The following is a 144179-nucleotide window of genomic DNA, read 5'->3' on the forward strand; positions in this document are numbered from 1 at the left end:
TTTCACAGGTTAACAGTAAGCTTTGGTTTTGGAACTGTGGAAAGGAAGTTAATATTTTTTGACCTCTATGTTTGGGCCTCTGTGTTTCAGGCACCATACCACCTGATTTACTTACACCAGTTGATCATGACCGAATCTGGTCCAATTATGATTTGGACCAGAACATGGGTAGTTTCTGAAGTGTCTCAGGTGAGTGTACTGTGTATCCATGATTGAGAACTACTGACATACAAAACCCCATTAATTCTTGTAGAAATTCTAAGATAGGGTTTGTCTCTGTTTTATAGTAAAGAAGCAGATGCCCACAGATATTGAACTTTCCCCAGTTAAAACATCTTGTAAATGACACATTTCTCAAGCAGAGGAGACAGTCCCTCTCACTAAATCAAGGGAGATGCTGAGCGTAAATGAAAGACTGATGTTTCCTACTTAACAATCGAGACTCTCACTGACTCTGTATCCTCCAACCCTTTATGGCCACCTCAGTTCTTGATCTCTTCACTAATTTTCTACTATGTGAATAACTGATGTATTTTGGTGGTAATAATACACCAACATCACTTTGTGTTTGTACATACATTTCTCAAGCATTCTTGTACATTTCCTAGTTCTCCCTGGTGACATGCAGGCAAATCACTGTAAGAGCTCTGGTTTGGGAGCCACACCCACCTGTGTTGGCCTCCTCCATGTACTTATCTCTATGGTCTTGACTAGTCATTTTACTTTTTAAATCTCAGCTTTGTGAATATAAAATTGTGAAAATAATAAAACCCATACTTTAGAAACATTATATTCAATAAATATTACCTATTATTGTAGCCACCCTAACCAGTAGAAGTAGTGCATGGCCCACCAGTAAACAGGTGGAAAGCAGTAGGTTGAATTAGACCTTTGGAGTTGACTCCTTTTCCTGACATGTGGGGGTGTTCAGTCACTCAGTCATGCCCGACTCTTTGTGACCTCATGGACTGTAGCCTGCCAGGCTCCTCTGTCCATGGGATTCTCCAGGCAAGAATACTGGAGCAGGTTGCAATTTTCTCCTCCAGAGAATCTTCCCCACCTAGGGATCAAACCCTCCTCTCCTGCGTCTCCTGCATTGGCAGGGGGATATCACAAATACCCTAATGTTTTGAGAGAGAATAGAAAGATTAAGAAGTCAAAATCTAGTTAAGGCTGATACTTCCCTTGCTCAGAATATGCTTCCAGAAAGTTATTTATGCATGAAACTCCAGCTTAACCACAGGAAATGCTGTAGAGATCTTCCTCCACTCACAACGGGGTTACCTCCTGATAAACCCACTGGAAGTTGAAAAATATGATCATGAGGGGAAAATGCATTTAGTACACCTAATCCATCAAACACTGTAGTTTAGCCTAGTTTACCTTAAACGTGCTCAAAATACTTTAGCCTGAAGGTGGACAAATTCGTCTAACAGAAAGCCGGTTCATTACATGAATGTCTCATGTTGTTTAATACTGTACAGAAAGTGAAAAACAGAATGCTTGTATGGGTACAGAAGGGTTCTACGTGTACTGCTTGTTCACCCTCCTGATCAGGTGGCTGACTGGGAGCTGGAGCTGGGTTCGCTCAGCTGGGTTTGCACAGCTCAACATCACCAGAGCACAGAGAGTACCTACTGCATATTGCTGGCCCGGTAAAAGATCAAAATTGGAGGTACGGCATTAGAAGCAATAAGTATTCTACTTATTGCTTTCACACCATCAAAAAGTGGGAAAATCCTAAGTGGAACCTTCCCAAGTCTTCAAAGTCCGCCGTCCCGGCTCTGTATTTTTCCCACTTTGCCTTAAGTCCTTGCCCTGTGACCCAGTCCCTACTCAACTTCTGCTCTTCCACCTAGGGGAGGAGTTGTGGATTTCATTTTACTGTGGATTGGTCGACAAGAGAGGGTAAATCAGAGAGGCTCCACCCATCTCACAGGAGGCTGGGGGTGGGCGCTCCCCATTCCCCTCCCTCTAGGACCTGCAAGGAGGTGGGCTGGCCGCGGAGGGCCCGTCCCCTGTCCCTTTAAGGAGGAGGGACGAGCACAACCGGCGTGGCCCCGACCCCGTCCGCGCTCTCATCCTAGAGCAGCTGCAGCCACAGCTCCGGCCGCCCCTCGCTTGGCAGAGTCCGCTCGGCCCCAGGAAGCAAGTCGCCACCATGGTGAAGATCGTGACCGTTAAGACCAAGGCGTACCAAGACCAGAAGCCGGGCACCAGCGGGCTGCGGAAGCGGGTGAAGGTGTTTCAGAGCAGCGCCAACTATGCCGAGAATTTCATCCAGAGTATCATCTCCACAGTGGAGCCGGCGCAGCGGCAGGAGGCCACCCTGGTGGTGGGCGGGGACGGCAGGTTCTACATGAAGGAGGCCATCCAGCTCATCGTCCGCATCGCCGCCGCCAACGGGGTAAGGGACGTGCCAGCTCCTCTGTCGCCCAGTTGCCCGTCCGCCTCCTGCCGCGCGCGCTCCCGCGAGGCCACTTCCGCGCGCGCGGCCGCCGAGTCTCCACCCCCAGCTCCTCGGCGCTCTCTCTTCCTAGCCTGAGGCCCGGCGTGGGTCGCCCCGGGCGGGAGAGTGGCCAAGGGGAGCAGCAGAACTGCTCGTCTGACCGCTCCTCCCATCCCTCGCCCACTCCCACCCCGCCCTGGCTGGGCGGGGAGGCGCGAGGCGGCGAGCAGGGCTTGACCTTGGGAGGCCCGGCCTTCAGCCTCCTGCCCCACCCTTCTCTCTCCTCCTCTCCGCTCTTCCGCTACCCCCGCCGTCGTCCGGGCCTCTGACATTTACATTAACCTTTTCTGCCTGTGAAGATACAGTTACCGAGCCGAGCGCAGTCACCTTAACCCTGAAAGGTTAGAGGCCGCCGCCTTGCTCAGAACCCTCCTTGCATCCCGCTGGGTTGCCTGCTGTTCCCGTCTGGGACTGGCGCTGCCCGCTGGCTGCGAGCCCCAGGCTTTGGGCACCCTCCCCTCTGGTGGTACGGCGCGCCAGGGCTCGCCCCCCATCCCCTAGTTTGCTGGGACAGAGCTTCTGCCCTCTGCCCTGGCGCCGCCTGGTTGCTGGGGCTCAGGCTTTTGAAAAGGCTAGTCTTTGCCCGGTGTTGCTTCTGGATCTGTTCCACCGAGGTTGCTGGAGCTGAATTTTCATTAGAACAGAACCTACCTACTCAAGCTCGCTCATATGTAAGCAGTCGTGGCAGGCCAGGAAGTTAACGCAACACCTTGGCTCCGTCCGCAAGCAAAGGAACGTTAACCAACTAAGAATGGGCAGGTCCACTAACGTGAGATTTTGAACTAGATTCTTCAGTAAACCTGGTACTTCTGCGAAAATGTGGATTTATAAACCACAACTGAGGCAGATTGTTTCCTCACTCTTATAAAAAAGTTTTCTAACGAGTTTTTTTTTTTTTTTAAGTTTCCTTTCTATAATTAACATAAGATTTGGCTATCCTCCCCTCTTCTGGAACTCATTCCCTTTAGTAATATTTTTATTCATTTTAGCAGTATTTTTTTTCTCTTATTAATATATTGAGGGCCATTTTGCCAAGCCCTGTGAAAAGCATTTCACTTGTGGTATGGCATCCATCCTCCTCTAGCCCTAGGACGTGGGCTTCCTTGGAGGCTCTGAAGGAATCCGCCTGCCAACGCAGAAGACAAGGGTTCCATCCCTGGGTGGGGAAGATGCCCTGAAAAAAGGAATGGCTGACCGGTATTCTTGCTTGGCGAATTCCATGGACAGAGGAGCCTGGGAGTCACAAAGAGTTGGACAGGACTGAGCGACTAACACACACACACACAGCCCAGTGAGGTAGATGCTATTATGGGCATCTTGAAGATGCCAATGAGAAAACTGAATCTTAGGCAGGTTTAGCGGCTAATGGCAGCGCTTAGAATCCAGTACAGACCTGCTGATTCCAAGAACTTGAACAGTTTCTGGGTTTGAAGAGACCCTGGAGTCTGAGGATCTATTTTTTCAGTGGTCTGTCAAATCTAAACTGGGAACAATGTACATTTGCCTCTCTGGGTCAAATAATTTATCAGCATCAGAGAGAGATGATTGTCTGGATCTGTTTTCTTTGTGGTCCTGAGTTTTCAGGCAACCTCAAATTCCCTGGAAAGAAGAACGAAGAATGAACAAAAGCTGTATCCTAGAGCAGCTCACATTCATTTCCCTGTCATCACTTGTGTTGAACTTCATTCACTTCTTCAGGAAATACACTGAATCTATATTATGTACAGAGAAATGTGTGGAAGAAAAAGGTGATTCAGCAACAAGGCTTTTTCTTAAGAAACTTACAGCATAGTGGGAATTTAATGGGTCCTATTCGAAAACTGTCCGTCTGAGAGTAGTGTGGGATGGAAGGGAAAGAATTAGTGAAGACGAAAAAGTGAAGTTTTTCATTTTAGTATGTATAAAAATCCTCATCACCCTTTTGCTACTGCCCTATTGCTCCCCCCACCCCTTTTAGTCAATCTTTGTAAAAGTTGTCTACATTCGCCATCACAGATTCCTCCCCTCCCATTCACTCACCATCTCACTGCAGTCTGGCTTCTGTTTCTTTCACCAATTCGCTGACATTGCTCTTGCCAAGCCTACTGAAGACTTTCTGGTTACTAAATCTATTCAACACTGTTTAGGCCTTATCTTAGGTGACCTTCCTGTTTAATCTGGCATTGCTGACTTCATACTCTCTTAAAGTTCTTACTCCCTTGTCTTGATCACTCTCTCCTGATTCTACTCACACTTTTTAAGAGTTCCTACATGGACTGCTTACCCTACCTATATCCTGTCATATTCTCTGGGTTTCTGGTCTCAACTCACTGCCCTCTGATTTTTTTCTTCCTGTCTTTCCTCACCAGGGATTTAAGTATGTTACTGTTTTTCCTCTGGTGCAATTCAGATAGCGTCTTCAGAAAACTATCCCCAGCAGCCTCTCTCTGCCACTCTCCCCTCTTAATCTTTCCCCATAGATACTTCTAGAATAGATGAAATTATCTGTTTACATGTGACACTCCTTTGTAACTAGGACAATGCAACTTCCAATGAGTCTTTGTTTTAGTGCCTGAAATTATGAATTGTGAAGTGTATGGAAAATATTTCAAGCATAACTTAAAGCCATAGTTTATTGCCAATACAGTTATTATCATTAAACATCTATTATGTGCTTACTTCTCTTATCAGTCCTTATGCTATAAGTACTTGGACTATAATATATTCCTGACCTCAGGAAATAGTGTAGAAGTGGAAGTGGACAGGAATAAACAGACAAACTAGGCTTCCCTGGTGGCTCAGAGGTAAAGAATCCGCTTGCAATGCAGGAGTCCAGGGTTTGATCCCTGAGTTGGGAAGATCCCCTGGAGTAGGATGTGGGAACCCCGCTCCAGTATTCTTGCCTGGGAAATCCCATGAACTGAGCAGCCTGGCGGGCTACAGTCCATGGGGTCACAGGAATCAGACACGACTGAGAGACTAAAACACCACCACGGTGTGTTTGGTGTTGTGAGGGAGTTGTGCTGAAGGGGCAAGAGCATGGCAGGCTGTACTTGAGAGTGGAAGGTACAGTGAGAAAGTCTTCACAAAGGCGTGGTAGTGGATTTGAGGGTTAAAGGATGAGTTGAAGTTTCTAAGGTGCATTTGTCAGGGGAGCAGTTCTAGGCAGAATAAATATCATAGGAGTTGGGGACAGTTCCCTTGGGCAAATTATTCAATTTCTGATCCTTTGCCCGCTTTGTTTGTGAAAACTGGAAATGAAAATACATATCCAGAGAGGCTCTTGTGACGATTAAATGAAGCAACATATTTAAAAGTACCTGGTAGCCCTCTCTCACCTGGAAACTGAATGACACCTGTCGGGAAACCTCAAGATGAGCTCGAGGGCAGGACTTCCTGTGATGAATGTTCTGCTAAAATGGGGACACTGAGTTAATCATACCCAATCTGATGCAGATATTGACCTCCACCCACCCACCCCGCCCCGGCCGTATATCTCAGTTTGGTCTCCTCCCTTCCTCTACACTTAATGACCCCAACCAAACCAGAGGGGTGCCTTCTTAGATCCCAATAGGGTGCATGTGACAACAGTTTAGCCCAAGTGAGAAAAGAGGGAATTTGGGGTGCCTTCCAAATGCTCAAAACTTTAGCCAGCCAGACAGTGTCCTCAACCATTTCCAGTGGGAATCTAGCATTTGGAGGACAGTTCTGGAGTATCCGCGTTTCCTACTGTAACATCACTTGCATCCCAGGAACAGAGGGGACAGTTCCTTGTCTCTTTTCCTGACTGTGTGGCATGGGCCAGGGACATCTGAAAAGTTTGTTGCAGTGAGAAAATAAAGCAATACATGCAGAAGTGCCTTGTAAAATATAAAACATGAGGTGTGTTTTAGTGTGTTTGTTTGCTGTAGAGTGTGAAACAACAAGAGTTGGAGGGTGGGGTTGTCTCTAACCTACGTCCTCAACACACTTTACTCTCTCACATCTGGTTCCGCCTGGAACATTCTTCTCTCCTCTTCAACCTTAGACCTGGGTTTAGTTGACACTTCCTTGCTCCTAATCCCTGAATCAAGTGCACCTCTTTTCTGCTCTTATAGCCTGTTTTGCTCACCCCCATCATAACACTGACTGCATCTTATAGTGGTTGTTGATTCGCTCGTCTGTAACCCACCTGGCTTCCAACACAAACCTTTTTGACTGTAAACCCCAAGTGAATGAAGATGGGGCTTGTCTTGGTTTCTGCTTTATCTCAGGAGACCCTTCAGATTAACCACAAGTTCATCTTGAGCTCCTCACCAGTGTTTGTAATCCTCACACTGATTGGTTTGACCCCCAAATGTCTCCTTACCGTGCTGATTAAGCCTATTGGACTCACACATGTAGTGACCATTTCAACTTAATTTTTAGCAACACAGATGTTTGTAGGCATATTAGAGTTCAGAATGAGAGACTAATATTTATTCAGCATTAAAATCCTTACCTGCAAATCATACCTGGGAGGAAAGTGCTTCATGGGTGGAATCAATCACATTCAACATCAAAAACAAACTCATGTATCAGTTACCAAAATAAGGCGTGTAGTAGAATCTATAGGAAAAATGGATCTCACCTTCCCTGCATGCCATTTTCTCAGATTTAAGTTTGGAAACAGCCAAATTTAATTCTGGGAAAATTCTTTTAACATATGGATAAGTCTATCAGCCGCAGGGTAGTGGAAATTAGTATTTCCCCAAATTCTTCTCAGGTCTTCTTGCAAACTCACATGACTCATTTGTGTTTTAAAAGCTCTGAAAATCCTACTTAACATTACCCAATCCAGTTTTCCCAAACTTTTAACCAGGATATTATAGCTATCCATGAAACTACTTGCTTTGGGATATATTTATTTATGGAAAAGATCAACTGGATGAAATATCAGAAGACCAGTGACCAGGTTCCAACTCTACCATTTCTAACAGGTTGGGCAAGTCAACCAAATCTTTCTGTACCACCACCTACCTATTGCATTTCTTCTTTTCAGAAACACGTTGGGTCAGTCATAAAGAGGAAAGAAGAAAGACATTGTTCCCAATATGAAAACATAATGTTCAAAGTGTTTCAGACTCATGGCTAAATCTTCATTGGCCTGATTTGATTGGCAGTCCTCACTGTGTTTACTCAGGGCTTCTTCCACCTTTTCTACCTTGTGTCTCAGGGATTCATGTGAGTGGTGATTGGGAGAAGCATTGGGAAGGGGGATTTCCAACAGTTGAAGTTATAAAAACAACAAACCCCCAAGGCAAAGGCACCCCCTTTTCACCCTTTCCAAATAAGCCCCTAGGGTTAGCCCTCAGTGGTCTATTCCCTTTGAGGATGCCAGATAAGAAAAGTCTTCTCAAAATTCTCCCAACTAAAATTGAAAATAAGCCCTCAATTACTTGGCACACTCAGTAGTCATTTTTAAAAGGTGATTTCCAACTTTGAGCACAGCTCCAAGGGCCACAGAATGACTAGGTATGTCTGCATCAAGTTCAGGGAAATTTAAGGAAGAATGAATAGACCATTGCAATTTACCTGTTCAACTTTCTTAGAGGTGTAGCCCACTCAGATCATTCCTCTGCAAGCTCTTCTAAAGTCTAAAAGGGCCCAAAATATGTCACTGTGGCATAAAAGCTATTTTGAACTGAAGCCATGTGCGAATAGACATTTTTCTGAACTCCTCTGTCTGCATAAAAGCAGAGTCTTCTCAACTGTCACAAATCCCCTCCCTGGGAGAGGATTTCTGGAAACCAGGGAAAATTGACTCAGCATCACACCTAAACAGACATTATCACAAATGTCTGTTTGTGATATCACGTTATCACAAAATTATAATATTGCTTCCCCATTGTTTTAAAACCCCAGTTATCTTTTTGAAAAGTCATTTGTTTTCCCAGCACTGATAACCACAGTGAAAGTGCTCATCTAGATAGAATTTTGAAGCCTAAAATGCTAGCTTTTCTCTTTTAGCTTCTATGCTTTGTCCCTCCCTTGATTTCTCCAGTGCTGATGGTCACTTTAAGACAGGAAAAGCTAGGTTGGATAAGAAGTCAATGTCCATAATGGGTTATCTGCTGATAGGCTAGCTGCCACCATCTGGCAGAGAATCCCAGGAAAGATTTGAGGCCACAGCCTTTTCTGCTTCATCTCCTGCTTCGTGGATAGCTGTTTTAGCTTGGGTACACAAATGGTCTTCATCTCAGCTCTGCAGTGCACAAATTACTAGGCTTGGGCAACATGGTGTACAAGCCACAGCCAAAGAAAACTTCCCTTGGCAGAATAATAATCTCCATTTCTGCTTGCAGACTGGCTAGTTTTTGTCTGAGCTTCTCTCTGTATTGTGGCAAGAAGCAGCCAACAAACATTCCTCTTCTAAACTCCTAACCATCTGCCTAGAGCTACACCTTTGGTTGGCCCATGGTCTGTCTTCCAAGATAGCAGTGGTAAAACTTTTTGCCATGGCCATAAAAATTATGCTAATGCTGCATATTTAGATTCTGTTTTGGTATAGAACACCAAATTTTACATTAGTTAAAACATAGGTTTTGGCTGCTATAGCAGAGTTCGAAAATAAGTTACTTAAATAAAATAAAAGTTCATAGTAATAGAACCCTTTGTAACAGACTGGGTGTGGGGAGTCCAGGGCCGGTGTGGTGGCCCCATTGTGTCAGAAGGTGCATGCTTCTTCTCTCTTGTTGATCAGCTTCCCCTAGTGAGTTGCCCTTATCTGCATAGTCCAACATGGTTGCCCACCACCCTATGGTCATTTTAACTAACAGGAAGGGGAGAAAAGTGAAGGAAGGCACACCTTTCTCAGACTGCATGTTATCAATTTCATTCTTGTCCCATTGGCTGAAACTTAGGCTAAGGCCTCCTCTAGCTGCAAGGGATGCTGGGAAATACAGGCATACCTCATTCTGTTGCACTTTGCTTTATTGTGCTTCTCAGATACTAAATTTTTTGCAAATTGAAGATTTTTGGCAATCCTACAATGACTTTTTTCCTATAACATTTGCTCATTTCATGTCTCTGTGTCAAATTTTGGTAATTCTTGCAATATTTCAGGATTTTTTTAATCATTATTGTGTTTGTTACATGATCAATGATTTTTGAAGTTACTATTGCAAAAAGATGATAACTTGCTGAAGGCTCAGATGATGATTAGCATTTTTTTAACCAATAAAGTACTTTGAAATTAAAGTATATATGTTTTTTTAGACATGATACTAATGAACACTGAATAGACCATGGAATAATGTAAATATCATTTTTATACGCTGAGAAACCAAAAAATTTATATGACTTGCTTTTCTGCAGTATTCACTTTATTGCAGTGGTTTGGAATGGAACCTGTACTATCTCTGACGTATCAACGCTATGCTGAGTGCTATGTGTTAGACTAAATATTGGGGGTGTCAGTCTAAATGAAAGGGAGAATTGATATTAGAGAACACCCCACAGTCCTCATTATCCTAAACATGCTTTCCAAATTTAGTGAAAACCACTCAGTCATTTTCAAGTGATAGAGTTACAGAGAGAACACAGAGACTTAATTGTATATTGGTAACTAGATTATTTGAAAAGACTTTGACTATCATTTATTCTGACAACAGGCCTAGAAAGGAACATAGGCACAAATTATTCCCATTATGGAGGACTTTTTAAATAAAGCAACTTTATTGAGATATAATTCACACACCACACAATTTATCCATTTAAAGTATATGACTCAGTGTTTTTTTAAGTCCATTTTTAGCATTATGCAGCCATCACCACAATCTAATTTTAAAACATTTCCATCACCTTGATAGAAGCCCTGTGCATTAGCAATCAATCCCTCTTGCTCCCCTACCCCTTCATCACAAGCAACCACTACTGTGCCTTGTTCTGGATGTGTACTCGGTCATTCAGTCATGTTGGACGCTTTGCAGTCCTGTGGACCGTGGCCCACCAGGCTCCTCCGTCCCTGGGGTTTCCCAGGCAAGAATACTGGAATAGGTTGTCATTTCCTACTCCAAGGGGTCTTCCCAACCCAGGGATTGAACCTGCATCTCTTCCGTCTACTGCATTGGGAGGTGGATTCTTTACTACTGTACCTGAGGCCTCTATAAATTTGTATAGGTGGATTTTACACAGACTGAATATTCAGTTTTGGTTGCCACACGGAAGTTATATTTGGCAGGTAAAGCTCTGGGAATGCGAGAAACAAAAGGCCAAGAGTCCACATCAAGAATAGGAGTTAGTGTCCTGTGCTTCTGTGCACACTGTCTGAACGTTATTGATACACAAAGGTCCTCATTCTCAGGGGGCCTCCAGTTGCAGGAAGAAGACTCACACAAAAACAGACGATCACCATTGCATTTTATAAGAGCTGATACTTAAAGAGATCACTGTGGACACCGGGCAGGGACGCCTGCCCCAGCTTGGGGTGGGAGTGAGTGTAGGAGGGGATAGTGTGTTCAATGAAGACTTTCTGTAGGAGATGAGCCTACTTTTCTCAGCAGACTCCTTGTCCAAAGCCAACCAGGCTGTCAAAAAAAAGAAGTTTCTCCAGAACAGCTTCTTCATTTTCAAGTGTAAGCAGTCAGATTTCTTTTTTTTTTTTTTTACAAATGTATTTGAACTTATATATCCAAATTAGTATTGTTCCCTGCCAAATCACCACTCTGGGAACCGTACACTTATTCCAGTGATGCGTCTAGTGCTGAAAGCATTTTGAAACTCCTCTATGGGAGTTATTTTTCAGCCAGTCGGTTTATGGGTCACCTAGGGAAACCAGTCACATTATTTTATAGTCATGCCTCATTTTTCACCTAAAACGATATAACAAGATTTGATCACCCACTTTATTCATTAGACGTGGCTCCAACCAATTTTCATCTCTTTCCAAAGTTCACATCTATTCTCAAAGGATGAAATTTGTCATGACTGAAGACTTTCAAAGAAAAGTGCCACTGACTGTAAAGACAGTTGCTAAAAAAGAGTTCCAGAAATGTTAGTGCAGCGTCAACATTGTTTGAATACATGCACTGCTTCCCAGGGTGCTTGTCTTGAAGGAGAAAATATTAATTTAGATGAAAATACTCTCATGTAACTGTTGAAAATGAGTTACATTTTGTACTGTTCAAGCACACTGCCCTGAAAAGAAGAATTTAGAAGACAAGTCATGATGAGGGAGATTCTGGCATGCTGCTTACCTTCTACGGTTTACCGCAGAGGCCTGGGAATTCAGTTCTCTTCCATCCTGATAAACATCTCAACATGTTTCAGTGCATTTAGAAATTGTGCACAGTAGGAAGGTTTGTGAAAACCCAAGTAGACAAAATGACCCTGAGCCTCGAAAGGAATCCTATCAGCTCAAAGCCACAAGAAACAAAAACCTAGGCGTTTAGCCTGTACCCACCTCAGACCTGAGAGATCATCCCAGGGTTGCAAGGAGGCCAGAAAAAGGAGCCGGGATGCCATAAATGGGTGGGGATGGGGAAGGACCTTTTGCTTTAGTAATAAAACTATTATGTTACACTGCTCCCATGAGGACTTTGGAAAATACATTTTGTGGAGCAAAATGAAATCCACTTAAAAATGAAGCAAAAGGGAAATAAATGTAGAAAGCTCAGAGGGAATCAGGAATAAGGTTGGCTCCTGTCACAGAAGCCAGCTGCCTCTCTGTGTGGGGCCATGCAGCTGATGCCAAGCCCTCAGAGGTCAAATCCATGAGAAATACTCTCATCACACAGTTCAGCATAGCAAGTTACCCTGTAAGTAATGAAGAGAGTAAATAATACCTGCCTTAAAAATTCGTATCAGGAGATGAAGTAAAATTTGGGGAGGATTTATCATAGTGCCTGACATAAGTGTTTAGTAAACAAAAGATTCTGATGATTCTAATAATGTTTATGGTTATTCCAAACTCTGAAGCCAGGGGAGGGCAGAGGGATGGTCTTCTGTGCCTGCCAGCACCTCCCATTCCATCTCTGTCCATACATTATCCCTTGAATTTGATCTGTGAGGCAGAGGTTCACAGTTGCTGTGTCAGTCACGAGCCCATTGATCTGAGGCCTTCACCTCGTTGGAGCCATGAGCTAGCAGTGGGTAGGTGAAGATGGGTATCTCAGGATGGATCTGAGGGATGGTTAGCTGACCCATGCCAATGTCATGCTGTAGACCAGAAGCTGCAAGAGATGTATGCTGGCATTGCTGTGAACCTCCGGGGCTACATGGATTTTCTCATTCAGTAAGCATTGTGGAGGACTCTGTACCAGGCAGTGTGAGATGGTTGTAGGTACAAAAATGAATAAGACAAAGTCTTTGTTCTCAGGATTCATGCCAGTAGAGGAGAATTTATAAGCAGTTATAAAAATATGGTTCGAATACTAGTGTATTAGCTCCCTGTTGCTGCTATGACAAATGACTCCAAACTGGGTGGCTTCAGACTACAAAATGTATTTTCTCAGCGTGCTGGAGACCAGAAGTGTGAAATCAAGGTGTTGGCAGGGTTACACTCTCACTGAATCTCCAAGGGAGAAGTTCAGGGAATCAAAGGAACACAGAGCCACTCAACCCCACCTCGAAGGGGAAGGGAAGACCGAGGATGTCTTCTCTTCCCAGGCAAGGTAATTTCTGCACAAGCACAGATGATAAAGAGGAATCAGGGAGAACATAGCTGAAAGTGAAATGAGGGTGGAGCCAGGGTACAATCACTGGTTTAACATGTATATACTTGATACCTAATACCAATGCTGTCCCGTTTAAAGTACGCTAATAGTAATGACCGACAAGATTCCAGACAAGAAGATTCCAGAGCTCCGTTATCCATAGCGCTTCTGTAGACTTCTGACCTAATGACAGATGGGAAACAGGCCATTTGGTGGCTCCTTACCAAATAACTTTAGTTCATAGTGATGGATTGGAATGGAAGATTTTGATTCAAATCTCAGCTGTATAATTTATTGTACAATATCATGTATTCTGGGCTTCCATGGTGACTCAGATGGTAGAGAATCTGTCTGCAGTGCAGGAGACAGGGTTTCGATTGCTGGGTCGGAAGATTCCCTGGAGAAGGGAATCACTACTCACTCCAGTATTCCTGCCTGGAGAATTCCATGGACAGAGGAGCCTAGCAGTCCATGGGATTGCAAAGAGTTGGACATGACTGAACGATTAACACTTTCATATTTTTCATCATGTATTCTGCTTAAGTAAAGCTCAGTTTTTGCACTTGTAAAATGGAATCAATTCTAGTATCTGCTCTATTGGGGAGTTTTATGATATTTAGTTTAAATAATGAGCATACCAAATTTTGGGGAACTGTGAAGTGCAACTCAAATGAGAGTTTCACTGTTGCTTTAGGAGAGTCACACCACGGTGACTTTTTTTTTAACCCTTCTTTTTTTTATATAAAATTTTAAATTGAAGGATAATTGCTTTACAGACTTTTATGGTTACACCCATGTCCCCTCCCTCCCAAACATTCCTCCCATCTTCCTCCCTATCCCACCCTTCAGCCTGTCTTACTCAGGGAGCTCAATCACGATGACTTTTGACTTAAGCTTCCTGCCAAAACAAATCTCAACATCCAATTTTATCTATCGTCTTTCAAAGTCCAGAACTCAGATGTGCTAAAGAATAACCAAAAAGTAAATATATCATGCCATTTTGAGGATCTTACTGGTATATCCATATTACCCTTTTTACATTAGAATTTTGTTTCAGTATAACTTTTTTTTTTCAGTGTAACTTTTGATGTCAGACAGACATAAGTTTCATTCCTAGATATGCTGTTCATTAGCTGTTTGTTCTTGAGCAGACTGTCTGAACTCTTTTTTTTTCTTTACTCATTTTTAAAATTAAAATAATATGTCTTTAGAAAATAAGACGATAATGTGTAGGAAGTTACCTTGCACAGCGCCTCACACATAGTCATAATGAGCAGGTTGCTACACTGGGTGGTAGGGATTTTGATGAGAAATACAGACACTGTCAACTTTACTTGGCTTATAGTCCCCCAGGCAGCTTCCACCTTCTCAGTTTCTCTTGTTTTCTTCCAGTTGGCCAGTAACCTATCGAGATGTTCCACAGCTATTAGCCTATAAATTTCAGAACAGAAATGTCTTTCTTAGAGAGAGAGTGTTTCATGCACAGATCCTGGGATAGGGTGGGGGACCTGCTCTACATAATTTTAGGTTTCTGAAATATATGATCAGCCTGATCATAAGTTATCTCAAAAGAATACAGCACCAAGCCCCCAGATCAGCAAAATTGTCCCCAAATGGCTCAGTACTAATCACAGTGTTTGGTATTTGCACACCAGGTCTACTCATTAGGGTTTTAGGGTAGTGGTTCTAGTATAAGTTGGTTGGGTCTGCTTGCTCCAGCAACTTCTCCTAAACAACATTTGAGGGGTGATTTTACCTGCCAATATGTGCAGAGCATTTTCTTGTTGCTCAGTATTGGACTGTGCATTTGGGGCACACACAGATGTATAAGTGGTCTCCAGCTCCCTGTGGAGCTTGTCATACAGTGGGCATTGCAAGACAGTGTGGCAGTGCCTCTGTAGATTGTCACTGGGAGTCCAGGGAGAGGGGCATTGGAGAGGCAGTCAGAAGCTTCCAGGGGAGATGTGTCTGAGCCAAGTCCTGAAGGATGATGAAAAGGAAGCCTGGAAAAAGTGGAGACATTCCATGTAGAGGCAGTGGCAAAACAAGGAGGCTATTGTGGAAAGCAAGCCCACAGGCTTCAACTTTAAATAGAACTCCATAGCAGAGAGGGAGGAGAATGGCAGGGCAACCTGAGATGGGTTATCACCACACAGGTCCTTAATGTCAAGGCTTTCTGTTACACACAGGCCAGCCTGAGAAAAGTCTGAGAATTATCTTATGATCCCAGTGGGAATCAGGAATCTTAGAGACATAAGTCAACAAATGTAGAAAGCTATTTATAAGGGGGCTAGAGTATTTGTCCAGTAACACATGAAGGCTCTATCAGTTTGCTAAGCCTGTCTGGCTTTAACCAGCAGATTATATGGCATGTAACCATCTGTATATGACCTGATGTTTTCATCAGGGAGAGTTTTAAAGCTTGGGTTGATTGATCTGAATCCATATTGTGGAATGAATGATGCCCAGTTCACTAAGTTAGATCACACGTTATTTAACAAAAAGAGAGAGAGAAAGAGAACGTACTCTGCGGTTAGACTGTTTCCCCTCAGTTTAGTCACTCAGTAGTGTCTGACTCTTTGCGACCCCATGGACTGCAGCACGCCAGGCTTCCCTGTCCATCAGAAGCTCCCAGAGCCTACTCAAACTCATGTCCATTGCATCGGTGATGCCATCTAGCCATCTCATCTGTCGTCCCCTTCTCCTCCTGCCTTCAATCTTTCCCAGCATCAGGGTCTTTTCCAATGAGTTGGTTCTTTGCATCACATGGCCAAAGTATTGGAGTTTCAGCTTCAGCATCAGTCTTTCCAATGAATATTCAGGACTGATTTCCTTTAGGATGGACTGGTTGGATCTGCTTGCAGTCCAAGGGACTCTCAAGAGTCTTCTCCAACACCACAGTTCAAAAGCATCAATTCTTCGGCCCTCAGCTTTCTTTATAGTCCAACTCTCACATCCATACATGACTACTGGAAAAACCATAGCTTTGACTAAATGGACCTTTGTTGGCAAAGTAATGTCTCTGTTTTTTAATATGTTGTCTAGGTTAGTCATAGCTTTCTTCCAAGGAGCAAGTGTTTTTTAATTTCTTGGCTGCAGTTACCACCTGCAGTGATTTTGGAGCCCCCCCAAAATAAAAGTCTCTCACTGTTTTCATTGTTTCCCCATCCATTTGCCACGAAGTGATGGGACCAGGTGCCATGATCTTTGTTTTCAGAACGTTGAGTTTTAAGCCAACTTTTTCACTCTCCTCTTTCACTTTCATCAAGAGGCTCTTTAGCTCTTCTTTGCTTTCTGCCATAAGGGTGGTATCATCTGCATATCTGAGGTTATTGATATTTCTCCTGGAAATCTTGATTCCAGCTTGTGCTTCCTCCAGCCAGAATTTCTCATGATGTACTCTTCATATAAGTTAAATAAGCAGGGTGACATTATACAGCCTTGACCTACTCCTTTCCTGATTTGGAGCCAGTCTGTTGTTCCATGTCCAATTCTAACTGTTGCTTCTTGACCTGCATACAGATTTCTCAGGAGGCAGGTCAGGTGGTCTGATATTTCCATCTCTTGAAGAATTTTCCAGTTTATTGTGATCCACACAGTCAAAGGCTTTGGCATAGTCAATAAAGCAGGAACTTTCTTGCTTTTTCAGTGATCCAGCAGATGTTGACAATTTGATCTCTAGTTCTTCTGCCTTTTCTAAATCCAGCTTGAACATCTGGAAGTTCACAGTTCACGTACTGCTGAAGCCTGGCTTGGAGAATTTTGACCATTACTTTGCTAGCATGTGAGATGAGTGCAATTGTGTGGTAGTTTGAGCATTCTTTGGCATTGCCTTTCTTTGGGACTGGAATGAAAACTGACCTTTTCCAGTCCTGTGGCCACTGCTGAGTTTCCCACATTTGCTGGCATATTGAGTGCAGCACTTTCACAGCATCATCTTTCAGGATTTGAAATAGCTCAACTGGAATTCCATCACCTCCACTAGCTTTGTTCGTAGTGAGGCTTCCTAAGCCCCACTTGACTTCGCATTCCAGGATGTCTGGCTCTAGGTGAGTGATCACACCATCGTGGTTATCTGGGTCATGAAGATCTTTTTTGTACAGTTCTTCTGTGTATTCTTGTCACCTCTTCTTAGTATCTTCTACTTCTGTTAGGTCCATACCATTTATGTTCTTTATTGAGCCCATCTTTGCATGAAATGTTCCTTTGGTATCTCTGAGTTTCTGGAAGAGATCTCTAGTCTTTCCCATTCTATTGTTTTCCTCTATTTCTTTGCACTGATCACTGAGGAAGGCTTTCTTATCTCTCCTTGCTATTCTTTGGAACTCTGTATTCAAATGGGTATATCTTTCCTTTTCTCCTTTGCCTTTAGCGTTTCTTCTTTTCTCAGCTATTTGTAAGGCCTTGTTAGACAACCATTTTGCCTTTTTGCATTTCTTTTTCTTGGGGATGATCTTGATCACTGCCTCCTGTACAGTGTCACGAACCTCCGTCTTCAGGCACCCTATCAGATCTAATTCCTTGAATCTATTTGTCACTTCCACTGTATAATTGTAAGGGATTAGATTAAGGTCATACCTGAATGGTCTAGTGGTTTTCCCTACTTTCTTCAATGTAAGTCTGAATTTGGCAGTAATGAGTTCATGATCTGAGCCACAGTTGGCTCCCAGTCTTGTTTTTGCTGACTGTGTAGAGCTTCTCCATCTTTGGCTGCAAAGAATATAATCAATCATATTTTGATATTGACCATGTGGTGATGTCCATGTGTAAAGTCTTCTCTTGTGTTGTTGGAAGAGGGTGTTTGCTATGACCAGTGCAGTCTCTTGGCAAAAGTTGTTAGCCTTTGACCTGCTTCGTTTTATACTCCAAGGTCAAGTTTGCCTGTTACTCCAGGTAGCTCTTGACTTCCTACTTTCAGTCCTCTATAATGAAGAGGACTTCTTTTTTGGGGTGTTAGTTCTATCAGGTCTTGTAGGTCTTAATAGAACTGTTCACCTTCAATTTCTTCACCATTACTGGTCAGGGCATGGACTTGGATTATGGTGATATTGAATGGTTTGCCTTGGAAATGAACAGAGATCATTCTATCGTTTTTGAGGTTGTATCCAAGTGCTGCATTTTGAACTCTTTTGTTGACCGTAATGGGAGAGAGGTACAGGGCAGCTATGCACTTTCCCTAGATCTCAGCGAAGGAGCTGGGGTCGCCCATGACCTTTTTTTCTCTTGTTACTCTAGTGTCTGTCACTAACTTTTTCTCATCACTTTTCTACCCCACACTGAAGTTCACCTTCTGGAATGAGCACCTTGAAAACCTCTCTGTCTCTACCGGCAGTTACCCAGTGCTTCTCTAGGAAGCAGCATAAGCTTTTGGCCTCAACCACACAGACTAACCAGCTCTCTACCTCCCTCACTATTGCTACTTCTAATTCTGTTCCTTTTTGTTACTGCACAAGTCTGTGTCCTACAGAAACTCCCTGAAATGTCAGGTCTCAGGCAGAGGTTCTCTGTTGTGCTTTGGAAAGTCCTCTATGATGTGGGAGGAATTTTATAGTTGAAGTTTGTCTCAGCGTGAGGACTGCTTATTTGACTACTGCCTGGAAAAACTCATCTTTGTTCATCAGGAACCCTATTCACTGAGGTCCTTCAACTCTCACTACTGACAGCCTAGCCACTCAGACATTTGTTAACTACCCACCATACTTCATTCCAGGCACTGAGGTTACAGAGGAACAAGTTCTGTCTTTCTCCTCGTCACTGAGCAAGGATGGACGCTTGTTTGTATATGCACCGTGTTATTTAGTGATAAGAACCAATACTCTGGGGCAATGGAAAGAGATATGTGTGTGTGGGGTCCACCTAAGGGTCTCTCTCTCACGCCAGCCACCCAGCTGCGAAGGGATCAGCTGTCACCGGAGTTGGGCTTTTTTTCTCTCTATTTTTTAAACCATTTATTGTATTAGTTTCCTGGGGCTGCTGTAACACACAGTACCAGAAAGTAAGTGGCTTAGAACAACAGAAACTTACTCTCTCACAGTTCTGGAGGCTGACAAGTCCAAGTGCAGTGGGTTGTACAGGCACCAAAACTCATACTTTCCACTTGGACAATATCAATTTGAGAGTCACCTGGAATCTATTTCCTCTTAATTTTCTCCAAGTTAAGATGCACTTGCTTATCCAAAGGAGCCATGCAGCCTATTCATGAGCTTTGGCATTAAAACTAGCGCGAAGGCCTGCCTTCCAATGTATTAGTTGAGAGACTCTGAGCATATCATTTATTCTCTAAGCCTCAGATTCCTCATCTGTAAAATGGGGATGATGAAGATATCTGTATCACAGGGTTGTTAATTGCATGTTACTTGCATGAGAACCTGCATGTAGTCCTATAATAAGCCCTTTATATGATCTCCTTTAATCTTATCAACTCTTAACAAGTTGGTATCTAGATCTCTGTTTCACAGATGAGGAAACAGAGGATCACTGATTTGTTCAAGATCACCAAGATACTACAAATGATCAGGAGTAGGGCTTCAAACCCAGATCTCCACTGTGCTGAATTCTTCAAGGAAATTCATTTTAATAGAGCTATCTAGAACTCTATTTCCAAATCTTTTGTGTTGTGGTATAACATTGGATTTTCCTGAAGCCTTGTTCTCACTTAAATCTTAAGGCCCAGTGAGAGTCCTACCTCTGCCCACTTGAGCTGCCATTCATTCCAAAAATTCCCATAAATGATGTAGAGTAGAAAAAATGATCACATTTCTTTAGATCACTGTTTTAAAAGCTGTTTCTTTTTGAGTACTTGCCATTCACATGGCCACCTGTTATAGTAGGAGTGTAGGCTCTGGGGCCAGATTGCCTGTGTTCAAAACCTGTCTCCACACTTTCCCAGCTACTTGACCTTGGGCAGATGACATAACCTCTGTATCCTAAGGTAGGGGCTGAGAATAATGGCACTGATCTTGGAGGGTTGTTGTGAAGATTGAGTTAATGCTTGTAAAGCTCTTGGGATACTGCCCAGCACGTCGAGACCTAGTGCAGTGATCTCCTACTGGACACGGCCTTTAAAGCAGTGTCATTGCCCCTGTCTTACAAATAAGGAAACTGAAACCAGAAAGGCCATACACAGCCAGAAGCTGGCAAAGGCAGGATTTAGACCCAAGACCGTCTGACCCCTTCTTTTACCTTTTTCCTTCCCTACTGTAGGTGTCTACTCTGACTGACCCATAGCACTGATCCACTCCTGCCTGGGCCTTCTGCTCTAGAGATCAAGGCATGTGTTAGAAAGATGCAATATGTCTTTGCCAATATCTCTGTTTTGGTTGTTTATATAACAGTTACTGAGTGGCTAGTCTATAGCCAGGCATGGTGATAAGGACTTTATATGCCTTTCTTCATTGATGTCAGAACCTTTAAAGGAAATTTTTCTATCCCCATATTACAGACATTCCGGCTCAAAAAGATCCCATAGAAAAAGATGTCCTTCTTCTCTTTCAGTTTCTTTGCAGCTGCACATCCTAGTTTGGCTAAGCCATGTAATTGGAAACATCCTTAGTAATGAGACAGAAAACATAACATCACTGTTCCTCTGTTCTTAAAACAATAAATCCACCACATTTTTACTATTTGAGAGAGGGTCAATCACTGACTACCAAGGGACACAGGAAATCTTGCTTGTGTTTCCATTTTCTGCCACAAGAGGGAAACATACAACCATAAATGATTTGAAAATAAAGCCATTCTTTAGATAGCCCTCTTTTTACTAAGAGTGGTGAGTGCCATGCTGTGGTTACCTACTCGAGGTGACATTCCACTGGAAATGGTCCCGTGGCTAGGAGTTGTGAGCCGCCTGCTTGGTTCAGAAATCCCAATGGGTGGACCAAAGCTATTGCTGTCACAGTAAGAAAACAGCAATTGGCTGGATTTTCAAGCAGTTGTTAGGCCACACCGTTGTAGGGCCAACCAAGAGTAAAATGTGAATTTTGCCACCTCTGGTATCCAGGTTCACACTCAGGGTGTGTCCCCACAGTATCCAAGAATTTTCCAGACAGACCTATGTTCTCTAGATCTCTGCTACAGAGAAAATGTGATGGAAGGGACGTTTGGATGCTGGTTTGCCTTTCCCTGTGAGATTGGAGGCCTTCCCTACAGTCACACCGTCAGATGAAATTGCTACTGAAAAATGACTTCCAAGCAAGCGTTTTCAAGCAGTGTATGACTCTTAGCACACAGAATGCTGGGAAAGCTATGTTCCTTCAAGGAAGCATAGGCATCAACAGAGAGTGTGTTTTCAGGCCTCTATCCATCAGGAACTGTATAGCTTCTAAGACGTGAGACTCCAGGTCTGCCCAGATGACCTGACTTCCAGAGTGAGGGCACTGTATCTCCCTGCACTTTCCGAGCCTTGTAAACACTTTCCTGGGTCATACCAGGAGTGCCCATGAGAAGGCAGGCTGCGGGAGTGTGTCTGAGAGTGCTGGGTGCCATACTGTGGTCACCTAGACAAGGTGACGTTAGCTCAAATGGTAAAGAATCTGCCTCCGATGCAGAAGACCAGAGTTTGATCCCTGGGTTGGGAAGTTCCTTTGGAGAAGGAAATGGCAATCCACTCCAGTATTCTTGCCTGGAAAATTCCATGGACAGAGAAGCCTGGTGGGCTACAGTCCATGGGGTCACAAAGAGTTGGACACGACTGAGCAACTAACACACTTTTTACCAAAGGATTTTGATACATAATTCCTGGTAATTAGGCAGAATATGAGAATATATTCCAAATGAATATTCTTCAGGAATTTAAATGAAAAAAAATTTGAGGATGCTCCAAAAGGAAATAAGATAAAAATACATATAAAAATTTTATATGAACTATATACATTGGTTTTTTTTAGGTCAGAATGATTAAATATTGGTGATTTCTTATTAGACAGGAGTCCTCTTGACATGTACTTTTTGTATGAAAGTTAATTCCTAAACCTTGAGCATCTTCACAGTGGGGAGATTGCTTTTAGATTTAACCATGCAAATTAAGAATGGCACTTGTGGAGTGGAAAACACCTTCTAAAAATTTTCTCTTTCCTCTGAGCACTCAGAGCACACTTACAAGCTCTCATAGTTAACTTCTTTTTGAAATGGCTTGTTAACCTATTTATCTCTCCGTTTAGACCAGAAGTTCAACAACTTGAATCTGTCATCTTCTGGTGGTCCACAATAGCATTGGAGAAAGTCAGTTTACATAGTAACCGTTGGACACGGATGGGTCAGCAGCGGGACAGCAGACTGATGGATGCTAAAGGATGTTCACGCTTCCAGGCAGCAGTTCTGTTTGTTTTCAACATAAAATACGCTTCAGGAGGGTGGTTTTTAAAAAAATAATTTTGTTTATTTTTGGCTGCACTAGATCATTGGAAAAGACTCTGATGCTGGGGGGGATTGGGGGCAGAAGGAGAAGGGGACGACAGTGGATGAGATGGCTGGATGTGAGTTTGAATGAACTCCGGGAGTTGGTGATGGACAGGGAGGCCTGGCGTGCTGCGATTCATGGGGTTGCAAAGAGTCGGACACGACTGAGCGACTGAACTGAACTGAACTGAAGACCTTCGTTAGTGCACATGGGCTTTTCTCTGGTTATGGCACGCAGGGGGCTACCCTCTAGTTGCAGTGCGGGCTTCTCTTGTTCTGGAGCACGGGCTTTAGTACACTTGGGCTTCAGTAGTTGGGGCTCTCAGGCTCTAGAGCACAGCCTCAATAGTGGTTGTGCACGGGCTTAGTTGTTCCCAGGCATGTGGGATTTTCCCGGATCAGGGATCAAACTCATGTCTCTCACTTCGGCAGGCAGATTCGTTACCACTGAGCCACCAAGGAAGCCCAGGAGTATTTTTTGAACCTGAGATTCTGTACAACTCTAAGCAAACCATCTGGTCCTCATAATTCTTCTGGCATTGTACCATTAGAGCTTAATGTAGTTTCTCCTTTTCTTTAAAAGACATTTCCTAACTCTATTAAAACAGATATACTCATAGATAGGTATTAAATGCAGCTGTATGTTTTCAAATTGACTGAAGGCAGTCATAAAAGCTAACTCTAATGTAGGGTTCACAGGCCACTAGAACCAGCCAGTGCTAAGCTTTTTTCATTTGTTAACTCATCGTATCTTTATACAACACATCTGTGCAGTAGGTACTGTTTCTTTGCTTTTTTAAAACTCTCTTTAAAAGATGCATTTTTAAAGAATAATTGAGGAGTAAGTGGCATATAACATTGTATTCGTTTCAGGTGTACAGTCTAATGATTCGATATTGCAGTGTTGTCAAATGGTCACCACAGTTAAGTCTAAGGAGGTGTGATGTTCAATCCCCACTTCAAAGATGAGAAAATGTGGGCATAGACAGGTCAAGTACTTTGCTTAAGAGCTCCTTGTGGTTGGCTGAGGATCTCAAACTGTGAAGGCAGGGGGTTTCTTTTTTTCCGCTTCTTGCCAGGATGGGACAGCAGGTGGAGCCTGCCTCATACCTGGCGAGGGGAGCCATGCACTGTGGAGCCCCATTCAACACAGTGAGGCGCTGTAGGTGTGGCAAGTAATAGAGATCCGCTCTGCTAGAGGGAGCCTCTGAGAGGACTGTGTCTCAAGGCCAGAGGGTCTCCTGAAAGCCAGGGGTAGGGTGGGCACATGCGCCTTAAAAGAGTCTGAAGCAGGAGGAGCCTGGGCAGGTAGCCTTGGACTCTCCTCTGTTTATCTTAGCAGTTTGCTTCATTTTCCTCTCTCTCTCTGCTGACTCAATTGTCAGTGTAAGTTGGTGGGGTTTGTGAGTATTTGTGTCTGTATGTGTGTGGATGAGATCTTAGTTATAAATTCATTTACTCAAACTCCTATGAACGTTACAAGTTTAGAAATCAAATATGTTTGTTTCCTTTTTGAAGCCTTTGTCTAACAAGCAAAAGTGTGGAAATACTCCCATTGTTCTCATGTAATCTAATAATGATAATAGCAGAAACTTGGGCAGGGTGCCCTACAGCAGCACTGGTTTTAGAATTTTCTGTGTATTACTTCATTCGACGGTGACTGTGACAACACATGGGGTGGGGGACTGTTGTTCTCCTCAGTTTTTCAGATGGGAGCAGTGGAAGCCCAAAGAGGTTAAGTAACTTGTCTGAGATCACACAGCCAGTGACTGGCAGAACTGGGTTCCAGCCCCATCAATCTAGCCCTAACGTCCATTCCTTTAAACACTGCAGTTGGCTGTCTGCATCTGATGATTTAAATATAAAAATATGGTATATTCAAAGTTTTCTTGACTTTTCCAGTAATGTTTATAACTTTTATAAAATTCTCTTAAAATCATAAGCCAAAATAAGTTACTCAACTATACATTGTAAATTGGTATCACAGGGCTGACCTGTTAGGTAAACTAATATCCCAGATTCTCTTAATGTACTTAAAATATAGATTTTCTCCAAGACTGATTATCTTTCTACTATGAGTTTGCTTCATGTCAATACTGACTTCTAAATCTTTTTAAGTTAAAAAGTGCCCAATTCAAAAACCATTGTCTTATTCCAAGCAATTGGCCTTCCCTGGTGGCTCAGATGGTAAAGAATCTGCCTGCTATGCGAAAGACCCGGGTTCAATCCCTGGCTCAGGAAGATCCCTTGGAGAAGGAAATGGCCACTCACTCTAGTATTCTTGCCGGAAGGACTGAGGAGCCTGGTGGGATACAGTCCATGGGGTCGCAAAGAGTAAGACACGACTGAGTGACTAACACACACTTCCTCTGAAATTGGGGGTGACATTGCCTGGAAATCTAGCAGTGGGAGCTTCCCAGTCCAGAACTCGTGCCAACAGGGGGTCTCACGTGGCTCGTGTTCACAGACCACTTTCCCCAGTTCTCATGTCTCATGAGTCCGCGGTCCTTACTCTCTTGAGAAGATCCATCTAACGGATATTCTGCCTGAAACCACTCTGAATTCTCTTCCAGTTCTGTGTATCAGATCCCCAGCTCTTAGACGTGCCCGAGTGACCCAGAGACAGATCTGCATAGCAGCTCTCTCGTGTTCTCATGTATTCGCATGTCTGCCAGTTACAGTTCTGTAGACATTGTCATGACATGAGGTCCCTGCCCCACAGCTTCTGAGTTTACCTGTCTTCCCAGTTCAAAGGCTAACTAAATCTGACTGGTACACTTTTGAGTCCTAATTCTAGATTCCTAGAAGAGAAAATATGAGAGATCCAGCTTTGGTCAGTTGTCTGCCCTTGATGATCATGGCCTGAGTCCCACAGTAGAAGCATGGCCCTGGGACTCCACTGTTGTAGGGTGGGGTCAGGGACAGTTCTTAGAGAAGAGAGTGAGCAGAAGGGGTCAGAGGAAAAACAGGTTGTTGGGGTAGTGTCTTCATGTTGGAGGAGAGTAACCTACAGAGCCCAAACTGGCCGAGGACTCAGAGGTGAAGAAGTCTTATGCAAGAGGAGCAGCTCTGGACAGGGTCACAGAGACCAGGATCCTCAGATCCACCTCAGCTGCAGAGGGACTCCTTTTTGCAAGCCTTGGTTAATCTTTTTCCAGTCTCTCCTTCTCCAAGCTATTTGATACACTACTGGCAGCCAGTCAACTTTGAAAAAAAAAGCAGTTTTTATTCCTTCTGCTTAAAAATATCCATAGCTTCCGGTGCCTACAAAATAAACCTTACTGCGGTTCATGAGACTATGTAACCTTGTCCTAGCTACTTCTCCAGCTTCACCTCATCACTGCAGCCTCTTGAGAGCCACAGTCCTGTCCAGGCACTGCTGGGACATAGACATTCGTTGTGAGGCAGGTATCATCATCCTATTGTCATCCTCAGGGCATTGAGGATGGAAGGGTGAGGGGCTAACACTGATAATCTGCTGGATGCCAGACACAGGTCATAAGTGTTTTCATACATGTTGCCCGATTCAGTACTTAGAACAAACTTCATTGTGATCCCTAGTTTACAGACTCAGGTCAGTTAAGTGAATTGCTCAAGATTGTACCTCTCATATATTTTAGAAACCAATATTTTTTTTTAAATTGGAGGATAATTGCTTTACAACGTTGTGTTGATTTCTGCTCCACATCAACATGAATCAGCCATAGGTATACATATGTCCCCTCCCTCTTGAACCTCCCTCCAACCTCCCACTCCATCCCACCCCTCTAGGTTGTCACAGAGCACTGGGTTTGAGCTCCTTGTGTCAGGCAGCAAATTCCCACTGGCTGGCTGTTTTACATACGGTAATGCATATGTTTCAGTGCTGCCCTCTCCTTCCTCTGCTGTGTCCACAAGTCTGTTTAGAGTCCAAGATTTGAGCCCTGGTTGTGTCTGGCTCCTGAATCTATGGTCTTTGCATTATCCTGCAGTGTCTCCTCTGTGGCAGGCATTCATTGGAAGCTTATTTACTGTTGGTTGGAGAAATGAATGACTTTTCCCAGCTTGTGATTCCTGTCACCAGAATCACAGATCATAACTGTTTTCGTACGTGTTGTCCAATTCAGCGCTCAGAACAACCTTCATTGTGATCCCTAGCTTACAGACTTGGGTCAGTTAAGAGAATTGCTCAAGGTTGTACCTCTCATACATTTTAGAAACCAATTTTTTTTTTTTCAGTTGGAGGATAATTGACCCCAACACTCAGGCAGGCACCTGCAGCATCGCAAGCATAGGGTTTTGGCCTGGGGGTGGGGGCTCTGATGATCCCTGCTGCTTTCAGCCTAGTTAGTAGCTTACTTTCTAGTGCTTGTGCTGAAAGTCAGGGTTACCATTTCTAAATAATATGCCCATTCCTGTGGCATTTTCTAAAGAATAATTCTTGATATGAAGAGGTGTATCTTTTCAGGCCTTGGGTCCCACTCTCCCATGAGCCCTGGGACATGGCAGTTAGCGATCCAGTAAACGTTTGTCAATGGAAAAAAAGAAAGATAGAATAAAGTATTGGCAAGTCTTGTTTCTGCTGTCTTCTACTAGGAAGGCATCACTGCTGATCAGAATGGGAACTGGAGTCTTTGTGAGGCTGGGAGCGAAGGGGTTCGTAACTCTGCCATTGTGAAATTGATTGGACCCAAGACCAATATGAAAGTTTCTTGTCTGAAGGGAATAATCCTTAAATCCCCCATATGGTTTAAATGTAATTTGTGTCATTGTGAAGGAGTACTGGCGAGGCAGGCGAATTCATTAGGCCAAATTGGGTTCGCTATGCTCGACAGTAACGTTTCTGAAGATGAAGTTCAACCTTTGCTGGAGAGCTCAAACAAATGAGTTTCTTAATAGCTGTCCCACTTAGTCTGAGCGTCTTTGGAAGCTTAATGTTTTTAATGCTTCTCCTTTTTTACCACACTTCACAGTCCATCTAACATTGCTGCTTCTGGTAATATTTTTATATGGGGTTGAGTTCTATAGTGTCCATAAAATTATGACTCAGGCCCATTTTTAGAATAGAAGCTTTTTTAGGGCAAGTATTATATCTTTTTGGTTTAGTTTTGCATGTTGACAAACACCATGCCAACACACGTAGTTGGTAAAAACATTGCTCTTTGCTTTGAGGTACCAAACTCTCTCCTTTGGAGGCTTAGGCTTGATGTGCACTTGAATTGCTGGGTATTCATTGGCACATGCAGGAGCCATGAGAGATGAGAGTCTTTCCAGTCCATGCCTCGCTGTGAAGCTGGCTCACATGCAGTGAAGTAAAAAAAGTGTATGTGTCCATAAGGACATTCCATACTAGAGGGAGTCTGGGTTCACCTAGTGACCTGATTCCCCAGGTTTCATACATAGGACTTCTCAATGCTCAAATGCTACTGTCTATTTCCATTAGTGTTAAATAATGTTTTAAATATGAAGATGGTCTACTGGAGAGGAATATTTAAAAGGCTTCAAAGTGAGAGACCTTCAGATAATGAACCCTGAAGTGGCATATCAGCTGTTTGGAGAGATAGGGCTGGAAGAGCACCAGCATTATAAAGTTTGCAATGATTCTTTTAAACTACTTTAGAATCAGAGTAGTTACATCTGGAATACTTTCTGTATCAGTCAGTTTTTAGGTGGTGAGAAACCTGTACAAGGCCTAAGAATAGGCTTAATTCTGGAGAAGTACAGCTTTTATAACAGTTTCAATGTGAAACAATATTTTCAGAAACAAATTTTGTTCATACAAAAACACACCAATAAGCTGAGGTGTTCTAGTATCTGATATGGCCACTGTCTTAAAAAAAAACAAAAAAACAAGCATTTGCCATGCTTTGAAATAACGCCCGTCAGATCTTATGCTACAAATAAACTCACTTTGATGCTTGTGGGGTGTTTTTGGTGTGTGTGTTGAACATCTATTTTGAATTTTCATAATTGTGAATTTATTTGCACTGACCGTAAACTGTAAATAAAATAAATAAATGTATGGGAAAAGCCCTTAAGAGAACATTACTCTCCCTAGCTCTGGATTCAGAAAGAGCTTCGAGAGAGAGTGGTCAACCACTAGCAGAGAACATGCTGGAATGTATGAGCAGAGAAGCTTTAGTGGGAATATTGGAGCCCCTTGCAACCAAGTATTCCTGAATCTTCACTGGGGTTTCAAGACCTCGTTAAGGAAACTACTGATTACTTGGTTGGTTGCTCTGTTATTCCCAGTGAAAAAACTGTTCAGTTGATATTTGAGAAATATGGCTCTGTTATTAAATATGTCAAGACATATATACTGGTGTAATTTGTGAACCTATCAAAAACCAGAGAAAACTGGCCACTGAACTGAAAAAATATGAATTTAAAAAGTGCATTTGTAGTAAGTTGAAAAACATTGGGTGTATAGACTACTAAAGCAAGCTTACTTCACAAGAGTTTTAGTTTTAAAAATGCAATAAGGGGCAAAAATAAGCTATGAAATATAATCATCTTTTGACTGACTGGTTTTCAGCTTAATAGATGTGTCTTGTGAATTGTGTTAGTGTTATGTCTTGAGGTCCTGCTTGCAGATGGGCCAGCTCCATTTGCCATATGAAGGAGACCAGGCTCCCTTGGGAGCAGGGTGCTTTCTGCTCATGGCCTGTTAGTTCTCTGTCCTGTGTGAGCAGCGCCTGGAACAGAGAGACATTCTTGCCTCACAGAAGGCTGTCTGCTGCCCCCAGGGCCTGTCTGCTTTTGGACCTGGCTGGACAAGTTAGTAGGAAAATACCCAGATTTTCGTTTTTCAAGGGATTACTACTTTTCCCTTGAAAACCTGACTTTTACGTGCACATCAGACTCCCCAAACATGTGGCATAACTAGTCTCGATTTACTTTCCAAGTCCCCTTAACAGGTTCACCAAAACCTTGACAATGTTGTTGTTCAGTTGCTCAGTCATGTCTGATTCTTTGTGACCCCATGGACTGCTAGGCTCCTCTGTCCATGGGATTCTCCAGGTAAGAATACTGAAGTGGGTTGCCATGCCCTCCTCCAGGGGATCTCTGCAACCAAGGGATCGAACCCAGGTCTCCCGCATTGCAGCCCTGTTCATCCCTACTTTTCTATAAATTCATGGGAATGACCAGTTGTTGATCATTCAGGGCATGTCTGTGAGTCTCAATTCTAGAATTGAATACTATTTAGTTAAATCTTTGGTGGCCAATGAATAAATTTGTTCTGTTTGATGCCTTTCCTCCCTTCTAACTGGGATTGCACGTGGAAAGTAAAAAAAAAAAAAAATCACTTGAGTATCAGATATTTGAGTATCAAAATGACGGTGATGAAAGGAAACCAGAAGTAACTGAGATCCGTCATTTCCATTTTAAGACTGACCTTTAATTTGTGAGATGGCATGAAACAACTTTAGCTGCAGATGGCCTTATCAGAGATGACTGCCAGCGAGGCTCTGGTTTAAGGGTGTCAGTGGCAGCGGGAGCCACACCAGGGCGTCTTGTTCACGAACCTGCTCCTTAGGACTGCACTTGCTCCGCCTTTGCCTGGCTCTGGGAGAGGAATCTGGAAGCCACCTGGTGTTTGTGACTGAAGCCTGCTGCACACAGCACCCTCTGGACCTATCTCCACCCTAACAGGGGAATGAGGCAAAAATAATTGAAGGGTGTTTGGCGTGGTTGTGGGCAGAATGTCCTCATCAAAACAACACTGAAGATCTGCTTTGAGTGTGGGTGTGGGTGGGTGTTTGGTCCTTCACTTTTTCACATGGGGCGACGACAACAGGAATTAACCCCGCTTCCTCATTGAGAGGGATCATCCAGGCAAGATCTCTATTTTAGTTACTCGAGTGACACTGTAGCAGCTTCAGGTTGGACAGACTATTTTGGGGACCCTTGATTGCTTTCTGGACAGCCTCGCTGAGCCAAGTGGTGGAAATGAAAGATGAGTGATTTTGATGAATGGATTTCTGGGAAACACAGAAAAATGGAAGAAGGTCCTCTCCCTCTGTTGACTTTTACTACGGCTCCCTACTATGACCAGAAACCAGGAACTAGTGGATTACGGAAGAAAACCTACTATTTCGAGGAAAAACCATGCTATCTGGAGAATTTCATCCAGAGTATATTCTTTTCCATAGACCTAAAAGATCGCCAGGGAGCCTCACTGGTGGTTGGTGGAGATGGGCGGTATTTTAATAAATCGGCAATAGAGACAATAGTGCAGATGGCAGCTGCCAATGGGGTTGGTATTTGATAAGTTTTGCTATGTTTCTGGCTCTCATATAACCTCTTAATTCTGCAAAAAATATACCGAAGTACAAAGATTTGTATGTTGTATACACCTCAATGCTACTAACACCTGATTAAGTTTGATTATGACATCAGAGATTGTATATTGTGATATTACCCCTGAAATTACATTTGTTGCATTGGGATTTGGGGATGTAAACTCAGTTTATTATGCTCTGTGCCTGTTGCTTGAAAAGGTACCTGTTGCTTTTAGACATCTAAAGCTCACCCCAGCCTTAAGCTGTCTTATCTACATTCTAACCAGTTTTGAGGGGCACTCTGTCCTGCGTAGGAGGCTCTTAGGAGCCACGGAGAGAGGAAGATTTTGTTTTCTTTCAATGGCTTCCTTGTTGAAGTTCAGTCACTTGTCAAACAGGAAAACAAAAGCCAGGGCACGCTGTTATTTGTGGATCCTGGTAGTCATGCAGAAATGCTGGGAGAGAACTGGAAAATGTTAGGTGTGAGCCTTCCAAGAGGACCTGTTAGAGGGGAACCCACTTATAATGACCTTGGATACAAAGAAGTCCTGTGTGTGGTGAATTTGTGCAGCAGGGTAGAGATAATAACTTCTGTGAGCCTATAATATAAGGAGGCTCTGCTAAAGCTCTGCATTGTGAAAAACTGTGTTGGCTGAATTAACCAAATCGGAAGGAATCTTGCACCAGGAAGCACTGATCTTGATAATCTAACAATTTGCACAGTCTCACTGATTTACAGGAAGGCAGGCATCAGAACATTTTGCTGTTTTTGCTCTGCAAATTCCTCCGTGGGACCAAAAATACATGTTTAGTGTTTTAGATTACACTTAACAATAATTTGGAGCACATAGTCCTTCAGTACTTATAGATTTTAAAACATTGTTTTATTTCCTTTCTGGAAGTGATTCTGAGAACATAAAATTTAGCATTATAACCAAGTGCGTTAGGCATTTATTTTCAGTGTATTTTTACAATACACTAAGCAGGTGTGATTGCAAAAGTCAAATTTAAAAAAAAAAGCATATGTTAGTTACCAAATTCTATTTAGAAGAGTTTGTACATCCTATTGTTGTTAATGTGAGATTCCCTTTGTACCCAGTTTCAGAATCTGAATGCTTCTCATGTAAAATTTGCTGATAAAGCACTCAAATATGAAATTATGATGCATACACATTTTTAAGATAAAGTGTGACATGCTGTAAATTTCATCTTTGAGGAGAGCTGCAAAGGCAATGGTATTAAGATGCTTTTAATCTTTTGGGAGAGAACGAATGAAACATTATTTCTCTGCATATATCTAGATTGTTGAGTGGATCTGGTACACTGTCCCCTTTGCTGTGATATATTTGGCTTCATTTCATTCTTGTGCAAAGCAGAAGGATGTGGAAGGGGTGGTAGGAATGTGTAATTCAGGCAGACCCTGCAGACTTTCTCAGATTTACGATCTGAAGCTTTGCTAAATAATGCATTTAAGTGCTGATAATTGACTAAATATGGTAACTGCCTATTTGTTAGAGCTGTGGCAGCCCAAGTGATATTTTCAAGTCTTTTCAAGGACATTCCTTATTAAAAGTAGTGTTGCATTTGAAGTACTTGTGCTACCCAGCTGAATTACGTAAAACGTTTAGTGGACCGATAAAGCACTTTCATCTGATAAAACCTATCAAATCCTATTTAGCTTGATTTCTTTTTCTAACATATCCTAAATTCTATTTTAACATCCCTTTGATTGTGGGCAGAATTTAGGGAGGCAATCTACAGGAAAGATAATTTATTGCCACAGATTTTGGTATTAATAGAAGTCAGGGTTCTTTCCTCAGTTTTGTCAATACCCACTATACCCATGAGCCGATTCTAAGAGAGCTTTTCAGCCTGGCGAGCTACATGGAAATAATTTCATTTCTTCCCTTTAGTACACTTTTATCTGGTACATTTATGGATAGTAGAATACACTTTGCCTTTCCTTTTATTTGCACAGAGCTGTCTGCAGTTACAGGCGATTTTAATGTACAAAATAAAACATTGGTAGGGTCTCATTTATGGTACTGGTATCTCATTCAGTCCCCAGAGATTTATCCTTGAGATAATTTTAGAAATGAGAATAGAACCTGTATGTATGACTGGCAGAGCAAAGAAAATGGAACCTTTTGTTTGTTTGTTTTGTGTTTCGGAGAAACACAAACAAACACCAAGCCCTAGTTTTAATTGAAAGGAATATTTTAATGTTTGCTCCCTGTCGTGGTTAACTATAAAATGTTGAGGGAGAAGGAGGTATCCAGTTTAGCAGCAGGACTTGAGTTTACGCAGAAGGGAGTGGTGGGCAAGAGTAAGGGCAGGAAATGCTTTTTGGTGAAGGACTCTGTGCAGGGCTGAGGGGGTATCTCTAAGTTGGTAGACATTTGGGACCCAGGGAAGGGTTTTTTTTTTTTTTTTAATTTTTTTCCCCTTTTTTGTGTTAAATTGCATTTGTGAGTTAGTCACTCAGTCGTATCTAATTCTTTGTGACCCCTTAGACTGTAGCCTGCCCAGCTGCTCTGGCCATGGGATTTCCCAGGCAAGCATGCTGGAGTAGGTTGCCATTTCCTCCTCCAGGGGATCTTTCCTACCGAGGGATTGAACCCGGGTCTCTTGCACTGCAAGCTGCTTCTTTACCACTGAGTCACCTGGGAAGCTCGTTGTAAAGTATACCTAACACAAAATTTGCTGTTTTAACCATGTTTAAGTATGCAATTCAGTGGTGTTCATTACATTCATAATGTTCTGCAACCATCACCACTGTTTCCAGAACCTTTTCATCATCTCGTCTAAAACTCTGTACCCACTAAACAGTTAGTCCCCATTCTCTTCTTCCTGCCAATGTTGGTTCTACTTTCTATGAATTTGCCTCTTCTGTGTCCATCATATAAATGGAACCATCCAATACTTGTCCTTTTCTGTCTGGCTTATTTTACTTAGTGTAATGTTCTCGAGGTTCACCCATGTTGTAGCATGAATCAGAATTTCCTTCCTTTTAAAGGCCAAGTAATATTCCATTGTATGTATATACCACATTTTGTTTATCTGTTCATCTTTCAATGGACATTTGGGTTGATTCCACTTCTGGTTATTGTGAAGAATGCTGCTGTGAACATGGGTGTGCAAATACCTGTTTGAGTCACTGCTTTCTTTTTGTGTCTGTACCTAGAAGTGGGCCTTCTGGATCATATGGTATAGGGAAGGTTTTTGAACAGGGGAGGAACACAGAACTATGGTCTAGAAAGCTGAACTAGATGGGCCCGGTAGGTCAGATAAGATTCAGGGAGGGTAGAGCAAGGCAGGTGCAGGTGGGAGAAAGGCAGGGGAGATTGAGTCAGGAGCTATTATAATGCTCCAGACATCCTTACGGGGAGGAGGACAATAGAGTAATATCTCCCAAATATCAAGTTGAAGATGAATATTCTTGAGCAGAATTCATGGGAAGAGTCTGCTCTGGGAGGTCAGCTATACCTGTTCTTGGGCTCAAGAGAAAGAATCTACCATGGGCTCCCCTTGCTTCTCCTGATTTTCTTACTCTCACTTCCTGGTATAATCCTCTCAGTCTTGGACCACTACTGACTGCAGATTTCACCATAAGGAATGGTAGAATTATGGGGTGACCTGTGTGGCATGGCTTAATATTTATTTATTCAGCTTCCCCTTCTACGTTAAGCACATAGGGATCAAAGTAGAAGTCAGTGTGCTTGATGCACACAGTTTTCATATTACTCCACCGGTCACTGTGGCTGCTTAAATTGCCATCTCTAAGCTCCTCTCATCAGAATTATGGAACTGCTCAACCACAAAGCAGTTTTCATCAGAACGGCACCCAGAAACTGCCGGAAGCGTGAGATGTTACCATTTCCACTGTATTGAGTCAGGGAGTTACCACTTCCTGAGGGAGGCAGGACATAAGAAATACATTAGAATAACAGCGATTGTTCAGGGATAGACATACAAGAGCCAAAAGGGGCCTGGAATGAAGCGGCTGCTTCCTGGGAGGTGGTTGATAATGGAGAGGTTTAATTATAAGCCAGTCAAGTTGTTAGTGACCTACAGGAAGCTGGCAAAGCTAACAATCCCAGAAAAACCTCCCCAGGGAAGCCAGGTATCTTATTGGCATGTTCAGTATTAGAAACGCATCTTCCACCATCAAGTCATTTCTTCAGCTGCACTTATCTTGGGTGGGGCAAGAAGAAATAGCAACTGGAAAACTTAAATATGTCCCTGTGTCTTCAGAGGGGAGGGTGGAAGAAGGGCACAAACTCCTCCTTTTTAAAATCTTTTCATGAAGCAATCACATTTTTAGTCAGAGGAACTGACGGAATTCCCTTCTTTTCCGACTTGCATCATGTTGAAACAGATAAAAATTACAATCATTTTAGCAAGGAGCTGTGCTTATAGATACCATCTGTGAAAGATACGGGCAGGTGAGTTAAGAACGCAACCTGTAGCTGCTTCATGTAGGTGGTCCTGGCTGGTTTACCCAGTAACACTCCCAGCATTCCCTGCCTCAGGCCCAGGAGGAAGCCCAGGTGCATCCTAGTGTGGATAGGTGTGTTCTGCTTTGAGGAACCCATTGTATTAGGTTTGACATATATTCACTACCCTGTGTGAAATAGCTAGTGGGAAGCTGCCAGGGAGCTCAGCTCAGTGCCCTGTGATGACCTAGAGGGGTGGGATGGTGGAGGGAGCTCCAATAGAGAGGGGGTACATGTACACATATAGCTGGTTCACTTCATTGTACAGCAGAAACTAGCACAGCATTGTGAAGCAATTATACTCCAATTAAAGAAGAATCCAAGCTTGAACGGCAATAAATTTGTGAGATACATTTTATAACATTTCTTCATACAAAGTTTGCCCCTTTTACTTTTTTACATATTTTAGTTTACAAAAGCCTCCTCTTTGGGTTAGAATTCCTTTAACTAGCTAAATTTATAGTCTCTCTTCCAATTTGGATTGACAGTATGATTAAAGTGGATAAAAATGTGGGTTTTCCCACAGATTTATAATGTATCCAAATTTTATGAACCTAATCTGGAAAGGCCCTGTTTTCTTTTCTTGCCAGAACCTTATAGCACTCCCAGATCATACACTATAAAGTCCCCCAAAACTATCGGAAGAAATGGCTTTGTTCAGCAATGCTGATTCTATTTCAATAATAGTGTTACTCAGCACCAACTATAAAATACTTCAATATAATAGTACTAATAACCCAAGCTGTTAGGAGTTCATTAAAGGGCATCCTTTTTGGTCCAGTAGACTATATCTTTGTCCATTGAGCTGTTCTGGCGTCACTGTGTGGTGGCTCTGGATGTATTGATGTTAAAATATCTGGATTTCTTCTAGATTGGTCGCTTGGTTATTGGACAGAATGGGATCCTCTCCACGCCTGCTGTATCATGCATCATTAGAAAGATCAAAGCCATCGGTGGGATCATTCTGACAGCCAGCCACAACCCAGGAGGACCCAATGGAGATTTTGGAATCAAGTTCAATATTTCCAATGGAGGTGAGTTTGCTGTCATTTTAAGCACAGCCAGTGTTATGTTCTTTCGGACAAACCAATAACCTAGGCCTTAGAAGGTCAGGATTCCGGTTCTCATCCTTAGCAAGAGAGCTTTTTGTTTCCTTTTGGTAAAAATGAGATGCTTCTCATTTTGCCATACCTGAATATGAGATTCTCTGCATGAATGATCATTAACATATTTTCTTTTAGAAAATTCTGATACTTTGCTGCTTGAAGGATGGCATGGCAGATGCACTAGCGCAGAGGAATTAGTTGATGAGCTTTGTGTTCTTTGTATTTCCATGTCAGCTATACAAAATGACCTACTGTTTGCTGTTCTATTTTCAGGTCCTGCCCCGGAAGCAATAACTGATAAAATTTTCCAAATCAGCAAGACAATCGAAGAATATGCAATTTGCCCTGACCTGCACGTAGACCTTGGGGTTCTGGGAAAGCAGCAGTTTGACCTGGAAAACAAGTTCAAACCCTTCACAGGCATGTTTACTCCCCTCCTCTCTTGCCCACTTCTAGTTCCAACTTGAAGGATTTGCCTTTCAAGGTTGTAATAAAGTGGGTCTTTATCTCTGGAAAGATTGTGGTCACCAAGCTTTGGATGCATAAATTAGGAGGTCTGGAATTGGGTCTGGGAGTCTAGAGACCTGGGCTGTCTGGGCTCTGCTGGGGATCAGCTGAGGGACCTTGGGTGAGTCAATTCTAAATCTCTCAGCTTCAGTTTTCATACCTATGAAACGTACAGCCTTGATGAGAAGACCTGTGACATCATGTTCACAGCTGTCTTTTATTGAGCTTTTATTATGTGCCAGGCTCTTCAGATGCATTATCTCATTGGATTCTTACATTAGCCCTGTGAGGACAGCACTATTACTATTCGCTTTTTCCAGATGAGGAAACAAAGGCAGAGAGAACTTGAGGAACAGACTCAGGGTCACATAGTCGGTGAGTGGTAAACCAGGGTTCAAATGCAGGTGTGAATGCCTATCGTTGGTGAGTGGTAAACCAGGGTTCAAATGCAGGTGTGAGAGATTCCAAAGCCTGGCCCTTGATTTTATTTTCAGTAAAATCAACTTAGACCATTTTGGGGGCTAAATTTAAACTCCATGTGTAGCAGCTGTGGCAAACATTTTATTGTTGAATGCTAATGTATGATAATAATTGATGAAGTTATTAATACAATGAGGATGAGATGGTTAGCAGTGTGACTTGTATTTCGACTTTGCTGTTACATGTATTCTTTCATCTGGACTGCAAGTCTGTGGGATGCATTTTGTGTTTGAACCTATCCAGAAGGACTGACAGTTGCATCCCAAGGAAGAGGAAGGGGTGCTTTGGTACATCTTGAAGACATTCTTAGGGTTTAGAAAATACCAGTAGAGAATTTCTTAAACATTTCATGTGTTGAAAATGTTCAGACCCCTGAAAATTCAACAAGACTTTGTCTTATGTTTGTTTTATTCCTTTAGCAGTGCATGTGAAAGTGATTCATTAAAAAAATTTTTCTCTGCTTTTTACCATTAAGTCTTAATGGCAATGGGCCTGGAAAAAGTACAGTAGGTGTTACCTTTTCTGTTATTTTTTGATGCTAAAATGCACTTCCTGGAGATGCATCAACACAGCAGTCGAGCAGTTTACCATCAGGCAAACCTGTCAATTCCTCAGTGTGCCACATCCCAGCTGTGTGGGCAAGCTACTTAATCTTTCAGAACTTGAACTTGCTCGTCTATAAAATAGAACTGATGACATTTACCTCTCAGGAAATTTGTGTTAGTTTTGAATAAGAGATCATGTAACAACCCTGGCACACTGGAGCTGCTCCATAAATGTCCTTTTAAAGTAGCAATTGCATGTTTACAGCCAAATAATCATTTCAGAGGATAATATTTCTGAAAGTGTTTAGTTCCTCCATCTTTTAATGTTGCTTGTTCTCACAGTGGAAATTGTGGATTCAGTGGAAGCTTATGCTACAATGCTGAGAAACATCTTTGATTTCAACGCGCTGAAAGAACTGCTTTCTGGTCCAAACCGACTAAAGATCCGTATAGACGCCATGCACGGAGGTATGGAGCCCTTTCTCTTTCCTTCTCTTCTCTCAAAGCTCTGAAGCAGCTCTTGACTTTGTGTACCATGATACCTTAACAAGCCTTTTGTTAAGCCTGTCTCTGGCAGTGCTTACACCATTACTCTGCAGTCATTTCAGAGTAATATTCACACAGATAAAATCTAACTGTATGCAGCAAAAATTCCTCCTGGTAAGGTAGTGTGACGGTCAGTGTTTCCACATTAAGCATCAGGTTTTGAGTAACATGCAGCTATTTTTGTGGGCTCTCCCTCCCCCTCAGAAGATGCCTTAGATTCTTCCTAAACGCCCCCGTCTATTCCCAAGGGGAGCCATGGCTTGCTAGGTCTGACAAATGTGCTCCTGAGCCCCACACCCTAGTTTCCAGTTCCCACATGCGCCTTTTCTTAGAAGCTGACCAGAGCAAGCTGAGGGTTCAATTCAGGAGCAACAGGATGTATGGCTCTCCCTCTTCTTCCTCTGTGGGTTTTGTGGCCAGATCATTAGAGGTGGCAGCCGTCACCGAATCAGAGCCGTGAGGTTCTCTTGATGTAGGAATATGGGAATTCCTGAGCCCCTGGCTTGTCTATTTGTTTTGTAATAATTTGGAAGTTTAGGATCTTTTTCTTAAAAGTCTATTCATTTATTGCTTATTTTTGGCTGCATCAGATCTTAGTTGCAGCATGTCGGGTCTTTCCTTGTAGCATCCAGGTTTCTCTCTAGTCATGGCGGGAGGCTCTCTAGTTGAGGTATGCAGGCTCAGTAGTTACGGCATGTGGGCTTAGTTGCCCCGCCACATGTGGGATCCTGGTTCCTCGACCAGGGATCAAACCCACGTCCCCTGCATTGGAAGGTGAATTCTTAACCGCTGGACCACCAGGGATGTCCCTAGAATTTTAGAATCTTTGAGTGGCAACGATTTTCCCTGGTGCTGGAATCCATCTGCCTGCCTAATTGAGGAAGACTTTTTGCCTGTGCTTGAACCCTTCCTATGATACTGTCAAGGTCCTTCTGTTACACTATAAAATCTGTTAGAAAACTTCTCCTGGTGGCTTGAAATGGTCTGTCTCTGGAACTTCTTCCCTTGGGTCCTAACTTGCCTCTGGAATCTCACAGAATGGGCCTCCTTTATTCAGACAAAGACCATTCTGACTTTTCAAAACATTCAGCAGCCATGTGTTGAGTAGCTACTATGTGTATGCTTGGGGGTATGGATGTAGTCAGGGATTCTGTAGACAGTTCCTTCAAAGAGCTTGTGATGCTTGGGGAGATGAAGTGGGTAAGAAACCAACCACTGCCAGGCCAACAAAATGAGGGTTAGATAAAATTTCAAGTAGTCTCCTTGGGGTGTGGAGGAAGGTGCAGTTTGACTGAAGGTATCAAGAGAGGTTTTCAGGAAGAAGTGGCAACCAACTCAAGCTTTTATGAAAGAGAGATGTAAGGTGGTGGAAGCTCCAGTGATGGTTATACCCAGCTGAGGCAGTGGCTGCAGTCAAGGCATAAAAGATGGAAAGGAGATGTCGCATTAGGGGAATGAGCAAAAGCCTTGGCTGGCTCGAGTATGGAGCTTGTGATGGTGTATTTCCCAGGAGAAGCTGTCTCCAAGCTGACTTCTTTCTCCAAGCCTTTCAGTTTCTCAAGAGTCTCGGTTTCTATGCCCCTCACAGCTCTGGCTGCCTTGTCCTCATCCTCAAGTGTGTCAGTAGCCTCCTTAGCATGCCCCCAGTGGGAGACACGAATTCTATACTGTCCTGACCTCTGTCGCATATATTGGTGTTGGAACCTTCCTTGGTTGAAAGCGCTTAGAGATGAACGTTCTTGATCGTAACACTAAGTGTCACTGTAAAGTATGTGACGGGTTTTCCCTGTTGTATGTTGTTACTGTGTTTTTGTTTGTCTGTATTCTTTAAATCAGTTTGTTGGAAAGCATGATAGATGAGAAAGATTAGGACTCTGAATCCTAGCTCTCACTCCTGCTATCTATCTGTGTAAGTTTGGGCAAATAGCCTCCTCTCAGAATCTCCGTTTTCTTCCCCTAAATTGGAGGTGGTAATCATAGTACACTAGCCTTCATAAAATATGGGCTGTTGCTTGTTATCAGTGCCTCATATCTATTAATTCATTTAATTCTCACGTCTACCCTGTAAAGGTAGCTACTATTATTATCCTCATTTTGCATTTGGCATAGATGGAAGCACAGCAGAGAGATGAAATAGCTTAAATAACTTTCCCCCAAATGGTACAGCCAGTAATTGACAGCTGAGATCTGAACCCAGACACTCTGATTCCAGAGTCCAGGTTCTTAAAGCGCTAAGTTGTAGCACCTCATGGGCCATTTTGAAGGACTGAGAAAATGTTTAAGAAGCACCTGTGTAGCAGGATCTTCATAAGGTTCGCTTCCTTCCCTTCCCCCACTCTTTCCTAATCCCTCATTATTCCTGCTTGCAGAACTTTCTACTCCAGACTCATCTGCCCACAAGCCCTTGAATACAGTTTGCACACTCGCTGCCGTTTGTGCCATTCTCCCTAGATCGCCTCTACCTAGTCCCCAGTCCTCACCTTCTGTGATCAGTTTCTTTTCTGGTTCTTCATTTCATGTTCTGCATAGTTGTGGGACCATATGTGAAAAAAATCCTCTGTGAAGAACTCGGCGCCCCTGCGAACTCGGCAGTGAACTGCGTTCCCCTGGAGGACTTCGGAGGCCACCACCCTGACCCCAACCTCACCTACGCAGCTGACCTGGTGGAGACTATGAAGACAGGGGAGCATGATTTTGGGGCTGCCTTTGATGGAGATGGGGTGGGTGCAAGTGCATTTACGTGAACTCTGATGCAGGCCAGGCCTAATGTGCTAAATGGGGGAAAGCAGGCCCTGCAGCCTGGACTGCAGTCAAACTCCCTCATTGCACCTGGAGTCGGGGCTCAATTATTAGAAGACCCTCTTGACAGGATGACTTGAAGTAGAACCATGTGTCTAGTGTTTGCTGAGAAGGGCAGGGTGATTGGGGCCTGGTTATCATGTCTTGACTGGTGCTCCATGAGCTGACTGGGTTCTCGATCTCCATCCTTAGGGAGATTTTTGCTCTTAGCCAGCAGCTGGATCCTTGTTCAATCTCTGGAAAGGGTTTTGGCCTTATGATATACCCATCTGTTCATTCACATTAGCTGAAAGATGAAACTATAATGAGAAAATTAACAGTTTATTCTTTAGCTGCAGTTAATATTTGAAATAAACATGCACTTTTATTTGCATTGGTGAGTATGTAACAGAGAAGGAGGGACAGTGTCTTAGAGATAGTAAACATTACACATATTTACTTGGTTAAAAATATATTTTGGTGGTTGCTATTGCTCTTTAACATCAGCTGGAATTCATTGTTTCCTATAAAATGGCTTTTTCAATGTTAATATTTTGAGAAATTAAATAGCAGAGATTGGGACATTCCCTGGTGGCTCAGTTGGTAAAGAATCCACCTGCCAGTGTAGGAGATGCAGGTTCAATCCCTGGGTCGGGAAGATCCCCTGGAGAAGGGAATGGCAACCCTCTCTAGTATTCTTGCCTGGAACATCCCATGGACAGAGGAGCCTGGTGGGCTACAGTCCATGGTGTCTCAAAAGAGTCAGACACGACTTAGTCACTAAACAAATGCACAAGCAGACGTTATTTTCAGTGTGTCTTTCTGTTGCAGTGCATCCTGGGTTTCCTCTTGACTCTCAGTTACTTGAGCGCTTCCTGTGTATCAGGCACCAGGAGAACAGTGAGGCGACAGCATATTTTGTTGGGTCCTGCACCAAATGGAGGTGCCAAGATTTAGGAGCCTTTCCATGAGGAAATCTGCTTTTTCCTTGGAGAATGCCTGGTATACCTAGCAAGTTTTAAACAGCCCACATTTCCTCTCTCTGTGATCTCTGCTGTCTTCTGGGAGAGAAGAGAGGTGATTGGTTCCAGAGTTTGGAGAAGGTCAGGGAGGTTACATTCAGCTGGCCTCTGGAGGGAGAACAGAGAATTCAGCCTGGAAGGAGTTTGCACTTTAACTCAAAACAGTTTTAGCTCTTTGGCACGGAGGTGCCGTTGGCCTAGTGGTGCTGTACAGATCAATTAGGAATAAAGTCCAGTGTGTAGAACCCAGTATGAATAAATGTATCAGCTTTAAATTTTACGAAACCTCCATGTAAGATCATTTGGTTTCTTCAGCACTTTGATTAAAAGATCTGTCTTTGAATTCCCCTTCTTCCAAAGGATCGGAACATGATTCTGGGCAAGCACGGGTTCTTCGTGAACCCTTCTGACTCTGTGGCTGTCATTGCTGCCAACATCTTCAGCATTCCGTACTTCCAGCAAACCGGGGTCCGTGGCTTCGCACGCAGCATGCCCACCAGTGGTGCCCTGGACCGGTAGGTCTCTCCACTCCCTTCATTCCCAAGCAGGCCCTCATAGCGCTGGGAGCACCCTTCCTCCCCTTTCAGCTCAGACATCTGACACATACATAGTGTGTGATCTAGGGGTTTTCTTGAAGGAAAGGAGTCATTTTTTTCTGGATTGGATGTGCCCAGTGCGCTGCTTTAGCACTCTGCATTTCTCCCATCCTGGCTCTCCTCACACTGTGTGCTGAGAGTCTGTTTACTTGACTATCTGCCCTGTTGAACTGGAAACTAATACAGAGAAAAGAAGTCTTTGTCACTGTGCTAAACTCCGACTGATCACGGCGTGCCTGGTACACACACACACACACGCACGCCTCATTTTAAAAAAATGAGTGATTGAATGTTAATAGATAAATGAATGGATGGCAGTTCTGCTGTAGTCAAGACATCGTTCTAGAGACTCACTTTGGGCGGTGTGCACAGAGTGGGTGTGAAAGACTGACGTAAGATCAGTGTTTCAACAGAACTTTCAAAGAAATGTTCCCCATCCAGCGCCCATCAGATGCCCATACACACAAGCATAGTAAATGGTCACTTATTCAAAATCTGAATAAACAGAAAGCTAAAATAGTTTTAAAAATACATTCAGTTTTGGAGAAACAAGGGACCCAGTGACAGAAAACAGTTGGTATCTTTGACTTGCTTGTTTATTATTGTATATCATCTCATTTGAAAAGGCTTTAGGTTAGCTTATGAGATCACGTTTAAAACATCTGATAAATGGAAGTCATAAATGAGCACAAACCAGAGATATTGACTACATCATGTTAGGTGTCCAATAAATAGTTCCTGGATGAATGGGTAAAGAACAAGGGTCTGAATGAAAGGCTGAGGCTAGGGGGAATGTATATGCTTGGTTCTTGTAATCATAACTGTTACTCATTAAACATTACCTTATGCTAGACACTAAGCATGTATTTTAAATCATTTAATTCTCAGACTGGCCCCATGAAGTAAATGCTGTGTTTAATTCCTCTTTACAGATGGGAAAACAAAAGGAAAAAGAAGTTAACTAATTTGCCCAAAGTCACCCAGTGAATGATGTAGTGGGATTTGAACCCGGAACCTTTGCTCCCAAACACTGGGATGTGCAGTGCAGTAGTTTTCTGGTGTGTGTGTGTGTGTGTGTGTGTGTGTGTGTGTGTGTGATAGAACTAGTGCTGATTTCACTTCAGCTAACAAAGTAATGACTAATAGCATATAGTAATTTGTAGTTGACACTGGTTTTTTTTTTTACATTCACTGTCTTGATTGACCCTCATAACAGTCCCTATTTTATTTTTTTACTTGTTTTGGAGTATAGTTAATTTACAATGTTGTGTTAGTTTCTGCTTTACAGCAAAGTGAATCAGCTATAATTCGATATAGCTAGTCTTTTTTAGATTCTTTTCCCATAAAGGTCATCACAGAGTCTTGAGGAGAATTCTCTGTACTATCGAGTGAGTTCTTATGAGTTATCTATTTTATATATAGTAGTGTGTATATGTTGGAGAAGGCAATGGCACCCCACTCCAGTACTCTTGCCTGGAAAATCCCATGGATGGAGGAGCCTGGTAGGCTGTAGTCCATGGGGTTGCTTAGAGTCGGACACAACTGAGCAACTTCACTTTCACTTTTCACTTTCATGCATTGGAGAAGGAAATGGCAACCCACTCCAGTGTTCTTGCCTGGAGAATCCCAGGGACGGGGGAGCCTGGTAGGCTGCCATCTATGGGGTCGCACAGAGTCAGACACGACTGAAGCGACTTAGCAGCAGCAGTAGCAGCAGCAGCAGTGTGTATATGTCAGTTTCAATCTCCCAATTTATCCCTCCCCAACTCTTTTCCCCCTTGGTAACCATAAGTTTGTTTTCCCACCTGTGACTCTATTTCTATTTTGTAAATAAGTTCATTCGTACCATTTTTTTTTTAAGATTTCACATGTAAGTGATATCATATGATATTTGTATTTCTCTGTCTGACTTACTTCACTCAGTATGACTATCTCTAGGTCCATCCATATTACTGCAAATGGCATTATTTTGTTCCTTTCTATGGCTGAGTAATGTTCCATTTATATGGTATTTGTTCCACATCTTCTTTATCCATTCATCTGTCAGCCAGAAGAGTAGTTAGCATCTTTCCCAGGACTCCACAGCTACATCAGAGCTAGAATTAGATCCTAGTCTTTCTGCCTCCACATCCTCCCTGCAAAGCTGTGAGCTGGTTTGTGGCCACACTATTGTCCATTAGACTGATCAGGTCCTGAAATAGCTTCTGTGTAATCCAAAAACAGTCTAATTCCAGTTTATGTGGACTATATGTGATAATCCACATATAGAATCACAATGGAAAATACTTCATTACCCAGAAAGAAACTTTATTTTATTTTCACAGTTTTAAAAATCATCATTTAATTTTCCTCAAATATTAGAATTGAAATATGATATTGTTTTGCTAGTAATAAGCATTTTGGGAAGCAAATCTCACTAAAAGGGTGAATGAAATGTAGGTAACTTTTCCTGTTCAAAGGGAAAGGAATCTAAAAAAAGAGTCACTCAAAAGTTTCAAGTAGACTAAGGATAATATAGGGAGAAGTAAAAGATATGTTGCAGGGGACAGGGGACCATGGATTGGTGTGGATGCAGCTAGTGCTGATGGGAGCCCCCCTGGGCCCTGTCCTTGCAGGGCCTTCCAGGGAATGGAAGGAGCACTGACTGGGTCGCAGGCAGTGGTCATCCTGGCTGTGTGACCTTGGACTGAGTCACATAGCACTCTGGGTCCTGTTTCTCTCTCTGTGAAATACTGACCTCCCAAACCCAATATCTTCTGGCTCTATAATTATAGGTGCCTCGAAACGTCATTCTTTTTGTTCATTATGGAATGGTTATAAATGCTGTCAGTATCCAAAACACATGGGTTTAAATAGCCCCCCCAAACAGTTTTGTCCATTTTGCCACTGTTATTTTTTCTCAAATATTAAATTCAGTGACCTGAATTAATTCTTTCTTCATACTCTTCTCCCCCTCCTCTGACTCCACATATAATAGCCCATTGTGCACAAGTTTTCTCATATGATTTTCCACCAACCTTAGAATTATGTGTACCTCTGAGCAATGCTAAGTGGAACCCTTGATTACAATAACGGTTGCTATTTTCCATCCCTCACATGGCTACACTAGCAGTCCTGCTGTGATGTAACTTTGATTTCATGCCTTTGAAGGGTGGCTAATGCTACAAAGATCGCTTTGTATGAGACCCCAACTGGCTGGAAGTTTTTTGGGAATCTGATGGATGCAAGCAAACTGTCCCTTTGTGGGGAAGAGAGCTTCGGGACTGGTAAGTATGCAGCCCTGAGCTGTTTTTTTCCCTGTAAAAGCTACTTGCAATGAAAGCTTAGACTGCTAAAGCAGACTGAAATAGCAACGGTAGCTGATATGTCCTAAACCAAGATGCAGCTTATTTATAACAACCCTGATGGAGTGTACACACTTGAAAAGCAGCGAGCACGTTCCACTGGGGTGGGTTAATTATACTTTCAGAGGGTCACATCTACCAAGGCAGGAAGTTTGGGCAGCGTGGCCATTGAGTCTGTGGGGATTAAACAGAATGATAAACACATTTTTCTCCCCTCAGTGGTCAAGGAAACCTTTATAAATGTTTTTATTTCTAGGAAGAAATATGGTGGAGTGAGTCAGTTTTTCGTTTTTATTTAAGAGACGTTTTCACCACAGTGCTAAATCTTCTTCTTTAATAGGCGTGTGTTTTCTGTAGCAACAGGTTGTAATTTATTAAGGTTATGTGGAGGGAGACCATTAGGGTGGAACTGAGTTGCTAGGTAATCAAGAAATTGACCATGAAGCTCTATATGTAAATTGTGGTGCAATGAAAGAGTAGAACACGGTATGCTTAGGGGATGTCCCATGATCCTTAGACCCCACTTTCCATGTTCTCCCTTCTTTTTTGTAAGTTTTTAAAAGTTTAATTTATTTTTAATTGGAGGGTAATTGCTTTCAATGTTGTATTGGTTTCTGCCATACAACACATGCTTTCCCTCCTTTTCTATGCCTTTCCAAGACTGACTTGAAGTCCCACTTCCATGACCTTCCCAAAGACCCCATCCTGCATCAGTCTCTCTCTTTTCTAAACATTCACTCAGGCTTGTGGCCCTTTCCCCAGGGTTGTCTCCAGCAGCCAGGTTGCAAAGTACTTCAGTGGTCATATCTCCTCTCCTCCTATTGCCTCTACCCAATATTTTGAAGTAAAAGAACCAATCTTCTTGATCCTCAGTACTATTCTTCCATCCTCTGTCAAATAAAAAATCAAAATCTATCAGCCTTGCCACTGAGTTGCAATTCATGCTGGTTAAACAGAATAAAAGGCTGATTTCTTTTCCTATAAATCCTAGGGTTGGGTGGATGTTGTTGCTGTTCAGTCGCCCAGTCGTTTCCGATTCTTTGTGACCCCAGGGACTGCAGGATGCCAGGCTTCCCTGTCCCTCACCATCTCCCAGAGTTTGCCCAGGCTCATGTTCATTGCCTCGGTGATACCACCCAGCCATCTCATTCTCTGACACCCTCTTCTCCTTCTGCCCTTGATCTTTCCTAACATCAGGGGCTTTTCCAATGAGTCGTCTGTTTGCATCAGATGACCAAAATACTAGAGCTTCAGCTTCAGCATCAGTCCTTCCAGTGAATATTCAGGGTTGATCTTCCTTAAAATTGGCTGGTTTGATCTCCTTGCTGTCCAAGGGACTTTCTTCTCCAGCACCATAGTTGAAGGCATCAATTCTTTGGCATTCTGCCTTGTTGAGCTCTCACAACCATACGTGATTACTGGGAAGACCATAGCCTTGACTATACAGACCTTTGTTGGCAGAGTAGTGTCTCTGCTTTTCAACACACTGTCTAGGTTTGTCATTGCTTTCCTGCCAAGAAACAAACAGCTTCTGATTTCATGGTTGCAGTCACTGTCAGCAGTGATTTTGGAGCCCAAGAGGAGGAAATCTGTCACCACTTCCACCTTTGCCCCTTCTATTTGCCATGCAGTAATGGGCCTGCATGCCAGGGTTTTAGATTTTTTAATATTTAGTCTTAAGCTGGCTCTTTGACTCTTCTCCTTCACCCTCATCAAGAGGCTCTTTAGTTTCCTCTTTGCTTTCTGTCTTTAGAGTGGTATCATCCTCATATCTGAGGCTATTGATGTTTCTCCCACCTATCTTGATTCCAGCCTGTATCTCATCTAGCCTGGCATTTCTTGATGTGCTCAGTGTATAGGTTAAGCAAACAGGTGACAGCAGACAGCCCTGTCATACTCCTTTCTCAATCTTGAACCAGTCAGTTACTCCGTACAGGGTTCTAACTGTTGCTTCTTGACCCACATACAGGTTTCTCAGGAGACAGGTAAGATGGTCTGATATTATCATTTCTAAAAGAGCTTCCCACAGTCTGTCATGATCTACAGAGTCAAAAGCTTTAATGTAGTCAATGAAACAGAGATAGATGTTTTTCTGAAATTCCCTTGCTTTTTCTATATAACCCCTCAAATGTTAGCAATTTGATCTCTGGTTCCTCTTTCTTTTCTAAACCCAGCTTGGACATCTGGAAGTTCTTGGTTCACATAATGCTGAAGCCTAGCGTGCAAGATTTTAAGCATGACCTTACTAGCATGGGAGATGAGTGCAGTTGTCCAATGGTTAGCCTACTCTTTGGTACTACCTTTCTTGGGAACTGGGTTGAGAATTGACCTTTTTCAGTCCTGTGGCCTCTGCTAGATCTTCCTGATTTGCTGACATAATGAATGAAAACCTTGATGGCATCCTCTTTTAGGGATTTGAATAGTTCTGTTGCAATTTCATCACATCCACCAGCTTTATTAACAGCAGTGCTTCCTAAGGCCCGCTTGACTTCACACTTCAGAATGTCTGGCTCTGGGTAACTAACCACACCATCATTGTAATCTGGTTCATTAAAATCTTTTTTATACAGTTCTTCCAAGTATTCTTTCCATCTCTTCTTGATCTCTTCAACATCTGCTGGAGGAGGAAATGGCAAACCACCCCAATATACTTGCCATGAGAACCTCATGAACTGTATAAAAGGGGTGGGTAGAATGAGGTAATAAATTTGAGATGCCCAGTGACAAAATTCTAAACAATTTAATACCCTTGAGGAAGTGATGTTACTTCTTGGTAATGAATTGGCTAATGGAATTGGAGGGTATTAAGAATGAGTTTGGAAGTTGAACGATGTCTACAAACAGGCTACATGATTTCCCAAGGTCTAGGTCTTTGGTGAGAGATATCAAGGCTACTGCTTAGTTCTTTCCTACCTCATAAAATATGAATGGTGCCATATTACTCCACGGGATGCTAGATGACTACCCATCGGACCTGTGAAGTGGTCTTTGCCCAAAATCCCCCCGGTGTTATCCAGTGCAGGCTTGGGATCAGTCATTCTTCCCTATGCGTGAACCTGTCATTGAAGGCAGGTACCGTGTCTAAACCTTTGATTTCCTGACTCCATGTACCTATTTCAGTGCTGAGCCTAATGAAAAGAGAAAAGTCTAGAACAAGGTCTTCCTGGGTGTTTGGATGTGTGGAAAGATACTAGTTCCATGAAGATCAGAAAACTTGGAATACACCTCTCTGTCTTGGACATTCGTGATGACATTATCATTTGAAGATTCCAAAACATTCTGCCATAAGGAATCCAGTTTGTACAGTTTTATGTAAACATTGTTAACTGCAATGTCTCTTTTTTGTAGTATGTTTAGGAACATATTGCCCCTCAGACCCATGTGGATAGCACTGGGCAAGGCGAATCGGAGTCCTAGGGCCAAGTAACCATCTAGGTGTTGACTGGCTGGGAACAGGATTGAAGACAGGGTGCGCAAGCTGCTCCTGCCTCGCATGACAGGCCTTCAGATACCAGAGGGCAGTTCTCAGGTCCTCTCTTCCCCTGACCACCCACGCCTAGTCCTCCAGTCATCCCTCACTTCATATTGTTTATATCCCTAGCACTAGTTTCTAAATGTTTCCCCGTTCACCAGTGCCCCTCATAGAAGATCATGTCTAGAACTGAGCCCAAATCCTCCAGGGTTGACTTGACAAGTAGAGAGTTGATGGATGACTATTTCTAGAGAACTGGACCCTGTACATTTCTTGATATGACTTTCATTTATGTTAGCTTTTTGGATATTTCATAATACTGTTTAGCTCATTTAATGTTGTAGATAATTATACCCCTTTAAGCTTTTACTCAGTAGCATTTGCCAAGAAAAGTCCCCAGATTACATTTGTGGGACTGATTTCTTTGAACCCAGGCATTAGACTTTAAATTATTCCTTGTTAAGGCTTGTTCTTGTTTATTTATTTATTAACTCATCATCAAATACTAAGTGCCAACCGTGGTTTTATCTTCCCTTTGATATCTTTTATATCAAAAGAAAGGATTCATCCTGAGAAAAATCCACAAACTTGTTCGCTCTCTCTTTGAAAAAAAAAGACAATTGTTCCATAATATTTATGAGAAAAACATTTACAAAGCCAGGCTCATAGCCATGGATCACCACTGCTGAGTGAGCGCAGCTGAACTTACTTAACTGAACTTCTGATCTACTTGTTTAGAGAGGAGTTAGGTTCCACCTGCTATGTCCCTTGTTGGCAAATGTTTCCAACAGTTCCTTTACAGAGCATCTCAGGATGGACATTAGTGATCCTACAAGCTTTGAAATATTTGAATTCTGTAGCTTAATTGAGTGCTAGGTCATTTATTTATGTGTTTTTCTAAATTAGAGTAGAGGCAATTTCTCAGGAAAGCCTCCCTAACTTTCCAGAGTGGGTCAAATCCTCTTATTATTAGATCTCACAGCACCACACACCTCTCCTTCCTTGAACATAGTACAGCTGTCATTTTACAAGTATTTATAATTATTCAATTAATGTCTGTTGGTTCCACTATACTGTAAGCTCCATGAGGACAGGAGTCATATTTGTCTTGTTCTCCATCATATCCTCACAGCCTGGTATAAATCCCAGAATATAATAGGTGTTCAGCAAACACTTGTTGAATGAATGAGAGAACACACTACTCACTTGGCAGCCTCCATTCAGACAAACCAGAGCCCTGGTGTTGGAAAAGAAGGGACTAAACATTATCCAGTATAGTTTCCTGTGTTTTGATGGAGTCATGAGTGTCTAGTCGGTGCTCTTCTGCTTAAACACTCACCTCTGGCAGAATCTGGGACTCAGCACCACTCTACTCCATAGTGCAGAGCTGAGGACCCACAGTCTTTGTGAGACAAGATGACCTTTCATAAAAAGAAAAGGAGAAATTTACTTGCAAAGAGTCAGACTTCACAAGAACTGACTCACCAAATAAAACAAATCACTAGCATTTAAATGCACAAGCTGTAAGATTACTCTTACCAAGTACACGTTAGTCTGTTCATGGTGGAGAAACAGTGACTGTCTCACGTGATTATTGTGGCCACCAAGGCTATGACACTCCTCAGACATCAGCATCACAAATGCCAGGGATGAAGGTGTTTTTGTTATGGTACCAGAATGGGACAGGGTGAACTTCCTGTTTTTGGTTGAGCTCATGGTACAGTTATTTTCCTCTCAAATTGTGGGTGATGATGCATGTGTTTATACATGATGGTAGAGGGAAATCTTGAATTCTTGGGAAAACGGGAAGAAATGTGAAGTCACTGAATAAACTAGAATGTCACTGCTTTTGAAATTCTTCCTTGGGAAAAGGAGGGAGGGGGCTTCCTCAACCTAGGAAACCAGGATGAGGACTAACTTGGTATCATAAGCAAATAGGCCAGTAAATTCTGATCTGGCCCAGTCTAGAGGTTAGCAATATTTTTCTCCTGTCTCATCTTGAAAAGGTTCTAGAGATGATATATATTATATGGGAGTGGTCTCTTAGAGAAGTACAGCATTCATGCTTTGCAAATTTCCTTTAATTTTAATTTCTTATTAAAAACCCTTCATATTTATACTTCATCAGCTCATTCCTCAAATGTTTGTTGAGCTTTGGCTCTGTCCCAGATACTGAATTAGGTTCAGGGAACACAGTGGTAAGCACAGCCTCCCTGTGGAAGGCTCCATGGAGGCCACATTTGAGGAAGGAAGTCAGACCCTGGCCAGGTTATCTCAAGTGTGCAAAGCAATAGAATCTGAAGTACAGGATGTGCCAGGGACTGTATACCCAGGGCTCCTAACCTGGTTTTGTGGTGAGGGGATTAGGTTTTTCTATCTAGTTCTCTGCCTGTTCTAATTTGCATACCTTCGAGTACATTTTCCTGTAGGTAAATGTCTCCACAGGAAGGTTAGAACATCCTCTCTCTGGGAAATTTCCCAGACAGACTATCCCAACAGCACTGGGCTGATACCTTAATTATAACTAACTCAGTTAAACTGTTACCTGCATGTCTAGCTCTCCATCTTGCTCATCTGTGAGGGCAAGGAACGTGTCTCACTCATCTCGGTGTTTTCTCACATTCTTAGAACATGGTAGACGCTGACTGATACTTGTTGAGTGTAAAATGGAGTTTGGGTTAAGACACATTTTCTGCCTGTCAAGTGCTTACCAATTTCCTCCAAAGGAAACACAAATTCTAGGGGCAGTTATGAGGTAGTGCAGGATAAACAGCTAGATGGAAAGTTTGAGGGTTGCCGAGGGGGAGCTTCCCCTTGAAGGCAGGAGTGGTGTGGGAAAGGCTTCCTGAGGCGCTTTCCTGCCCTTGCAGAGGGAAGTCAGCTGTGCAGTAGAAGCCAGAGAGGACAGAGCAGGTCTGCTGGACCACCAGCCAGTCAGCTGGGGTCTGGTCGTTCTCTGGGAAAACGCTTCCTGAGAGCTGGCTGCACACCAAGCGTGAACCAGGTACAGCTCAGAGTGTAGGGTGGGGTAAGAACAGACGGGGTGTGATAGAATAGAGGTAAACACAGAGGATACCAAGGAAGGCATCCTGGATAAGAAGGAAGTTGAAACTAGTTACAGATGTTAGCCAGACTAATAGTTATATGTGGGGTAGAAATTTCCAGGCAGAGAAAACAGCATGTTTAGGAGATGGAAGGAGAAACAGAGATGGTCAGAGAAAGAGACAGGCAGGTGCTCAGGTTTCCAGAGAACTCTGGAGCTCTTTTTCAGCTGTCATGGCCCATCCACAGACCGTGGCCTGGCGACAGCAGGAGCCTGGGCACTCCTGAGGTATTCGAATTGGTAAATGAAACCTAATCCCTAAACTGTTGGCGCTTGGCTCCCTCAGCAAAGGTTGACATTTTTCTTGGCTAGGACCCAGAGTGTGCTCTGACTGAGCAGAGTTTATACATATCACAAGGTGCTGATTAGGCCCAAGTCAAGTGACAGGTGTTTGAAGATGCTGAAAGGGCAGAATCCCCATGGGCTTAGCTGGTCCCTGAACTGGACCAAGTTTGAAGAGACCTGAAGCAAAGCTTGCAGTTAGGACTAGTGCTTGCTGATAATGTTAAAAAATGATGCCAGTAATTCATATTCATAATAGGAAAATTGGGGAAGAAGAGAAAAACACTGTAATCCCATTGCACAGAAAAAAAGAGCATATTCGGTTATATTCCATTTTCTTCCCCAGTATGTATAGTTAAGGGACATTATTTTTGAAAGCTTAATGAGATAGTGGAGAGTATTAATTTTCTTTAAAAGTTTATTTTTGCCTTATTCATAATGGTATCTTATATTGGTTTCAACTGTTATATGGTACTCGGGCTTCCCTGGTGGTGCAGACAGTAAAGAATTTGCCTGCTTTGCATGGTACTTAACAGTTTATAAAATATTTTCATCCTTTCTCACAGAAGAGTCTTAAAGTTGTGTGAGAAAGGTGGCATTACCCCCATTTTACAGTTGAAGACACTGTATGAGGCTCAGAAATGAGGCTCAGAAAAGTGATTTGTCCAGATTCAAGCAGCTTCTAAGTAAGTTTCAGATTCAGGTTTTCTGATTCTTAAATATAAAGCATTTTTCACTGACCCAAAACTGCCATACCTGCAAAAACAACAGTAGCTTGAGAAACACATCTACACACCATTGCCTTTTTTTCACTAGTAACTTGTCATCATTCATTAGAACTCTAAAGAAAATGAAATTTACCCAGACTTTTTAAGTATTAGAGTTACCCAGCATTTTGATATATCCAAGGTGATTAGTGAGATTAATGAGAATTTTCAAAAGAGACTGGAGATTGTGTAATGGAAGATAATATTTATTTATGTTATGCAAGGCAGATATTTTGTTTAAAAATATTAGGTGTGTGATTTAGTTATCTCCAAGTAACTTGGTTAAAGTTGGGTAAGATTTTTAGATTTTATTTTCATGTCTACATAAAGGAAAAAGCTAATTCTTAGAACAGGAAAAGCACAAAGGACTATGCTTTCAGTCTAGTCTCCCCCTCCCCCCAAAATAGAAAAAAGAAAACAAAAAGGAAGGAAGGACAGAATAACAAAAAACAAACTTAGGGGCTCACAGACAAATAATTCCAAGCTATACACCTCTGTCATGAATTCTCATATACAGAAGCAGCTGCTGGGATCTTACTGCTGAAGGTAAACTGCTGCCAAAGCATATCATCCTCTGCAAAAGCTGTAGAAGCCAGAGAGCTAGCTTTCTGTTGCTTGAAAGAGCAGTAAAGGCAAATAAAAGTCCATAGCTAATAAAATTAGGTAAACATTTGTAACTTTCTTGTATAATGTGCTAAAAGTATTACTTGATATCTCTAGTTTTGCCAGCATACAGGTTTTGAGAACCACTGTCTCTAAAAGTGGTGTCTTAGAAAGACTCTTTTGGGGAGGAAAAAATAGTGTATTTTTATGAACCAAAAAAGAGAGAAGATGTTGCAGTAGATTAATTAATTGATTAATTCATTCATGTGCTCCTTCACAATCTGTTATTTAATATATTCCATGTAAGGGTAAATAAGAGATACCTCCAAGAAATACATGGTTGAGGTGTGAAATGCTCACAGATGAATTACTGAGGCTTAAGGAGCAAGCATGGTGCTGCACCACATGTTTAAGCAGTCGCTATATAAGAAGAGCAAGTAGCTCATAACTGCCTAGGGAAGCTGGGAGCTAGACTGGAGAAGATATTTGAGCTGGGTCTAAAAGGATGAAGAGAGGAAGGAAACAAACTTACTTCATGCCTCCTTGCCAGCATGGTGCTACTCTCACATTAAGGAAAATAAGACCCAGTGAGAGGTCAAGGACAGAGAGGCACATGGAGAATTCAAGGCATGATCGTATGCAAAACATTATTAGAGGGATTGTGCTGCTGCTGCTGCTGCTGCTAAGTTGCTTCAGTCGTGTCCTACTCTGTGCGACCCCATAGACGGCAGCCCACCAGGCTCCCCTGTCCCTGGGATTCTCCAGGCAAGAACACTGGAGTGGGCTGCCATTTCCTTCTCCAGTGCATGAAAGTGAAAAGTGAAAGTGAAGTCGCTCAGTCATGTCTGACTCTTAGTGACCCCATGGACTGCAGCCCACCAGGCTCCTCCATCCATGGGATTCTTCCAGGCAAGAGTACTGGAGTGGGGTGCCATTGCCTTCTCCTTAGAGGGATTTTATTGAATCCTATTTAGAAATCAGAAAGTGGAGCTCAATATCATTTGCGTTTTTTTTTTTTTTTTTAGAATAAGGACGTTAAAGGCAAAAAATTAGAGTTCTGTTCCAGATCAGATTCTTGGAAAAGGGGCTCCATGCATGTGTGTGTGTGTGTGTGTGTGTGTGCTCAGTTGCTCAGTCATGTCAGACTCTTACGACCCCATGGCTGTAGCCCACCAGGCTCCTTTGTCCATAGGATTCGCCAGTCAAGAATACTGGAGCAGGTTGCCATTTCCTCCTCCATGGTATCTTCTTGACCCAGGAATTGAACCCACGTCTCTTGTTTTTCCTGCATTGGCAGGCAGATTCTTTACCACTGTGCCACCTGGCAAGACCTCTCCATGAATATAAGTACATCCAAATGAGCTACTTTGTTATTTTCAGTCAAGATTTTAGCAAGGACCTCAGCAAGAGACAGATGTGCCATGGTTTGTTTAACTAAATCCTTTTTGGTTAAAGAAAGATGTCCTAGAACTGGAGTTCCTGGGTCCACAAGCAGGTCAATTTTTAAGGCTTTCATACTTTTTGCCAAATTGCTCTCTAGAAGGACTGTAACCCTCCCAGAAACAGCATGTTGGAATCCCATTTTCCTTATACCTTCCCTAATATTAGGTGTTCTCATTTATAAATCTGTGGCCATTTGTCAAACAAGTAGCAATTTCTTATCATGGCTTTAACTTAAATTTGTCTTCTTAAAAAAATATTATATTATATATATATAAATATTATATTAATCAGGTACCTGTATTCATTTTTTTGATGAATTGCCTATTTATATTCTCGTGGCCTATATTTCTGTTGAGGCTTTGCTTTTTCCTTATTAATATATAAGAGCTTTTTCTATATTGCTTTAAACATCTAGTTTATTTGTAAATGTTTAAAATTTTTTTTAGTTGGGCAATGGCCTTTTAATTTTATCCATAGTAGTTTTGCTGATAGAAATGCTAATTTTCAAGTAGACAACTAGAGAGACTTTTTCCTTCATGAATTTTGAATTTATATGTGTTTGCCGTCTCTAAGATTAAAAACAATTGTATATGTGTGTCTGTGTGTATAGGATATGTGTATATCCTAGGATTTAAAGGTTTTCAGTTTTTATATTTGAATGTATAATTCATCTGGAATTCTTTTTGGCATGGTGTTTAATGTATAATTCATCTGGAATTCTTTTTGGCATGGTATTTTATAGGGAAAAAACTGATTTTTTCCCAACTGTTTAACTAGTTATACGAATACTACTTAAAAAGTAATCCATTCTTTCTTACAGCATTGAAGTGACACCTTTATCATTTGTTCAGATCTCATATGTGTTTGAGTCTCTTTCCAGGTGATCTCTTTTGTTGCATGAACAATAATTAATTATTTTAATTATTAAAAATTCACAATGGTCATGTTCTTTTGTTTTTTCCCCCCTCAAATTCATACTTCATAATTGATAGATCACATTCTGCCAAGTTATTCCACTGACATTTTTATTGGCATTTGCCTTAAACTTCTAAATTACTTAGGAAAGCATCAACTTTTTTTCAGTAGTATGTGGCTTTATTCAATAAGTGGTTCCTTCTGTGTATTCAGGTTTCTCAGTAAAATTTTATGACTTTTGGTTGGATCATGTTTACCACTGAGTTTATTCTCAAGTATTTTAGGGAAGTCACACTTCTCACAGCTGCTTGCTGTCCCCCACCAGGTTCTGACCACATCCGTGAGAAAGATGGTCTCTGGGCTGTCCTTGCTTGGCTCTCCATCCTAGCCACCCGCAAACAGAGTGTGGAGGACATTCTTAAAGATCACTGGCAAAAGTATGGGCGGAATTTCTTCACCAGGTAAGCCACAGCCTGGCCAGGAACAGAGGTGATACGGGGAAGTGGGCAGAGAGAAATCTCATGCCTACAAATTCTTTCCTGTCTTAAGTGTTAATAAAACCTCAGTTCATTCACTTCTGTCTATTGGGGATCTTTAAATCTATTGGGGATTTTTAAAACAATTCAGTTGGGGTTGAGATGAAGTCAACTTTAATGTTAGCTATAAAGAACAAGGCTTAAAATTTTTAGTTAACTTATTCAAAAGAATGAATGTTTTGTCAGCCTTTTAAATGTACCTATCAGATGGGCATGATAATAGCATTGGATTTGGATTCAGAAAAATGGATTAGAATTTTATTTCTGCCCCCGAGTAGATTGGAAAGTCATTTAACCTCTCTCTGTACTGAGTTTTCTCATTTATAGAGATGGAAATAGTAGTCTAGCTATTGAATGGATTAAATGAAATATGAGCCTGAAAGTGTTTTATGAACTCTGAGACACTGAAAATATGGAAACTTTTTCTGAAATTATGGAAACAATTATGTTTAGTAAATCAACTTTTCTGACTCATTAAAATAGGTCCCCAAAGGCTGTGTAGTTGTCAATGCTTCATTCATTGATTCAGTAAATACTGACCGTGTACCTACTTTCTGCCAGGCACTGGGGCTTCTCAATGGACAAAATACTTAGAATAGTTAGTAAGTCTTCTTTACCATACATATTTCTATTTTTAAGATGCATTAGCATTTTTTCCAGTGTGCTTTTCACTAATTTCAATTTGCCTTTCCCCTAGTAAGTATAAAAATAACAGATGTTTCCCCCTGGATCTCACTATTCTAATTATGGAAAAGAAATATGAGAGCAAGGATATTAGATAAATTACTCATCTGTAATAAATGTAAAGATATAATTTCTCTGAACTTCAGTTCCTGTCTCTGTAAAAATAGGTGAGTTGAGACTAGAGAATTTAAAAACTATATCACAGATTCAATGGTCCATGATCTTTGGATAGTCGAGAAAGAATTCACCCTTAAGCAACTTGGTCTCCTTAATCAGATAACTTTTCTCAACTTTGGACAAGTTCATTGCTATCTTCCTCCCTCAAGTTATTCTTTGGTGGAAGGTGTAAGTAATATCTGCCACACAGTAACCCTGGCAAATACAGCAAGTATCTCTACTTTCTAAGAACCAGAAAAATCTGGTAATTCAGAACAGCAGTCATGAACTCTCTAGAGCCCAGAGGATCATGAAGGCAGGATCATGTCTGTTTTTGTGCTCCATGGTATCACCAAACACTTAATTCATAGTGACATTGTATAAATATGCTTTGAATAGATAAATGAGTTAACAAGTGAACAGTAGATAGAATGGACTAAGATTAGAACAGCTTGTTCAAAGAGAGGGTCACTCTTGAATCAGTTAGAAGCCTCCATCCAAAAACTATCAACATATTTTTGTTAATCTTGAATAACTGCTAACCAAGTATTACAAACAAAGTCCTTAGAACCTGAATCTATGGTTGGTTAAGATTCCATTCTACCCTCCATTCATTCAACAAAAGTGCTCTTTGCATGCCTTGTTTCACATCAGCCGCAAAACAGTTATCGATCAGGCAACTGAGATTCTGAGAAATGAGGCAACTTGCCCATAGTTGCACAGTTAGTAACCAATAAAGGCTGAATTCATAGCTCCTTCTGATTCCAGAGCCCAGATTCTTTCCATTATACCCCTCTGTGCCTAGGATTTATAGAACATTTCCCTCAAACACCCAAAGGTCACAGATGTAAAGCACAAACACCTGGTTGTAATTTCGTGCTGTTTATCATTTTAACTGGGGGAAAGAGCTGACTTCAGGATTAAGGGGACTGCTGTCCTTGATTCATAGAATCCTGGAGCCAGAATAGTTGGCCTTAATTCCCTGGTATTTCTCATGTCTCAGAGGTGTCATCTTGCACATATATATTTGTTTCACTATTGCAAATAAATATAGACTCTGCTATCTTGAGCCTCTAAAAAATAACTCTCTCAAGCGGGTGTGTGCCACCAGGACAAGGAAAGCCACCTGTAAGAATCTTTAACCTCACAAGAAAGAAGTCAAGAACAATTCTTGGAGGAAAAATAACAGTCAGAGCATTTCATTTGTAATATGCTTTTATTTTTCTCTTGGCCTATTTGCATCCACACCAGGCTGCTCTGTCGGGGTGAACACTGTGGATCAGAATCCACTCTCACTGAGAGGAGGGAGGCATTCCAGGTGTAAAGAGTTAGGGCTTAAAAAAAGAATGAGTTAGGGCTTGGCTCCTTCATTTGGTCAGTGAAAACTTGGCCTTACTCGTGGAAGCTCCTGTGGAGACTGGAACTCTCCTCAGCCAACATCTCAGCAGCCTCAGGCAGGTCCCAGCCTGGGAGCCTTCCAGCATGGATCCCAAAGAAGCTCCAGCTGTTTGGAAGAGCAGTGCCTGAGTCACGCGTGCCTTCATGCAGCCTTCTTTAGAGAGAACACTGCTTTTGTTTCTTCGGCTGGAGGTGGTGATTCAATGTTAGATTGCATCTCTCAAAAGCCTCTGAAGCTGCTAAGAGCTTTATTCTGTAGAAAAGCCCAAATGGGAGTTTTCTGCTCATTCAGAGGCGCCTTACCCTTTCCTAAAGCCTTCCAAACGCTTCCTTTCATCCCTGGCCTGCTCCATCCCCAGAGAATGACACGCTCATATTTTTGCCAGCTTCTTCTGAAGTTAGCTGTTTGGGGGGAGGGCCAAACAAATGATGCAAAAAGTGCTGATATGCGTTGGTGTGATTTGAAGTCAGCCTCAACTTTGTGATTTCTCCCAGGTATGATTATGAGGAGGTGGAAGCTGAGGGCGCAAACAAAATGATGAAGGAGTTGGAGGCCCTGATTTCTGATCGCTCCTTCGTGGGGAAACAGTTTCCAGTGGGTGACAAAGTTTACACCGTGGAGAAAATTGATAACTTTGAGTACAGCGATCCGGTGGATGGAAGCATTTCAAGAAATCAGGTAGGAACAGATGTACGTGTACGTGGGAGAGAGTCCATGGAGCTTGGTCTCTGAAATCTCAAGAGAAAAAAGAAAAAGTTTTCTTGGTCATTTGTCTTTTGCTGCCCTGTTTTCTCAAGTGACTTTCTGCCGAGTCACATATGATTTGCACAGGTACCTGTAGGTAACGTGGTTTATGCCCTGATTCTACACTCACCCCTATGGCCTCATTCTAGGATGCTTAGTCTAGACTCCAGAAGGACTTTTACATTCTCCAGAATTCTATGTAAGAAGTCACATCGAATGTGTGCGCAGAAAAGAGCCCTAGAATCTTAAAAAGATGCAGAGCTGGTGCCTTCGATCTCAGCCTCCTCCCTCTCTCTCAAGAGACTGTAGCAGAATGCCAGCATGGCATGAGAGTGATCTCTTTATAGATGTTTCTGTGATCTATTCTAATTTCTAAAAAAGAAGAAAAAACCCAGACAAACCATTTGTGAACTTAGAAACATTCGCTGTTATCATCTGTAGCACATGACTTGAAGCTGACCCTAACATAGCAGTGTGCACCACAGTGGAGACCCCGGAAGATATCCGGATGGAGACAGTATCCAGATGGAGACAGAGTTGTTAGGGCTTCTCTCACTGGGTGCTGGGTACCCAGGGTGCGGGCTTGTAAGCCCTTCTCCAGGCTTCTCACAAACACCCGGGCCCAGGCTCCTCTCTTCTTCGGTTCTGCTACTGTTGTCACATGGACTCAGAATTTAGAAACAGAGGGACTTCCCTGGTGGTCCAGTGGGACTTCACCTTCCAATGCAGGGATGCGGATTCAATAAGATCCCACATGCCTCGTGGCCAAAAAGCATAAAACAGGAACAATATTGTAACAAATTCAATAAAGACTTTAAAAATGGTCCACATTAAAAAAAATTTTTTTTAAGATAGAAACAGAGATGATTAAGAGGGAGATAAGACTGCTATAGCTTTCCAATTAGCTTTTTTTTCTGATCCAGATTTTTGGCCTGGTCCTTCTCAAGGCATCCAGCATGCTTTGAAGGAGTTGGGCTGCAGGATTTATTTGAAGTCTCTCTTTGGAGAGCAGGTAGTGGATGGGTGGATGGAGCCTCGCCACAGTGACCCTTGGCGCCTGGAGTATCCATTTCTCAAAATGTTGGCCCTGTGGCTTTTTTCCCTTATGCCTTTTCACCATCTGGGAGAACTTTGGTTCCAGTCTGGATGATTGTAAATGATGTCTGAGCTAATTAGAAAAAGAGAGGCCTGGAGTGGGGGTGTAGGAAAGGGGAGGGTGGAGCCCAGGGCACGGCAGAGCAGAGCAGAAGTTTTTGTGGTGAAGCCTTCAAAGAGAGAGCAGACCTTTAGGAGAAGTAACCCCCAACTCTGCACTGCAACCCACGTCTACCAGGAGTGGGGTGTACGTGGGAGGGCCATCTGGGTGGGCACAGTCCCTGCTTTCTGCACTCTAAGGAAGTCAGCAGCTCCATGATTTATAAGCAGAAAAACCAGGGAGGAGGGAAAATCTTCTGAAGTAGATACAGCATCTACAATCAAGTGGAAAGAACGGAGAAGCTCCAGGTTGAGGCTGTGGGGAAGGAGACCAACTCTGGTATATGCCTAGAAAGCAAGAAATGGTAAATGGATGTTAACTGTGTCCTTCCCACATTGACTAACTGGGAAGGTCCTCTGGGTTTTTCACCTGCCGTCTTCACTGCTGAGTGGCACGATTAAACACTGGATGGGACTGGGTGACAAATAGTAGATGAGAGGTAGTATCTTTCCTTTTGGTTGATCATCAGCTTCATACAGACTTCTTTCTGTGGAAGAACTGACATACTTAGCGAGACTGAAGGGTCTTCAAGTAACTGTCTCAGCCAGCCTTCTTATCTCAAGAGTCCCCATCCTTTTTCCCCTGAATCAAGATTATTGAGGACAAGAGATGTGGCCAGAGAGGGAAGAGAGAGGGCTGGAGAGAGAGAGACTGGGCTTGGCATTGCACCCACGTGGACCCTCCTTTGCATCACCAGGTGTTGGTGGAGACTGACCACTGGATCCTGCTCAGTAGGTTGGAATAGCTGGCCTCTACTATTTGGGGCACCTAGCTCCCCGACCTCTTTTTGAGGCTCTCTATGAGGATTTTGCAGAGCCCATCCTCTGGTCCACTTGAAACTTCATCTGCTCTGGTTTCAGCCCATTCTGATCTTGTTTTCCTCCTGATCTGGACATTGACTCTCTGTATCTAGCAGCTCTTTGTTTGTTTGTTTGTTTTTATAAATTTATTTATTTTTTAGTTGGAGGATAATTGCTTTACAATGTTGTGTTGGTTTCTGCCATACATTAACGTGAATCATCCATAGGTATACACATGTCCACTCCTTCTTAAACCTCCCTCTCACCTCCCACTCCATCCCACCCCTTTAGTTTGTCACAGAGCACCAGGTTTGAGCTCCCTGCATCATGCAGCAAATTCCCACTGGCTATCTAATTTTACATATGGTAATGTATATGCTTCCTTGCGACTCTTTCAACTCGTCCCACCCTCTCCATCTACCACAGCTTATTTACTTATTTATTAAGCTTCAAACTGGAATGGTTAGCCCATAAATCACAGGGAAGTGGGATGAGAAGGCCGGTGTTGTGTCAGCCAGCCTCCCCAGGATCCGGTCTCCCACCTGACCCTGGAGATGCTTCTCCTCCATAAGCCAGCCCCCATTGGCTGGATGCAGTGACAGGCTGACCAAAGGCAGGCTCATGGGGCTCAACTGAGGCTGTTTCTCAAGATCCTACGATTGATCAAATATGGATGACGTTAGATCTCCAAGTGGACCCCTCAAAATTTTCCAGCCTTCACTCTCCCTTCTAGGGGTGAGAAAAAAACAAACAAACGCTGTTATCTTTCCCAGGGCTTGCGGCTCCTTTTTGCAGACGGTTCTCGCATCATCTTTCGACTGAGCGGCACTGGGAGCGCAGGCGCCACCATCCGACTGTACATCGACAGCTACGAGAAGGATCTCGCCAAGATCTACCAGGACCCCCAGGTAATGCCTGAGCCCTGAGCCCTGGCTGGTTCTTCCTGTTGGAGGCGGGGATAGTGGTTCCATTTCACCTGCATCGTCACAGCTCATCTCTCAAATGCTCCAACAGGTCGGCTCTCTCTCCTTCATGTCTCCTTCAGTAAGTCAGAAAACAAAAATAGCTAACAATTATCTGAGCATTTTATATTTGTCAAGCTCTGTTCGAAAGCCATTATCCAAATTGGTATACTCATTCCATTCTCAAATCTCTTATTCTTATCTATTAATATCCCTACTACAGATAAGGCAACAGGCTCAGAAAGGTTAAGCAATAGTTAGTTCACATGCCTGGTAAGTGGCAGATTCAAGCGAACTAACCTTTCAATCAGCCCCAGTCTGGTGCTCTATCTGTCAGTGATTATTTGCCACTTGGCTAGGTCTCGTCACCTTCCCTGAAGATCACACATTGATTCCAGATTTGGTCCAGGGTACAGGGTAGGGACAGAATAAAGGACAGAAATGGTATGGACCTAACAGAAGCAGAAGGTATTAAGAAGAGGTGGCAAGGATACACAGAAGAACTGTACAAAAAAGATCTTCATGACCCGGATAATCACGATGGTGTGATCACTCATCTAGAGCCAGATATCTTGGAATGTGAAGTCAAGTGGGCCTTAGAAAGCATCACTACGAACAAAGCTAGTGGAGGTGATGGAATTCCAGTGGAGCTATTTCAAATACTGAAAGATGATGCTGTGAAAGTGCTACACTCAATATGCCAGCAAATTTGGAAAACTCAGCAGTGGCCACAGGACTGGAAAAGGTCAGTTTTCATCCCAATCCCAAAGAAAGGCAATGCCAAAGAATGCTCAAACTACCACACAATTGAACTCATTTCACACGCTAGTAAAGTAATGCTCAAAATTCTCCAAGCCAGGCTTCAACAATATGTGAACAATGAACTTCCTGATGTTCAAGTTGGTTTTAGAAAAGGCAGAGGAACCAGAGATCAAATTGCCAACATCTGCTGGATCATGGAAAAAGCAAGAGAGTTCCAGAAAAACATCTACTTCTGCTTTATTGACTATGCCAAAGCCTTTGACTGTGTGGATCACAATAAACTGGAAAATTCTTAGAGAGATGGGAATACCAGACCACCTGACCTGCCTCTTGAGAAATCTGTATGCAGGTCAGGAAGCAACAGTTAGAAATGGACATGGAACAACAGACTGGTTCCAAATAGGAAAAGGAGTACATCAAGGCTGTATATTGTCACCCTGCTTATTTAACTTCTATGCAGAGTACATCATGAGAAACGCTGGGCTGGAAGAAACACAAGCTGGAATCAAGATTGCCAGGAGAAATATCAATAACCTCAGATATGCAGATGACACCACCCTTATGGCAGAAAATGAAGAGGAACTCAAAAGCCTCTTGATGAAAGTGAGAGAGGAGAGTGAAAAAGTTGGCTTAAAGCTCAACATTCAGAAAACGAAGATCATGGCATCCGGTCCCATCACTTCATGGGAAATAGATGGGGGAACAGTAGAAACAGTGTCAGACTTTATTTTTGTGGGCTCCCAAATCACTGCAGATGGTGACTGCAGCCATGAAATTAAAAGACACTTGCTCCTTGGAAGAAAAGTTATGACCAGCCTAGATAGCATATTCAAAAGCAGAGACATTACTTTCCCGACTAAGGTCCATCTAGTCAAGGCTATGGTTTTTCCAGTAGTCATGTATGGATGTGAGAGTTGGACTGTGAAGAAGGCTGAGCGCCGAAGAATTGATGCTTTTGAACTGTGGTGTTGGAGAAGACTCTTGAGAGTCCCTTGGACTGCAAGGAGATCCAACCAGTCCATTCTGAAGGAGATCAACCCTGGGATTTCTTTGCAAGGAATGATGCTAAAGCTGAAACTCCAGTACTTTGGCCACCTCATCCGTAGAGTTGACTCACTGGAAAAGACTCTGATGCTGGGAGGGATTGGGGGCAGGAGGAGAAGGGGATGACAGAGGATGAGATGGCTGGATGGCATCACTGACTCAATCGACGTGAGTCTGAGAGAAGTCCAAGAGTTGGTGATGGACAGGGAGGCCTGGCGTGCTGTGATTCATGGGGTCGCAAAGAGTCGGATACGACTGAGCGACTGAACTGAACTGTACAGGATAGGAAGGGCTGGGGTAGCGGGTAGGGAAGGCCAGAGTAGGGGTTAGGGAGGGAGAGACTGTTTCATGACCCAGAAAGAAAGGTCTTTATGGGAGAGTGTTTGGACTTGCAATTTGTGTTTTGGGTTCCCAGCCCCACCCAGAGTGTCTCCAGGAGTATGTCAGAGTGAGGAGTGACCCTGGGAGCTGGGGATAATGACTTGGAGGACAGTCATCATCCTTGTTCCTTGTCTTAGGAGCTGCTCCCCAACCAGAGTTCCAGAGCCAAAACCAGTTTAGGAAGTATAGAGGTGGGTTAGCCCCTTGGCAGCTCACAACACACACTGTGCCTTGAAGCTCTGAGTGGACTGGCAGTACAGATGCCTGTTTAAATAGTGTTCGCCACGCCTGTTTTCCCACAAAGCTTTTTCCTTCTAACACCTAATTAGAATCCAGTGAAACTCATTTGAAAAGCCTGGCGTAGTGCTTTTGAGCATCCATTTTGGAATTAGAGAGATCTTGTTTTAAATTCAGTTCCTGCCACTTAATACCTGTGTGTCCTTGGGTAAGTCTTTTTAATGTTCTGAGCTTTGGTTTCTTTGTCTGTAAAATGGCAGAATGCTACTTACCTCAATGTTATAGGAATTTAAGGAGACAATGAATGCAAAGTTCAGAATATTGTGGCTGACATATGGGGTTAGCTTTTGAGAAAAAGTGGCTCTTACAGTTGTTTTTACTACAAAAAGAGAGAAATGAAAGGATCCTTCACTTTTCTCAGATTTTCCAGTGGCCAGGCACCAGTTTCCGTTATTGCCACATCCCTGTGGTGTTGAGACATCCCTAAAACTAAAATCAAAGACAGTGGTATCTGTCTTGTCGACCCACAGAATAATAGAACAAGAGCAAGAAAGGAAGTTGAGCTTCTCTGTCTTAATACCTGACACATGGTAGATACAAAGAATGAATGAAAGATGTTTCATCTAAACTGTAGTCCTTAGGAGATGGGAGCGCAGTGAAGGATGCAGGGTGCCTGCATGCCCAGGAGTACCTTCTTACCAGGTGGGGACTTACTTGCCTTCCCCTACTCTGGAGCTGCTGGCACTCAGCCTCATCACTTCACTGGGGCTGTTGGAGCCCCCAGGGGAGTAGCAAGTGGCGTGTGAGCCTGTGCAGTGGTTCCCTAACTTTCTTCTAGGTATAATGGGTTGGTGGAGGTGTAGGTGAGGGAAAGCAACAGTGGGCAATAGAACATGAACTACTCTCGGCTCTGCCCTTGAATCAGGTCAACTCACTTCACTTCTTTGGGTATCAGTTTCCTCATCTATAAAGTGGGCAGTTCAACTAGATACATAGTTTTCTTTTTTCATATTGAAAATATTTATCTAAGCAACAGCAGAATGCTTTTTTTTTTTTTTTTTCACTTAAGTGAGAAGTTAGAGAAGGAAATGGCAACCCACTCCAGTACTCTTGCCTGGAGAATTCCATGGACAGAGAAGCCTGGCAGGCTACAGTCCTCAGGGTCGCAAAGAGTCAGACATGACCGAGCGATTTTCACTTTTTTTTTTTCAAGTGAGAAGTAGGTAGGGGGGTGGTGATGTTGTTGTGTTTTGAAACGATTTTTTTGGGTAGAGTGTGGGAAACAAATTGGAGGATGCAGAAGCTGATGTGGAAGCACCGTTGTTCCAGGTAAAAGGGAGAACTTGGTTTAGTGAGCTCTGGCACTGGGATTGGGAAAACTCGGTGATACAGAAGGTTAGTCACTGAGAATGCTGGGGGTTCGACAATGGGAATATGAGAGAAGGAGGTGTCAAGATCAACTCTTACTTGTTTATTTGCTAAATATGATAGACTGTGGTGTCACATTGTTGAAACAGGGACTGCTGGAACTAGGTTTCCTTTGCGGGGAAATAACCATGTCTTTGTTTTTAGACTTAGAGAGTTTGAGGAGCCTTGGGGATATCAGAGTACACAGATGAGGGTTTGGAACTCAGAGGCCAAGTCAGGGCTGGAGCTCTGGATCTGCTCTAGAGAAAGTGGTGGCTAAGATTGTTCTCTTTGTGTCTCCCCCAGGTCATGTTGGCCCCCCTTATTTCCATTGCCCTGAAGGTGTCCCAGCTCCAGGAAAAGACGGGACGCACTGCACCCACGGTTATCACCTAAGAAGACGGGCCAGATGTGGTACGTCCCTCCACCCCAGGCCCTCCGAGTCATCTGATTGAAGAGCACAGACAGAAACAAAGTGTATTCACCCAGGCTTTTTAGGATTTGGTTTTTCCACTAACCAGTTGTTGACAAATGGTACTGTTCCAAGGCTCTGCCAATTGATATGCCTGCAAGAGCCATGTGGGAAAGAGAAAAGAAAGATCCCAGGGGCTTAAACTACTGTCAGTTCCTTTTCGTGCCCGCGTGCACTGCTGCTGTGTGGGTGCTTGTCTCCTTAGCACCAGTTTACACTACACTGGAAGATGGAGCTTGAGCATCAGTTTGTGAGGCCAGTGTCCATCCTTAGGATCTGCCCCGTGATGTGACAGTGAGAATTCCTTTCTCCTTGGTGAGCCTTTCCCTCATTTAACGTTTACATGTCATCCAGCAAAACGCAGTTTCTGGTGCCTTCTCTCCAATCAGTTCTTTCTTCAGAGTGAGACGTACTTGTCTACAGATTCTCTCATTTTGCAGCGTAGTCCCATTCACACAAGTATTTTGGGATATTAAAGCAAAATAAGGTACCATGTCTTGGTGTCTTTTTTTTCTTACAAAATACTCTTTTGATTTCAGAAAGAAACCAGATTTTTTTTTAAGAGGGGGAGGGTGGTATTGTATTTTGTTTGGATGTCCTAGCTAGGAAAAAAATGTTCTCTGCGCTAGGTTTAAAATTAGACTCAAGAACTGTAATTTCAAATCTTAGCAGGGTCAACCAAACCCTGAATCCTTCCGCGGTGGATAAATTAAGCTCGACATGGTTAACTTGGAACAAGGGGAAGGAAGAGAGTGTTCAGGAGATCTTAAATAGCAAAGACTGCCTTGTGCCCTGGGTGCAGAGATGCCACGCTGCCTGTTGAGGGGACAGGCAGAACTCTCAGAATCTCAGAGCAGGATTACCAGCATTTGGCAGGAGATCTTGAGCTCATTGGCATCTTATTCATCTTAGAACGTTTACATTCAGCCCCTGAGTGTAACTCAGTAGTCAAAAGCATAGTTTTGGGAGCCAACAGACCTGAGTTTGAATCTCACTGGAAACCTTGAATGACCTTTGAATATCATTCTCCTTGTCTTTAAAATGGGCTTGAAACCTAGTTCTAACTTTGCAGGCCACTGAGAACATAAACAGTGGATCTGTGAAAAGCTGGGGCAGGGTGTTTCATTCACAGTAGGTTGTCCAATAAGTGGGAACTAGGATTGTGCCTATAATATTCTTTCTAGACTTTAAAGTATAGGAAAAACATAAACTATAACCGAAATATTTGAAATGCATTTTGTGGTCTAGAAGGCACTTCTCACAAAGCCATCTTGCTGTATGGACTGATCCAGAGAGGCAGCCCAGCTCTTCACCCCTCCCCCACCCAGGGTGGAATACCCATCCCAGGGGGCAGGGCCTTTACCTGGGGTGAGATTTCCAGTGTTACCATTTAACAAGGGTGTCCAGCCCAGCAAACAGAACTGAGCTTTGATAACGATGAGATGGAGAGGAGTACTTGTTGAACATTAATTAATCCTACTCCAGGCACTGTGCTGAGTGCTTTCCATATACTCTGTAAGAGTATCAATCACCCTATCACCCTATGATGTAAGTGCTTTGAATTTTCCCACGTTACAGATGAGGTTCAGCTATTGTCCAAGCTCACACCACTGGAGAAACATGGCGTGTTCCCAGGCAGGACAGCCTCTGGTACTGACTGGCTACTTCTGGACTACTTCTAACAGGTGGAAGAAAAGCATGCAAATGCCCCCATATTTTACTTATTAAAAAGTTTCACTGCATGCCTTGGGTGCCAGAGACTGTTATTTTTGGCATTGTTGCCTAGCACCCCCGCCCCCCACCCCCCGATCTTGATACGTGAGTGTATCAGTCAGCCAGGAAACACACACTGCCCCATTGAGTGCCAGATGCCTTGGGAAGGAAAGGATGTATGACACATAGTTACTGCCCTCCAGCTGCCTTGGAGACTGGCTGGAGGAATGAAGTCCCACACAGAGAGAAGGCTGTGTAGGATAAGTGCCTTAGGGATTGTGTAGGCAACACAGGCTGTTAGAATCAAAGTTTCCAAGTGCCTAGACACTGGGCTAGATGCTTTCTAGCAACCCTCCAAGTGAGACATGCTTGTGCCCCCTTTAGAGCTGAGGCAACTGTAGCTCAACAGAAGCTTAAGTAATCTGCCCCCAGGTTTTCAGATACCATGTGGCAGAAATGGAATATTGACCCCGAGTCTTACTCGCTTTCCATGAGCCTTTTTTGCCTCCCCATCTGTTGAATCAGCTGCAGACAGTTCAGGCCTGTGGCCCCTGGAACAGTTTCAAGAATTTCCTCCTCATCCTTGATCATAATTTAGCTGCTTTCCCTAATCCACTTGGCTGCAGCTTTGGGAGCTGATGGCTCAAGGGGGAAAGAGGGAGGTGGCCGGGGCCACGAGGCAGTGGGGGTGGGCAGGGATATGGGCTGCCCTTCCTCCCTCTGTGGCTTCCAGAGAGACATCCCAACACATGTGCCCCCAGGAGTACCAAGAGACAGAGCCCTGAGAGCCTGGCCAGCACTCACAGCCAAGCTTCCCCGCCCCCAGGACTGATGTGGTCTGTGAGTCAGCCCTGTTTTCTTTGGGGCATGGTGAGGATTGCAGTGAGAAAACTGGGTTTGAACTGTCTGAGGCCCAACTCTGAAATTTCACTTTTCCCCTCCCTCTTGACATTTAGCTCTCATCTCAGAAAAGCAGATCCCTGTTCAGAGATGTTCCTCAGGTCCAGGAAATGGCCAGGCTTTCAGCGGGTGGGGCCTGCCTCCTGGAGAATGACAGCAAAGACCAAGTTCCCAGCGGTGGCGGCGAGGCCAGCTCTGGGGCCTGGGTCCCCCTGCCTCCTTGGCCCCACAGATCAGCCTCGCTGCTTCTGCTGCATTTCCTGTTGACTTATCAGATAGAAATGGGCCTACTGTATAAGAATCTTCCAGAAAACATAATGTATGAGAGGCACACCCTTCATGTTTTTCTGTTCTGAATCCGCAGCAAGAGGAGATGGATGTGAGAGACAGCAGCTATCATGCAGAGTCATTGTATCCTACCTGGGTTACAACAGAGGACCCCTCATGGCCTCTTGCCTTCATCTTGTCCCTTCTCATCCAGCATTCTCATCACCATTAAGTGTTTTTCAAATGCTGAAGTCCCAGTGCCTTTGAGTGGCCTGCAAACCTACCTGCCACTTAACCCCACCCTTCGTTTGATTTCTTCCTGATGTTGGGTGCTTCAGGAATGAAACCACCTGATGTTCTCTGGAAATGCTGTGCTGTCTTGCCTCCAGGCCTTCAGACCTGCTGTTTTCTGCCTGCATCATCTTCCTCCATCACCCTCTCCTCCCCCATATTCCCCACCTCCTACTCCTTCCTCAGGCCTCAATTTAAATACCATCTTCAAGAAGTTTTTCCTGGGCTTGGGAGCTTTTTCTAGTGTTCCTGCGGCAGCACCCTCTTCATGGCGCTTATCACACCCTATGCTAATAGCCTGTATACCTTCCATTTCTCCTACTGCCCTGGAAATCCCTGAAGACAGGGACTGCCTTTTTCACCAGCGTTTGGCCCAAATGATAGAGAATCTGCCTGCAATGCGGGAGACCCGGGTTCGATCCCTGGGTCGGGAAGATCCCCTGGAGATGGGAATGGCTACCCACAACAGTATTCTTGTCTGGAGGATCTCATGGACAGAGGAGCCTGGCGGGCTACAAAGTTGGTGAGTTGACCAACTTTGACAGTTAGTGACTGGCTCACCAAGAACTCAAAGCTTTAGAGGCTGCAGGTGAGAAGTACCCAGCACAGAGGGTCAGCGTGGACCATGGTAGCGGGTGGGAAATATATCATGGTCACTTTGAATAAAACTAGATTTACATGTTTTGGAGGAGGAAATAGCAACTCACTCCAGTATTCCTGCCTGGAAAATCCAAAGGACAGAGGAGCCTGGCAGGCTAACAATCATGGGTTCACAAAGAGTCGGACATGACCGAAGTGACATCACACACACAGATTTACATGTTAAAAGTATTTTATCTCCATTGCTACAAAAGCTAGTTATGGGGACTTATAAGAGGCCGCACTCCTGATGGAGGGACCTGGATTCAGTCCTTGATCAGGGAGCTAGATTCCACGTGCAGCAACAAAGACCTGGCGTAGCCAAATAAATAAATTTTTTTTAAAAAAGTTAATTGCAGGTGTAACTGAAGGAGAGTTCTATTAACACCAATTTAGCCTGAAAGTAGACAGGAGTTATTTTTCTTTAAGGAGTAGACTCAGCAAAGGCAGGCGCAAGACCCAACTCCCCCAACCTCCCAGCAGGTTCTTAGAAGGGAAGCCATGACACTGGAGGGCACACAGTGTGTACTTCTGGGAGACTGAGTGGCTCTCCTCCATTTCTATTATGAGAAGCAAGAAGCAGTCCCACAAACCTGACATGTCATTATCCAAAAGAAGGGAGGTTACTGCCAGCAAGAGTATGTCTCATGTCTGTCTGTTGGTCCTGTGGGAAGTTTTGAGGGCTTTGCCTCTGTTTTTACCAAATGTGAAAACTGTACCTAAATACATTAAGTTGGATTTGTGGGTGAAGGATAATAACTATTTTTCCCAAAGCATGTCTTTCATGATTCAGAGTGCCACTCTCCAGTTGACAGAAGGGCTAGTCAAGAGTACCAATCATTTGCTTTTCATGGCAGCATTGTTTCATAAACACTCTGTCTCATAAAAGCTCCGTCTCCATTGGTTTCTGACTTCATTTCTGTACTTTAATAGAGAGCTATTGTTATTCCAGATAAAGAAATGGAGAGTTCTCCTGTCCTGTGCAGAGTCTCACAATCACAGTGGAGGAGAAAGCTGGTCCCCCATCTCCACCCACCCTTGGTGTTTGGGATGCTTTCTTTGGTTTCCATTGCTGTGTAACAAAGCACCCCAAAGCTAGTGGTGTTAAACTTGCATGGACAGCAAGGAAATCAAACCAGTCAATCTGAAAGGAAATCGACCCTGAATATTCATTGAAAGAACTGTTGCTGAAGCTGAAGCTGCAATACTTTGGCCACCTGATACAAAAAGTTGACTCATTGGAAAAGACCCCGATGCTGGGAAAGATTGAAGGCAAAAGGAGAAGGGGGCCACAGAGGATGAGATGATCAGATAGCATCACTGACTCAATGGACATGAATTTGAGCAAACACTGGGAGATAGTGAAGAACAGGGGAGCCTGGTGTACTACAGTTCATAGCATCGCAAAGAGCTGCACATGACTTAGTGATGGAACGACAACAGAGGCTCACAGATTCTGGGGGTCAGGAAAGCAGACAGGGTACAGAGGAGATCGTTTATCTCTGCTCCACCAAGTCTGAGCCCTCACCCGAGAAGGCTGGAGCAGCTAGGAATGACTCATGGGCTAGGGGCAGGAATCATCCAGAGCCTCTCAGACTTGAAGGCTGCGTTCAGCTGGGAATGTCAGCAGCTTGGCCTACACACCATCTCTCTGTATAGCTTGCTTTCCTCACAATCTGGTGCTGGATTCCAGAGGAAGCTTCTCGAGAGCAGGTGTGTCACGAGAGTCGGGCAAAAGCTGGGTCTCCTTTCCTACCCAGCTTCAGGAGTCAGGCAGCATCACTTCTGCTACATCCAATTGGTGATGACCCGCTCACTCAGGCCAGCCCAGATTCTAGGGATGGGGCATCACACCTACCTCTTCTTGGAGGAGTGGCAAGGTCATATTGCATGTGGCTGGAAGCTCTATAGCCATCTTCTGGAAAATACAGTCTGTTACTACACTCGGATTAGTATTTTCCCCCACTAAAAATACCATTCTGAGTCAGATGGGCAGGAGAATGAATTTAATCTTGAAATTATTTTTGCTGAGAGCATCCATTTGTCAATTTTCCAAGTATAGACATGTGCTATTGTTTCCTGTTCCCAGGCCCATGACAGACACACTGTACATCTAATCAACTGCAGCACTATTTCTACTAAGTCCAGATAGGGCCCCAGACACCTCAATACAATGCACTGGAAAAGAAATATTTATCAGTGGTGGTGGGAATGTCAATGAAAACTTATTCGCTACTTCTGAGGAATACAAATGTTTAACCAACATTTGTGGGTATGAAAGCCTTTTTGAATATAGACCAGTCAATCTGTCAATTGATGCCCAATATAGAGAAAATTAGTAGTTACTGCTGAATGAGACTACTCTAAAATCATGACTGATTTTGGAAATAGTACGAAACATATTAGTAAAATAATTGTGCTGATGTTTTTTAAACTCAGTAGTGAATTAAAGTTTGATTTCACTAATTTAAGATCATGGTCCCAGCTTTTTTCTACACTTTGGCTTTTTCCATCTGCCACTTTGAGGCCTCACCTGTAGGAGTCCTCTGAATCTGACTCCACAACAGTATTGTCATATAGGTAGATTTGCAGTAAACATGACACATAGCAATCAGATTATTTCCCCAAATTGTGTAAGTCACTGAAAGTGAAGTCACTCAGTCGTGTCTGACTCTGTGACCCCATGGACTGTAGCCTACCAAGCTCCTCTGTCCATAGGATTCTCCAGGCAAGAATAGTGGAGTGGGTTGCCATTTCCTTCTCCAGGGGATCTTCCCGACCCAGGGATTGAACCCGAGTTTCCCGCATTGGAGGCAGACACTTTAACCTCTGAGCCACCAGGGAAGCCCACTACTACTTATATATTTTGACCACCTTTTCAGTACCAGATACCATTTAATCACTTTGTATATGCCATGTCATTGAATCCTTATCACAATCCTAAAGGTGAGCATTTATTATTAGCTCTGGCTTTTGTAGGGCTTCCCTGGTGGGTCAGACAGTAAAGAATCTGCCCGTAATACAGGAGATCTGGGTTTGGTCCCTAGATTGGGAAGATCCCTGGAGAAGGGAATGGCTACCCACAACAGTATTCTTGCCTGGAAAATTCCATGGACAGAAGAGCCTGGCGGGCTACAGTCCATGGGATTGCAAACAGTCAGACATGACTGAAGCGACTTAGCACACACAGATGTAATGAATTTAATAGCTATATTGAGCCCATGCTATGTGCCGGCCACCGCTCTATGCTAGAGGTCATGTGCTAGTCAAGAACAAAGTCATTAAACCAACAATGACAATTCCCCATGACGGGCACTAAGGGAAGGTATATATGCATGGAGACCTGTGGGAATGGTGGGTCCAGGGTGCCTGCACAGGGCACACAGCCCAGGGCCAGAGTCAGCTTCCACTCAGAGCTGTTAGCAAAACACATCTCCATATGTGAGTTCACGGGGCCCACTGTCTCCCTCCGTGACACCTTGAGTGTCTGGCTCGGAAGGGTGCCATGGCTGTGGTTATTCTCCTGGCCTGTCAGGGCTGTCAAGGTCCTGCCTTTGTCTCTCAGGATAGCGGATGGGTGTGTAGCACAGGGCAAATTTGCCAGCTCACTCCCTTAGTTTTTCTGGACTGCTGGTGGTTTTATTTCCTTCACAAAGATGCTGTGTTGGACCTGTTTCTCTAAGTCAGATAATTATCTGAAGGACTTCCTGGTGGCTCAGACAGTAAAGAATTTACCTGTAATGCAGGAGACCCAGGTTCAATCCCTGGGTCAGGAAAATCCCCTGGTGAAGGGAATGGCTACCCACTCCAGTATTCTTGTCTGAAGAAGTCCATGGACAGAGGAGCCTGGTGGGCTACACTCCATACAGTTGCAAAGAGTCAACATGACCGAGTAACAAACACTTTCAGAACTCAGTGCTATCATTCTACGTTCCCAGCCTCACTGCCTCGGGCCATGGTGTGGGAAAGAATTCGAGCTTCTAGAGCCCCCTCATGCACTTCTCAATTTGGGATGGAATCAGGAGAGCCTCCCACATCTATTGTCTGACTTGCGCCTGGTCAGCAAGAGGGCACAGGGGCTCTGTGTTAGGAGGCACCTAGGCTTCACAGGCCACATCACCTCCCCATGAGACGTCACAGACTGGGATGAAGACCAACCCAGAGCCTGCCCTTGTTCTCTTCTCCTTTTTTCCTGTTCCCTCTGTACTGGTCCAGGAATGCAGGGTCAAGGTAAACTGAGAAGGGCATAGTGGATATAGGGTCATGCCAGAACATAGGCTCTCAAAGCCAGGCTGGACCTAAAAGATGGAGAAAAATTGTCTCTGGGGGCCAGTATAACTACAGGAAACCCCAAGCTAGGTTGAGAAGGAGACTGGAGTTCCAAGTCTGAGAAATGATGCAAATATCAAGGCTATGGTGGCTTCAGTTCAGCAATAGGTAAGAAGAGGAATCATGAGGACAGAAGTTAGGAAGGCCAGAAGCAGATGGGGAAGGGGTCAGGAAGGGGTCAGGAATGCCCTGGTGGCCACTGGTCAGCTAAAGGTCCATGTGGTCATCACAGGGGAAAAAAGATGGCTGAAAACCTCAGCATGGGACTGTGAACACATACTCAGCAGAAATTTTCTTTGAGTGCATCCTAGATTAAGGATCTCTAGAAAAGCGTGTGTTTGTTTTCACCAGGAACTCCCCAGGGTTTGAGTTGTTTGGAATTGCTCTAAAGCTGAAGATTTCAGGACCATGCACACAGAACGAATTTCAACCCCAAACCCATGAGAAGATTCGTATCTATATACTCTTGAAGGTGACAGCTTTTTTTCTACCTAGAGGCCAGATCAAGACACAAATGCTTTCTTATTATCTCCTTGATGATGGGTACATTTTTTTTTCCTGGTCCATTATATCACGATTTACTGAAATTCCCAGCTTTATGTGGGGTGTGGGCAGGGGTAGGAAGGTTCTCAGATCTAATGCCCATCTCATTTACACCTAAGACTCTCTCTCCTTTTAGGGCTGTTAAAATGTAAGTTTCTTGGTTACCTAAGACTGGAAGAACTTCCAAGGGAAAGTAGCTTCAGCTACTCAACGCTCCATTCTTCAATTTCCTCCTTGTCTTTGCCTCCTAAAGGTTTTCTCATACTTTCTCACAAGTTCTACTCTGCATTTAAAAGGATCTTTGCAGGACTTCCCCAGTGGTCCAGTGGCTAAGACTCTGTGCTCCCAATGCAGGGGCCCTGGGTTTGATCCCTGCCCAGGGAACTAGATCCCACATCTATTGAGTTTTCATGTTGAAACTAAGACCTAGCTCAGTCAAATAAATGAATAAATAAAAATACATATTAAAAAATAAATAAAAGGATCTTTGCTATAGTTTATTGAGCATTTCTAGATAATTTCTATGTTGTAGGGAGATGTTTTAGTTTGCCTAGAATCTGAAGTCCTTTCTGCTTCTACCCCTTTATTTCCATTTCAGTCTTATAATAGCCAGTGTGGTCTTTTAAGAAATAAATCTTATCTTGTTTTTCACTTGCATACAGCCTATCTGTGGTTTCTTACAGCTTTTTGTTCATTATGATGGTGTTTTGTCAATGTTTTTTATAAATCGCACATTTTCCCCCATTTTTCTTCTATAAGCAGTTCCACTTTTCTTGGGGGAATCGCCTCCTATATTCCGTGTAGCTCCAAGGCTATCAGTCATGATGCCTCCCTTTCTCCTTTCTTCACCCTCCACCCTCAATCTAGCTGCAGTGGCAGAAATATGACCCAGGTCAGGCTAATCATTGTACTGCCTCCCAGTGGACATAGTGATAGCTCTAATGAATCCAGTGGTTCTGGCGTGTGACCAAAGCTGAGCCAACTGTCTTTCCCTGATTTTTCTTTTCAATATGGAGATGGAGGGATAACTTTCTCTTCCTTTTGGATTGTAAATTATAAAGATATAGGTAGGTATGGTGAATATCAGTTACTGTTTTCCTACCAGATTGACAGAATATGTCACTGCGGGAGAAAACTAGGCCAACTAGCAAGAAATGCAGAAACAAGCAAAGACAATTAACTCATTGAAAAGAAAGTCTTGATAATACTATTTGAATTCCTGGATCCAGCCATACCTGAAGCTTTAATGCCAGACTTCCCAAATATATGAACCAAAAAGTTGCCTTTTCAGCTTAAACTAATTTGCATGAAGTCTTTGTCATATGTAACAAAAAGAGATTTGGCCAATATAAGGCCAAATCCTTCACATGACATTCTAAGGCCCTGTGTGATTTGGTTGTTGCCTATTTCTGCAATCTCACTTCACACCACTTTCTTTCTCTCTCTCTCTCTTCTCCATCAGTACAGAGCTTCTAGTTCTTCAAATGTACCAGGCTTCTTCCTGTGTCAGGGCCTTCATACATGTTCTCCCAAATCACTTTGCTGGCTAATTCCTACAGATCCTTCAGGTGTCTGTGTATAGATCATGTCCTTAGGCAAAGCTTTCCTGACTAGCTGACCAGGCCAGAGTCCTCCTCTCCCCTTCCACTCTGTGTACTCCTACAGCATCCTCTGCTTTTCCTTCTAAACACTCATCACAGTAATAATGCATAAATTCCTCACTTAAAATAGGACAGTTCCTTGTTTATAGCTCAGCCTCTCCACTAAACTATAAAGTTCATGAAGTTAGGGACCATTTGCCTTGATACACTGATTATGTATTCAGGGCCAACCACAATGCTTGGCACAAATTAGGGACTCTAAATATTTGTTTGGCTTCCCTGGTGGCTCAGCTGGTAAAGAATCCACCTGCAATGTGGGAGACCTGGGTTCGATCCCTGGGTTGGGAAGATCCCCTGGAGAAGGGAACAGCTACCCACTCCCCGACTCCAGTATTCTGGCCTGGAGAATTCCATGGACTGTATAGTCCATGGGGTCACAAAGAGTCAGGCAAGACTGAGCAACTTTCACTCACTCAAAGATTTGTTGAATTTTAAAAAAATGAAACAGATGGGCCAGCGTTTGACCTGGAAGCCCATACTTTCCATCTCTGTGGGCTTTATGAACTAATAAATAAGCATTGGCAGTCCAGATTTGTAATGTGACCACAGAAGTCTCCCTGGGGAAGCAGAGAAACTAACGTGTAATTTAGTCAGGTATTCTGAGCTGGATTTCTGCCTGGCCAGACCAGATGGACCTTGCTCCCAGGAGATGGCAGTATTGTACAGTCTCTGACTCACCAAGCCTCCCAAACACTTCTCTGAGGCCCTGGGAGCCACCAAGCTTGGCCTTGACACCTCGTGCCTCAGCAGCCAAAGTTCCCGAGCCTTTGAAACAGCTCAGAAGCAAAGCCTTTGTTTCAGTAACTGGCAGTCTCCCGATTCAAGATAAACAATCCCTGATGGGTCCACTGATCTGGTTTGTGTCCTCTGTTCAAGAATCCATCTTTCTCAGAGTGGCTCAAAGGCTGCCTTTATGTTCCACACTCAGGTCACAGAGTCGGTACCTCTTGAGGCTGCGAAAGAGTCTCCCTTCTCCTAATTTCTCTCAATTCCAGAGGCTGCTACTGAAGGAGCGAAACAGCCCAGCTACCAACATGGACCCACAGGTAGACAGTCCTCTGTTCACTTATTGGGTGACACAGGACACTCACATTACCTTCTCTCAGGAGACAGTAGTGATATCTCCTTCTCAGGCTTCTGTGGCTGATGGGGCCAGCAGTGTGCGTACTGCCTGGAGCAGAGTCAGTGGTCAGTGAATGTCAGTTCCTCTTCTCTCTCCTCCTCTGCCTCCCAGTCTCATCCCATGGGGTGGCCATGTGCTCTGGAAGAAAAGGCGAGAAGGCCTCCTCGGCAGGTTTTTACTGGCAAATGTCTAAAAACACCAAGCTTCTTTACTTCCCCCCAAGCACCTACCTATCCCCAATGTGACAGCAAAGTCAGATTAATAAGTACCCCTGGACACTGGAACATGCCCCCGTCAAATAATCAGTATCACTGGTCCTATCCAGGTGAGGCTTGCTTCTGCTGCTCGCTGCCGCAGGGAACCAGGTGCTCCTGGGAATCCTGAGATCCACCCTGGCCCAGAGGCCTTGGCTCCCTTTCAGCTCATTTCTTTCTTTTGTGGTGGAGCATCTGGGCCATAGCGCTGGAAGTGTTTTGGCCCTGATGCTGGGGCCCTTATCTCCATGCTGTGCGAGCGCCATTCCTGCCATGTCAGAACCCATTAGAGGCCACTTTGCTGAGGCTTTTGAAGGAGTAATCGGTTTGCAGAGGGAAGGGGCTGTGCCAAGCCAGGCCAGATGGAGTAAGTAATGAAGGCCCCAGATTAATCTCACTTGTCTCTTTTTTCTTTTTTCTAATATGAAGGCTCAACCCAAGAGTTTGGCAGTCTCAAGACAAATTATACTTGTCAGCTTCAAAGCATAAGTTCCCTTCCAAGTCAGAATGTTTGCACTTTCCCTCTCTCTCTCCCTGTCTCCTTTTCCTCTCTCTTAAAATAAAAAACTGGAGTAAAAAATGGGGCACATATGAAATGTTGTGACATTTTTGTATCATTGTAATAATAAAAGCATCTACTGAGCATTTAACTATGTAGTAGGCAACATATCGCATCCTCTACATGCATTCCACTCATTTATTTCTCACCATAACCCTATAAAATAGGAATAGATTAGTATCCCTATTTTACAGATTAGGAAACCAAGGTTCAGAGAGGATGACTGACTTAAAGTCTTAGTTAAGGAACTGTGGAGCAAGGACTCAAACGTAGGGTTGTTTTATTCCAACCACTACACTTTACACATTCTTTAGTCTTTTTTTTTTTTCTCTTATATTACTTCTTTTATTTATTTATTTTTTAAATCTTTAATTCTTACATGCGTTCCCAAACATGAACCCCCCTCCTACCTCCCTCCCCACAACATCTCTCTGGGTCATCCCCATGCACCAGCCCCAAGCAAGCTGCACCCTACGTCAGACATGGACTGGCGATTCAATTCTTACATGACAGTATACATGTTAGAATTCCCATTCTCCCAAATCATCCCACCCTCTCCCTCTCCCTCTGAGTCCAAAAGTCTGGTATACACATCTGTGTCTTTTTTCCTGTCTTGCATACAGGGTCGTCATTGCCATCTTCCTAAATTCCATATATATGTGTTAGTATACTGTATTGGTGTTTTTCTTTCTGGCTTACTTCACTCTGTATAATTGGCTCCAGTTTCACCCATCTCATCAGAACTGATTCAAATGAATTCTTTTTAACGGCTGAGTAATACTCCATTGTGTATATGTACCACAGCTTTCTTATCCATTCATCTGCTGATGGACATCTAGGTTGTTTCCATGTCCTGGCTATTATAAACAGTGCTGCGATGAACATTGGGGTACATGTGTCTCTTTCAATTCTGGTTTCCTCGGTGTGTATGCCCAGCAGTGGGATTGCTGGGTCATAAGGTAGTTCTATTTGCAATTTTTTAAGGAATCTCCACACTGTTCTCCATAGTGGCTGTACTAGTTTGCATTCCCACCAACAGTGTAGGAGGGTTCCCTTTTCTCCACACCCTCTCCAGCATTTATTGCTTGCAGATTTTTGGATCGCAGTCATTCTGACTGGTGTGAAGTGGTACCTCATTGTGGTTTTGATTTGCATTTCTCTAATAATGAGTGATGTTGAGCATCTTTCCATGTGTTTGTTAGCCATCCATATGTCTTCTTTGGAGAAATGTCTATTTAGTTCTTTGGCCCATTTTTTGATTGGGTCGTTTATTTTTCTGGAATTGAGCTGCAGAAGTTTTAGTCTTAAGAGCTGCTAATCTCTCTTGGGAAGTCTTTGTCTGAAGGGAGAGCCTAGCTCTGAAGCCAAGAACGTAGTTTCTTGCCCGTTTCCATTGTTAGAAACTCTAGAAAAAATGGTACTGATGAAGCTATTTGCAGGACAGGCCTGAGATGAAGACACAGAGAATGGGCTTGTGGACCCAGTGGGGAAAGAGAGAGTGGGAAGAACTGAGAGAGTAGCATTGGAATATATGCATTACCATATGTAAACAGATAGCGTGTGGGAAGTTGCTGTATAGCACGGGACTCTGTGATGACCGAGAGGGCTGGGATGGGGCATAGGTGGGAGGAAGTTTCAAGACGGAGGGGGTATATGTATACTTATGGCTGATTTACGTTGTTGTATGGCAGAAACCAACCCAACATTGTAAAGCAATTACCCTCCAATTAAAATTTAAAAAAAACTCTTCCTGGAGTCTTGGGCTGAAAGCAAGATATGACAATTGGTTTCCCAAAGACGCATTTCCTGAGTTATACATTATAGAATCCTAGTCCTTGACATATATGGGAACACAGATCCTGTGAATAAATAAATTTGGGAACCACTACTTATACCAGTCTCTCCTAGAGTCACCAGGCATGTGAGCAGGCAAGAAGTCCTAAAAGTAAGAAACTTGAAGAACTTTGTTTTGTTCACTTGTTTCCCCAAATTATTTGACCCAGTTAGTTTCTCAAGGCATACCTAGAAAGAAGACATACAGATGGCTGAAAAACACATGAAAAGATGCTCAACATCACTAATTCTTAGAGCAATGCAAATCAAAACTACACTGAGCTATCACCTCACACCAGTCAGAGTGGCCATCATCATCCCAGCATTGCCTGACTTTCACTCTGACATTTGTAGGCTTTGGGCACAGCCAGCGGTACTGTCAGAAACCCTTACAGACCCTGCTGGGGGAAGTCCATTCAGACTTCCTCTCCTGCCTCATAGAGACCCACCCCCTGTCGCTTATTCCTCTTCCTGTCTTTCTGACCCCTGTGGTTCCAGCGACCCCAGCTCCTGACACTGAGTTCAGGCCACTCTTGTTAGGGGGCTTGAGGATGCATGTCAGTGGGTTTGGCTCCAGACCCTCTGCGGGACCCAGCTGCAACATTTTCCATTACTCCTCTCCCCACAGGCTGATGCAGAGGTGCTTCCGAAAGAAGGATCACCATAGCTGATCCAAAACCATCTTTTTGGGAAATCTTAAGTCTTGGTCTTACATGGAGACCTAGGCATTCTAATGATCTTAACTGGCAGGGTGAGGTAGTTATTATTATCACAGTTATTATTATTTTATTACTATTATTATTATATCACAATTATTATTATTAGCAATTATTGAGTGGCCGCCGTGTGCTCCTTGCTGTATTTGGGATACGTGGAATGCACTCAGGCCTCTGAACACCTGCTGATCCCTGTTTTTCTATATAATCCTTTCTTAAAGATCACTGAGAAATCAACTGAATTTTTTTCCTCCTCCTTTCCTCCTTTCCTTCCTCTTAGGTCATCAAATATATACGTGCCAATTGAGGATGTAGTGGTGAGCAAGGAAGGACATGCTCTCCATCTTTGAGGAAGCTCAGTTTGGGGAGGGAGAAAGAAGGACGATTACAGTTCAGCGAAGGAGGCCTGGGGCCAGGGGAGAAGAAAGGCATGGAGGAAGGGTGACGTCACCAGGAAGCAGACACAGGTTGAGCCTGGCCTAGCTCCCCACCCCCCAGGAATAAGTTACATCGATTCAAGAGCAGGACATCCTAGAATGCGAGGGTGAGGTTTAAGCACCCACCTGCACCCCAGAGACCAAGACAGAGGGCATGAGAAGGTAAGAGAAGTGAGTACAGGTTGGCCGCATTGTACCTCCCCCAGCACAAGCATTGCTCTCCCCTGAGACTCCGGTCCTCCAGTGGGAAATGGGAAACCAGGGCAGCAGCCCTCCCAGCACTGTGGGTCATTGACATTGTGGGAGCCCCTGTTCTGATCTCACACCAATGGAGCCTGCAGGGGCATCTGCGAGGCTCAGCCACTGTCCGCATCCTGTGCTCTGAGTAAATCCGCTCATGCCGCCACACCGCGGTCAACTCTGGTTGCAACGACCGCAACCTACGGGGACCTTGTGGATAGATGCGATTCTTTCCCATTCCTAATCCTCTGATTTTTCATTACGTAAACAACAGCTGTGTTCAGATTTCAAAATAACTATATCTGAAGTCTCTGGTTTTGAAGTCCCTGTTCTGTTGAACTATCTTTCAAATTTGAGAAGCTTAGTGGTTCCAAATTCTGGTCTCTGGACTGTCATATCTTTGTTTAGAAGTTTTAATTAGCATGCGTCAATTTAGACTAGTTCGATCTCCCTGAAAATGATTTTGATAAATAATACGTCTTGCTTGTTAGGTAGGCTCCTGGCCACACCAAAAAGCCCCAGGTTAATCAGCCCCATTGTATTTACTTATTTTGAAATTTTCCTTACCTTTTATTGAATGCCAGACACTATGTTGGGCTTCCCTAGTGGCTCAGAGTTTAAAGCTTCTGCTTGCAATGTGGGAGACCTAGGTTCGATACCTGGGTCGGGAAGATCCCCTGGAGAAGGAAATGGCAGCCCACTCCAGTATTCTTGCCTGGAGAATCCCATGGACGGAGGAGCCTGGTGGGCTACAGTCCACGGGGTGGCAAAGAGTCAGACACCACTGAGTGACTTCACTTTCACTTTCTTTACATTATAGGCACTATGTTAAGAGCTTTACATGGACTGGTTCATTTATCCTTTTGAAGAATGCTATAAGGTATTCATTCTTATTATATAGATGAAGAAACCAAGGCCCAGAGAAGTTAAGAAACTTTACCAAAGTCACACAACTAGGAAATAGGGAAATCAAATTGAAATTAAGCTTCCCTGGTGGCTCAGAGTTTAAAGCGTCTGCCTCCAATGCGAGAGACCTGGGTTCGATCCCTGGGTCAGGAAGATCCCCTGGAGAAGGAAATGGCAATCCACTCCAGTATTCTTGCCTGGAGAATCCCATGGACAGAGAAGCCTAGTAGGTTACAGTCCACAGGGTCACAAAGAGTCGGACATGACTGAGTGACTTTACCTTCACCTTAACTACCTTTGATCTTAACTCTTAATCCTTAAGACACATGAAACCCTCCTGGCAATATGTTTACAGACTCTCTGAGCTGACCCACTTGAGAGACAACATTGGTTTTCAAATTGAAATCTTCATATGTATATTAAAAATCATTCCTATCTCTGTATTCATGGTTTATAAGGGACTATCATGTCTTATATGTAATGTCATCCATCTATCCATTCCTTCACCTGCCCATTTGCTCACCTTTCCATCCTTTAACCACCCACCTTCTGACCCACCTGTTCATCCACTCATCCACCTACCCACTTACTCATCTACTTACCCCTCCATCTATCCATCCATCCATCCATCCATCCATCCATCCACCCATCTGTCCATCCATCCATCCATCCTTCTACCCATCTGTCCATCCATCCATCCATCCATCCATCCATCCATCCATCCACCCATCTGTCCACCCATCCATCCATCCATCTACCCATCTGTCCATCCATCCATCCATCCATCCACCCACCCACCCATCTATCCATCCGTTCATCCTACAGCTTACCACATAGCAGACTCTATTCTAGATGCTGAGCACCCCATGACACATCATCTCCATATTGTCTCCCATGCTCAAAGTGACTCCCTCTTCCTCTCAGCCCATCCAAATGCAGCCCAGCTCTCATATCCAATTCAAACCCTTCATCTCCCTTAAAGTCTGCGCTCACTACACTCATCCACGTGAACTCAGTCTAACTTTCGATTGCATCTAATATTGAAGAACACAAGACCTAGCATTTGACAAACATGGACTGAAATCTCAGCTCTGCCCCCTCCATAACTACGGAACCAAATTGTTCTTTTTGAGCCTCTGGCTTCCTCGTTTGCGAAATGGAAATAATGATAATAAGAATAGTAATAATGATAGTATCTATCTCATAAGCTGGTTGGATGATTAACTGAGAAACTGAGTGTAAATTATATAGTACATAGTAGGTGCCTAATATGTTTTTTCTTCTCATAGCCACATTGCCCCTCCAGCTCCAAAAATTGGACCAATTGTTTGTACTGCAGCCATCAGATTCAGGTCGTCATTGAGTATAATTAATTTAACTAAATTCTAATTAATTTAATTAGTTTTAAATTAGTTGTTTAATGCATTTTAATCATTTCCTTGGTAAGACACCTATAAATTTCCTCCAGCACTTAGACCACATCTTGGACATTTTCAGCATCCTTCCCCTGCATGTGGTTTCATATGGTGCTAGGGGTATAGGAGATGCTCCATAAAAAACTATCAGGTCAAACTGAGTCAATGTTTCACCCACTTCTCTCAGCTGTCAATCAGGAACACTCAGGAAGTCCTCAAGAGCCTGCTGCAGGCCAGGGCTCCCATAAGCCTACTGGCACTATAGCCCCAGCAAGACTGTTCACATCCTGGGTTCTCTCCCTTACTGTAACTTCCAGATTGCTCCCACCCAGTGGAAGATGTGGAAGGAGTATGGACAGGGTGGAGAGGAAGGCAGCTGCAGAAGCCGTGTCCTAAGTCTCGGTGACATGAAGTAGGGCTCACCTTAGCTTCTGGCCCTGGAACCACCAAACTTTTGCCAAATGGGCTCTTAATGCTGAGAGGTAAGGGCGCTAAAGGGACCTCAAAGAGTCGGACACGACTGAGCGACTAAGCACAGCACAGCACAAGGGTGCCAAAGGGAAGACAGTGCCGACAGTGGGGGTGGATGGAGGTGAATGAAAGGGCAGGCCAGACAGTGGCCAGCCAGGATGCTTATCTACACAGAATTCTGAGATGAGACTGGACTAATTTGGTCCTGACACATATACACTATTGATAATATAAAACAGATAATAAGTACAAACTGTATGGCACAGGGAATTCTACTTAATGCCCTGCGGTGACCTGAATGGGAAGGAAGTCCCGAAGGGAGGGGATATATGTATATGTATGGCTGATTCATTTTGCTGTACAGTAGAAATTAACATAACATTGTAAAGCAACTACACTCCAATAACAATTAATTTAAAATAAATAAATTGGTCCTGCTACCCCTGAAAGTGAAAAGAAAAAGTGTTAGTCATTCAGTTGTGTCCAACTCTTCTGGACTGTAGCCCACCAGGCTCCTCTGTCCATGGGATTCCTTCCCTAGAGGATCTTCCCGACCCAGGGATCAAACCTAGGTCTCTTGCATTGCAGGCAGATTTTTTACTGTCTGAGCCACCAGGGAAGCCCCTGCTCTCCCTGAAGGAGATGGCTTCTATCACTGGGAATGAAAAGTACTCTTTGTTAGCCCCGGCCAATCTCTGGAATTTTTGTGAAACTCACAGTTGGTTACACTCTGATGAAGTTCTAAAAACCATAGAATGAACGCGTGGTTCGTGCTCTTTACTGGGAATATATGACTCATTCTATCATCTAAATTTAAAAATCCTCCAAAGTGGCTCCTTAAGAAGTCTACTGTGGGAAGTCAGCAAAGAAAACTGGAGACAGAACCAGGATTCTGAAAGGTGGGAATTTTTGTCCAAGTTTTCCTCAAGGTTGATTCTGCTTCAGCCAGTCGACAAGAACTAGCAATTAAGTTGTATCTGTAAATAGTGTTTTTTCGAAGGAAATTAGTATTTATTCATAACATGTATCCATAGGAAGCCGCAAGCTTCACTTAATAACTGTTGAATAAATAATCAGAGAAGAGAGATTTGAAGGCGCAGCAAGTGACTGCTGCCTGAATGTATCCCCGAGGGAGGGATGTGAGCTTTGTGTACACCTGGCCCTGACTGGGGTTTTCTCAGAGGCCGACTCCAAGACCAGGAAAGTGTAGACAGTTTATTTAGGGATGGGGTGGAGTTGGGGGCAGTGAGATAAGGAAGGAGAGAAAATGAAGGAGGAATGTGTTTTCAATCACCTTACCATTGTGGAAAACTGAAGCCTGACCTGACTGGGGACTCTGGGAGTCAGTGTAGAATACCTACCTTCGGGTCCCTGTGCCAGCAGCCCAGGGAACTGGAGTGTTTATACACCAGCTGTCACAATTCACCTGTAGAGTGCCGGCCTGTTGAAGGGTGGGTTCTAGGACTTGTCTGTCCTGCCTTGTAACATGCAGAGCAATTTCCCTCTGTTAACAAGCGAACGAACAAATAAAAAACCCTAAGGCAAAAAGATACAAATGTCAAGTGTCTGTGGGGCTGCTCACTCTGAGATGGGAAGGCCTGAGGGGATATAGGTGGGCAACGGCAGCATCCGTCCCCCTAAGGCAGGGGTTTCCAACCTTTGGGCTGTGGACCAGTACCTCCTGTCAGATTAGTGGCGGCGTTGGGTTAGAAATAAAGTGCACAATAAGAGTAATGTATGTGCTTGAATCATCCTGAAACCAGCCCTCCACCCCTAGTCCATAGAAAAATTGCCTTCCACAAGACTGGTCCTTGGTGCCGCAAAGGTTGGGGACTGCTGCCCTGAGGTGTTGCCAGACCTCAGGCAGTGCCTGGCCATAGCTGACACTCAGTATTTTCCCACTAAATTAATGAATCCACAGCTGCACCCATTTGAGAAAGATCACAGCAAAGGCTGAAGAGGCAACCCGCAGGTGTGGCAGTCAATGGCAGGGCTCCCAGGTGCGGTAACTTCTCCACACCTCAGGCATTTGGTACAACTAAGAAAACTTTGATTGGAGGACTTGGTCCTCCATTGTGGTGGAAATGAAGAGAGGACTTGAAAATTCTAAAACAGCTCAAGCGGGAGGGGCAAAAGGATACCCAGGGCCACAGTGCTTCCCACGGTTCTCCAGGAAATGCTGCCAGACCGACGCCGTGTTGTATCCTAGGCCCAGAACTAGAAGGAGTCTCTGACTTAGGAACCAAACCGCTTGATGTGGGAGGCAATGTTTTATCAAATCAGAATTGGATGATAAAAGAGATACGGTGGGGGTGGGGCCAGGAGAGGCAAGGGGGTTGGGATGGAAGCCTCAAGGCTTGGCTGGCCCCGAGGAAAGGGTCTGGTCCACCACACTGACGTATTGTGACCATTGAGCGTGCTGGTTAGCTTATCTGGGTTCTAAATCTAGCTTTATCACCTGTTAGCTGTTGGCTTTGGACATTTGCTAGACTCTCAGCCTAGTTCATTCATTTACACACAGAGCTAATCCCCACCTTGTGGTTCTGTGAGAATAAAATGAGAGAACACAGGTAAGTGACCTTTTGCCATGTTTGCCGGAAACTACGTTGAATATATGGCTGATGTTTCTCTCCCAGGCCCCTGTCTGTCCAGCTCTCCTCTGGATCCCCAGTAGCTCGCAGAGTGACTGGCCCAGCGCAGTTGCTTGAGAAATAATGCTAATTGAAATAATCACTTGCATTCTTCCTATGTTTGTTAATTCATTATCTTTCTCCTTTCTTTCCAAGAATTGTTGAAGTTTACTTCCAATGTCCTGTGTGTGTGAAATTTGAAAAAAATCTGCTGCTAGAACTTAAGTTGGGGACAGATTTACTGATCTTACCTTGTACAAGGCATTGTGGAAAGCACTTTCTGTGAATAACTTTATTTAATCCTAAGTATTCCACTAAACCCTTTGGAATGATCATTTCTGTAGGTCAAAGTGGTTAAATATTGACAATTTCATATGCTTCTATACATGAGTATTATTATTCTTATTGTTCAGTTGCCCATTCGTGTCCGACTCTTGGGACTCCATGGATTGCAGCACGCCAGGCCTCTCTGTCCCTCACCATCTCCCTAAGTTTGCCCAAATTCCTGTTATTGGTGATGCCATCCAGCCATCTCATTCTCTGATGCCCTCTTCTCCTTCTGCCCTCAATCTTTCCCAGCATCAGGGACTTTTTCAATGAGTCAGCTGTTCACATCAGATGACCAAAATACTGGAGTTTCAACTTCAGAATCTGTCCTTCCAACCAGTATTCAGGGTTGATTTTCCTTAAAATTGACGGGTTTGATCTCCTTGCTGTCCAAGGGACTCTCAGGAGTTTTCTCCAGCACCATAGTTCAAAGGCATCAATTCTTTGGTGTTCTGCCTTCTTTATGGTCCAGTTCTCACAACGTACGTGACCACTGGGAAGACCATAGCCTTGACTTGGACCTTTGTTGGCAAAGTAATGTCTCTGCTTTTCAACACAGATGAAAAATCAGAGTTGCCTGATCCCTAGAGAACCCCTAGAGCTGAGATGAGGATCAGGTAAGGAGACTACCTAACAAACATCTGAAACTATATTGATGTTTATAAATGACTTTCCTTGAATGTTCACTGAGTGACTGTTATGCATTGAGAAGGCGCTAGACACCCATTTTCCAAGCAGTAGAGGACTCTCCTTCTTCCTTCCTTCCTTCTCTGCCTCTTCCCTCCTTTCTTTCCTTCCTTCCTTTTTCTCTTTCAGTTTCTCCTTCTCTCTCTTTTAACTTTGATTCCTATTGTACTAGTTAATATTTTTTCAGATGCACATAGCAGAAACTGACTCTGGTTTTATTGACTCTGGTTTATTTTTATTTGACTCTTGGTCAAAACAAGAATTGATTGGAAGACTGTGTGGGCTCATAGGAGCTTCAGAAAGTCTGGAGGACCATACTTCGAACAGGCTAGAACAGGGACAGCTCCAGAGGGCCAGGAAGTCAGCCTATTTCCTAGAGAGAACTGTGGCTGAGACAAGGCTTCCTGGTGCAGACATGGCTACCCCAGGCATAGATGCCCTTCTGCCCACCACCATAACTACTACGATAAACAAATTTTAACAACCTTCCATTTTCCACCATCCCTTCAGGAGTCCAAGCCCAGGACAAGGGTGTTCAACTGTCTGATCTGGGCTTCCATAGCTGCCAGGAGATCAGGAGGCAAGGCCCCGCCCCTCCCAGGCTGCCCCCCAGAGGCATTTCCCTACAGAAAGTGGGACTGATACCGGATGGCCCAGCCTGCAGATGTTTCACCACAGCTGTGCAGGACTAGTCTCTTTCGCCTCCCTTCCAGAAAAGGGAAAATACCTCAGCTGCCCTGTAATTACTGAGAACCTCAAGGAAAAAAGTGAAAAGTACAGCCTGTGAGTCTGAGTCTAATGACCACAGTTTAAACAACACCAGGCTTTTGTCTGCTCGGCTACAGGAGAAAGGGAGAAAAGAAAAGGTTTTTATCCTGATTTTAGAATCTGCTGGTGAAAGTTCTGAAGTCCTTGTTAATTAAATGATTCTGTGAACCCAGTGTGACTCTCTGTAGTTTGCCATGAGCTGAGGGGCTTGCAGAAACTGTCTTTCCTTCTTCCTTCCCCCCTCCCCCTCTCCCATCCTCTCAGGCTTCCAATATTGTGCATACAAATTTTTTTCAGATTTATTTATTTCTTTATGGCTGCACTGAGTCTTTATTGCTGTGCCTGGACTTTCTGTAGTCTGGAGTGCAGGGACTACTCTTTAGTTGTGGTGCGCAGGCTTCTCATTGCAGGGGCTTTTCTTGTTGGGGAGCATGGGCTCTGGGTGCACAGGCTTCAGTAGCTGCTGTTTGCAGGCTTAGTTGCTACCTGGCATGAGGGATCTTCCCGAACCAGGGATCGAACACGTGTCGCCTGCAATTGGCAGGCAGATTCCCAACCACTGGAACATCAGGGAAACCCCCATACATATTTTTTAATGAACTTTTATTGAGTACTTACTGTGTCTCAAGACCTGTGCTAGGTGTAGAGGGGAAAAGATGAACAAAACAGAATTCTCAGGAGCAGCCCTGAGAGAATGAGTTTGTAGATATGTGTTTGAAAAAAATGAAAGTCATTGATAATTGTACAATCAGTCCTGGAGGGTTCTGAGAATTGGGGAATGCTTTTTATTGGATGAGTATAACATGTCTAGTGCTTCCCTGGTGGCTCAGGCGGTAAAGCGTTTGTCTACAATGAGGGAGACCTGGGTTCGATCCCTGGGTCCGGAAGATCCCCCGGAGAAGGAAATGGCAATCCACTCCAGTACTATTGCCTGGAAAATCCCATGGACAGAGGAGCCTGGTAGGCTACAGTCCATGGGGTCACAAAGAGTCGGACACGACTGAGCGACTTCACTTTCACTTTCAACATGTCTACCTCCGGCTGGCAAGGCAGGAAGCTTTCAGCCCTAACTGAACAGAGTGAGTCACCCTCAATTTGTTACCAGTAGGGGACGACAACACAGTGGATTAAAGTTGGACCTTAGGGGAGGAAATCTACAGAATACATCTAACCTCTTCATACAGAATGCGGGTATATAAAGTGTGGGAGTTTATATATATAAAATATATATATAATATATATTATATATTATATATATATATATTCCCTGGTAACTCAACTGGTAAAGAATCGGCCTGCAATGGGGGAGACCTGGGTTTGATCCCTTGGTTGGGAAGATCCCCTGGAGGAGGGCATGGCAACCCACTCCAGTATTCTTGCCTGGAAAATCCCCATGGACAGAGGAGCCTGGAGGGCTGCAGTCCATGGGGTCGCACAGAGTCGGACATGCCTGAGCGACTGAGCACAGCACAGCAAGTGTGTGTGTGTGTGTGTGTGTGTGTGTAGAAAGCTGTTTCAAAATTTTGCAGTCTATTCTCAGGGAGTAGGTCCTTAGGTTAGCAAGGGAGGAAATTCACATAAAGAAATCAGGTCCAGTATAAAACCAATGGGCTTTAGGTTATTTATTTAAGTTATAATTGCAAGAGTCTAGGGGACCAAAAAACCTAACAAGAATATTCCTCAGTGTTAAGATATAGTGTGTCCTTATGGCCCAGTTGATCAGAAGTATTTACAGGGCAGCTACTTGATGGTTCTCCCTAGAAGAATGGCATTCAAAGAAGGCCACACACCTTCAAGAGAAATACAAATTTCAATATCTTTTTAATTGAGCACATGATAATGAGATTAGCATTTTTTTCTGAGATGTACTTATAAGGTTTGGAAGGTAAATGGAATCTGCAGCTGCTACTTCTGTAATAAATTTGGGCTACTGGCTTCCACAAACCTCTCTGTCTTTGAGAAAATGCAAGGTGACTTCCATCCATCAATGACTTCATCACTGAGTTTGTTTTACTAATTGATCATAAACACACATGAGCTGGTGGCACTTTGTTGGGGTCCTGAGGGATATGGAGGTCACAAACACATATTCTCTGTGCAGAGGGCACTGGTAATTCAGTTAGATAAGTGAAACATGTGAACAAATGTGCCATTTAATAACAATGGAAAGAGCCAAATGGGTGATTTGATTGGACAATTGGAGTGACAGAAGACACTGTCTGGCACAGGGGATGGAGTGTGGGCTTCCTGTCAGCTGGCACCTGGCTCTTCCCGTGCTGGGATGACCCTGGGCAAGTCCTCATGTCACGGGGAAGCCAGTGGGGCTCCAGGGACATAATGCTGGGTTTGATTCCAGAACCAGCCCCTCATCTCTGTGGGAACTTGGACAAGTTCAGCTCTCTGAGCCTGTTTTCTCATCAGTCAAATGGAGATTATAGTAACAGTGCCACTTGTGGAGTTGTTTGTGAATAATCTAGGTAATCAATGAACAGTATTTAGTTGACTGTCTGGTGTATTGCTGGCTTTTAGTATATTGACGGTACCTCGGCTCCCTTTGACTTCCCCAGTGGCTCAGACTGTAAAGAGTCTGCCTGCAGTGTGAGAGACCCGGGATCGATCCCTGGGTCTGGAAGATGCCCTGGAGAAGGAAATCGCAACCCACTCCAATACTCTTGCCTGGAAAATCCCATGGATTAAGGAGCCTGGCAGGCTACAGTCCATGGGGTCACAAAGAGCTGGACACAACTGAGAGACTTCACTCACTTCACAGCTTCCTTTTCTGAAAATGGGTGATAACAATGACCCATAATTTCAAAGGGTTGTTTTAAGGATTAAGTGTAACAAAGGATGTAAATTGCCAGCACAATTCTCACCACAGAGAAGTAGTCAAGAACTACTACAGGTGTTAGGAAAGATCACTTCATGCCAGGATAGTCAGGGGAGGATTCCTGGAGGAAAAGCCTTGAAGAATGGATGCTCTTTGGAAAGGATACAGGATGGACATTCAGGCAGGGTACTGGACTTCCCTGGTAGCTCAGACAGTGAAGCGTCTGCCTGCAATGCAGGAGACTCGGGTTCGATTCCTGGGTCGGGAAGATCCCCTGGAGAATCAAATGGCAATCCACTCCAGCACTCTTGCCTGGAAAATCCCATGGACGGAGGAGCCTGATAGGCTACAGTCCATGGGGTCGCAAAGAGTCAGACACTACTGAGCAATTTCACTTTCACTTTCACTAACACACAAGCAAAGCATGGATGTGGGTGTGAAGGATGTGCTCAGTAGAAGATAGAGTTCCTGAATAGAGCACCTGATCAAATCAGAAACTTAGTCTGCTAGACTCAAGGAGAGCCACATTGCAGTAGCCAAAACTGTGGCTGGGCCCTGAGACAAGCCCTTTCACAAGCAACTCCCTCTCAAGGCCTCAGCACTCGGGCTGGCTGACTTGAACAGGAGTGATTCCTCATCACGGATTCTTCCAGTGCTAATGTTCTTTAAGTCAAACCTTGTCCCACAGTGGATTCTAATAGACACATAAACATACATGTTTACCCAGCCCCGGAGGACTTTGACATTCACTTGAGATGTCTCAGTGCTGACCCAGGAAAACTGTTTCAAGTTCTTCACTCATTCTTTCATTCCTCCATTCAACTATTTGTCCATCAGATGTTTGCTGAGCCCCTACTATGTGAAAATCCTTTAAGATGTCAGGGCTTTCTTTCTAAAACCAAGATCTGACCAGACACAGCCCTTCTGCTTTCAATGACTTCCCATTGCCGATTGCAAGCTGCAGGCCATGCACCCCATGTTCTTGCCCACCTGCATGTTTCTGTTCGCCCAGTTTCTCTGTCTGGGCTATTCATCCTCATGGTCCAGATGGTTTGAAATGTCCCTTCCTCTCCGAAGCTGCCCCCAGACTTATCCTGGCTCCCATCGCCCCATGCTGGCATATTGCTGTTCCTTCAGTGCTCACACAGGGCTTTACACCAGCTCTGTTACTGAGCTTGTCACCTTTTAAGTTAGTTCCTTGTTTTTGTAGCTTTCTCTCCTGGTAGACTTTTAACTTCAGGAACAGTGTTTTCTTCATCTCTGTAACCTCAACATCTCGCCTACCGCTTGGCACATGAGAGATGATTAAATGTTTGATGAATTCACTTGTTGAAACATTGAAAGTGGATGAGAATGGTGATATGCATAATAACGACAATAATAGTAACTATATCATATATTTCTTACATGCTGAACACTGAGCCAAGAGCTTTATATCCAATATGTGCTCCGTTTAGTTTTAATCCTCACACTGCCCTGTGAGGTGAGGGGCACAACGACTCTGGAGTCAGAGAGGCCAGGGTTTGAATTCTGGCTCCCTGAGTGCCTGCAAACTCCTGCACTCTGTGTTCTGCATGAGGAGCTTGCCTAGGGGAGAAAAGGGCCCAGCTGCAACCTCTACTTGCCAAGATAAGCACTCTGGAATGGTCATGTGTCTGGCTCTTCCAAATGTAAACAAAAGACATCCTTCAGGCAAGCACTGGCCTTGTCTGGCTCTACCCCTTGCTGGCTGTGGCCTGGCACAAGTTCCTTACCTCTGCTTTTTGCCTTGACTTTCTCATCTGTAGAATGGGGCTATACAACTACCAGCCCTAGAGGGCGTTTGTTTGGGCAAGGTGGGATAACACATGTGATGGGCTTGGCATTTGTCTCACACTTGTATTCAGTACATGTTATTGTTATTATTAAGTAGGAGTAGCTTTATTTGCCAGATAAAAGAGAATTTTGAGAAAGGGTTGGCAAAGAGCAGAACATGGGGGCCTTCCTCTGTTTAGAAGGAATCAGGAGAGTGAAGGGCGGCAAACATGAACAGAGTGAGTTAGAGGAGAAACTGGATGAATGTCAAGTGCTTCTGAGAAACTAAGCTGGAAGAGGCTGAGAAAAATCCCCTGGATTTGACAGTTAAATGTTGTCCCTGGTCTTTGAATGAAAGGTATCAGACTAGCAGTGGGAGAGAAAACTAGATTTCTGTGGGTTAAGAAATCAATGAGTGATAAGTAGAAATAGCAACTCTGGCTTATTCATCAGAAATTAAGTGGTGAAGGGTCAGAGACAAATATGTTGGTTGCTCTAGGGGGATGCAGGATGGATAAACATCTCTCTTTCTTGGACTTTATTTCAGGAGATAGGCATCCTCTTCAAAGGACTAGATCAGTGGAGCTCTCAGGGAATGTGTATGGACCCTCTGCCACACTTGCACCCTAAATCTGTTTGTAAAATCTGTCAATCTCTCCAGATGCCTAGGATGACCAGGAGGAAGACTTGCTTTAAATACCCAACTTCTAGATGGGATGTTTTTCATTTAAGGAAAGAGGAGAGTTGAATGTATTTTTTTAGGCAGAGAACAGTTGACAGAACACAGGTATAAAACAGATAGGGGGACAGGATAAAGCATCCTAGCGGAGGGATTCACTGTTGGGGGTGGTGGGATGGAAAAAGAAAGGGTGAAGACACATAGACAATTGAGGGGTGTAGCAGAAGGAAGTTGGAGGACTCTCTGGATGGTTTATCTTTCTCAGAACAGAAAGAGGCAAGATCTGCCCAAAGTACAATGAGTGAAAGGTGACTGGCTATGCAGTAGTCAGGATAGGATACATGCTATGACAAATGAGCCCTGAGTTTTAGTGGCTTCACACAACGAAAGTGTATTTCTCTTCCCATCAAGTCCAGTGAGCATGGGGTTCAAAAAGCCCTTTGTTGTGTGCAGTGATCAGGGACTTGGCCTCTGTACATTTCATGGCTCCTCTAGGATCTCAGAGTCTTTTTCTGGAACTTCTGCTCAGCTGGCAAACACAGGAAAAGAGAAAGATTGTGGAAGTTTGTGCAGGAGACTTCAGAGGCCACTCCTGGAAGTGTGTGTTCCACTGGCCAAACCTACTCCTAACTGCAAGGGAGGCTGGGAAATACCATCAAAGCATGTGTACCATCCTGTCCTGCCTGCATGCCCAGTGCCTGGCAGTGCCAGACTAGAGTGGGTCTCTGAGCATGGTTGAATAAATGTATAGATGAACATTACCTCATTTGCTCCTCATGACTTTTCCAAATGGGCAGAGACCTAGTGTCCTAGATCTGAGAGAAAGGTTGGGCTTGGTCCTGTGATGCTGCTGTGTTTCGGGGTCCATCATACTTTCTGTACCTGTACATCAGTTACTTGATATTAGGCCTGGCAGAGTGATGCTGACTTGCTTTCAGGGAGTTAAAGATCAAGGTCTTAAGCAACAGTTAGAACTGGACATGGAACAACAGACTGGTTCCAAATAGCAAAAGGAGTATGTCAAGGCTATATATTGTCACCCTGCTTATTTAACTTATATGCAGAGTACATCATGAGAAACGCTGGGCTGGAAGAAACACAAGCTGGAATCAAGACTGCTGGGAGAAATATCAATAACCTCAGATATGCAGATGATACCACCCTTATGGCAGAAAGTGGAGAGGAACTAAAAAGCCTCTTGACGAAAGTGAAAGGGAAGAGTGAAAAAGTTGGCTTAAAGCTCAACGTTCAGAAAACGAAGATCATGGCATCTGGTCCCATCACTTCATGGCAAATAGATGGGGAAACAGTGGAAACAAGTGTCAGACTTTATTTTTGTGGGCTCCCAAATCACTGCCATGGATGATTGCAGCCATGAAATTAAAAGATGCTTACTCCTTGGAAGGAAAGTTATGACCAACCTAGACAGCATATTAAAAAGAAAAGACATTACTTTGCCAACAAAAGTCCATCTAGTCAAGGCTATGGTTTTTCCAGTAGTCATGTATGGATACAAGAGTTGGACTGTGAAGAAAACTGAGCACCAAAGAATTGATGCTTTTGAACTGTGGTGTTGGAGAAGACTCTTGAGAGTCCCTTGGACTGCAAGGAGAGCAAACCAGTCCATCCTAAAGGAGATCAGTCCTGGGTTGGAAGTCCTTCTTTGGAAGGAATGATGCTAATGCTGAAACTCCAATACTTTGGCCACCTCATGTGAAGAGTTGACTCATTAGAAAAGACTCTGATGGTGGGAGGGATTGGGGGCAGGAGGAAAAGGGGACGACAGAGGATGAGATGGCTGAATGTCATCACTGACCCAATGGACATGAGTTTGAGTGAACTCAGGAGCTGGTGATGGACAGGGAGGCCTGGCATGCTGCAATTCATGGGGTCACAAAGAGTCGGACATGACTGAGCAACTGAACTGAGTGCTATAACAATTTGAGCTAAAGTGAAGTTGCTCAGGCGTGTCCGACTCTTTGCAACCCCATGGACTGTAGCCCACCAGGCTCCTCAGTCCATGGAATTTTACAGGCAAGATTACTGGAGTGGGTTGCCATTTCCTTCTCCAGCGGATCTTCCCAACCCAGGGATTGAACCTGGGTCTCCCGCACAGCAGGCGGACGCTTTACTGTCTGAGCCACCAGGGAGACAATTTGAGCTAATCAGTCAGAAAAATATGTTAAATCAACCCCTGAGCTACAATTTTCAACCCAGCCCATGATATTTCTAGCCAGATCCTACCTGAACCAGCCCGTCCCAAGATGAATAGACAAATTGCTGAGATAACCATCCTCTGGTTAAGCTAACTAAGTTATCACTGATTCAACTGCATCCTAGAGGAAATGTTTAAAACCCAGGACTGGGATAAGTCTTCCCCATGGCCTTTATAATGGCCCTTTTTATGGATAACGCAAGCTCTAGATAGAGAAGGAAAGGCAGCGATGTGAGTCATAGCTTCCCTAAAGGACAAATGAAGTACTCCTTATCGGGCTGGTAAAGCTTGCCTGCAAGTGGAGCATGAGGTAGAACTGCATCAAGTAGGGAATGCCAGGGATATTTTTATAAACAACTCCAGAGATATCAACAATGTGGGCCTGGTGCAGAGATTCCCATATTTGCAGATGACATTTCATGAACAAGTGTGCCCGCGAATGAGAGTGAGTGCCAACAAGCCCAAGAAGGAAGAAGGAAGCAGAGGCAGACAGTTATAAAACAAGTCAGTGTTTCAGACCTCGGGATACACATAGATCAGCGCTGACATCTCTGGCTTAGGCAGCCTGGCCCAGGGCCACGGAGGTGGGTCTGTGTAGCTGAGTGCCCGGTCATGCATAGGGGGATAGGGTGACCAGCGTCAGAGGCCCTGCCTAGGCTGAGGGGACCACAAGCATGAGGGCCCTGATGATGAGGAGTTGGGCATCACATCAGTGGAGGCCTTAGGGAACATGGCCTGTTCCCTTCCACTGGAACCCCAGTGTCTAGAGAATCTGGCCATCTTTTCAGACTCCTGAGATGACAGGGAGGATGACTTATCTCAACCACCCACCTCAACAGGACTGTATTGAGCTGCTCATGATAATGTAACTCATTTCAAAACAACTGTCGCGTGGTGTCATGGAAAGAGGCCAGTCTTTGGATCAGTGAATTCTAATACTCCCAACTACCTCTTAATAGCTGTGTGGCCTTGGGCAGTTTATTCAGCTTCTCTGGACCCCAGTTTCCTCTTCTGTAGAAAGTAATTCTATTCTGCAGGTTAGCAAGGATTTCATGTTATTGTGCACGAGAAGAGCCGAACCCCCTGCCTAGAAAACACGAGGTGCTTAATAATGTCCCCTCCCTCTTCAAGCCTTACTCAGTGCTCTCTGAGCTAGGCTTAAGTCACAGTGCAGCCCTGGACCACCTCATCACATCCTTCCTACAGTGCCCACATCCTTCCTACAGTGCCCACCATGTCCCTGGCCCAGATGGGCCTGCTGATGGCTCCAGCCGACCTCCAGCCTGGTGGTTCCAACTGTTCCCAGGCTGTGATCAAGATCCAGACCCAACACACTTATATTTCTCTGATTCTTGAAAAATAGTAGGCAAGAGTCTAGCAGGCAAGGGCTCAAGGCTGAGAACCTCTTCCAGGCTTCACATAACAAACCACAGTCAGCCTCACGAATACAGGCAGCAGTGGTTGGGCTGCCCAGTCCCTCACATCTACATCTAACAATGTCTACACCAATGTCCAGTCCTGCTGTGAAATCTTCTAAAAACACAGTGACTTGACCTCAAGGAAGGTTGAAAGTCAGGCACGTTTATACCATGTAATTTGCATAAGTTGAGCTGGTATGAAAGAGAACATGTTCATGGGCAACTGAGGGTATTCTGTGTTCTTGAGTGAGATTGCAATGGTGTTTATTATGGTCTAGAGAACCCTTCGCACGTGCATGACTCTAAGCTAGTGTTTATTACACAGGAACATCTCTGGATCACCTTTCCCGGCAACTCTGGGGATGCTTACACACACTAAATTTGGGGGAACCCTATCCTTCCTCCTTGATCTTGTCTCCTGTCTCTCTCTCACTCTGCTTCAGCCACCCTGCTCGTCCTACTTGAACTCCTACTCCAAGCTTCCCCACCTGGAGCCTTGTTCCCACTCTTCTTTCTGCCTGTGACCCTTCTTCTTCACCTCCTCCAGGACTCATATTATCAGAGAGCCTCTTAATGACTACCCTTTAGAAAAAGGCGACCCACCTCTGTCATCAACAGATGGTTGGATGGCATCACCGACTACAGGACATAAGTTTAAGCAAGATCCGGGAGATGGTGAAGGACAAGGAAGCCTGGCATGCTGCAGTCCGTGGGGTCGCAAAGAGCTGGACACAACTGAGTGACTGAACTGAAATGAACCTCTGTCATCCTTTCCTTATCATGACAACTTTTTCCCCCTAAGAACTTAGCGTCAGACCTGTTATACTTTATTTATCATCCGTCTGCTCCCCACTGGAATGCAAGCTCCACAAAGACAGGTTTTCACCTTGTTTACTGCTGTCTTCTCAATTCCTAGGACAGCCAGACTCCTAGTAGGTCTTTACTTGGTGGAGAGATATTGGACTTGAACTTCAGCTGGTCTCTTGTCAATATAGTGAATTAGGTAGAACGCTATCATTAGTCACATTATGCAGAAGAGGAAACTGAAGTTCAGAGAGATTAAGTGACTTGCTTAAGGTCACCAGCTAGTTTGAGGTAAGGTCAGGACCAGAATCCAGGTATTCCAAGGCTTGATCTGAGGCACTGGCTGAGAACATGTGTCTCATGAACTCTTCAACCCATTTACTAAAGGAAGACATTATGCCTTGTCTTAAAGACTACCTTTGAATGGAGCCGTGACTCCATTTAAGCTTGACTGATTTTTGCTCTCATGGACATGTCAGAAATTGGAATCTAGAGGTGACAGGCAGAGACTAGGGTTTTTTAATAAAATCAATTCTTAGTTCACCAGTCCTCTGAACTCTGTTTATTCCAGGTCTAATGCAGAAAATATATGCACTAAAAAACAAATTAAAAATGAATGATAAGTGAGATAGAAACTGCCCAGGGCTGTCAGGAACTTATATGCCATGCTATGTGGGTTTTGAGTAAATATTTGCTTTGCAAGCCAAGAAGCAATATATATTTACTGAGGCAGTCTCTGGCCGAAGGGCACATATGCTAGCTACTTCTGGGATTTGGCACAATTTCTCCTGAGAAGTGTGCACACAGGCCTAAGCATCATGATGTTCTGAAAAGGGGCGGCAACTTGGCATTGGGAGACCTGGATTCTCCTTTGAGCTCTTGGTCGGTGAATCTAGGCCACATATTACCCTCTCTGGACCCTTTGCCCTTTGCAGGATCCTATAAGTTCAAGAGAAAATACCGATAGTTTTCTGATCAGCAAAACACTGGGATGACAGGGAGGGAGGGAAGGTGGGAGAGAAAGAGAGAGAGGGTTCTGTGTACTTTAGCTGTCTCTGTCTTCTGTTTTATACACTGAGTCAATTTTTTTCTTCATTTTTTCCCTGATACTGTTAGGGGAAGCATGCTGATTGAAACCGCCCACCTGGCCAGGTACCACAGTAACCGTTTGCATGAGTTGTTTTATGACAGGAGGTCCTGGTAAGGAACTGAACTAATAAGCCACCAACCAGAAGAGTTCGGGAAAGGTCAAAAGGAGACACGACCTGTCCGACTGCTGCAGGAAGGGGGACCCCTTCCAGGGCCGGAAACTGGGCTCTTGTCTAACACTCGGAAATGAATTGTCCAAGGAGACACATGTGCTGACAAAGCAAGAGATTTTATTGGGAAAGGGCACCCGGGTGGAGAGCAGCAGGGTAAGGGAACCCAGGAGAACTGCTCTGCCACGTGGCTTGCAATGTTGGGTTTTATGGTGATGGGATTAGTTTCCGGGTGGTCTTTGGCCAATCATTCTAATTCAGAGTCTTTCCTGGTGGCATACCCATCGCTCAGCCAAGATGGATGCTAGCAAGAGGGATTCTGGGAAGTGGATGGACACGCGGTGTCTCCTTTGACCTTTCCTGGACTCTTCCGGTTGGTGGTGGCTTATTAGTTCCCTATTCCTAACCAGGATCTCCTTTCATAAAACAATTCATGCAAATGGTTACTATGGTGCCTGGCCAGGGTGGGCGGTTTCAATCAGTGTGCTTCCCCTAACATGGCCACCTCCCAGAATCCTTCTCTCTGGCATCCATCTTGGGTAAACAAGGCATGCACCACCAGAAAGGACTCTGAGTCAAAATGATTGTCTAAAGACAACCCGGAAACTGATCTCGTCACCATAAAACCCGCGACTGCAAGCCATGTGACAGAACAGTTCTCTTGGGTTCCCTTACCCTACTGCTCTCCACCCGGGTGCCCTTTCCCAAAAAAATCTCTTGCTTTGTCAGCACATGTGTCTCTTCAGACAATTCATTTCCGAGTGTTAGACAAGAACCCAGTTTCAGGCCCTGGAAGGGGTATTCCTTACTGCAACAATACAAGCATCTGTCTTCCCAACAGTTTGTAACCAACACCAGAACCTTCTATGGGATTTTGCTCTGCTCTTGAACGAGAGCTAGTACCTGCACCCAGGCCCATCTGACTTGGGGAATTAGTAGTTGACTGTACAGGGTGATGGGGCTGGGGCTGCATGGGTCCTCTGTCAGAAACATTATTCTCCAATCCCACAAGGGGGAAGACGTTCATTGCACATCTGCACACATTCACTCAGAGCCTATTTATTGACCTTCTGCCACCAGGACATGCTAGGTCACAAAGCTCATGAAGTTTCAGGTCTGGTGGTGGACTGATGACTAACAAACCAGGCACATTCCATGTTCCCAGGACACACTACAGAAGCTATATCCATAGTAGGGCTAACTAACTCAGACCTGTCTCTAGGGGGAAGATTCTAGCAAACCTTCCCAAAGTAAATGATGCCTAAGAAGTTATTCAGGCAGAGGTAAGGAGGGAGGAAGTGTCTGAGGGTGTAAATGTATGTAAATGCAGAGGCAAGGGTGGGAGTGGAGTGTGTGTGTGGCTGTGATGGTGGGGTTGTTTTTATTTTTTATTTTTATTTTTTGGGCACACTATATGGCATGCAGGATCTTGATTCCTGGACCAGGGATTGAACCCATGCCCCCTGAGGTAGAAGGGAGAATCTTAACCACCAGACTGCTAGGGATGGCCCTGTGGGGTTGTTTTTTTTTTTTTTTTTTTTTTTTTGCTGTTTTTTTGCCTATTCAAAGGGTTATTTATTTATTTTTACTTTACAATATTGTATTGGTTTTTGGTTTTGCCATTCATGTTTCATCAACATGAATCCACCATGGGTATACACATGTTCCCCATCCTGAATCCCCCTCCTACCTCCCTCACTGTAACCATCCCTCTGGGTCATCCCAGTGCACCAGCCCCAAGCATCCTGTATCATGCATCGAACCTGGACTGGCGATTCGTTTCACATATGATATTATACATGTTTCAATGCCATTCTCCCAAATCATCCTGCCCTCACCCTCTCCCACAGAGTCCAAAAGACTGTTCTATACATCTGTGGGGTTGTTTTTTAAATAAGGCAGGAAGCCCAGGGGCTGGAATTTTGAGTGAGGGGGAGGGGCAGGAGATGAGGTCTGAGAGGAAAGGGGGTGGATCTTGCCTCAAGTTTCACTAGCCTTCGGAAAGAGTTTGGATTTTGTGCCCAGGGCAGTGGCAGTTTCCTGGAGTTGGGGAGCATCAAGTTGAGGCTTCCACTTTGGAAAGCTCACTTCCGCTGCCGTGAGGAGTCCCCTCCAGAGGCAGGCGAGGCTGGAGGACCAGACACTGGGTAAGAGGAATCGCAGCGTGTAAGAATCTGTTGCCTCCAAGAACAGGTCCAGGTTTTGGAGTTCCTAGAACGAGCGTTGGCTTCGGTCTTTTCTCAGACCCCTGTGGTTCCTTTTCTCCAGGTGCCACAGCATTCTGCAATTGGATTTTAGTGAATTCTGGGGCTTCTGTCACATTAGAACAATGGGATCCAACCCTTTTGAGAGAGAGGACCCTTTGTTAACATGAAAGTCTTCATCCTCATGGCACGGTCGTTATGCTTTTAGTATCTGTTAATTGAGAAAATACCTAAAGAACAAAGCCTCTGTAAATGCAGGCACACTTGAAAATTCTGCCTACGTATATGTGGGAGCCAGTATTTTGCCAGTCTATTGACATGGCTGCTGTAACATATGAATCTCTAGAACCATCTGAAAGAAGTCTGTGTCCCCCCAAGGGGTTGGAAACTGCTGTCCTGGAACATATGTGTTAAGAAGCCACATAGCCATCTGTCCCCAGAACACGGTGCACGGCCGCCTTCTCCGTAAACCGTGGGGAGCATAAACTCAGCTGGTTCTCATTGCACGGGGCATGCCATATTGTTGCCCGATGTAATGTCAATTTTTATTTATTTGTGTTTGTGAAAAGCAGGGCTGATTAGACCACTTAAAACTACACAGGCTAGTTAGAGCCAGGCTGGCATTGGTGATTTCAGCTGCCCTCCCGAAAGTCCTCGGCGCTCCCAGCCCATGGCCTCCCTCTGAGAATGTAAACTTGGGGCCTTGTGCTATCATGATTTCTATTTCATCCTGACGCTTATAAACTACCATATAAAAAGCAGCCGCTGAAGGTTGTGTTTTTTTTTTTTCAATTTCATTTTGAGGCTTGGAAAATCACAAAATAAAAATAGCCCTGAGAGTGGAAAGTTTGGGGGAGTTTGTTTAGCTTTCTTTGAAATGCACTTTGTGAAGGAATAAGTAAGTCATAAGATCCCTCTTTGTGGAGTGCCTTACAGTTTACGTAATTTTTTCACATCCCTTTTTTCCTATTTGATCATTGCGGAGACCCGGTGAGATGTGGCTTATTACTATCCCTATTTTGCAAATGAGACAGAAGCTCCAGGACAGTAGAAGATGGGGCAGGCCCAAGATCACATGACCAGATCATGGCAGAGGCAGACCAGGTAGGTCCTTACCCCAAATCCTGGCCTTCCCTTTCCCTTCTTGGTCCCTCCTCAAGTCGCCTCACCCAGGCCCAGCTCCCATCTTCCTCTTTCTTCATGGCCATTCTCATGAAGAAAAGGTGTCTAGGCCCTGTCTGGACAAGCACAGGCTCCTGGCTGATCACCAAGGGTCTCCCCTCACAGGGGACATATACTCAGTATAACATCTATTTAAGACCTGAGTCCCCTCACAGGCTGCCAGCTCCTTGATCGTCTCTACCTTGGTCATCTCTGTGTCCTTAGGGCCCAGAACAGCATCTGGTGGACAGTGTTTGTGTGGGGTGTGCACATACTCGCTCAGTCGTGTCCAACTCTTTGCGACCCCAGGGACTGTAGCCCGCCAGGCTCCCCTGTCCATAAGATTCTCCAGGCAAGAATACTGCAGTGGGTAGCCATTCCCAGGGGATCTTCCTGACTCAGGGATCAATCCTGGGTCTCCTGCATTGCAGGCAGATTCTTTACCTTCTGAGCTACCAGGGAAGCCCACTGGACAGTAGATGCTCTGTAAATGTTTTCCAAATGGAAATATTATTGAATAAGAAAGTTCAACTATTCTTCATTTTGATTCCATTTCTCTTGGAATGAAATTTCTCTCATTCATTCCCTGATGATGAATCGGCCACTAGAAGACTGATTAAAATCTTCAAGTTATTACTTGGTTCAGCATTTCCTAGCTGTGTATTGAGGAGTGTTCTGAGACACACCAGAAACCCACAGTCATATAAAGTTGGGAAATACTGATTCAATAAGGTCAACAGATTTTTTTAATTGAAATTTTTCTCCAAGCCCAGATTCTCTTCCAGGTCTGGTTCCCTTCAAGCTCTCCCCATCTGCGTGAGTTTCAGGCATACCTCTCCATTCTCACGATTGTTTAATGAGTAGCTTTTAAACACACACATCTGCCCTCGTACATGGAACTATTTTCCCAAATGGTCCATTGCTTCCAAGGCGGCTTCTCTCACAGTGTCATCAGTTCTCAGCAAAGGGAGGAGTCTTCCTTCTCCTCTCCTTTATAATCTTCCCTGCATCCCACCCACCACCAGGTCACAGATCTCTCCCCGATGGCAGAAAAATTCCCTTTCTTATAGTTCCTTTCTTTTAGCCTAAGAGTGCTAACATCTTTTTTCATCTAAGGAACTCTTTCCTTGACCATACCATGTCTTCAAGCAGTGACTTCATTTCTGTCCTTCTCCTTGACTTGAAACTTTTGTGAAAATTTGCTGTCATCCAAGGTCACCCCCACCCACCTTCCTGAAGGGGGTCAGCCTCCAGTGAGGGGTGAATGCATAGGAATCAAGTCAGCCTTCTCACCTAGATTCAGGATTATTTTTCTACTCTGTCCAAGTTGCAGTGGTCCACTTTGGATTAGCTGAGAACTGTTGTGAGGGCTTCGATACCCTATTTTCTCCTTTTGTTCAAACTGACCCTTCATGTCCTTCAAGGTGTTTATTCTGAGAATATTCTCCCCAGAGTTTCCCATATGTAAATGTCCATCCCAGGAAATTTCAGATATCCAGGAAATCTGACCTGCAGTAGTTGGCTCCTGAAATGTCTAAGGATGCAGATGTTAATGTAAAACTTTTGTGCTGGTTGCTGGCAGTGCGAATGTTATCACTGGTGGTGGAAAATGATTCCTGGCACAAGATAGCAGTGAAATGGCTAAAATTTTCCCTGTGGTGAACTGGGAAAGTATGCAAATATATTTCCATACAGCAGTGGGTTACGTGTTTGGGTAAAACAGAGGTAATATGCTACAAGGAGAATGGAATTGGATGAGTGTGGTAGGGAGCAATTGAGATTTTGGAGACAGATAATGAGATAGTGAGGGTAAATATTCAGCAGCATATGTGGAGACCCCCATCTCTGGGAGTCTGGAACAGAGAGATCTGAGCTGACCCAGGATTTAATCATAAGAATAGGGTTATAAACTCAGGCAGGGTTACTCCACCAATGTGGAGCCCTAATTGAAAAGGAATAGGACCCTGAGATGTGGCAGGAGGATATATGGCTTTATGTAATTTGAATATCTTATGTCTCTAGATTGCACGGAATCTTCTGAGTCTCCGGCAATAGCCCATCACTCCCCGCTAAAGGCTAGAGCCTCCCCTTCTCTTGAAGACAATGCAGAGCCTTTGCCTCACAAACTAACACATTACATACCTGTTTGCCTCCCTTTGGTCCCTAGAAAAAAATAGGATTCATGATAACATATTCCAGCTAGGGAAGTGCTAGGCCTGGTAAAGGAAGAGAGGACTATAACCCAGAGGAGCTGCAGGACAGAACCAACATGTACCAAGACCATAAAACTGGATAAGGAAAAGTTTAAACATATGGCAGTTCTATCCTGGACTAGGGTCCTGGGAGACAGTGCTGAACACACTTTCAGGATGACTCTTAAATGTTTGAAGATGCTTATAGCCCACAGTTAATGAAGCTGAAATACCATAGTTGCCGTGGAAGATGTTGGAAGCAGAGATAAAATGGCTCAGAGGGGTGTGCAGATTAGAATGGATTAACAATATAAGGCTGGAAATCTACCAAAAGAATCTGTTGCACATGTGGGCCCAGAAGACACCTTACTTGCTGAAGCAATAAGGAACATACTGACCAGAGGAAGATCAGCATCATCGAGAAGCTCGGTGATGGCTGTTCCCTGTAGACCAGAGCTCATGATAGAAGAACTGGGCTCCTGATAACAACAGAGATGACATGATCCCCCAAATAGAGGTGAGATTTCAGCATTGACTGTCAGAATCAAGGTAGTTGCCACTGTCATAATGATCCTCAAGACAGAAAAGCGAGCCTGATCTGTAGAAAGCTGTGGAGGTGATGTGGTGTTCCTAGTAGATTGAATACATGGATCTGGAAACCACAGGGTTTCTATAGGAGTAACCTCCTTGCCATCATTCCTAGTTACCCACTTGGGAAATTTGTGCTTCATCCCTATGACTCTGGGCTCTCCATAAGTTTACTTACAGAAAAGGAAGTGCTTCCAGAAAGAATTCCATTAACTTTTCAGCTACCTCTTGCTCTCTCGAAATATCAATAACCTCAGATATGCAGATGACATCACCCTTATGGCAGAAAGTGAAGAAGAACTAAAGAGCCTCTTGATGAAAGTGAAAGAGGAGAGTGAAAAAATTGGCTTAAAGCTCAACATTCAGAAAACTAAGATCATGGCATATGGTCCCATCACTTCATGGCAGATAGATGGGGAAACAGTAGAAACAGTGGCTGACTTTATTTTTCTGGGCTCCAAAATCACTGCAGATGGCGATTGCAGCAATGAAATTAAAAGACGCTTACTCCCTTGAAGGAAAGTTATGACCAACCTAGACAAAATATTCAAAAGCAGAGACATTACTCTGCCAACAAAGGTCCGTCTAGTCAAGGCTATGGTTTTTCCAGTGGTCATGTATGGATGTGAGAGTTGGACTATGAAGAAAGCTGAGTGCTGAAGAATTGATACTTTTGAACTGTGGTGTTGGAGAAGACTCTTGGGAGTCCCTTGGACTGCAAGGAACTCCAACCAGTCCATCCTAAAGGAGATCAGTCCTGGGTGTTCATTGGAAGGACTGATGTTGAAGCTGAAACTCCAATACTTTGGCCAACTGATGCGAAGAGCTGACTCATTTGAAAAGACCTTGATGCTGGGAAAGATTGATGGCAGGAGGAGAAGGGGATGACAGAGGATGAGATGGTTGGATGGCATCACCGACTCGATGGATATAGGTTTGGGTGAACTCCTGGAGTTGGTGATGGACAGGGAGGCCTGTTGTACTGTGGTTCATGGGGTCGCAAAGAGTTGACTGAACTGAACTGAACTTGCTCTCTCATTCCTTCAGGCTCCTGGAAGGGGGAAATTGATAGTGATTATCAGGAAGAGGTCGGACCATTAAATAAAAGCTGAGTACAGAAGAATTGATGCTTTCGAGTTGAGGGGCTGGAGAAGACTTGAGAGTTTCTTGGACTGCAAGATCAAACCAGTCAATCCTAAAGGAAATCAACCCTGAATATTCATTGGAAGGACTGATGCTAAAACTGAAGCTCCAGTACTTTGGCCACCTGATGAGAAGAGCCAACTCATTGGCAAAGACCCTGATGCTGGGAAAGTTTGAGGGCAGAAGAAGAGGGTGACAGAGGATGAGATGGTTAGATGGCATCACTGACTCAATGGACATGAATTTGAGTAAACTCTGGGAGATAGTGAAGGACAGGGAAGCCTGGTGTGCTGCAGTCTATGGGGTCACAAAGAATTGGACATGACTAAGCCACTGAGCAACAACAATCAGGAAGAGGTAGAGCTGCTGGTACACGGTGGGGGCAAGGAAGACTATGTTTGGTACACAAGAGATTCATTTGAGTGTTTCTTGATACTTGTTTACCTAATTTTGATGGTAAATAGATTAAGTGCGATAGTTATTGCCTGAGAAGGCCAGGGTGACCTCAGAAATGAGAGCCTGGCTCACGCCTCCAGGTAAGTTATCTAAACCTTCAGAGGCACTCGTTGAGGATGAGGGGTCAGGATAGTAGAGGACAAAGATGATGAGTATCTATTCTGTCCTGTGGCAGTCAGTGAAGTAGTTCATACCATTAACCTTAATTTTAAGTTTTTTCAGAAGAGTCCACTGGAATCCTGAAAGATCTTCCAGGACATATACCAACAAATAGATCTGGATATCATGAGGGGTAGACTGTAGTGAATGCTCTGGTATACCTGCCCAGTTCTCTTCCGTATCTCCATCAGGACCAGCTACTAAGAGTGTTGGCAATGAACAGAGTGTACAGCAGAAGAGAGTCACCTTGCCCAGTGTCACACACCTGTCTTGAGGGTGGCATCAGTCCAATGAGTCATTGCTGTGAATTATAAAGGCTCAGCCACATTGCCCCAAGTTGGGACCATCCAAGTGCCAGATTTCCCCAAAGGATGGGCTGATGGTGCTATTTTTGTGACTGCATGACAACCCAACTTCATCCTGTTCCAACCCTACTCCTTTATTTCACAGACCTTGATCCTGGAAGCCATCTCCAAAATTCTTTCTGCATGCTAATTTTTTACTCAGAGTCTGTTTTCCAGAGAATAAGGCAGATAACAGAAACCAATTCTCTGACCCAAAAGAACAACAGATTACACACACACACACACACACACACACACACACACACACACACACACACACACACACGCAAATAACAGTAAACTCCAGAAAATTAGAGGGAAAAAAAAAGATATTTGGAGGTAGGAAGAAAGAGAAGAAAAGTCAGAAAGAAAGATAAGACTTCTCTCAAAAGATCAGCAATGTGTCTGATGACTGACTTCTCTGGAGAAAAAAGTACATATATTTTACTGTATTACCTCATTTTTTATATGGCATCTCCTCAGGCTACCATAACAAAATAACACAGACTGGATGACTTAAACAGCAGAACAGTTTTTCTCAGTTCTGGAGTAGGGAAGTCGAAGCTCAGGGTGCCAACATGGTTGAGTTCTGGTAAGAGCTCTCTCCATGGCTTGTGGACAGCCACCTTCTGACTATGTCTTCACACGATGCAGAGAAAGGACAAGCACTTTGGTATCTCTTCTTTTTTAAAAAAATTGGAGTAGGTTTCATTTGCAGGGCTTCCCAGGTGGATCAGTCATAAAGAATCTGCCTGCCAAGCAGGAGACATGGGTTCAATCCCCAAGTCAGGAAGATCCCTTGGAGAAGGAAGTGGCAACTCACCCGAGTATTCTTGCCTGGGAAATCCCATGGGCAGAGGAGCCTGGAGGGCTACAATCCATGGGGTCTCAAAGAGTCAGACATGACTTAGTGACTAAACAGCAATGACAGCATAGCTGATTTGCAATGTTGTTTAACTTCTGCTGTACAGAGAAGTGATTCAGCTTTTCGTACATGTAAATTACTTTTCTTTCTTTTTATTTTAATTTGTTGAAGTATAGTTGATTTGTAATGGTATGCTAGTTTCAGGTGTACAGCAAAGTGAATCAATTATATATATTAAAAATTAAAAGACGCTTACTCCTTGGAAGGAAAGTTATGACCAACCTAGATAGCATATTCAAAAGCAGAGACATTACTTTGCCAACAAAAGTCCGTCTAGTCAAGGCTATGGTTTTTCCAGTAGTCGTGTATGGATGTGAGAGTTGGACTGTGAAGAAAGCTGAGCACCAAAGAATTGATGCTTTTGAAGTGTGGTGTTGGAGAAGACTCTTGAGAGTCCCTTGGACTGCAAGGAGATCTAACCAGTCCATTCTGAAGGAGATCAGCCCTGGGATTTCTTTGGAAGGACTGATGCTAAAGCTGAAACTCCAGTACTTTGGCCACCTCATGCAAATAGTTGACTCATTGGAAAAGACCCTGATACTGGGAGGAATTGGGGGCAGGAGGAGAAGGGGACGACAGAGGATGAGATGGCTGGATTGCATCACCGACTCGATGGACGTGAGTTTGAGTGAGTTCCAGGAGTTGGTGATGGACAGGGAGGCCTGGCGTGCTGGGATTCATGGGGTTGCAAAGAGTCAGATACAGCTGAGTGACTGAACTGAACTGAACTGAACTGATATATATATATGTATATACCAAAACTTTTAAAGATTCTTTTCCGATATATGCCTTTGCAGAGTAATATACCCAGGAGTGGGATTGCACGGTCATATGGCAACTCTATTTTTCAGTTTCTTGAGGAACCTCCATACTGTTTTCCGTAGTGGCTGCACCACCTTACATTCTCATCAGTGGTGTGGGAGGGCTCTCTTTTCTCCATCCCCTATCCAGCATTTGTCATTTGTAGACTTTTAAATGATGACCATTCTGACTGAGAGAGTACCTCAGTGTAGTTCTGATTTGCATTTCTCTAGAGAAAATATGGAAGCCAGAAATGGTGAATTGACATCTTCAATGTGCTAAAATAAAATGACCCATAATTCCATACTCAGGAAAATGATCAATTGAGAATAAGTAAAATACAGAAATTTTCAGAAAAACTAAAACTGGGAAAGTTTACTAACAGCAGATACTTATTGAGAAAAATGGCCAAAATGTGCAAGGATATATGATTAGTGGAGATTTTGGTAAATTTGTAGATAAAACTGAGAAAACTGAAATAATGATAATGTCTAGTCTCTGGGACAAAATGCCAAGAACTTAAACATGGACAAAAATAGTGTGTTGTAAATGATCAGATTTAAGGCATTCTAAGGAGGGGTCATCAGATTTAAGGCATTCTAAGGTTGTGGTATTTTCTGAGAAAAAAAAAAGATACTATTTGTACTTCGTTGAAAAGAATAAAGTCGGAACATTTAATTTCCAAACAAGTACAGGAAAAAGTAGGATGAAGAAGAGGAAGAATGCAGTCAGTCCAAAGAATATGTTGACTGGGTATAAAACAGTAAAGACGGAAAGAATAGAAAAGACAGAAACAAGAGGGTGGAAATAATTCAAATCAACCAGTGATCACAATATATCTAAGTGGATTAAACTCCCCTGTTAAAACACAAAGACTCACCCTATATAAAAAGGAACTTACATAATTTCAAATATAATATATGAATACACAAAAATTTAAAGTTGAAGGCTAGGAAAAATATGGAGGAAAATGTTAACCAAAAAAAAGCAGCTGTAATCAAATCAATGCAAAAGAATATTGACTTCGAGGAAAAATGCTTTAAGAAAGAGAAGGAGAATCACAGCACAATGCTGAGAGGTTCAGCTTATCAGGAAGGTCACCGTAGAAAACATATTCACTAGGTTGGGAAGATCCCCTGGAGAAGGAAAAAGCAACCCACTTCAGTATTCTGGCTTGGAAAATTCCTTGGACCGAGGAGGAGCCTGCAGGGCTACAAAGAGTCAGACATGACGGAGTACCTGAGCATGCATGCATGCAGTAGCATAGCTTCAAAACTGTACATTATATACATATACATATTCAGATCTATAAAGAGTTATTCACAAATTCTTCACTATTTTAAAAAGTGTTCTTGGTTATTGATAGATGAAGCAGAAAACAACATTGGCAAAGATATTTCAGAGTTGAACAACACAGTTGAAAAAACTTTTAGGAAATTGTCCTGGTTCGTATTACCCTCCTCCCTCCCTGCACAGAATTCTCCTTCACTCCACGTGCACTCCCATCACTCTTGCTCTGGACCGTTCCATTTGCTTATCTCAGGGAAGTTCTTGATTCTTTGTCTGTGCTTCAGTATGCTGTTTGCCTCTGTTTGAGGCTCTACTCATGCCCTCATTTGGCTTTCCCAGATTCTTAAGCAGGTTATTTCTTCTAGTGTCTTAGCTGGGAGAAGTCCCTGATAGGCAGGACCAGACTTTGACCCCCTTGCCTTTCTTACATTACAAAATGAATAGGTGGGCAGGTTCAGATACCACATAAATGTTGGCACATGTTGGGGAAGGGCTCATAAATGTACAACAAATATTAACTTACCTCAAGAGTTTTCTTCCAGCATCCTTTCTCTCTAGACCACAGTGCTTATCCAAGTCAGATCCTAACCCTTAAATGCAGAGAGCTTTATCATCCTTCAATTTCCCATCCCTGCATCCCTACACATTCCAGGTCTATATCTTCCTTCTCAGTTTAGTCCTTGTTTTCTACGTTTGTACCAGTTGCAGGATGAGAGTCTGAGAATGGCTTCTCTAAGCAGGGCTTTTGACAGGAGTAGCTGAGGCAGACAGAAACCACCCATAATATCTACCGCACATGCTGGGCTCTCCCAGCTGAAAGCTTTCTTAGACAATGAGAATCCATCTGGCAATAAATATCAAGGACTACAAAGCAGATTCTATTCTTCAATCCAGTAATTCTACCTCTGGGAATTTACTCCAAGGAAATAACTTAAGCAGAGGGAAAAGTCATCTGTGTAAAGATGTTCATAGCAGTCCAATTCATAAGAAAAGAAGCAGTCCAATTCATAAACTGCTCACTCGTGTCCAGCTGTTTGTGATCCCATGGACTGTAGCCTGTCAGGATCCTCTATCCATGGGGATTCTCCAGGCAAGAATACTGGAGTGGGTTGCTAGTTCCTTCTCCAGGGAATCTTCTCAGCCCAGGAATCGAACCCAGATCTCCTGCATTGCAGGCAGATTCTTTACCATCTGAGCCACCAGGGAAGCCCATAAAACTGGAGACAATTCACATTACCACCGCTGGGGAAATGGCAGAGCAAGTTGTAACACATTATCACAATAGACACTTTATAGCTGTTTTGATGACGAATCTACACACTAGGCCAATTCTTAGAAATGAACTTGTTAACTTAACATTCAGTGACAGGAAGCAGACTGGAAAATATTATCTGTTGCATGCAAGAACTTCTAAATCCTGAAGTGAGATAGGATCATCTGGTTCTGAGGACAAGGAAACGGAGGCTCAAGGGGTGGGTGAAACTGAGTCAAGGGGTTTAGTGCCCTACCTGGAGAAGAACTAGTATTGGAGAATGAGTCTCTCTGATTCAAGTCTATATCCTCCTGAAAAGGCAGCTTCCAGCTGTGTCTAATTTTCTGGCAACTATGTAAAGGAAACATAGAGTGATCCAAGGAGATTAGAGTTTATTTTTAATTGTCCTATTAATGAAAATTGTTTAAATTTAAGTTAGAAATAAACAAAGGACTAAAATGAGATCTGTCCCATGAAGACTAGCCTGAACATAGCTTGACTGGGCACCCCTTATTAGGATCCCTGCAGTGTAGAAGCCCGCACTGTTTATCTCCCCATGAAGTATCTATATCATCTGAAGGCTTGTCCAGCCCACACATGCTCTCTTGTCTCTGCCTCTGACCCTGCACTGAAACCCTATACCACAGTGAGCTACTGCTCCCGGTGGAAGCATGAATATTTATTTTCAGTTTGTTTGGAGCCAAAAAAGACGAGTAAAATTCACTGGTGAAAGCACTGTCTTCAAAAGGTTCCTGTGAAACCCCAGGAGCTTGTATCTCATATGGAGGAATAAGCATCCTCTTACTTTAAACATGAGCAGGTGACATTGTATAAAATAAAGCATACCTTGGTATTTGTGTGGATTTTGTGGTAAGGATAATTTTGGTTCAAGTCTTGACCCAGCTATAATTGTAAGATCTATTTTACACACATGTAAACACATGCACACACTGCTTTGGCTTGTCCTCAGAAATTCTTAGACCTGCATGTCTACCTTGGTCTTTAATAAAGCTGAATTTTGTAACCAAGGAAATATCCTAGTTCTTGGGCCTAACGATGTCTCAGCAAAAGATAAGGATTAGAGATACTTTGTTTCTTAAAGGTTTTCTCTTTCTTGGTAGCTATAGATTAAGTATTTCTGTCCCCTCCAGATTCATGTGTTGAAACCTAATCCCCAATGTGATAGTATTTGGAGGTGGGGCCTTTGGGAAGTAGTTAGGTCATGAGGGCAGAGCTCTCCTGAATGGGATTAGTGCCCTTAATAAAGAGAGTTCACAGAGCTCTTTCCTTTCCTTCAGCCATATGACGACTTAGTGAGAAGATGGCCATCTAGGAACGAAGAAATGGGCTCTCACCAGACACCAAATATGCCAGCACCATGATCTTGGACATTCCATCCTCTAGAACTTTGAGAAACAAAATTCTGTTTCATTAAGGTTCAATCCCTGGGTCAGGAAGATCTGGAGGAGGAAATGGCAAGTCATTCCCAGGATTCTTGCCTAGAAAATACCATGGACAGAGAAACCTGGTGGGCTCCAGTCCATGGGGCCACAGAGAATCGGACATGACTGAGCACATGACGGATCGATGATGATAAGCCACCCAGTCTATGGTACTTACTGCAGCCACCCAAACAAGCTAAGACATTGGCTGATGTTTTTGGTTTTAATCCTTGTTCTCCCCTAGAGCACCTGTCAGCGAGAGCTGCAACAACAGCAGTCCTTTGGACTCTTCCTGAGACTTGGCACCTACAGTCCAGCTGACTGATTTCACCACCTCCTGCTTAAATGCTCCTGATTGGAGAAGCAGCTGGATCACATGCAAGAGCTGACTAATGAATAAAGGCCAAGGGACCCTTTTGAAGTAGCAGCCTCCTTGACCTAAGGAAATCTTGAAGCCAACCCAGGCAGAGAAATGGTAGATATCTCCAAGCTCCATGGCAATAGACCCACCTTGCCATCAGAGCACCAGCTTCTGAATTGTTTTTTTTTTCGGTACTCTTCAGAGCCAGAGGCAAGTTCTTTAATGACTTTGCAGAAGTAGCAAGATATTGTTGTCTTAAGTCGCTAAGTCATGTCTGACTCTTTGTGACCCTGTGGACTGTAGGCCCAGGCTCCTGTCCATGGGATTTCCCAGGCAAGAATACTGGAGTGGGTTGCCTTTTGTAGCAAGATAACGTGGTAGGAAAAGATAAGGAACATGGGATTGTAAGAGCCTTACAATGAACTGATTTCCTGCCCTGCTTCTTTCCTGCTGTCATGACCATATCTTTTGAGTTAAAAGTAATATTTTGAGGACTTTCCTGGTGGTCCAGTGGTTAAGAATCCACCTGCCAACGTGGGAGACATGGGTTCGATTTCCTGGTCCAGGAATATCCCACTTGCCAAGGAACAACTAAGCTTGTGCGCCACAACTACTGAAACCCACGCACCTGAAGTCTGTGCTCCACAAAAAGAAAAGCCACTACAATGAGAAGTCTGCTCACAGCAATGAAGAGTAGCCCCTGCTCACTGCAACTGGAGAAAGCCTGCCAGCAGCAACAAAGACCCAGTGCAGCCAAAAATAGTTTTTTAAATTAATATTTTTATTAAGTGACAGGGAGTTGGGACTTTTTTTTCTTGGCTCTGACAAAAAAATAGGAAAGAAACAATAACTGGAAGGCCCAGGAGCAGGCAGAATAGCTCAGGTACAACAGTCAGGAGCTTGGGTTACAGGGCAGGAATTAGAAGGGGAGGCTGTGCTGTACATACCCCTCTGAGAGCCACCAGCGGATACAATGACTTCCTCTCAGGGAATTTCATCTCTCATCTTGAGATTCCTTATCTGTAGATGGGGCTGATTCTCCCATGTTGCAGAGTTCTGGCTCTAGAGAGAATGTCTGGCTAGCAATAGCCATTTAATGAATGAGAAATATGTCCATCATCAATATGCTTTTGTTGGTTGGATTCCCTTCCTGCCCTTCTTGATTTCAAAGCTGAACTGGCTGTGAATCAATGGGAAATTGGGCAGGACAAGTGTTACCATGTGTGATGGTTCATGTTATGTGTCAAGTTGACTGGGCCACAGGGTGCCCAGACATTTGGTCGGATGTTGTTCTAGATGTAGCTATGAGGCTGTTTCTGGATGAGGATTAACATTTGAACCAGTAATCTGTGCAAAGCAGATGCTTTCCCTCATGTGGGTGGCCCCATCCAATCAAATAAAAATCTATATAGAACAAAAAGGCTGAGTAAGATGGGACTACTGTTGTCTTATTTGCTTGAACTGGGACATCAGTCTTTTCCTTTCTTTAGACTCAAACTGGAACATCTCTCTTCTTGGGTCTCCAGTTTGCAGGCTTTCAGACTGGAATTTGCTCCATTGTCTCTCCTGATTCTCAGGCCTTTGGACTTGGACTAGGACCACATCATGGGCAATCCTGTATCTCCAACCTCTTGATTGACGATCTTGGAACTTCTCAGCCACTATCACTGTGTGAGCTAAGCCATTATAATTAATAAATAAAACATATCTAGTTCTCTTTCTCTGAAGAATCCTGTCTAGTACAATACTTAGGGCTCAGATTTTAGAGGACAGGCCCAGAGGAGGACCTGCAGATCCAGGGGAGGCCCTCCACACCAAGAAGGAGGAGCCCACATACAGAAGCCAAGAGCAGGCACCACAGGAAGAACGGGAAAATTTGCCCCTTGCCTTGTTTGCCCTCTTTAACTGCCAGAGACAGTCTGAGCTGGTCTGGCTCCTGTGTGTGTTCTAGAAGTGGCTCCTGTTTGGCTGAGCTGGGAGAGACCTTAACATAGGAACTGGCAAGATGAAGCATACGACTCTGTGTGTGCTCTGAACACCTTGCACATAATAGAACTATAATCTTGCAGCATCCCATTATATTTTAAGAACATGCCTGTCTCTCTCACTGGTCTGTGAGCTCTGTGTGGAGAGGGATTGATTCAGCTTCATCCCAGTTCCCTCACAGCCCAGCTCAGGACCTGACACCACACTTGGCTCATGGTGGACCCTTTTGTAACTCATTGTAGATAAGCATTTGGGTGATGGAAACACTTCATTCTTTCCTTCTTTCCCATACATTTGTCTCATCTATTTCTCAGATGTAAAGGATTTTGAACCAAGTAGTCTTTGAGGGGACCAGGATGGGCTAGTGTGTGTTGCAGTAACAGCCTACTTTAAAGTCTCAGTAACTTAACACAAGTTAATTTCTGACTCATGAAAAGTTCCCTGTGGTTCTGGGCAGCTCTCCAGAACAGCTGCTCTGCACACAGCAGCTCAGCAAGCCCAGACTCCTGTGATTTGGAATCTCCATCATCTCAGCCAGGGAAGGGTAGGCGCTCGTGGACAACATATACTCCACACACTTTCTCGGCTGTGTCTCAGCCCAGTTATGCAAGTGTTACATCCCCTCAGAGCCAAGGGGCCAGATCTACTTCTGCAGCCACACCTAACCAAACACTTGTTGGGATGAGTTGTTTTCTGTGTGCCCAGGAAGAGGCAGACCTGGATACTGGTGTGTACTAATTGTACCTTGACTTGTTGTTGTTTAGCTAAGTCATTGGAGAAGGCAATGGCACCCCATTCCAGTATTCTTGCCTAGAAAATCCCATGAATGGAGGAACCTGGTAGGCTCCAGTCCATGGGGTAGCTAAGAGTGGGGTACGACTGAGCGACTTCACTTTCACTTTTCACTTTTATGCATTGGAGAAGGACATGGCAACCCACTCCAGTATTGCCTGGCGAATCCCAGGGACAGAGGAGCTTAGTGGGCTGCCGTCTATGGGGTTGCACAGAATAGGACACGACTGAAGCGACTTAGCAGCAGCAGCAGCAGCTAAGTCATGTCCAACTCTTTGCGATCCTTTGGACTACAGTCTGCCAGGTTTCTCTGTCCATGGGATTTTCCAGGCAAGAATACTGGAGTAGATTGCCATTTCTTCCCCCAGGGGATCTTCCTGACCTAGGAATTGAACCCGTTTCTCCTGCATCTCCTGCACTGGCAGGAGGATTCTTTACCACTGAGCCACCAAGAAAGCCCACTAATCATACCCACCAAGCTAAAATGTAGGGTAAGTGTTCTAGTTTCATTCTTTTACAAGTGGTTGACCAGTTTTCCCAGCACCACTTGTTAAAGAGATTGTCTTTTCTCCATTGTATATTTTTGCCTCCTTTGTCAAAGATTAGGTGTCCATAGGTGCATGGATTTACCTCTGGGCTTTCTATTTTGTTCCATTGATCTATATTTCTGTCTTTGCGCCAGTACCATACTGTCTTGATGACTGTGGCTTTGTAGTAGAGCCTGAAGTCAGGCAAGTTGATTCCTCCAGTTCCATTCTTCTTTCTCAAGATTGCTTTGGCTATTCAAGGTTTTTATGTATTTCCATACAAATTGTGAAATTATTTGTTCTAGCTCTGTGAAAAATACTGTTGGTAGCTTGATAGGGATTGCATTGAATCTATAGATTGCTTTGGGTAGTATATTCATTTTCACTATATTGATTCTTCTGACCCATGAACATGGTATATTTCTCCATCTATTAGTGTCCTCTTTGATTTCTTCCATCAGTGTTTTATAGTTTTCTATATGTAGGTCTTTAGTTTCTTTTAAGTAGATATATTCCTAAGTATTTTATTCTTTTCATTGTAATGGTGAATGGAATTGTCTCCTTAATTTCTCTTTCTATTTTCTCATTATTAGTGTATAGGAATGCAAGGGATTTCTGTGTGTTGATTTTACATCCTGAAACTTTACTATATCCATTGATTAGCTCTAGTAATTTTCTGGTGGAGTCTTTAGGGTTTTCTACGTAGAGGATCATGTCATCTGCAACCAATGAGAGTTTTACTTCTTCTTTTCCAATTTGGATTACTTTTATTTCTTTTTCTGCTCTGATTGCTGTGGCCCAAACTTCCAGAACTATGTTGAATAGTAGTGGTGAAAGTGGGCACCCTTGTCTTGTTCCTGACTTTAAGGGAAATGCTTTCAATTTTTCACCATTGAGGATAATGTTTACTGTGGGTTTGTCAAGTATAGCTTTTATTATGTTGAGGTATGTTCCTTCTATTCCTGCTTTCTGGAGAGTTTTTATCATAAATGGATGTTGAATTTTGTCAAAGGCCTTCTCTGCATCTACTGAGATAATCATATGGCTTTTATTTTTCAATTTGTTAATGTGGTGTATTACATTGATTGATTTGTGGCTATTGAAGAATCCTTGCATCCCTGGGATAAAGCCCACTTGATCATGGTGTATGATCTTTTTAATGTGTTAGAGGAAGTCTTTGTTGATAAGAGATTTGGTGAAGTGTGGGGGACAAACCAGTACATGGAGGGAGGGGAGGCAGTATTATGGGCAGAAGTAAGATTCAGTGCCATGGTCAGTTCCTTCATTTAGCAAACATTTATTGAGCTCTCCTCACTACGCAGGCCCTTTCTTAGAGAGCTGGTGATTTAAATACGAATGAAACCTAGACAGTGGCCTCCAGCAGTCCAGTCCAGTAAGGCAGATGGATTTGCAAACAAGTATAATGAGAAGTAAGGTGGGTGCTTCCCTGATGGCCCAGTGGTTAAAAATCTGCCTGCCAATTCAGGGACACAGGTTTGATCCCTGGTCCCAGAAGATTCCTCATTCCACAGGGCGGCTAACCCTGAGTGCTACAAATACTGAACCCTCATTCCTAGAGGCCCTGATCCACAAAAAGAGAAGCTACCACAATGAGAAGCCTGTGCACCATAGCTAGAGCATAGCTGCAACTCACTGCAGCTAGAGAAAGCCTACACATAGCAATGACAACCTAGTGTAGCCAAAAATAAAATACATAAATAATTTTTAAAAAGGAAGTAGGGCGTCAGAGGAGACACAAAATTGAGAACTGCAGTTTCCATTTGCATAGAGAAAGGTCAAGGAAAACGGTATGCAAAAGGAGACTTGGTGGTCTAAAGTGGGAATTAGGAAAATCAGCTATTAACATGAAAGCGTTGTATGCATTATCTACTGCTGTGTAACAAAATGCCCCCAAACTGTGGCTTAAACTGTAATATTTCATTCTTTCTCATGATTCTGTACATTGGCTGGACTCTATAGGACAGTTTTCCTGGCACATGTGGTCCTGACCTGGTCACTCATGTGGATGCATTCAGCTGGGAGCCTTGGCATGGGCTGATGTACAGGGTGGCTTCATTTTGATGCCTGGTGTCTTATTGAGGGACTGGAACATCTGTGGCTGACTGGGCCTCCCTTCCTCTTTCTCTCTCTCTGTTGGATCTTTTGTCTGAACTTCTTTACATGGCAGCTGGATCCCAAGAGGGTGAACAGAGGCTGCAAGGCCTCTTAGGGGCTGAAAGTCACAGTGTCTTTTCCACTGCATTCTGTTAATCAAAACTGATGAAAGCCAGCCCAGATTCAAGAGGAGGGGAAACAAACTTGACCTACTGCCTGTCCAGGGCTGGAAGGAATTGGTAGAGGCCATATTTTCAGACAGTCTACCACAAGTGTTAACAATACAGTAAAGCAGACATGTCTATGTGCTCCCACGCTGTCCTCTCAGCTTGAGCCAAAATCACTAATTGTTCCCAGCACACTTACCTGCTGTGCCTAGGAGCTTCTAAAGCTTGTACTCTGGGCAGATTGACCAGATTCCGGGTGAGAAAGGAGACCCATTTGTCATCCCCAGACATAAAGGAATATAATAACTGCCAAAAATGCATCTGTGATATGATTATATAAACTCTTTAGCTATTGTGTCTGGAGATAAACTAGGGATGGGAAAAAGCGGTTGGATTCTGGATGATGCATCTCATCATACTTTTGTGATGAATGCGTGCATGCCTGCTCAGTCTCTCAGGCATGTCCAACTCTTGTGACCCTATGGACTGTAGCCCATCAGGCTCCTCTGTCCACAGGATTCTCCAGGCAAGAATACTGGAGTGGGTTGCCATTTCCTCCTCCAGGGGATCTTCCCAACCCAGGGTCTGAATCTTGCACTGCAGGCGGATTCTTTACTACTGAGCCATCAGGGAGGTCCTTTGCGTTGAATAGGCGGTTTTCAATGCCCAAGGGATGTGAAAACTTTACAAAGAATTATACTACAGAACAAAGATGGAAAAAGAAGAAAAACCTCTTGAGGAGGGTTTGGGTGAAGAGCAAGCATGTCTGGCCTGGAGAGAAGGGAATTCAGAGAAAGCGTAGGAAAGGAGGCAGCTGACACAGGCACGTCAGGGGGTTCTGGAGAGAACAATTTGGACTGAGCTTGAGAGACTGTTCTTGGTTTTTGGCCAGAATGGGCTTGATACTCCCCAGCCCTGGAGCTTGGGGAAATTGACTAGCTGGGCTTAGAGGTACAACAGGTTGGAATGCAGAGGCAGCTTTTTGTGTCCAGTTCAGCTAGCTGAATTCTACAGCAAAGCTCAGTTCCTGTATTCAACCTGCTTCCATGGGGTTTCAAGCCCCAGGTGTACCGTAATGTGTTAAAATCAGTTTTGGGCTCTAAACTGCTGAGAGTGTTCTATTTCAGACACCTCATCATAAAAGAAAGTTACAGAACAACAGTTAGGACTGAGCTCATAAGAACTGAGGCAAGAGAGGAGAAATCTACGCTATTGCCTTCAGTGGTATTGGCAGCTGAATTAATTAGGCACCAAAGCGAGGGGCCAGGGGGCTTCCTAAGGGATCTTGAAATTGTGGTGTCTCCTGACAAGTTTTAGGTATTCTGGCCTTTTCTCTTCAGCAAAGCAAAATCTCAATGTAGAGGCACTGTGATGAATTTAAGGCAAGGGTGTTGGGAAGCACAATGGATCTGGAGTCAGGAGGGTCTAACCCAAGGGGCATCTGTAGCATACAGTGGGTTTTGGTATCATCTAGACTTGGACTTGGAGCCAGACCTTGCCATTTCCTGGTTTGCTGGCATGCCTCAGTCAGTAAGTTTGTAAGGTGGTAGTAATGATGCCTGCTTTTTAAAACTGTCATGAAGTTAGTACCTGTGGTAAAGGAGTAATAGCTGCGGAGCACTTGTCATCTAATACAGGCTTTTATCCTTAGTGTTCATCAGCCTGTGGACCTTCAAATAAATACATTTTTTTCTTAGCCAACAAATGTGAATTCTGCTGCAACTTAGTTAAAGGGAGCTAGTCCAGTTGCTGAGTGGTCCCAGATGTAGTGGTTGCCTACTCCCTTCCTAATGAGTAGGAAAAGATCCTTTTGTGTTGAGGTTTCAAATCAACCATCTACGAGGCCAGATTACTATAGGTTCTGGAATTTGGGGAAAACCTTGTCCCCAGATAAAATAGAAAATTGCATTTCCTGACACCACTATCTGGGTTTCCTTCTACATCAGCTATCATATTATGGCTACTGTACTCTGTTAAAACATTTACCATAAACTCTCCCCTAGGGTATTTCAAGGCTCTCCCCACAAAACTTCCTAAGCAGGAAAATCCTCTGGGAATATAAAGATGGGTATGCATTAGGAGGATTGGAAATCCTAAGTTCATGACTTAGGAAACCTTCCCTGGGGTAACCGAGGTGGGGGGTGGGGGTGGGACAAGGTTCTTCACAAGGGTTTCTTATTGAGAGATTTCTTCTTTAGTGTTGGTATATGTGTAACGTTGTTCAAGTCCAACATATTTCCTTATTGTATCTGCTGTGGTGTTTGTCAGTTGTCTCTGGCTGACAGAGGCTCAAAGCTTCGATCAGATTCTTTTCTAGACATTTTAGAAACGCTCTTTTTTTAGGGTTTCAAGATATTTGCCTTCAAGTTTCAGTTTTGTGACTGCTCACTCTGCTCTGATCATGAAGACCTGAGAGGTGATCTATTCATAGAGCGAACACTGAGTGTGTCCTGTGAGCCAGGAGCTGTGCTAGACTTAGGAAGCAGAGGGCTTTAGACGGGCCTCAGCCCTGAGGAACTCAGTCCAATGACAGTTGCACCTCCGGCCAAAGGCCATTCTTGTCCTCAGAAAGGCTGGCTAATATATTGATTTATTGCCTGTATGAGATGTAGAGTAAATTATGTTCTACAACAGCTCAAACCCTAGCACACAGCTGCCATATTTAGTTAGGGTAATGCTAGATGTTGTAACAAGTAAACCCCCAAGTATGCTGGACCAGTAGAACAGAAAATCATTTCTTGCTCACTTTCAGCCCAAATGTGAGCTTCTTTTTAGCAAGCTGCTCTTCTCCCAGCAGGGAGGTCTGGGAGGGCTTGTGAAGGGACCCTCTGCTTTCTACGATTGGATGGAAGGAGTGGGAATAGAGAAGAAACAGCCACTTCTTAAACACACTGACCCAAGGTGACATAGAGGACTTCTGTTCTCATTCCATCAGTGAGAACAAGTCCCACAGTCATGTTGAGATACAAGGGTGAAGGGAGGCTTGGCTTGGCAGTCACTTCCAGCTGTGTGGCTCCACGGTGGAGTGCATACACCATACTTTCTGGACAACTGGCTGCCTTAGCCATTTCTGCTTTCCATGAATAGGTGAAAAAGTCTGTAATGACCTTCCCACTGATTTGCCCATCTCATTCCTGTTTCTTGGCTTACTTTGCTCCTGTGTTTTACTCCAGGGTCATATAACTCCCTTTATAGTATGATGGGATTAAAAGAACTGTGAACCTGATTCAGATGATCTGGGTTCTAGAATTATGAACAATATCTCACAGGCTGATCTTGAGCAAATCATCTTTCTTCCATGTGTTTCCCTTTATCTGTAAAATGAAGATACTAGTACCCACCATTCACATTTAAAGTGCTTTGCCTGCTGTTGCTAAGTCACTTCAGTCATGTCCAACTCTGCAATCCCATAGAGGGCCGCTCACCAGGCTCCCCCGTCCCTGGGATTCTCCAGGCAAGAACACTGGAGTGGGTTGCCATTTCCTTCTCCAATGCATGAAAGTGAAAAGTGAAAGCAAAGTCGCTTAGTCGTACCGACTCTTAGTGACCCCATGGACTGCAGCCTGCCAGGCTCCTCCGTCCATAGCATTTTCCAGGCAAGAGGACTGGAGTGGGGTGAAGTGCCTCGCATAGGATCTGACAAACAGGAGGAAACTCAATGCATATTTACTTATTAATTGAGTGAATGGTGAAAGAATTTTTTTATCAGCCATTTTTCTACTAGCTTCCACTGGTTCCTGTGGTCACGTTTCTTGACGTTATTTAGGTATGTGGTGGGAGGGGATGGGAAGGGCATTGGAGTTTGCTCAGTGACTCGATAAAGTCACTGAAGGCAGGGACTATGTGTGAGCTCCCTTATGTACATCCCACTGCTTAGTGTGTATATGAAGGAGATGCCTAGTAAGCTCGTGCTGGGTAAGTGAATTTTGTCAAATTATGGGGAATGATTATGCTATTATGCCTCCAACAGACTGAACACTGAAGTTACGATCATAACTTCATACATCACAGTTATGACCATAGGCTCAGGCCAGGGTCTCCCAACCCCTAAAACTCAGATTATTTTTGTTCTTCTGTTTCCAAGGCGCGAGGCAACATTTCCAAGGTGGGAAAGTCAATATTGGTCCTTTCCCGACTGAAAATGTGTGAGGACCCTTCTGTTCACCAAGTAGATGGCTTTTGGCCTCCAGACCGACTTTGGAAGCCAAATTGCACACTTGAGTATTCAAAGCAGCAAGTCTTTCAAGCAAATTGTAAACAACTGGTGCTGGGTTTGAGTTAGACATTGAAAGACTTGGTTTCAAATCCTGAATGTGCCACTAATTAAATAGGACTGAGTGTCTGAGTGGAAAGAGCATGAACTTTGCAGCTCAACCGCTCTGGCTTCAAATTTGGGTTTGTCAGGGAGGTTTTAGGTACCTCATTCAACCCTCCAAGCCTCAGTTTCCTCATGTGCAAAATGAAACTATAATCCTGCCACCCTCCTTTCCTGTCTCGGTCACTCACAGGTTTGTTGAGAGGCAATTTAGTATAGTATAAATGTTGAATGATTAGGCTCTGGTGGCAGACATCCTGGCTCCCTGACAAGTTATAACTTTCCATGCCTCAGTTTCCCTATACATTGGGGACAAAAGTACTTCCTACCCTATATGCTATTGTGAGGTTTAACTGGGTTAATTCATGTAAAATGCTTAGAAGAGTGCCTGGCACAAAAATCATCAGTTAATTGTAATAAATAATAATAGCTATTATATTACTATTATTTCTATTATCAAGAGAAATAAATGAATGTCAAATTCTTTGATAATTTTAAGACCATAAATCTGAGGTTTCATTTCTAAAGCAATAGACCTTCCCCTGTCTTCACCCAGATCTATTTTCTGGCTTCTTTGGAATCACAGGAAGTTTCTCAGTATCCAGGAGGCACTTGCTGGAATTTTATGCGTCTGGTTCCTGTGGCTGAGGGATGGTGGACTTCCTCCCCAGCCAAGTCTGCATTCTGGTGCTTTTGCCCTGTTGGGCTTGGAATATGTATTTCCTTCAGTGCAACTCCTTATTGTACTAACCAAGGGATTTCCCACCATGTGTTTACACTGCCCCTGGGGTGGGAGGGAACTGGCCTCAGGACAGCACCACAGAGAAAGCAGGGTGGCAGGACCTCTCTTAGTGTGAGCCATCTTCTGATACTTTACCCTGGGAAACAGGGTTGAACATGGGGCAAGTGGGGGAAAGACCACACGCTAAGAGGCTAAGAACGTGGAGCTTAAGGTCTGACTAACTTGTGTTTGAATCTCAGCTTTCTTTTCCAAGGTTATGTTACTCTGGGTCATTGACTTCACCAACGTGAGCCTTGGTGTGTTCATCTAGGAACTGGGGATAATAATGCCTCCTCTCTAGAGTGGGGGTGAGCACTGGGTGCCATCGTTCAGTGTCTAGCATGCAGCAAGCTCCAAAATGTGAACTAAAGCCCATGGGCTGAGGGTCAGTAAAGCTGGCTTCAGATAAAACCTCTGCTACAAAAGTTCTGCAAGGTTTTGGGTAAGTCAGTTCATTTCTCTGGGTCTTAATTTTCTTCATCTGCAAAGTGGATGTGGTGGCATTATACCATGTCAACTAAGTTGAAATCATTTTCCCCAGAATTTTCTTCCCTGTATGGATCCCATTTCAAATTGGCTACAAGAGAAATCTGTGCTATTTTGGAAGGCAGCAGTGAAGTGGGAACCATTTTTAGTGTAGCGGGCATTGTGACAGTGTGTGCTTCTGTGCGCACACACGCACACACACACGCATTGTTGCAGATCTGTTAGCTCAGCTCATTTGTGTGGGACTGCACCTGGACCCACAGCTCCTTCAGTTCCTATTACATTGTCCTACAGCCTTTTCAAGTCTTGGGCCAGAGTGTGTGCAGTTGTACATGAAGGGCGTAGCTTCTCCTTCACTGTGGTGAAGTGTCATTAAGGTTGAAGGTGGTAGGAGACAGACACAGGCCCTGGTTCATGTTCAAGAGCCCCTGTTTTCCGTTTAGATTCCAGTGTGTCCTTACTTTTCATGGCTTCCTGTTCAGCTTTCCTTCCTGACTTCTGGTATCAGCTGTAGGCACAACACTTGACGCAGACTTTTCTCCAGAAGCTAACCCAATGTAGAAGGTCTAATTTCTATGATGAACCCCTTATTCTATATCAAACCAGAGTGATTTCACTTCTCTGCTCAAATCCTAACTGACGCAGTGGGGAAAGTGGCAGTAACCTCACAAGACTACTTTAGGGATCAAATGAGATGAGGGACAAGAAATTTCTTTGAAAAGTACAATATGTGTTATGGATATATATATATATACCTTTTCAAAAACTCACCTATAGACAAATGACTTAATAAAATTCCCATTTGTAATTGATTAAAATATTTCTTGGAGTTCCTTCGTGGCCCAGTGATTAAGAATCCACTTGCCAATGCAGGGGACATGGGTTCGATTCCTGGTCTGGGAAGATTCCAAATGCTTCAGGAAAACTAAGCCCATGTGCCACAATTACTTAAGCCTGCATGCCCTAGACCCTGCGCTCGGCAACAGAAGCGTCTGCAATGAGAAGCCGTTGCCCTGCAACTAGAGAAAGCCCTCCCTCACTGCAACTAGCGAAAGTCTGTGTGTAGCAATGAAGACCCAGAGCAGCCAATAACTAAATAAATAGCATTTCTTACAGCAGAACTCCTGGTCTCCCCAGTACCTGCTGTACTATCTTCTTTCCAGGTACTCAAGCCCAAATCTTGGATCCTCCTGGACATCACACTCTCCTACATGTCCTTTCTCATGTCCAGCAGCCAGTCAACACTCACCAGATCTACCTCTAACTCCCTGGTCCAAGCCACCAGGCTCCTCATCAGAGTTAAAGTCTCCTTACCAGACTCTCTGCTTCTACTCTGGCCCCAAAATGATCCAGGTAGAACCTGAGTTAGATCACACCCTTCTCCGCTCACAGCTTTCCAGAGGTTCCCCCTCTCAATGACCTCCCAGGTCCTGTCTCTCACTGCTTCTCTGAGCCCATTGCTCATCACCTTTGGCCCTGCACACTCTGCTCTAGCCACTGGCTTCCTCGCCATTCTTCAAATGTGCTGAGTGTGGGCCTGTTTTGCAAATAGGACAAAGTGTTTCCGAGAGAAGGGACAAGTCTGGAATGATGGTTGTGTGGTATTACTGTTGGCTTAGACACATCTGGGGACGTCACTTGCCACCCGTGCACAAATATTTACTAGTAAACTCTACGACCACAGACCAAAGCTGGATGTCATTCTAGGAAGTGCTTTTCACCAGAAAATAAACACAAATTGAGGGCACTGTTAATCTTTCTGTTAACAGCAACAATTCCAATTTTAATTATTACAATCCTCAATAACATCTCATGTCTCTGTGTATATCCAGGGATTTCAAAGTGCTTCCCTGTCCTTTATTTTATTTATCCTCCCAACAGCTCTAGAAGTTTGGTGTTACTTCTCCCCATTTTACAGATAGGAAAACTGAGGCTCAGAATTGCCCAGCATCAAAGAGCCAGGAGTTGACGAAGCTCAATCCCAAAGGCAGGTTTGTTGATGCCAGGCTTGATATCCTCTTCTTTGTGCTATATTTAGAGCTACTTCTCAAGCCAAACTGATTCCTATGTAGGGTCAGATGTGAGTGAAAAAACATTTTTTCCACTGCTACCACCCACAGTTCAAAATGTTCCCACTATGTCCAAATTTGCGAAATTTTACACTTACTTCTAATGCAAATATTCTGAGATTTGCATAAAGAGTACCTCTGCAGAGAAAACGACTTTTTGTTGTTGTTGTTCTGTTGGAATTAGGAAGGGAGGAGTATTGGGAAGCATGTTGTTCAGGTAATTGAACACATATATTATTGTCCTCATTTTATGAATGGTCAAGATGACTCAAGGTGCTTTAAGCAGCAAGTTGGCAGGCAGCAAGACCATCATATCACATCTGTCTTGTAAATGAGGGGCACTGGATGAAATATTGCTGAATTTTCTTCTAACACACCATGTGCCCAACTTGCTAAACCTTTACAGTGAAGTTGTGATGTGTGCTGTGTGCTCAGTCATGTCCGTGTCTGCGATCCAATGGACTGTAGCCCACCAGGCTCCTCCGTCCATGGGATTCTCCAGGCAAGAATACTGGAGGGGGGTGCCATTTCCTCCTCCAGGGGATCTTCCCCATCCAGGGATCGAACCTGTGTCTCCTGCATTGGCAGGCAGATTCTTTACCACTGAGCCACCTGGGAAGGCCCTGGCCCACAGTAGGTATGAATAAATGGCATGGGAGGTAGTTTGGGATGGTGATTAGGAACTCTGCATGCATGTATGCCAAGTCGCTTCAGTCGTGTCCAACTTTTTGCGACTCTATGGACTGTAGCACTCAAGGCTCCTCTGTCCATGGGGATTCTCCAGGCGAGAACACTGGAGTGCGTTGCCATGCCCTCCTCCAGGGGTTGTTCCTGACCCAGGGACTGAACCTGTGTCTCCTGTGTCTCCTGCATTGCAGGCAGATTCTTAACTGCTGAGTCAGTGGGGAAGACTGATTAGGAATGCTGCTCTGGTCCAAATCCTCCCTCTGCCACTTAATAGCTGTGTGACCTTGGGTAAGTCACATAACCTCTCTGAACCTACCTCTTCTCTTATATAAAATGGGGATAATAACTAACTTGTTCCAAGGATTAAATGAGATGATCCTCATAAAGGACCTAGCACAGCATAAAGGATCTGACTCATTGTCATCATCAAGAAATTTAGACTGCTGTTAACACTGTTACTATTTTGTTTTTTAGTCTGCATGTATGCTGCTTTCCAGAGAAGGCAATGGCACCCCACTCCAGTACTCTTGCCTGGAAAATCCCATGGACGGAGGAGCCTGGTAGGCTGCAGTCCATGGGGTCGCGAAGAGTCAGACACGACTGAGTAACTTCACTTTCACATTTCACTTTCATGCATTGGAGAAGGAAATGGCAACCCACTCCAGTGTTCTTGCCTGGAGAATCCCAGGGATGGAGGAGTCTGTTAGGCTGCCATCTATGGGGTCGCACAAAATCAGAAACGACTGAAGCGACTTAGCAGCAGCAGCAGCATGCTGCTTTTGCTCTGAGAACAAGTATGAGGATGGGAGCTGTGGTGAGTAACAGATGGGAAGGAGGTGAACACCCCATTTCCTTAGGGACCTTCATATTCAGTAAGCCCATCTGTATAATGAGGAGGCCTCTCAGAAGTCAGCTGGACCCAATGCCACCTCATTTTCTATCGGCTCAAGTCTGCTTGTGTGGTTTGGGTGAAGAAGCTGATGAATAGTGAGGAGAGCAGCTCAAGGCCCTGAAGTGGGGGAGAGGATGGGAGGGAAGGGGAAGGGAGGGAAGGGGAGGAGAAGGGAAGGGAGGGAAGGGGAGGAGAAGGGAAGGGAGGCAAGGGAGGGGCAGGAGAGTGCTGGGCAGGTGGAGGAGACACACTGGAGGAGACACATTGCCCAAGAAGTTTGGTGGCTTCTGTACTTATATTCCAGTGTGGGAGACACAGGGGGCTTGGAGGGAGTGAAGTTCCAAGCTAACCGTCATAGAGGGCAAGATTGGCCACCTGGGGGCTGCCATCTTTTTTCTTCTGGGGGCCGAGCAGACTATCTAGCTGTTTTGTACTCTTCCCTGGGGACAAAGCATCCAAGGCCTTCAGGTCGCCCAAGCCTCTGGTCAGCAGAGGTGAGAAGGTGCAGGAGGTGTGGAGGGGAAGGTCTCCTCCTCTCAGGGAGGACCTTCCTGTCAAGGGCCCATGTGCGATGGGGCCTGATGGGCTTGCCTAGAGATAAGTGACCACCAGTGCTCTCAGAGCAGCTAAGGCAGTCCCTTCCCCTGGGCACAAATGAATGAGAAATGACCAGACTTTGGACCCCGAGTTGCTTCCCACACTGAGGCTATCCCAAGACCCTCCCAGGACATCACCTCAGGCTTCAAAGAGGGAGCTTAACTTTGAGGAGTTTTTGTTGCATTTTTCTTTTCTGATGCTAGAGATACAAGCTGCTGGTATTATTCAGTGGAAACAAGGCAAAAGATTGTATTTGTCTGGACGACAACAACAATGGAAAAGAAGAGCGTTTGACACCTAGAAGTAGTTGCTCAATAAATATTTGTTGATGGCCAAATAAGGCTCATACAGAGAGAAAACAACTTGCAAGAGGAAAAGAATCCTTGAAACTGTTACTGGCTGGTGATAGGATTACTGGTGATTTTTATATTTGCTGTGTCCTCTAGAGTTTTGTGTCCTGGGTGTTCATTGGAAGGACTGATGCTGAAGCTGAAACTCCAATACTTTGGCCACCTCATGCAAAGAGTTGACTCATTGGAAAAGACTCTGATGCTGGGAGGGATTGGCGGCAGGAGGAGAAGGGGACGACAGAGGATGAGATGGCTGGATGGCATCACCGACTCGATGGACGTGAGTTTGGGCAAACTCTGGGAAATGGTGATGGACAGGGAGGCCTGGCGTGCTGCGATTCATAGAGTCGCAAAGAGTTGGACATGACTGAGCGACTGAACTGAAATGAACTGAACTGAATGAGAATATTATAATAGCAGATAATTATGACCAAGAGGAAACCAGAGCAAAACTGAGGGGGTCATTTTTGTATGAAGCAGAAGCCTGTCTGTAGATGATCAACAGTTCAGCTGTGGGAACCAAGGCCTGCTGAGAGATGCATTTCTACACTGATTTCACCTCAACTCTTTCTCGTTGTGAGCTCTTTCTCCTCATGACGTACAAAATCTCTCCTTACTGCAGGGGAATGCAAACCAATCCCCTTCTCTCCCAGTTAATTATTGCCTAGTCTAAAATCCTGCCAGTGTTGCAGAGGCAAGATTTTGTAGTTGTTGATTAAGACATGAGAATTGGGACTTCCCTGGTGACCCAGTGGTTAAGAATCTGCCTTGCAATGCAGGGGACATGGGTTCGATCCCTGGTGGGGGAACTAAGATCCCACATGCCACAGGGCAGCTCAGCCCATGTGCCACAACTACTGAAGCCCAAGTGCGCTACAGCCTGTGCTCCATAATAAGAGAAGCCTTCTCAATGAGAAGCCGCACACCGCAACCAGAGAAAGTCCTTGTGAAACAATGAAGACCTAGTGCAGCTAAAAAAAAGAAAAAGATATAATGCTTTAGAGTAGACAAATGATTTGCGTGCCTTAAATTCTACTGTGGAAAAAACAAACTACTACTGTGAAAAAAACAAAACAACAACTCAAGGTATATATTTTTCCAAAAAGCATTTTTTCCTGATTTTAGCGTGGGGTTAGAACTAGATAAAATTTTCAGTAAACTGTCCTTTTACTATGAACTGGCACCATCCACAGGACATCAATCGACTATTGTCCAACTAGGGACAGGCTAGATTTGGGGAAATCCTCTCCTAGGCCTCTCCCTGTTCTTTTATGAGGAGCTGGTTCTGAAATATTTACTCATTATCTTCTCACCCAGAGCCCTGTGGGCTAAAATAAAGCCTGCCAAGGGAGCTGTGGCTGTTTTAGGATTAGACCAGAAGAGCCTGGCTCCTGTGCTATCTGGTGACAAGATTCAGAGAGCAGATGGGATTGTCCTCTCCTTTTCCTAAGGCCTGGTCACCAAGGAGACACAATCACTCTGGCTGACATAGGCGCTACATGAACAAAGTGGCATTTAAAAAGGAACTCTTATTGCTTTTCCTTAAACTGCTCAGAAACCCTCTTAGTCACAGGGCCGGGTTGAACTACTTGAACTTTTGACTAAGAAATAGGTCTGAGAATTCCTCATCTAGGGAGATTCCTAGAATGCACTCTCTGCCTCAGGGAATTCCCATTCCATCCTTATTGGGCAATTGCCTCAAGGATCTGTGTTTTATTCCTGGCTCTGCCCTTATCTTACTGGATGATGCTTCTCAAGTCACTTTGCTTCTTGGGGCCTCAGTTTTCCCATCTATAAAATGGGTACAATAAATCTTCCTCTCATAGCTTTGTTATGTAGATGAAATGAAATAAAGTAGGTTAGAGGTCCTGACCAGTGGGGAGTGCGCAATTATTTTAACTCTCTTCCTTTTTTCTTTCTCTGCTAAGAATTAGGACAGCACCTAATGCACTTAGGACTCGGCTGCTGCAGCAACCTGTGCTGAGTCCCTCCACATAGAACACCTGAATCAGAACTTTAATGTTAGGTGAACTTGGGTTTCAGGAGCTCTGAGTCATGCTTCATCAAAGATTTATTGCAGGGGCTCTTTGGGAAGGACTTGCGCTGCTTTGGGTGATGGGGGCCACACCCTGATGCTTAGGAGTTAGTGACAGTGGTTGCATTTTGTTGTTGGTTTGTTTGTTTTAAAATATCCACATCCTGTCCCACAGCTGGGGCATAAAATCAAGCTTTGGTTGTGGGATTTTTATTTACTTTATTCACTAGCTGGGCTGGTCAGGAGTTTAACTGAGGTCAATGCCTTTATGTTGCTTGGATTCTGCAAAGAGACTACAGCAGTTTTCTGGCTACTAAATCTACTGGTATCAAAAAAGGAACTAAAAAGATAAGTTGACCTACACAGTCTAGTTGCTTTTGGGAAACATTCACTGTTTTGCTTAAAAAATTACAACAGACTTCTAAATGTTTATATATTTTTAATTTGCCCAGGCAGCGTTGGCAATGGGGAGATTTGCAGGAAAAAAATCATTAAAGAAACAAATGTGGCAGCTCTTACAGCTGCAAATCATTGATCAGCTCTACTTAGAGAGAGAGAAGGAAAAAGGAAAGAGCAAGAGAGAAAAAGAAAAAAAGAACTATTAGCCTTCTTGCCAGAGGATGAACTCCCTGTCAGTTTCCATAAAGTCTTTCTCACGTCCTTTCAGAACATTTCAGAGGTCTGGAAAGTATTTGATTTGTAAAGCCTGAGAGGAGACAAAATAGAGCTTCCCAAAAATATGTTTCAAAACTTAATGACACTCTATGTTATTTCTGTGATAAACAATACCCGTTCATTAAAGAAAACTAAGAAAATATTGAAAAGAAGAAAGGGTAAGAATTCCTGGCTGTCCAAACACAGCTATTATCGACACGTTTGTGTCCCCTCTAGCATATGTTTCTTCATTTGTTTCTCATAGATATAATGATGGGGTGTGTACGTTTTTGTTCTCCATCTTTCACTTCACAGATAATAGCATTTATGGAAGCCTTACTCTGTGCCAGGTACTGTCTGCTGCTACTCAGCATCTCTAAGCCAGCCTGACATTCTCACATGTCCATCATCACCATCAGCTCCGTAAACGTGGTTAAGTTCCCGTCTGTTTCTTTGGCATCACGTTGTGTTAAAACAGCTGGATGGAGTTTCACCCCGTTTGACGGGTATTTGAGGATGGTCTCACTTCAAATATGAGCTGCATAACATAAAACTTTCACCGCAGGAAGCCTCGAGTGGAGGGGGGCCTCAGCCTTTTGGTTTCTTCCCAGAGGGCGTACTGGGCCACTTCATTCCAAAGATTTCACTGAGTTCAGTTCAGACATTTATATTTTCAAAAGTTTGTCATAATTGTATGGGTGTGTTCAATAGATTTCAAAATAATATTTTTCCCAGTGGGTATATGTAACAAATTATACCTGACCTAATGCTCTCCAAAGTCAATATTAATTCAATGTCCAGAAGAATTAAAAAAAAAAAGAACTTTAGAAGAACTTAACATGTCAGTCTAATGGGATAGATGTTTGAAGTCCAGTGGAGACATGCAATGAGAAGTCTCATGGCAGTGGTCCAAGGGCACCTGGAGCAGACATCCAACCTGGGAATGTTGAAATACCCAAGTTGATAGGTGCTCATCCTTCAGAGCAGTGAAACTGAGATATAAAGAGAATCATCTTTGATGCCAGTTGGGAGAGACAGGCCACTGGGTTAAGCAGCTAAGACTATAAATCCACAGTGGTTTCAAATATGAAGCTTAACCCTAAATTCCTCTGGCAGATACTCCAAGACAGAACAGTGAAGCTGCCTCTCCCATGACAACTCTACATTAAGGATGATTTGGGGTGAGACATGACAATGTGTTTCTGTACGCTCCAATCCATAGGAGAATGCACAAAAATGAAAATTATTAAAGATCTTTTCCAATTATTATGACTCTACACATTAATTTTTGAATAACTTCTATTAAGCAATGATGCTCCTGGGCAATTTCATATAATACAGCTTGAAATGATAATAAGGACTACACTTGTTAAGGTAAAAACCGTCCTAATATTGGATTGGCAAAAAAGTTCGTTCAGATTTTTCCATACAATGTTGTGGGAAAAACTCAAACAAACTTTTCAGCCAACCCAATACTAAGAAATATGCTAGATGACGTGCTTAGTGTTGCAGGCTTCCTTTCAGATACTCTCTACTGCAATCTTCATTATCATGTGATAGATGCTATTATGATCCCTATTTTCCAGATCTGGGTCAGGACTAGGGTGAGGCAAGTCCATTTCCCAGGGTATACATTTAAGGAGGCACTCTCAGGATCCGTAAACTTTTCCATGAGTACAAACTTTCCCATGCAAACATTCCTCACTTACCTCACCCTAATCCTGATGCTTTTTTATAGATGAAGGAGCTGAGGCTCTAAGAGGTTGATTGTCTAAAGTCCTCAGCTAATAAGTGGCAGAGTGAGAACTTGAGCCTGGTCTTGATCAGTCCCAGGTGATTTCAGTTCTTCCTTTATTGAATAGTGACTGGATAGCTTCTATAATGGGCACCGTGGAACTACAACCTCAGCTCTTAAGGAAACAATAGGCAAATGGGGGAAGGGAAACAGATGTATGTGTAATAAGATGATGACATGTATATTATCTTAACAGTAGATCTCAGTTGACATTCTTTTAGGGAATGAACATTCTTTGTTTACAAAAATGTCTTAATAAATTATTAATGAAACTTTGTGTGTTGGCTGAAAAATAACAAATAAAATGGTCATACTGTTCATGGAAAAGGGAGAGAAGGGAGGGAGGGTGAGGGAAAGTGAGAGGGAGAAGAAGAAGTTGGAGAAGGAAGAAGAAAGGAAATAGGAGGAGGAAGGGAGATGGAGAGATGAAAGAATTCTGTGAGCTGATGTGAGGTCGGGGATTATGTAAGAAGAAATGGCACTAAAATTTCCCTGTTAAAAAGAGGATACTAAACCACAGTTTAAGAATAGAAATGCCTTGAGTCAGTTCTAATGAGATGGATGAAACTGGAGCCTATTATACAGAGTGAAGTCAGAAAGAAAAACATCAATACAGTATGCTGCTGCTGCTAAGTTGCTCAGTCGTGTCCGACTCTGTGCAACCCCATAGATGGCAGCCCACCAGGCTCCTGTCCCTGGGATTCTCTGGGCAAGAATACTGGAGTGGGTTGCCATTTCTTTCTCCAATGCATGGAAGTGAAAAGTGAAAGTGAAGTCACTGTCATGTCCGACTCTTCGTGACCCCATGGACTGCAGCCCACCAGGCTCCTCCGTTCATGGGATTTCCCAGGCAAGAGTATTGGAGTGGGTTGCCATTGCCTTCTCCTCAATACAGTATATTAACACATATATAAGGGATTTAAAAAGATGTAACAACAACCCTATATGCAAGACAGCAAAAGAGATACAGATATAAAGAACAGACTTTTGGACTATGTGGGAGAAGGCAAGGGTGGGATGATTTGCGAGAATAGCACTGAAACATGTATATTACCATATGTGAAATAGATGACCGGTGCAATTCGATGCATGAAGCAGGGCACTTAAAGCCAGTGCTCTGGGACAACCTGGAGAGATGGGGTGGGGAGGGAGGTTCAGGATGAGGGGACACATGTATACCCGTGGTTGATTCATGTCGCTATATGGCAAAAACTACAATATGGTAAAATAATTAACATCTAATTAAACTAAATAAATTAATTTTAAAAAAGAATTGAAATGCCATGACCTCCATCTCCCCTATCCACCCTCACCCCCACTCCCCCCAAATTCAAGTGCTCATCTGAATCACAAACCCTTGCTATAAGGAGGGATTTGGAAATTTAGGAAAAGCCCAGGACCACCAATATTCCATGCTGTACATTTTCACAAATTAGTAAACCAAACCTCTTCTAGGTGGATGCTGAAGTAAGCAGGCTCACCTTCAGGACAGGTGGGGTTTCCGGATCACCGTGTCCCCTTGGTTTGATGCCCTTGAGCAAAGCACGATCTGTATAGGCCTATGTGATGAGCTTGGTCAGGCCTGGGTCAGCATTACGCTGTCTAGAGGCAGCAGGGGTAGAAGCAGGAGCTGCAGAAGGGGGATAAGGAAATATAGACCCCCTGGGAATTATGAAAGGCCATATGAAAAGCTTTAGACTTCCACAGGTCATAGAATTGTTGGAATTTAATGGAACTTTTCCAGCTCTAGGGGATTAAGATCTGGATGGCCTATATAGACACACAACTACACTGTGATGTAAGCTGCTGGAAGTAGGTGCAAACTGCTGTGGAGTTCAACGACTAATCTCCTTGGGAGAGGTGGGGAAGTTTCCTGGAGAAGGTGACATTTAAGATGCTATTCAAAGGCTGAGCTTGGTTAGAAGAGAGGAGGAAAAGACATGTCACGGAAGAGGGCATGGTGTATTAGCAGCATGGGGAGGGGTTAGTTTCGTTGCTGCAAGTCTTGTGTGTTGGAAAGTGACATGGCACAGGGATTGGAAAAAAGCCATAGCTGAAGTTTTAAGGGTCTTAAGCACAAGGTTTTGATTATCCTGTAGGGGCCAGGGAACCATTGAAAAATGGCTATGTCATTAGTGAGCTTTCTCTGGCATTGAGGAAGAGGATGGAGGAGAGAGGGAACATTTGCCATATTCCAAGTGACTCATGATGAGACCAGAACTAAGCAAAGAGCAGTGGCAGTGGGGGAGACAGTGCTGCTATGAATCATGTTTATTAATTAGGGTTGCCAGGACTTGGTAGGGGGCTTAAAAGGGATGAGCCACAGCTGAATCAATATTTCTAGTTTGGGCAATTAGGTTCATTACTACTTCCCAGTCCTCAAACCAGAATGTGTATTGCTGTATTCTGAGAGCCTCACCCCCATGCCTTGTCCTGAGGACAAGAGAAGAAGTTGTTTCTTAGTCTCCCCAGGCCCAGGTTCAAAGAAATGAATGTAGAGCAGCTGTGTACAACTTGGCCTTTTCTTACATGCTCAGGAGCAGAGTGGCCACAGGTTAACTGGGGCAAATGTTCTGTCTTTTCAGGTGGTGCCTGATAGAGCAGGAAGTGGTCCCTCCATGCATTTCCACCAGCTTCCCTGGAGCAAAGCAAATGAGCTGCGTTAGCACCTAACATGAACATGGAAGGATACTGCTGACACTGAATTAGTGAGATGGGTGAGGAGATAAGATTGGTAGAAGAATGACTAAACTTCTGCCTCACTCTTACAGGCGCCCTGTCTATGGATCAGCCTGAGACAAGCCGTGGTTCCCACGGGCTCTCAGGAAGGCCCATCTGAAATCTGAAGTTGAAAGATCCAATAAGGTAAGTCCTGTAGGTTTGACAGGAAATATTGCTCCCATTTTATAGATGATGATATTCAGGCCAGAGAGGTTATGGTTCTTCAGGCAGCAAGGGTCAGAGTCAGTAATGATAGCTAGCATAGTGGTGGTGGGTACTCAGTGCAGGCATTCTTCTCAATATCTTTTTTTCCCTTTCCAGTTTTATTGACATATAATTGGCATATAACATTATATTACTCCAAGGTATAAAGCATAGTGATCTGATATCTGTATATAGTTTTAAGTTGCTTTTCTCGTGATGAGAACTGTTAAGATTTATTCTCTTAGCAACTTTCAGATATACAATATTGTTAACTATATCATTGTGCTGTACATTACATCTCCAGGAATTGGTCTCTTATAACTAGATGGGGAAACAGTGGAAACAGTGGCAGACTTTATTTTTTGGGGCTCCAAAATCACTGCAGATGGTGATTGCAGCCATGAAATTAAAAGATGCTTACTCCTTGGAAGGAAAGTTATGACCAACCTAGATAGCATATTCAAAAGCAGAGACATTACTTTGCCAACAAAGGTCCATCTAGTCAAGGCTATGGTTTTTCCAGTAGTCGTGTATGGATGTGAGAGTTGGACTGTGAAGAAACCTGAGTGCCGAAGAATTGATGCTTTTGAACTGTGGTGTTGGAGAAGACTCTTGAGAGTCCTTTTGACTGCAGGGAGGTCCAACCAGTCCATTCTAAAGGAGATCAGTCCTGGGTGTTCATTGGAAGGACTGATGTTGAAGCTGAAACTCCATTACTTTGGCCACCTGATGCCAAGAGCTCACTCATTTGAAAAGACCCTGATGCTGGGAAAGATTGAGGGCAGGAGGAGAAGGGGATGACAGAGGATGAGATGGTTGGATGGCATCACCAAATCAATGGACATGAATTTGGGTAAACTCCAGGAATTGGTGATGATCAGGGAGGCCGGGCATGCTGCGATTCATGGGGTCTCAAGGAGTCAGACACTGAGCGACTAAACTGAACTGAACTAGACGTTTATACCTTTTGACCACCTTCACTCATTTCCTCTCCCCCAGCCTCCTGACTCTGGCAGCCAACAGTCTGTTCTCTGTATCTATGAGTTGTGTTGCCTTTTTTTTTTCAGATTCCGTATATAAGTGAGATCACGCAGTATTTGTCGTTCTGTGACTTATTTCATGTAGCATAACAATCTGAAGGTCTATCTCTATTATCACAAATGGCAGGATTTCCTTCTTTTTATGGCTGAATAATATTCCACTGTATACAAATGCCACAGCTTCTTTATCCATTCATTTGTTGATGAACCCTTAAGTTGTTTCCATGTCTTGGCTGTTGTAGTGTTGCTATAAAAGTGGGGGTGTGGATAGCTTTTTGAGATAGTGATTTCATTTCCTGTTCTCAACGTCTTAATTGATTATATCATCCTTGTAATGTTGGCGCTTGTATTATCTTCATTCTATAAGTAGGGAAATGGAGCTATTGAGAGTTTAAGTAACATGTTTAAGGTTACAAAGTATATATGCCACCAGGGAAGCCCCATACGTGACGGTGCTGGAATTCAGTTCCAGGCAGTCTCGCATCAGAGCAGGTGCCTAAGCACGATGTGCATTTGAGTTCATTACCAGCCAAGTCTTCTGCGTCCAAGCCCATTGCTCTTTCCAATACATTGTAACAGCCAGTTCTTGGCATGCAAATGTCAACTCTCAGGCCAATTTTTTCATATGTAAAGATTTCAAACGCGTACCTCTGGGGAACCTATGATCTCAGCCACATTGTAGGAAATAGGTTGCTGGAGTTTATTGTCTTAAATTCAGATCACAAACATAGGATTAGCAGTGTGGTAGAAGTACTAGTAAAAATTCATCTTATTAAATGAACATCTGTTTCCTGGAATTTGACGGCATTCCCACACGTATGGCTAGGTTGGGATGGCTCACTGAGAAAATTTATTTTCTAATGCAGCCTTCTTAGTTATAAAAGTTATAGAGATGAAGTCAGTGGACAGGCAGTCTGAATTTTAGTATCCCTCCCTCCCCAAAAGAAGGCTTTCTTCTATCTGCTCAATTCTAGAGCCATTGTATCTTCCCAGTCAATAAGACACAGAAGGCTTGGGCACAGAAATGGCATTTAGTGGAGAAATGGCAAGGAAGTGGGCGTGATTCAGGATATTAGAAAACATTACTGCCTTTCCTCTGCTTTTGGGAGTGGGGTTGAATCCTGTGGGAGACTGACTGCAAAAAATGTCTGCTGATTCTCTAAACACTTTGCAGTGTGGCTTTGTCAGCCACCAGGAGATGGAATCTGTTTCCCCAACCCTTGAATCTGGGGTCTGCCTTTTGACTGTCTGGCCAGTAGGATGTGGCAGAAGAGATGGCATGTCTGAGGTCTTGCACGTGCCTACTGTCTCTTGTTCCTCTTGCTCACCACAAGAATGATCCTGAACTAGCCTGCTGGGTGATGAGATCCTGCATGGGGTAGAGCCAACTCATCCTGGATCAGCCATCCCCAGAAGACCTTCCACCCTGTGGAAGACACATGAGCAAGCCCAGCTGACATCCTCTGAGCCCATTCCCATATGAGCAGAGTTACTTTGCCAGTCCCTAAATGCATGAGAAGTAATGAATTGTTGTGGGTTTGTTTTTTTTTTGCTGTTGGGTTTCTTTTGGTTGGCCATGCCTCACGGGCAGGTGGGATCTTAGTTTCTCTGACCAAGGATCGGACCCATGTTTCCTGCAGTGGAAGTGCAGAATCTCACCCACTGGACCACCAGGGAAGTCCAGTTGTGGTTTTAAGTCACTTAATGTTGGGCTTGTTTGTTATGCAGCATTATTATGGCAGCAGATAATTGATAAAAGCACCAAGGGCAAATCTCACCAGTGATAGGACATCTGTTCCCCTTCATCGTGCCCTCTTTCCTATGTCCCTGCTGGCTTGTTTGGCATTTGCTTCCAATAGTGGTTATAGTCCCATCCTCACCGAGGCCCATAGAAAATGAGAAGTCAGGTCATGAATTACCTACTTGGGAAAGGTGACCACCTCTTAGATTACAAATGTATATATTCATGCTCTGCCAGCTTAGAAAACCAAGTCACCAACGTATAAAACATCTAGACCTTGCTCCCTTGTTTCCATCAAGCTTGTACTTTAATCCATCTCCATTTAATTTCCAACCATGGCTCCATTTCCCATTTAGAGAGAAGTATAACAGAGTTCAGAATGAAGAAACATGGTGTTGCACAAATCTGGATTCAAACTCTGGCTTAGGTACTAACTGACTATGTACCCTTGGCAAAGTCCCTTAACTCACTGAAGCTCAGTTTCTTTGTGCATAAAAATGGGAATAATAAATGTACCTATAGAGTTATTGTGAGTATTGAGTAACATGAGTTTGAGCAAACTCTGGGAGATAGTGAAGGACAGGGAACCTAGGGTATTGCAGTCCATGGGGTCGCAAAGAGTTGAACATGACTGAGCAACTGAACAACAACGAACAACAAGCGACATATTCGGGACGTATAAATGCTCAGTCAACAGCAGTTTTGACTCTTTGGTTGATTTTCCAACCCCATTCTCTCCAATTCCTAACTCTAGTCTGGGTTCATACTGCCTGCTCCACCCTCAACAATTCTCCCATGGAACCAGTACCTTGTGGACTCCCCGGGACCCGAGTCCAGTCTCTAGTCGCCGTGAACACCCAGACAGGTGGGCTAATGTGACCACTGCGCCTTCACTCTGAAGTGGGACAGAGCAGAGTCCGGGCCCTCCTGCAGGTGGGTCAGTGGGTAAGTCCCGCCCTGCCCCCGAGCTCTGCTGACCGTTTTTCAGTGATTTTCACACGAGGCAATGCTCCTTCTCCCCTCGGAAGCAGTATTAGGTTTCCTCCCATTCCCATACACTTCAGAGACTGCTGCCCCTCTCACATTTCAGACGCTGACCCGCTTCTCTGCACTTTTCCCCTCTGCTTGTCTGGAGACCCGCATAATGAAATTCAGACAGCGGTGAATGCCGCGCTCTGTCTGTCTGCCCCTCCAAACGGGGGGACAAGCCCCAGGCTGCCAGCCTTGCATGAGAGCATGCTTCTCCCGTGGCCTCGCTGCAAAACTGGGTGAGAGGAGCATGCCTGGTGACTTTCTGTCAGCTCAGAGGTTCCTGTTTTTCGATCTGCCTGTGGGGGAAGAGGGTGGGGTGGGGGATACATGTGATATATAAAATGAAACAAGCTTTCCCAAAACAACAAGGCTGAATCATACTAACATTTGTGGGACGCTTAGCTTCCAAAGCTCTTTCACACACATTGTCTCATTGGATTGCCATAGCAGTCCTGGGAGGCAGACGGGACAAGGTTTCACATCCCTGTCTGACCATGAGGTCGCCCAGTGAGGATGTGACAGAGTCTTGGCCTGCACACTGGTCTCAGGACTGCACACCCAGTGCTCCATCCTCTGTGTCTGAGGCTGTCTTCTCTCTTGCATTTCACACCATGACTGAGGTCTGACATGGGTAAAACTTTCCCAGAGAAACATCCTTTACGGCAGAGAGGAATGAACAAAATTACTACCAGGTTCTGTTTTTTGGTCCAAAAAATTCTCTCAAACTTATGAATTCTGATTAATTATGTTGTTTATATTAAACAGATATTAGATTCTTAATAGAAAAGTAAGGTTTTAATTTTAGCTTTCATCAGAGCGAATAGATGTCTCAGGAAGATGGCTTTGCTAAACCCCTGCTGGTAGTGGCTGTTTAGTCACTAAGTTGTGTCTGACTCTTGCGACCCCATGGATTGCAGGCTCCTCTATCCACAGGATTTCCCAGGCAAGAATATTGGAATGGGCTGCCATTTCCTTCTCCATAACACCTGGTAACTTTAGGGATTTGTGGTACCAGTTCTAGATGCTGCCAACCAGAGTGCCAGGTGAGTACGTAACACACATGCCGATAACCACAGCGGCCACCTGAAGGAATGCTTCATTTTAGCCCCTATCTCAGTAAGAATGTTTCTTTTTTTTCAATTGGCATTGTTGACTGGGGCTTCCTTTCAAGCATCTGGCCAAAATATTCCACCCTGCATTCTTTGACAGTGAAAAGACACATGTTTGTAAGGTGTGTTCAATGTCTGAACGGCTGAAGGTGTGAAGCTTCTGGTGTTATCAGATGCACTGAGTGCATGTGCAGAGCAGAAAACATGCGCCCTAGGCGGGAACTCAGAGCAGGGAGCAAACGGAGCCAAGGGACCAGCTGTGGGGGGCTCAGGGGAAGAATATAAGCCCAAGATTCGGGGCCTCAGAATTGTCGCTCTCTGCAGTACCTTACAGCCTGCTCCAGCAGCTCTCTTGACAGAGCCTTGAAGAAGGTTCTACTGTCAGCTGGGAGTACCCTC

General features: G+C 43.9%; 1 protein-coding gene across 2 annotated transcripts; it reads left to right on the forward strand.

The window, feature by feature from the left end:
• Positions 1966 to 68157, forward strand: PGM1 (phosphoglucomutase 1). 2 transcript variants are annotated; one of them, XM_018045101.1, is made up of 11 exons: positions 1966 to 2407; positions 36186 to 36348; positions 36694 to 36840; positions 38295 to 38420; positions 41028 to 41218; positions 42659 to 42813; positions 46045 to 46160; positions 57149 to 57284; positions 60093 to 60276; positions 63171 to 63305; positions 67497 to 68157. In XM_018045101.1, exons 1-11 carry the CDS (start codon positions 2162 to 2164, stop codon positions 67584 to 67586), a joined length of 1689 nt encoding a protein of 562 aa, XP_017900590.1. In that variant the 5' UTR covers positions 1966 to 2161; the 3' UTR covers positions 67587 to 68157. The 2 variants fall into 2 exon arrangements, with proteins under 2 accessions (XP_017900590.1, XP_017900581.1); XM_018045092.1 differs by lacking the exon at positions 1966 to 2407 and adding an exon at positions 30167 to 30793.

Source organism: Capra hircus, chromosome 3 (genome assembly GCF_001704415.2).
Source record: "Capra hircus breed San Clemente chromosome 3, ASM170441v1, whole genome shotgun sequence".
In the NCBI taxonomy this organism is placed as follows: Eukaryota; Metazoa; Chordata; class Mammalia; order Artiodactyla; family Bovidae; genus Capra; species Capra hircus.

What these genes read in the sequence shown, in the direction of transcription:
- PGM1 (XM_018045092.1), top strand. Translation starts at nt 30,494, where the DNA reads ATGAGTGATTTTGATGAATGGATTTCTGGGAAACACAGAAAAATGGAA. An exon ending in CAAGTTCAAACCCTTCACAG is followed by an intron (nt 36,841 to 38,294) that starts GCATGTTTACTC and finishes TTGTTCTCACAG; the next exon opens with TGGAAATTGTGGATTCAGTG. An exon ending in TATAGACGCCATGCACGGAG is followed by an intron (nt 38,421 to 41,027) that starts GTATGGAGCCCT and finishes TGTTCTGCATAG; the next exon opens with TTGTGGGACCATATGTGAAA.